Source organism: Eutrigla gurnardus, assembly GCF_963514095.1.
Source record: "Eutrigla gurnardus genome assembly, chromosome: 3".
Classification (NCBI taxonomy): Eukaryota; Metazoa; Chordata; class Actinopteri; order Perciformes; family Triglidae; genus Eutrigla; species Eutrigla gurnardus.
The window spans coordinates 22,885,508-23,015,103 of NC_139917.1; the positions used below are offsets into that span (position 1 = coordinate 22,885,508).

The following is a 129,596-nucleotide window of genomic DNA, read 5'->3' on the forward strand; positions in this document are numbered from 1 at the left end:
AAGACTGGAAAAGGTGAAATAGAAGGCACCATTCATGCTTTTATCAAATCGAGAAAGAAGTGAAAATATACACAGAAAACAAAACATACAGTAAACTATGATTTCTGCTGTACATCTATTCTGTTACTCCGCACTTAACAGAGGAAGGGAGGGAAGAGGGATGGAAGGTTTCGTCCATCGCAATTTCAGTCTAGCTGGCAGGGAAAAACCATGAAAAATAAACGTGGAATCAAAAGAGAAAACAACGAGCCGCCATCATGACCACCACTCTTCTATTGTCCAACTTTGATTCTTGTGTATCCTTTGTCCCGCCACTCATTAGGTGAAAGTCCAGGATTTGAGCTTTTTTTCATTTATAAATGAGGAAAAATATAATGTAGATTTGCTCATCATCTTGTCCATCCAGCAGTAATTGAAGCGTATTTTGGGTCAAAAGTGTGAAAAGTACATTGGTCACAGCAGACAGACTGTGAGCGAGGCCTGCCCCGGAAAGTCGTATCGCTTCGAGACAAAACAGGTCTCTCCAGCTGCGTTCCAAGCATGGATGTCAATGTAATACGACAAAAGTACCCATTAGTGCATATTGATGAGTGCATTATGCAATTTTGAAGCAGTGGTCTCTCAAAAAGGAAAAAGTAAAAGGCAAGCTTTTCCCCTGGAACTGCACAAATTTTGCATCTCACTCTTTTCCAACAGTAACGGGCAGAAAACTACCATATAAAATGTGCAATAGAGGGATTTCGTGAAGCAGCGCCCCAGTTAAGTCAAGGCATATAATCTCTTTTCCAAATGATGGGCTGTATTATCGTAGTTAAAAGTCTTATCAGTCCCTCTAATGTGGCAGATTACTCCTGGTTGGTTCGCCTTTTTCCCCACAAATTTACAAATTAAAGTTCGTGATTTCTCGAGATACCTGAAAAGGATGCTCAGCTCACAGCTAATAAGCGATTTTTTTTGTTTGCTTATTTAGTTGTCTATTTCACAAACAAAAGGTTGACAGGCTGTGTCACATTCCAAAGCAAAGAGGGAACAAAAAAAATTAAAAAAATTAAACAAAAACCAAAACAAATATATACGTTTATACATGAAGATTTCTTTTCGTTAACGAGAACGGTTGAAGATGAAGAACACTGTACTACTTCCACACTGCAGGTGGTGCTCTTCTCAGCGGCGCTGTGTTGTGAAGCGACCCTCTCCCTGGCCACCGGAGCCTCTTCCGGAGCCCATGCCAGGTTTGGGGGCCATGCCGCCTCGAGGTGGTGGTCCCCTCCCGTCACGTTCTCGCATCATTCCACTTCCCACGATGCCTCTCGAACCTCCTGGGCCCCGGTCGTTGCGCCTCATGTCCCGACGCTCTTCTCCTCCACCACGGGTCTCTCGTTCACGCACCGCCCTCGTCTTCTTCTCCTCTACATTCAGACGCACCTCGCCTCGGAACATAATGGGCTGCAGGAAGAAAAGCAAGGTCACTAAGACAGAAACGAGCACTGAATATTAACCCCGATCAATTTCACCACCCAGATCATTCAATGGTTTGCACACATAAACTGTCAATATGTCGCAGACTTGATGAAAGTACTGCTGTGTCACATTAGTAGGATCTGACAAGTTCTGTGTCCTTGCCAGTGAAATTATTAAAGCTACTATAGCCCTATTTGAAAAAACCAACAACCAGCTCATTCTCAGAGAATATTTGGTTATTCACATTAAACACCAATTTTTCCAGAGTTTAAAGGGCATTTAATGTAGATGTTGCTTATCTATACATTTCTTAGCTGTCTTTTGGGCTGGATTATTGTGTGTAGAAAGACACAGTCAGTCATATCAATGAGACCAGTGTTTTTCTTGAAATATTAAGAAAAAAAAACGGGCTCTACTTTTGCCACAGCACCAGTCATCAGTGAATGTACTTTCACTTAAAACATCAAAGCAGTATAAACCACTGTGTAGCGTCTGTGTTTGATGAGCCCTCAAACTTCACTTCTCAGTTCATATTTTATCTCGCCTGCTGCAACACAGTGATGCAGCTTCTTGTGTGTATGTTGTTTTTTTCTAACTAAAATGCTATAGTTGGTCTAGAAATAGCAATATATATCCTTTACTGACATGTTAACGTGAATATGTTTATCCCCACTGTGTCAAATTGTTGACTAGCAGTAGAAATGCGTCACCAAGCCACCACCAATGAAAGTGGGTAATGAAATTTCAATACATGCCCCTTCTACCTTGGCCCCCAGGATTTTTTGCACAGGTTCAGAATCGTCAAAGACCACGAATCCAAAGTTGGGCAGCTTCCCACCAACGCCCTTGGTGTTGATCCGCAGCTCCACAACGTTTCCATATGCTACAAAAAAAATAATAATGTAATTAAAGTCATATTTATTTTTAGTTTTGATTGATTTTTTACACATCGTGGAAAATGTATTGACAAAGTGTTTCTTTTTTCGTGGAAACATACTCATGAAGAACTCTTTGAGCTCGCTCTCGTCAATGTCATGTGGGAGGTTGCCAACAAAGAGTTGGTGACTGTCTGGGTACCGGACAATCCGCCTACTGTCCATATCACCAGATTCAACATCTCCACGGCCACCTGCAGGTCAGAGCAACAGACAGAAACCCACCCACATCAGATCAGTTCAAATGCACAATCTGTGCCAAAATCCAAGAAAGTAAAATCCCCACTATCAAGAAAGTGAAACCCATACCACATGCAAGACTACTATGACTAAATAATATATCAAAGAACAATCAATAATACAGGATTATACATGAATTTAAATGTGACTCAAAGGGTTATGTTTACCTTTGTTAACAAAACTCAAGTGTGGTTTCCCCGTTTGTGACTCCGAAGACGCAACACCATCTAATTGTGACAAAGACGTGGCCATGAGAATGAGCTAAAGAAGAAAGAAAGAAGTGATACACTCTTAATCTGGGGAACGAATGTTGGCATTACCAGGCCTGGGACCTCGTGGAGTAAAGGCTGGTCTGTCCCGTGTGCGCTGGTCTCTGTTCCGAAGAGGTGCTGTCTGTGTCTCCGTCTTGGCTTCAACTCTAGGCTATATGGAGGGGCCCACAAAAAAAAGACCAAATTCACTGTATATCCATTTCATTGATTTTACATAGTGTGACAGATTGCAGCAAAGTGACTGGAGACAATAGAGACTTAAGACTAAACTGTAGCCAGCTCAACTTCAATTGACAGTTATAACTGCTTTGGATAATTAAAAACAACTTGCTTTTGAGGAGCATTTTTGTCCCCCGTACTCGTTTTAGTGTGAAATCATACATTAGTATTGCATGATTGTAAAAACATTAAAAAGGTGCAATTTATGGTTTGATTAAATTCATTATCACTCTCCACCTCACTCCATATTTCACCTGTCTGCTAGAAGTCATGGAACAAATTAATAACAACAACAACAAATGCATTGGGTTGACCAACGTCGATAGGCTGTCGCAGTACACTACAGCCTGTGAATGACCATCCTCACCAATCTTGGGTTTAAACAGATGTTGAATGGGATTTTGCCCCAAGTCTGTCATCTTTTAAACAAGGTCTTATATTTCACTATAGAGGTAGGACAATATAGTATTGTAGTAAATTTGTCAACCATCAGAGATTTTATTATACCACTTATAGCAAGGCATCAATTGCTCCAATGTTGACTGTGGAAAAGTGCAAACCCAAATGATCCTAAACTCTGCACAATAGAAGACGTGCTTCACAAAAAGAACCAGCACTCAGTTCTGTTAAAAAGTGCTCCACGCACAAACTTCATCAACTGCTGCTGTTAACCTAATCTTCAAGGCAATGTAGGATTCACATTAACAGGTTTTGTATAGTGATCAATTTCTAACGTGCTGTGACAGTTCATTTTATTAGAAAAATTCTCAATAATGGGTTACCTGTGAGCTTGGAGCTTTAACAACATGTGGTGAGATTCCAGAGGAGGCGACTGTGCCACTAGGAGGCAGGTTTTTACTGGTCACTGAAGCCCACGAGAAAGTCTGTGAGGGATGCAGTAATGCATTGTTAACGGCAATAAACCAGTCACCTCACTATCACAAGAGTAGGTGCATCTCTGGGCATGTTACCGACATCATTGAAATGTCTGTTGGATTGAATATGTAGTGGACTGTGCATCACCAAATGACTTTGATCATTTATGTATTAAGATTCTGATGCATAATATATACATCAAATATTGAATAAAACTTAACAGCCATAACAAACATTTTATTAAGTTGTAGAGTCGTATTTTAAATATGTAATAAGGCTGGGCAGTATAGATGAAAAATGTTTGACAAATTTCTTCATTGTAGGCGATATTGCCAATTATTTTTTAAAACGTGCAATGTGTAAGATGTGACCAGAATTTCAGTTTAAAATCATTAAAAAAAACCCCCAACAATTTCAACAGAATATGGGTAAAACTGTACTTGTATTGGCCCTGAACCCTTTGGTAGAGGATATTCAGTTTGGCATGCATATTCTGTTTGTTGGGTGAGTGGAGCTCACTCTTGATGATTTGTGTCAAACTGTATGTTGACATTGTTTGGAACTGAATTTGGGTATATCTGTGATGCACTTCAAACATTTAATTTAAGACCGCATCGTTCTAATGTGTCAATTTGAGAAACAAAACAAAACAAAAAAAAGAATGGAAGGCAAGTGTTTCTCCTGTTCAGCAGCCTCCAACTGCAGATTTCGACCGTGCCAAATTAAAACATAATATAAGCGGTCCATAACCCAGGTCCATACCGAGCCGTGCATTTTGTGTACAACAGAATGTGAACAGGTTACAGTGTTTATGTTATGACTAAGACCTGTATTGTGTTCCTGATATCTACAGAAATTAGTTTGATAGTTTATCAGATTAAATTCATAGTGGCAGAAGCAAGAAAAGGAATCACAGCCTCTACTTGTCCTCCCTGCCGGTTGGAGACTACTTCGCCAGAAGGAGAGCTGGCGGCAGCTAGTGAGACGGACCCCAGATAGCTTAAATTCGGCCAGCGGTGAAAACCCCACCACTGGGGTTCTGATCCCAGCTGACTGCCCAGACTTCCCGCCAGATCAGCAAACTATTTGTTGCTGCTGTTATGCATGTTAGACACAACACTCCAACAGCCTGCTATGATTCCTGCCACTGGTGCTGCTGCTAGCTGATTTGGAGTTGCTGTAGCATACTAAAGATGAGGGAGAGTCATTTTCTTCAGTTTAGATACACAAAGATCCAGTGAATTCTGACCTATAGGAACCAATAGACTTACTTTGGGAGGCTCCTGGGTGTTTGGTGGGGACTCCACAGGGGCCGGTGATGCTGCCTTCTCCTCCATCTCTTCAATAACCTTTTCATCTACTTCAGGCTTTACCTCCTCTACTTTAGGCTCTGGTTCAGGTTCGGGCTCAGGCTCTTGAGCCGGCTCCTCCATGGGCTCCTCTACTCCATTACTACAAAGCACAAATCAGCATGCAGTGACTTCCACAGATAAACTAAGTTCAAAAAGGCAAAAATCATTTTTTAAAAAGGGAAATCCACCAATTTACATTATTGAGATATGATAAAATTTCAGCATACGTGACAGGGTGAGGCTCATAATATGTGGTGCTGTTAGGGCTTTCTTGAAGTGGCTCAGGGGATGGCTGCCTCTCCTCTGGCTCCTCTTCAACTTCCTCCTCTGATTCTAAGTGATAGAAAGAAAAACAATTTCGAAATTATTTGCATTTTCACCTCGACATTTAACCATGGCAACATGAAATTAACACTCAGACCTTGTTTTTTTTTTTTTTTTAGCATCTTACCTTCATCAAGCTCAGCTTCAGAGTCTCCAAAAACCTCATCCTCATAACGGAAGATGTCATTGTGGACGTAGAACTTGTTCGCCACCGAACCCTAAGGAAATTTGTCATGCAAACACAGTGTCCATTTTTAAATATCAAAAGCCTATGACATTAAATTGAAGGACCATACAATGTATTCTGGGCACAATCATTATTTAGTTCTTTTTTGTGAGAAAATTCATTAAAGCAACTGAAACTGCTCTCAGGTTACCAGCTCTGTTCAAAATGCGTCGCCATAAGTCTCAAGACATAATTTGTTACTGTTATTATCACTCAAATTTGATGTCTGTCAATAATAACGAAATGTAAAAGGGTTATTCACCTCTGGAGCAAGCACGAAAGTTTGCATAAACTTCCTCATGGGCTGACCATTGTTGGATAGTTCTCCGAGGACTTGCACGACCACTCCATCACTCAATGTGGCATGGGCATCCACATGTCTGATCTTTGTGTGGCACTCACTGAACTGCAGGGACATGACCTTCTTGTGGATTTCCTAATAGATGCAGAGACGGGTGGATAGCCAGAACAAAACAATGGTGAGAAAAGTAGAGATGAAATTTGTTAGTCGTCATCATCATCATCTTGTAATTAAAAAGATATTTCCATGCTATAAAATCTGACTTGTATTTATGTCAAAGATTTGTCAGTTAGCAATGATCTGAGGTCAGCCAGTGTGTTGTTTACTTTCACTTTTATATATACATATATACACATACATACATACCATCTAAACTTTAAAAATCGATCAGACTCAAGAGAAATATTTAATATAAAGTTGTTAAAAAAGGCAGAACATGTTATACTATTTGACATTCATGTCAGCATTGTTTAATCTGACATTTATCCATCATAAAATGCTGCGAAAAAATGTTATTTTTGCCCAGTTTAATTTCATTGAATGGAATGATGATAATCACTACAGTGAATAATCCTGCTACAACCTACTACACGGCATTTTTAATGTGAATCTTTTTAAGTACATACCGCTTGCCCGTATACCGCTTCTGCCAGCTTCCCACTTGGGTCAAGTCCTCCATGAACATAGGAAGAATTCCTCCCATAAAACCTAATGGCAAGAATATGACTGTTATACAGTATTACAAACACCTACAAATGTAGTGTATTTCATATTTTGATAATGACCTGTGCAGGAAATCAGGCGCCTTGTTTAAGAGTGTGTAATACTGCCTCACAAACTCCCGCCCTACAAGCAGGGGACTTGGCTTCTCCATCACCATTTCTTTGGTAAACAATATTAAGTGCTGAAAAAGAAGAAGAGCAAGGAATTAATTGTAATAACAGTCTATACATTTAAACACACAGTGGCAGATTATTAGGCACACTAAAAAACTAAACTAAACTAAAAAATGACTATAGTTGAAGCAATAACTTTCAAAACCTGTTAAAATATAAAAACTCAAATTTCAAGGTTCATAAAAAGGTTGGATCTGTTGCAGAGCTTTTGTATTAGACTGCATTAGTTTCAGCTATGCATGCGTAACTAATTGATAACCGAGTGTCGGTAATGACGTGGAAACGAAGCTTAGAGTCGGTTATACTGCTATATTTATTATTTGAGGTCACGTTTTAGAAAGCCCACATTAGTACTCATGGATGTTTGTTGTAACTCAACTCAAGTAAACAACTGGTGTGTTTAAGGAGCAAGTATAGGAGGTCAAAAGCATGAACGCCATGTCGTTTTGGTAGGTTTCACTTTTTGTCTCATTAGGCCCACGTTTTATCTGACCCACGTCAATTTTATAGCAGAAGCAAGACAGCTGACTGATTAGCTAGAGAGCTAACACACTAGCTAACACACAACTGCGCCATCACGTTCCTCCAATGAGACAAAGAGGGAAACCGGTTGTAGGTAAAAAGGGAAGAGATTGATGCTGGCGTTCAAGTTTGCCAGCGGCGAAAACTAACTTTACTACAATTAAATCTTACGTTTAGACAGCATACATCGCATAGATGTATTACATCCGTGCATCCCTTTGTAGATAGGTGGCCTCCGTATGATTGGGCCTTTCATGTCCATGCTAACAACATTTTGCCAATTCTCATATTTGTCGCATGTTCATTAGCCATATGACATGACAGATTAATAATTTCCATCGTATGCTCCTGGCCTAGAAATTATGTGCCCCTGCTGTCAGCTAGTCAACCCGAAGGTATATAGACTGCAAACTACCGGCCTCTTTGCTGTCATCTTAAACGGCTAACGCTAGCCGGGCAAACAGGAAAGCAACGCACAAGCTTGCGACATTGCTACTTGGCTAGCTAACATTAGCTTAAGCTAACTTGTGGCGTCGTCGTTTTTCTTTCAGCCGTTTTACAACGTACAGGAGAAACATATTTCAAGAAACACATTGCTATTGTCGGTAAACTGAGAAAATGGGCACCTGACAAAACGATATCTTGCTGTACTATCACACACACACACACACACAACTTCTACGCTAATTGCAAGCGGGGGAAACCATCAAGCAGACACAACGTTGAGCCCGGTGATAGCCATTGTAACACTAATAAAGTATGTCCGTTATGCCAGTGAGGTTCCGAAATTAACATCAACTACTAATTTATAATTAATTTTACCATAATCGATACAACCCGTGGGTAATATAAAGTTTACTCAAACTTTAAAATACATTACCCCAAACTTATAACGACTGTCAAACCATTATCAATGAAACAACTTGAGTGCTACGCTAGCTGAAAGAAAACAAAGGAAGGCAGATTTGACACATTTAATTGACACTCACTTTTTTTAACAAATAGAACAGCTAATGTGGGCTTTTGTGCAGTAGCGACCCACCTTACTTGCAACGTTAAATGACTATTGCCTGTCAAGCGAGTAGTCGTGGTTTTGACCAACGTTAGACAATGCAGCTAAGGTTTACAGTTAACGTTAGCTTGTCAGCCGTTAGCTTAGAGGATAGCTAGCTTACTTACCTTATGAAAGACCTATCTATGTAGACAGAATTATTTGTAATAAATATCCACGAGTAACCGGCTGTAAATTGTTTTGAAATATCCCAGGTGTAATTGTGATATTCCCCTCGCTTTACTAACTGGCATTAACAGTTTATGATCTCTGCTGTACCAGAGATTGAAGATTTAAAGTGATAGGTTCTATTTATTGTTTTACCCCTGCATTCTGGGGCAGGGAACCCCCATCACAAAGATTCAGCCAATCGACTGTTTACACTAGGCAACATAAATTATGACGCCAGACAAATAACCCCGCCTCCCAAACTTTCTACGAACGCTGTGCCCCAATTTGACTGTTGTAGTATTGAACACCATACTTCAGCTACAGCCATGGCATGTTTGTTGTTTCATCCATTTTATTCAGGACTTCAAGACCATTCTCAGGGTTTGTTAAAAAGAGCTTCTATAAAGACCTCTGACTTGTATATAAAAAAAAATACTTGATTTATAAAAGGTGAATTATATTTTAAATGAAGGGAGGCTTTCATTTCTGTACCCTTTCACTTTCAATTCATCTGCGTATTGTCCCAGTCATTTCTTGTATTTTAACTTGTCTTGTTGTGATGGATGAACTTTTTGATTATGACATGAAAAATGAACATCTCACAAAGTAACTCGCTAGTTTCCCCAGAGTGTTTATTTGTGGAGCTGCAATGGAAAGACAAAAATAACACAGTTTGTACTAAAGACACTGTAGAAGATACCCACATGATTTGATTAATCAGACAGACAACTGAAGACTTATATTGGTTTGAGATGAACTGCAGATTTTGTCCCCACCATTTACACTGAAAACACATTAGGGAGGGATATTGAAATAAGGAATTATCACAGCAAGCTAAACCTCTTCTGATGTCCATATATGCACAAATTGTGAACCTATCTTTTAATCTCTCTCTTGCCACTAGCATGGCTCAAGATTCAACACATGCTTTCTATGCCACCATCTAAAGTTTCATTTATGTTTTTATTATCGGTGTTTGTGTTTATTTCCCAATTATATATTTTCTTTTCAAAATCTTAAATGATGAGATTGTGAAGATAAATAACATGTAAGTAGGCCTATAATGCAAACTATGGGATAAGTTAGGCATATAGGGAAATTTAACTTTGCTTTATCATTCTGTCTCTCGAAACAAATCAATACAACCCATTTGGGCAGGAGCTGATTTCAAGTCTCAAAGTTGTATGAAATGATAATAAATAATTAACACTTGTCTTACAGATGGGATGAGCATCAGCCAAATGTAGAAATTCTAACCAAAAGTAATGTGAAACATCACTCACTCCCAAAGGTCAGTCACAGTGAGAGGTCAGCTATTGAGTAAAACCTGCTGTCCCATTGCGTTCTTCTACATCATTTTTTTGTGTCAAACAAGAACTATTGCAAATTCACATACATGCAATAATGCAATAATAATGCATAATGTTGTGTTGTTATGGTGGTGCTGGTGTGGGCTGGTGTGGGAAAAGTGTGGATATCGAGCGCCACCAAGTGGTCAAACGAGCTTTGTGTCTTATACTTTCTGTACTTCACTGCTCTGTTGAAAATGTGGGGAAACAATCCGATCTAATCAAATTAAATGTACCTCAGCAAGTAAAACGACTGTGCTTTCTGTGAAAGTAATGCTTGTATACATTATCTAATTTAAAAAAAAAACAATTTAGCAGTGACAAACGTTGTGATTGATGAAATTGAAAAACTAAACAATTGGTACACCAAGCGGCCCCAATGCAGTATTCTTTATCCTCAAAACAACTGTAACAACATTTAAATATGGCCTTCACTCAGTTTTTACAACAGAGTTTCAATGTAGAAAAACTACCTTTAACAGATCTAGGGGCATCAGCAGCATTTGATATGTGGGTCTGACGGTCCTCCCCTCGAAAATTTTGGAATTAAGATGCAATTTCCGACATTCTGGTGCATTCTAACATGTTTTTAGAAGATGTCTCTTCCGTATCTAATGTCTCTTATTCCTAGAAATGAAAATGAGAATTAAATAGGCCTATCATTGTTATACTGACATGTTTTATAATGCCTTTGCAGTAGTAGTTATACAACTGACTACAGAATCTAAACAAGCTTTTGCACAATGTATAACACATAGTGGCATACACTCATGATAGCCTAAATATTAATCTGAGAGTGCATTGTTAATTTACACAGGGCTTTTTTCAGCGAGTTAAATTATCCATGCCACCCATTTCTTTCTCAGCTCCACCACCTTTTTTTGTTTCAACATTTTTTCGTTTTCTCTGTGTAACTTCTGAGGGAAGTTAGCGACCCTGCCGAAGGTCAGGCTGAGCCAATCGGATTGAAATGGTAAATGGACCTGCATTTATAGCGCTTTTCTAGCTATCTAGCTACTCAAGGCACTTTATACTACATTCAGTCACTTTTACCCGTTCACACACACATTCATACACTGATCGCAGAGGAGCTGCCTGCACATCAGGATCTAACTCATTCAAACACATTCACACACTGATGGTGCAGCATCGGGGGCAATTTGGGGGTTCAGTATCTTGCCCAAGGACACTTCGGCATGCAGACTGGAGGAGACGGGATTCAAACTGCCAATCTTCTGATTGGAGGACGACTCGCTACCTCTGAGCCACAGCCGCCCCAAAAAGTAGCAGCAGTCCAAGTTTGGAGGGGAGGGATCGGATGCGTTAAATGGTGTTGTGGCTGAGGGCCGTACCGTCACCTGTTTTAATACATCCATCAATCATGATTGTCCATCCATCGTCTACCGCTTTTATTTATTTCTAACTCTAATTTTCACATTTTTGCCTATATATCTAGGGAACGGAGGCTTGTGAGTGGCGTCTGACCTAATTTAACCCTTCTGTATCTACGATTTACTGTTCTGGAGATACAGCAAAACTAAAAAAAAGGAATTAACCCTCAACCAACCCTAACTCCAACACCAACCCTTACCCTTACCCTAACCCCCTAACAGTAGAACCAGTTGTCATGGTGAGCGGGTTTCTGCTGGCAGTTTTAAACTCTGGTCTGAGGCCTGTAGAAGCAGCTGACACTGTGAGTGGGTGTCTAATGGGAGTTTTAAACACTGGTCCGAGGCCTGCAGAACCAGCTGGCACTGTGAGTGGGTATCTAATGGGAGTTTTAAACACTGGTCCGAGGCCTGTAGAAGCAGCTGGCACTGTGCGTGGGTGTCTAATGGGAGTTTTAAACACTGGTCTGAGGCCTGCAGAACCAGCTGGCACTCTGAGTGGGTGTTTGACGCTGGTCCGATGCCCATAGAACCAGCTGGCACTGTGCGTGGATATCTAATGGGAGTTTTAAACACTGGTCCGAGGCCTGTAGAAGCAGCTGGCACTGTGAGTAGATGTCTGCTTGCAGTTTTAAACACTGGTCCGAGGCCTGTAAAACTATCTGGCACAGTGAGTGGTTGTCTAATGGGAGTTTTAAACACTGGTCCAAGACCTAAACTTAACCCCCCAACCCTGTATAACCAACTGTCATTGTGAGTGGGTGTCTGCTGGGAGCTTTAAATGCTGGTCTGAGGCCTGCAGAACCAGCTGGCACTGTAAGTGGGTGTCTGCTGGCAGGTTTAAATGCTGGTGTGAGGCCTGTAGAACCAGGTGGCATGGTGAGTGGATGTCTGTTGGGAGTTTTAAACACTGGTCCAAGACCTAACCCTAACCCCCTAACCCTGTAGAACCAGCTGTCATGGTGAGCGGGTGTCTGTTGGCAGTTTTGAACGCTGGTCCGAGGCCTGTTGAACCCGCTGGCATGGTGAGTGGGTGTCTGCTGGGAGTCACTGGTCCAAGACCTAAACCTAACCCCCTTACCCTGTAGTACCAGCTGTCAGGGTGAGTGGGTGTCTGCTGGGAGTTATAAACACTGGTCCAAGACCTAAACCTAACCCCCTTACCCTGTAGTACCAGCTGTCAGGGTGAGTGGGTGTCTGCTGGGAGTTTTAAACACTGGTCCGAGGCCTAACCCTAACCCCCCAACCCTCTATAACCAACTTTCATGGTGAGCGGGGGTCTGCTGTGAGTTTTAAACGCTGGTCCGAGGCCTATAGAACCAGCTGGCAGGGTGAGTGGGTGTCTGCTGGGAGTTTTAAACACTGGTCCGAGGCCTAACCCTAACCCCCCAACCCTCTATAACCAACTTTCATGGTGAGCGGGGGTCTGCTGTGAGTTTTAAACGCTGGTCCGAGGCCTATAGAACCAGCTGGCATGGTGACTGGATGTCTACTGGGAGCTTTAAACACTGGTCTGAGGCCTGCAGAACCTGCTGGCACTGTAAGTGGGTGTCTGCTGGCAGGTTTAAATGCTGTTGTGAGGCCTGTAGAACCAGGTGGCATGGTTAGTGGATGTCTGCTGGGACTTTTAAACATTGGTCCAAGACCTAAACTTAACCCTAACCCCCTAACCCTGTAGAACCAGTTGTCATGGTCAGCGGGTGTCTGCTGGCATTTTAAACACTGGTCCAAGACCTAACCCTAACACCAACCCTAACCCTAACCCTCACCTAACCGTAATGCATATTTTCACCTTTTTGCTCATATCTCGGGAACGGAGGGAGGTACAGACTCGGGAGTGGGTGGATCAGCTCATGCAAACACAACTGCCTGAACTGAAGCAATACTCTGTCATCACAACACAGGTAATTCAGTCATACACATGGCAGGAAAATCAACCACAATTAATCACCTTGTATTTACCCACTGTATACAGCAACATAAACATTTTAGTACCAAACAGCCATAAACTTGAAGAGGACTTTTCAGAGTGCATCAACCTTAACAACATTTTCACAAATTTAGATTATTGAGATTCATCATCAAATAATGTTACACCTGCTGTGTTTCTTTTCAAGCATAATATGTATATTCATGTTCAATAATAAAATGAAACAAAATACAACTGTAGACAAAGAAAATTACAGTTAAATTACAGTTTCAGGGCTGTTCAGAGTTGCAGAAAGGAGCCTGAATTTGAATTAAAAAGTAGGGACAAATGGAATGCTTTAACCCTGATCATTTTAAACAACTTGAGATGGTGCCATCTTGATATCTCCTGGAAGCATGTTTCAGACACACGGTTTTGAAGAATAGGGCTATCTCACAGTGTTATTTATTCCTCTGTCAGCAAACAAGTCCCAGGACCTGAGAGGTGAAGTGGGCTCAGACCAGAAACCTGAAACAGTTGATGCTTTTATGACATTTCAAAATCGACCCTAGAATTAATGCTCCACTATCTTTGTCCCTGTAATAACTCTAGCAGCAACGCTGTGACAGAGCTACACTGTCTCCGGGCTATTTGGATGAGTCCTGGACATAAATACACAAGTCCAGTCCCTAGGCAGCCTCGTCTCAAGGCAGTTTGTGAAGTAGTCACAGAATTGAAATCTAGAGGTCCGTGCACATGGACACAAATCACTAGGTTTCACAAAATACAGACTATTTTGGTGTTGACCTAAAACATAATCATGACATCTGTAATACAGTAAACGCTATGGAGTAGATATCGTTTTCAGGAGATTCCACAGTAAAATGCCCTCTAGAGGCCAGCTCAACTTGCCACAAGGCATGATCCACATGAATAACGCTCTACAGTCTACTTTTATGACAGAGAAAACTATAAGATAATAAACATAAAAACAGTAAAACAAAAATATTTATTAGTTGGCATGCAGAAAACAACATTTATATATATAATGTATACATAACTAAAGTGACATATGGTAGGAAATATACCACATAAACTTAACTTGTGATTGTTTTTAAAAACTTAACATACATAATTCAAATTGTCTTACATCTATTAAACATATTGTGCATGTTTCAAGCTGTGCCTTCATGCTGGTCCGATTTTGGAATTCGGAGAAAATGTTCTAAATCTAATGCCTCATGATCGCCGCTAGAGGGTAGCAAATAGTGCAATAATGTGTCTTTATCAATGCGCCAGTCAAACATGATTGTCACTGCATGTGTCTCTCTCTTCTGAGCTGGAGAAGTGCACACATAATGTTAATATCTCTCTCTCACTTGGACTGGAAATCAAAACAAAGAGAGACATTTTTAGGTTTGACTGTGAGGCCCAATCAGCTGCTTGTAGCAGTTCATAAAAACTTAAAACAGCTGAAAAACAAAAATGTATATACACACTAACCAGCAGCACAACTATTTCACACATTTTTGTAATAACTGTGAAATTGTAGATATTATTATAGTATAGTATATTTATGACTGCATGTGCTATAGTGTCTTTTGTCATTTATGGTATTTTTTTAAATGTATGTTTATGTTCTTGACCGCAATACTTTGCTTTACTGTTTATTCTTTATAATTGTGCGCACTGAACACCAAGGCAAATTCCTTGTATGTGAAAATGTACTTGGCAATAAACCTTTCTGATTCTGATGTCATGCTGGTTAGTTTAAAGCAATGAAATATGATATATAATAGATACATGGTGTATAATATTTTCTATTGATTTGTATTACAGTAACTGCACTAGGACAATTTGATTATGTTATAGTGCTTTTACTGTAAGTGCTTGAGGAATATACTGAACACAGGTCTAATGCTTTTGAGATCTACTTTTACTTTGAATACAGTCTTCTTGCTGAAACATGAGACAACTTCTACATGTCGACTTTCATTTTCCAAACAGTACCAATTTTAACAGACACGGTGAAACAAAAGAAACAGAGAAAATATTTGTTTTACGTGATGTCTAATGCATGAATGTGATACATGCTGGCTTAACAGATTTAGAGGCATTAATAGAGTCACACCATCCTCTTTTGGTCTAAAACCTTTGATAATACATATTTTGAGAAAAAATGTACTGTGAGAAGTAAGAATATTGTTATGGACTTGTTACTTGTTCTGATTAAGCATCTTTTTAGTGGTACGACATACAGGACAGAGAACAGAAACGCTGGGCATCTGTTTTGCTTTTTGTGACCATTCCTTTTTGCATCTGAATTAAATTACAGTATTTGCCTGTGAAAGAACGGTTACAATGACTTTGTCCCATGACAAAGTCAAACAGCATGTAATGTTTCCATAACTTGTATTTTTTGTCATCTTCATGACACCTTTGTGGTGCTGAAAACACAATGGTATATTGTAGTCTGTGTGAAAAAGACACAGTGGTAAATCACACAAGACGTAGTGTATGTGCAGGAGTGTACATAATGGCCATCAAAAGACTGAAGGAAGTGTAACATGGTGATAATAAACCTCCTCTCTCCAATTCTTGTGAAATAATCCCTCCATTCAATCAGTACCAAGCAGCAGCCTCCTCCCGCCATCCCATGGAAGGAAAGGAGGACTAGTGCCAGTCTTGTACCTATAGTCCACAATCCCTCAATGGGTCATTGTGGTTGCTGCCATCCTTCCTCCCCGGCCAAACCCCGGCAGCCCTTTCAGGAGTGTCACATGGCACTCCCACTCTGTGCCCATCTCACAATGCAGCCCTGTCATTCCCACCTCATTGACATGCACTCATAGTGATGTGCACTGGGGAATGGTCGTGCTCCTCCACTACTTTCAAAGGAAATGAAGTGCCGGGCTGGGTGGCCAAAGTGTGGCTTCCTGGATGCGGTATTCATATTTCTGAGGAGGAAGTGCTGAAAAGTGCGTATGTTTTTGGGATTTCGCTTTTCCGTGAGAAAATGTCTGATTGATATTGTAAAAATATTGAACGCATATAGTCTTGCAGAGATACAGTGAGGATGTAAAAGACAAGTGAAACTGATCAGGAATGAAGCACAGAAATTCACCCCAAATATCACCATGTAAGTCAGTCTGATTGGCAGGCGACACAAATTCATGATTCCAATGAGATGTGTGAATACGATTTCAAAGCACAAATCTAAAACAACAAATCTGGTACTTTTCATATCTTATACCATGAAAAAGGGCAAAATGTTCTCAGGTGAAGTGATACACCTCAGACATTACAAACAATGACCTACGAAATACACCAGGAAAACTTTCTGAAAATGCAAGTGTTTTGTTGGAAATTAAGGCCCTATAATACAATACAAATATAACAAATGAAGGTAAACGTCCAACTCTCCTAATAATTTACATTTGCTCATATCTCCAGAAAGAATTTTCACATATGACAAGTTGCAAAGACAATCGATACAGCCTTTACTGTACAGTAAAAAAAGTCCTATAAATAGCCCTCTCATCCGAAAATATTTAATGAGGACATTTTTAGGTATTACAGCCATGCATGGCTGTTTTTCACAGCTTCTTCCACCCCTTACTGAAAAAGGCAAGAATCACAATCTCCGTCATCGTCATTGACAATAACCAACAGCCTACAGTTCACTACAGCAGGCAACATGAATAAACACGACTTGCTGCTGTTGCAACAACCATACCCTTAAAAACAAAGGCTCAATTTAGAACCTGTTGTGGCTCAAAAGAGCACATTTTAGTAGGTGTTATGTATGTTCAGTGTTCAAATATAATATCTATTAAAGATTATAGATTACATTAAGAAATAGCGTGAAGGAGTTTAAAGTTCCACCTCATCCAGCTACTAAATTAAAAAAAAGGCATTCAAATGAATGCATCAGTCTTAATGAACCAATTACAGAACAATATACCACTTTGAAAGGGACAACTCTGCATAAGAAGTACTTTTGTAGTAGTTTCGATACTGTAGTATTTCAAGTGCACAAGATTTACTTGCAATGGGGTATTTTTTTTTTACAAATACTTAAAAGTCAGAGAGTACTTCCACTATGACGTTAAAGCAAAATGCTAATTAGGCCATTGCCTTCAAAATAAAACAATGAACATACAGAAATTATAAAATGGCAAATAATTCTGTACCTAAACAGGTCCTGTACCTAAACTATGTGTTTTAGAACAATAGAACAATATACTGTACGTAAAGGCTATCATGCAAAGGGACCATGCAGATAGTTTTATCTCATTATATCTCAGCCTTAATACATGTTATTACTACCACACTATAAAAGTACAGTATTTTGATTTTCTACCTAATGATATTAATTTATTTAATCTGTTACTGTAAATTATATGCATCCTACTTTTATATTGTTATCTTTACACTTTTTTAATTTACTTTTTTATTGTTTTAATATGATATTGCCTGGTTGTTACTTTTATTTTGTCGTTATTGAGGTACTTTTAAATTGAATTGTGTCATAACTAATAAACAAGCAATGGTTCTAACTTGAACCATTATTTTTTAAGGAATCTCTTGCAATCAGCTACGTGACCATGTGCGGCAATTCCCCTCCCTCCCTCCCTTCTCCCAATGCTCTCATCACTCCCCTCGTACACGCTGTACTCAAAAACCTCCAGCGGCATTATTACCCGCGTCGGTCGCTGCATGCGGAGCTGACTGGGAGGAGGTGGGGTCTAGCTACTGGTGGTAGTGGGCTTAGCAAACGTTTACGTGCGAGCCGTGCAGATTGACAACGACATTTTTAGGGGGGAGGAGGAGAAATCATCACTACGAGAAAACCCCTCGCGGGATCCCTCCTGACCGTGCCAACGGCATATATTTATCCACCACCGTCATTATTTATCGTTGTTTTATTTTTTTTTTAATGTGCCGCTGCTTCCCATTCACACCCAGCGAGGTTCCCAGTTAACCACAGCCGCCACCGTCGTCTACATCTCAGGCTGTGTGATGAGGACGCCCCGTCGCCGGGATTCGGTTACGCTGAGATATTAACTCGGTTCTTCTCTTTCGGTTTTCTGTCAACTTGTGTCGCTTTTAACGGCTCATTGCACCCCGAGTGTGTGACGAAATACCCAGCAGAAGAACATAGCTACTACTGGGGCTGCGAGAACTGCTGGTGAGTGGATGGTCCCATTTCTTTCTTTTTTAACCCCTTATCGTTAGCTGCTAACGTTAACCGCTTGCTGCTAGCTAACGTGTGCAACTTGGCAACCGTTGATGCTGTCATATATCGTTAGGAGACCAGTCAAACGTGTGGTGTATTAACTAGTTTAGCCCGTGAGCCACTATATATAATATCATACATACTTTTCATGGGTGTGTGTTTAATTGTTTTAACACTATTTAACAATATTGTTTTCAGTTAATTTAGACCGTAATTCGCTTTGAGATACACAAGTAACGCGAAGGCTAAAACGTTAGCGGTCAACGCTGCTAGCTGGCGAGCCTACGCCCATCTGTCTCCTGTCCCGTAACGTTAATAAACAACACCAGCGATAATTGTTGCGGTAAATGAGGATAATGTCAGGTGGATATCACAGTAAATCTCTCATAGTCAACCCGGCTCAACCATGCCCTGTCACCGTGACTATCGCTCTTTAAAAAAAAATAAAATGTTGCTCAATTAAATCATGTCGGTGCTTTACAGTGACGTGCAATGATAGAGCAGCCGCCGGGGTTTAAACCCATTAAACACGGAACTCCGTGAAACCGCAGGAAACAGTGGGGCTTTCTGTGTTTCCGTCAACACTGACAGCATTGTGTAAGCAGCAACACGCGTGGGCTATAACCAGCTTCTCCTGGTATGTGGTATCGTGCACCTTTTGATTTATTTTTTTTTGTGGTAAAGAAAGAGAGATGTGGAGTCGAAAATGAGTGTTTATGGTCTCCAATCTGATAAGAATGCTGCATGAAATGCGAGCAGGGTTGTTTTTCATCTGAACTATGCAGACCCGATTCTGGCAGAAATCATGTTCATAGAGTTTGTACCTCTGCTTCTTGTGGAAGAAGCTGTCAAGTAACCAGAGACAATGATCGATGTCCTCAGTCATGTTAATGTCATCTGTTGATGATATGATAAATTGTCACACGCACTGTCATGGGTCTAAGGATTGAGGGGGTTGTACAGATTGGTTAACCCCCCTGAGGCTTATGTATGATTTATGATTTGGTTGAAAAGAGGAATGTTGACTGACTAGCTAGAGTCCTGCACTGGACTGAACACTGGTGCACTGACCTCAGAGAATGATACCATTGATGTGCCTGTACACATGACTGTACCTTATCTTCTCCACAATGGAGTAGGCATAGATGTATAGTCCAACTTTTAAGAAATCAAGCCCAACATCATTTTTTCCAAAATAGAATTACAATATAGAGACTACAGAAAGCTGTGGCTGGTTGCCATCCTTTAGATGCAACAGAGGCTTGATTTGAGACAGTATTGTTAGAGAACAGAGATGCTTGACAATGCTTTTGCAAATTGATTCAAATGAGTTATATAGAAAAAAAGAAATATCTCCATATATACACTGTTTGTTATTCACTTTAAACTGGGTTGCAAATGTTATAATGCTTTAAAAGCACTTTCATGCACAGTATAACGGCAGGAAACATGCAGAAAAGCAAAACGGAAAAGAAAAATGCAGAAAAATATGTCAAAGCGAAAGCAAAACTTCTTTTTTTTTTAACAGAAAAGGATCTGAGCACTGAAGATCATACTCCAGTGCTCGGGTCATATTTGGTTAGTTATTCTAAGTAGGTATATTTCACACATCATCATCTACAGCATTTATTACTTTGTGCTGCCACAGAAGATCTGTTTATTTGCCTCTAATTACATGGACAATCTATCTAGCAATATTAGGGAACCATTTAGCATCTGCTTAACAATAATGTTACTTCCCCAGAGGTTAAGCCTATAATAACATTTTCATTTTCCAGTGAGACAGTACAAGGCAAACTCAAAATGATGTAATTATTAAACAACCTCACCTAATAATGAATGAGTGGAGCCCATGCCTTCCTTATACTGAGTTTCTTTTCTCTACAAGGGTTCATGTAGGTGCAACTCTGTTCTTCTGTAACAGAAAGGTGCTGGTCTTCCTCTGACTTCACTGTTGTAATTGTTTGTTTTGGTATTTAGATAACGTTGTGGGTCTGAGGTCAGCTGTGGGTGTGTTGACACACAATATTATGAAATGTAAAAATATACTCCCATGATCAATGGGATTACTTGTACTTGGATGACTTTGATGATGAGCACTGAGTGAACACCCCAATACAAAGCTTGCTAGTCATTGGCAGTGTGTAGAATATAATTTCATTATGAGTTGATACAAGTAACCAGTTATGCAATTTTCCAGTTAAGAGGAAATGAGTGTGAGGGAACTTATATGAGACACTGGTGTGCCACACTGAGGGCAAAGGTTAAATAGTCAAATACCACATTACATAACAGATTTTAGTTAGACTGGTGTCCCCTTAAACATGTAGAGCCGTTCCAACACATTCAAAATACACATTGCTGCAGCATTTGAGACGTGTGTGTCATGAGTCCTCCTCCAGTCTCCTTGAGTCACAGCAGTGCTATAATGAATTTAATGAATGTGCATATAATTAAAGCTATGGTCTACATTCTGAAAATCAGTTGAGCGTCTGAGACAGTTATGAAAAAAGCAAAGATTTAGTCTTTGTTTTTGTTTCAGTCTGTTTTTTTATTTCCTTGAGGTTAGCAGTGTAAACCCCCAAGAATTCCTATGACTATATATTGGGTTCAGGTTGATTTCATGTTTCACCATGACTTACTCACCCTCACATGACCGAAGGTTTTATTTATAGTGCATGAGATGTGACCCTGCATGCTGTAAACCAATGCCCCTGTTTCTCATAAGTAGCTAGTTGTGAAAAGACATAGAATAGGCTTGTTACATTTATCTTGTTCAGTGCTACTCTCAAGAACTTTATTTTAAAATGAAATAGCTTGCCAGTCTTGATTTTAAAAGAGTGCCTGTGCACAGCACTGGTAACTAGACATCTATAGACATAAGTCAACAGTCCGCAAAAATCAGATGAGAATAGGGTAGAAAGTAAAACTTTGGCTGTCAAATGGTGACCGTTATTGAGGCGACATGGAGCACTGAAAGTATAATAACACTTTCCAGAAAACTGTGACACTGGATACTGGGAGACAAGAGTGCTAGTATGAGACAGCTGTGTGTGTCAGTTCCTCTTGTTTATGTCAGCTTGTGTTACAATCAGAGTCCACTGAAGAATGATGGGCTTGAAAGGGAGGGACGGAGGCCAAAAAGAGCAATAGATTTTGGTCCAGTTTTGATGATTTTAGTTCACACTTATGAGAAGATTAAGAGGTTTGTTTTGTAATTACCTTACATTCTCAGCTTGTTAACTTGTAAATATTTCTTAGTAATGGATTAACCCTTTCATGAAATGGACACAGACAGTCTTGAGTGTTAGTAGTAGGCTAACTATCAGTAGCTTAGCATAGAAGTTTGTATTAATCTACAATTTGGTGTTGCTTTATTTATAAAATGGGCCTTTAATTGGCCTTTAATGGGCCTTTTAACAATTAGTGACGTTGAGTTAGATTGAATGTTCAGAATGCCTTGCCAGTCAGTAAACATTTCCTAAATTGCCATCAGTAAACAAGGAGGAAGACACTGAGCATTTGTTGCGCTAGAAAATAAGCATTTAAATGAATGCATTTTGTGTAAACATCTTGTCGTGCCGTTGTATGCATGCCATGGTTAGATGCATGCTTGGGAATATATAGGTTTTCATGGTAGTGGTATTAGATTTAAATCCAGTAATTGGAATTTCACCAGCATCTGGCATTAGGTTGACCTTGTCAGCTCCACTCAAGTCCTGTGGCTCCCACATCTCCATAACTAGAGTTATAGTTACAGTGACCTACTTACTGGAGAACTTGGTCCAACTTTGGAAAAACAAGCTTTTTGTAATGCATATTTTAGGGTTCGAAGCAGAAACACTGTCGGCTACTTTTATAAGTAATGGGGTGCGTAATCATATCATCATCATCATCATCATCATCTTCATTCTCCTCAGGAAGTAACACTGTTGTACAGTTTTAACAGAGTATTTTAAAGCTCCCCCTCACCGACTGCTGTATCCGAGGCCTGCATTTTGTATGCTTAGTAACTGATCTGTTTTTCCTCCTCTCCGTCGGAAGGGGTGATTTAACCAGCCACTCTTACCATAAAACATTTCAACTAGGAGCAATTATGTTTTGATGGATGGTCAGGTATGTGAATGGACAGTGCCCCACAACCTCTCCCACTCAAATTGCTGAAAATTTGGTGTGCAATTTCAGTGTCCTCTAAATGTGGGTATTTCACTAACCACAGCCAGTACATTTTGAAGAGCCCTTTTGCCTCTGAGGCCCCAGTGTTTGTTGCTGCCCTTTGGCATATTAAGTTTCAGATGTGCAAATGTCATTGGCCGCTGTGGCTGCTAGTGGAAATTTCCATTTCTCAACCGTGAATGGGATGTTGTGGGCTGATCACCAAAAACTACTGAAAAGACCTGAGGTTTTGAGGTTGTGAATTTCATATTTGATAATATGATAAAACAAGGAAATAAGATACAGCACATTTTGGAAAGTACCAAGGGCAAGGGTAGATTTAATTGACCTGTTCGGGATAAGCATTTGGATGCATTTTTCTTGGAAAAAACCCAGTGGCACTATGACTCATCAGCTTCCTGAAACGTATTTTGTCACATGACAAATGTGAAATATCATGGTTCCAACAGTCATTATTTGACCATGTGATATGTCTGTTTACTAATGGTTCCTGAACCATTATTGATTATGAATACTACATAGAAGAGGGCTGAAGGTTGAAGGACTGGTGTGTTCATTATGTGTGATTAAGCTCCACAGTCATCGCATTGTGTGATGAGTTAGTTATGTAACGGATGAGCAAGGACAAAGGGAGGGTTCTTCTGTCAGATGCTCAAGAATGACATTGGGTTGTCTGAAAACAATTCTTTGTAAAAGTACCAATATGGGGTTTAAAGTGTCTTAAAAAATATCAGTTTCACAATTACGCAAACTATTCTGAACTACTCATCATCATTATATTGAATCATATTTTGATCCAAATATTTTGATATCACTCTTGGAAACTGGTTTCACATTTCAAACTGAACGGTGATGCAATATATTTGTTAAATTGTTTTAAGTAGGGATGCACCAATACCACTAATTTTCAGACCAAATACATACATTTCAATACTTGCAGGTAAAGAGTACCGATGTGAATACAAAGGCTCTGTTCTGTGCACATACTGCAGCTGGCATTAAATTATGGATTTAACAAGCTCTTTATTGTTGCAGTCGGACAGCTTATTAGGTTCAACTGATGAGCTGTAAAGTTACCTTGACTTAGTTATATCGGGTGCATCCCTCGTTTAAAGAAAGTCTATGTACGTTGTTGACTGGCATAGCTAAAAAGGTGACCCAAAATAAGTGATGACCCATTTACCTAGTGGAAGCTTAGTCATGGATCGTTCCCATTTTCCCTCTTTTCTTCTTTTTCTCCGTTTTCAAGTCACAAATGTTGAAAATATGGACGTTTAACAGGAAACGGTGCACAATGAATGTGAAGAGTCTTTTTCCCACTCATGCTCATATTCTATGAATATGATGTGCTGTGCATGGTGTTGTTGCTTGTTATGTAACAGGGTGAGGTCATGTGAGAATGTCTGAGCGAGAACGGCAGTTGGTGGCAGAAATGGTGGGATGAGGAGTACAGATGCACACAGGACGCTGTATGTTGCCAAGTCATCATATTTCATTCTGAAGGCTGTTTTGTCTCGTATATTATCCTGTATGTGAGATGTGTTCACGATAACATTGCATTTTTGACTGCTATACGTCTCTACTTCAGTGCTCTGTCAGTGCTGCCTCACTGTACATTCAAATAATCTGCACAGTTTTATACCCAGTCAAGCATGAAACTTTGGCTTTGGTCCTGAGTGGGCCCTTAAGTTTCAAAGAGGGAGAGGGGCAACAAGGTATTTTTAGTTCCACAGCAAGCTATTAAGTAACAGAGAGCAGTGCAATTTTCTGTTTGCATTTTTAAAAAACTCAACCCTAAGATTTGTTAAAATTCATGGAAAATACAGATCGGTGACAAATCCAACCCAATATTAATTTTCTCAGTAAGAGAAGAGCTCCATTGGTGCCTTGGAATAGACTACAAATCTATGTACCACCACCTTCGGTTTCCCACCAGGTTAACACTGTTGCTATTGTTTGCTCTGTAAGCAGCATTCACTGCTAGCCGCCGGCTCAGCCATTGCCATATTGAGAACAGTGTGGAGGGAAATCCCTCACATAGATATGCTATGAGTTCGGAATACAGCACTTTTAAATTGTGTACTCAATTGTGTCTATAATGATTTGGTATTTAGTATATGGTATATTCACAGCAGTTACTATTAAGAATAATGAGTTTTGCTGAATATCTGGCTGCATTCAAACTTTTCATTGTTCAATTTTGCAGTAGTAGTTTAACGTGTTTGCTGATTTTAATTGTAATCAATGATGTGTTCAATGATGTGATACCCCAAAAGTGGTTTTGTGGGTTGTTTACTCAAAAGGGTTTGTATTTCTCAACCGCTTAATCCATTAAAGATCTTCTAGGTAAGTGAATCTTGACACCGTATGTTGCATATAGTGATGGGGACAGCCTAAGAGCTGACGACTTACTTAAAGGACATTCAGTTTCACCTGCATTTAATGCTGCCCACATGTCTCTGCTATAACTGTCCTTGGAACTTTAAAGGTTGATTTAGTAAGGGATAATGCCCGACGAGGTGTCAATGTCATGTTAATGGAAGCAGTTCATTAGTTTTCTTTAACTCTCTAAGAACTATGCAGATTGAAGTGTTGTTTTTCGAAATATTTTGACTGAACAACAACCTGTAAAACTTTGTTGATCATCAGGAACTATATTCTATATGCGATTTATTGAAGTTAAATCATCAGTAAATAATCTGCAGATAAGAAAAAGCATGAATCACAAGTGCACGGCATGACACAATACTGACGTTGTCTTGTTGTCTGAAACCAGACTAGCCTTGTATAGCTTTAGAAATGGAAATGTTTTCATGAAAAGTGAATGTTAGTATCTGTTTGCACACTTTTGTAGCAAGAAGTAGACGTGGCTTTAGTAGATTACAAACTATGGCTGGTGTTACAGAAAAGGAGATGACTCCTGAGGCTCCGTTCACATTCCCTGATGTTGTCTGTACTATTAACAATGTCCTGCACCATTGGAAACATGTAGGATAAATTCAATGCAGCTTGGTGCTGAGCCACAGCTCTGCTAACAAAAAAGTGATAAAATTACCCACATCTCAATGTAAACCTGCTTTTATACCGAGGAACTAGAAGTTGCTAACCTCTGTGGCTACAGGAGCTGAAGATGAAAGGTAAAATTACCATGGTGGCAAAAATGTTTAAAAGTAGTAGAGGTAGTTTTAATTTTGTTTGGACTTAAATCCACATGTGTGCAAAACTGTTCTATGCTCAACTATAATTATTCAAAATCATGGAAATGACGAATTATTTCCAGCTGCTCATTAGAGGGCTCTGTTCTTACTTAATTATCTACTATTTGGGTTGGTTTGTTGGTGTTTTGCCCTCAAATTTCTCCAGATGTGATTGCGTGTGGAAAGCATTTGGCTCCACAGAATGTTTATGTGATCAGATAAGCAGTAGGTTATTGTGGCTTTAGAGGAAGAGAGAGAGAGGCTCGAGAGGCTCGAGTTTGGCATGAAGCCTACCATGAACGGGGCAAAGAAGGGCTATGATTCAAGTCAACAGGAGGCAACCCACCAACAAGGCTCTCAAGGACAAGTTATTATTATTAAGTGTTACAAATCTGTGTTACAAATCTATAGAGACTTTTGGCTCTTCAGCATGAAGGCACCACTTGGGTATGTCTGCTATATGTGTGTGAGTCTACAAGAAAATAAAAAGATATGATGTCGCTGTAAGTTGTCTTGCAAGTTCGACATCAGTCTTTTTTTTTCCTTTTTTTTAAACTAGCCAGATATAAACTAAATTTGGTAAGGCTAACATGTAGTAAAACAAGTTGTTTTCCTTGGGTCTGTCTCCAGAGGTGCTTGTTAGTGTTAAAGGATCATGTAGCCCTGCCGCATATTTGTATGTTCAGATAAGCAAGGGGAGATTGTCTGAGCTTTGTTTGGAGGGACAGACTGAGAAGCAGGGCTTGCATTTGGTATTGAGCCTTGAATTGGACCAATAAGGACTATCAACATAGCGTCATTGTACAATTTATCTACAGCTTATTTAATTAACAGATAGATACTTGGGCGTCACAGTCAATGGCTAAAAGTGCTGTTTGATTTGTTTAAAATTATATGGACCACGCCTAGAATGTCAGTGCCACTGTTTAGACAACCATTTCAGTGGTTGCTTACGTTCTGTACAGCGAGAGTGTATAATCTGTGTAAAAGTAAAATAAAAAAGTTAGCCTGGTTGGTTGGTAATGATAGGGTGATATCTAAACATATGTTTGAAATAGTTTCAAATGATAAATTTGGTTTCACCTTGTTCTTAGATGTCATCTTACCAAGTCCTTGTGAAAGCCAGATGGAGGTCAGCCTATCTTGACCGTCAAAGGACGTCGTCTGTGCCTTTTTATAGGGGAGACATAGCTCTGTGCCGATCCTGACAATCCTGAAAATACTGTATTATATAGAGTATTGCTATATAGAGGCTTTCTGATGGTAATGCTGAGAGAGTGTTCTCCATACTGAGACACCATAGTTATATAATAGAGAGTGAGTGTGTGATACATGTGGTGTAGTCATAAGCAGGAGAGGATTGGCCTCAGCAAACCTGCAAAACTTTCCACTGTCCAGAAGAGTGAAGAGCAACGACGCTCTTGGTGTTTGGTGAAGGGGAGGGGCACAAGACAGGGTTCCCAAAGGAGTCAAAGTTATTCCTGTCTTCTCCCCCTCCTCCTCACCTTCTCTCTGGGTAGGCGTAGACACGTCTGGTCATGTTTCTTTGGTATATTGAGTAAGAGCACTTGACCAATAGATCCTTGCTAGTGTGCCTTGTCTTTTATGAATCAAAAGGGACTTTGTAGTTATACTCATACAATGTTAATCAAATAAATGTAGTTCTTTTTATAAACATTGCTTTTTTCTTTTGCATGTTAAAAGGCAGTGTGAGTGGTATGCCCGTTTATATTTTAAAACAGTGCAATATAATTAATAAATCAAAGAGATCTGTAGAATAGTGTGGGGACAAAGCTGAGCTGTCTGTGTACCAATAATTTAATGTATCCTACGTAACAATCAGTCTTCTGGCTTGCCTTTTATTACTTATTGCACCATAGCCCTGCTATTGGCTTTCAACATATATTTTGAGGTTTTGGCATTTGGCCAATTTAAGCAAACCTTAGAGCAGGAGAGTCCTAAATCAACTAGTCATTGGTTCATTAGATAGGGGAGGGGACGATAGAGGGATCATGAAGAGCTTATTTATCCATAACCTACTGTGCCTTTTCTGTGTGTTTCTGGCAACCAAAACACTCTTTTACTTGTTCTGAACCAGTTGAATTGGAACGGATGTACCAGCTGCTATGGCAGGAGGGAATCCCTTCAAATGTATGTATAGGCTAAGTGAGTATAATCAGGGTTGTATGGCATCTTTAGCTTAAGGGTATCTTCTTGCCTCACATCTGATTATGTGTTCAGATCGAGATAATTTATCTTTATTAATTTATATCTTTTAGTTAAAAGAAATCTGCATATTAGGGGGCACACATGATCTGGAGTGGACTGACTTTGAATGGTGTCATTCTTCCTCAAATACCACTCTGGGCAAATGCCTAATTACAATTAATATTTTTTAGTCTTTGGTACAAAATAATTTGAAAAAGAAATGTCATTTAGTAGTGTAATATGTCAACCCAAATCAGAAATAAGCAAACTGCGTTTTTTGGAAAAATTCAAGTCTTTGTCTTCATCCTCAGCCTCTTATGAAGCTTACTTACGCATTTACAGTAAAACTAAACCGAAATCAAACCAAAACCTCAAATATGATCCTGAAAATAAAACGTAGATAGAAGTAAATTACCCTAATTTCCAGTTTTCCTTGTGTCAATATTGGCCCAAGTTTTTCCCTGCTCATTCTCTGAGTGTTTTGAAGGGTGTGGAAATACTTACTGTTTGCCATTTGTGTCTCTCCATCCAGGATATCCATGAGCTCCGATTTCCCGCACTACAGTTTCAGGATGCCAAATATAGGGTTCCAGAATCTTCCCCTTAATATCTACATTGTGGTATTTGGGACAGCCATCTTTGTCTTCATCCTCAGCCTCCTCTTCTGCTGCTACTTAATTAGGTAAGATCCATGCACGCATTTTGCTTTGCTAAGAGCTTTTTTTTATTGTCTTTGATGTTGCTTAGCTCAGTCATACAAGGGTCTCTTGGCTGGGCCCCATTGATTATTTTCTTGGTGCAGCTAATTTATCTGGGGTAAGTGTAACACAAGTTGTCTGATTAACCTTGTAGACTACATTATCCTGCTCGTACGTTGCCATTTTCCAAAAGGTCACGATGGAAAACACATTTTAGCATTTCCAGGTTCTCATTTTCAAACCAGTGAACCTGAGAAACTAAAAAGTCTATATACACTATATTGCCAAAAGTATTCGCTCACCTGCCTTGACGCGCATATGAACTACTAGTCTACCCTTTGCAGCTATAACAGCTTCAACTCTTCTGGGAAGGCTTTCCACCAGGTTTTTGGAGTGTTTATGGGAATTGTTGACCATTCTTCCAGAAGCGTATTTGTGAGGTCACACACTGATCTTGTATGGATGGGAAGTCTTGAATCTAATTAATCCCAAATGCGTTCTATCGAGTTGACGTCAGGATGTGCAGGCCAGTCAAGTTCATCCACACCAAACTCTCTCATTCATGTCTTTATGGACCTTGCTTTGTGCACTGGTGCACAGTCATGTTGGAACAGGAAGGGGCCATCCCCAAACTCTTCCCACAAAGTTGGGAGCATGGAATTGTCCAACATCTCTTGGTATGCTGAAGCATTCAGAGTTCCTTTCACTGGAACTAAGGGGCAAAGCCCAGCTCCTGAAAAACAACCCCACACCATAATCCCCCTCCACCAAACTTTACACGTGGCACAATGCAGTCAGACAAGTACCGTTCTCCTGGCAACCGCCAAACCCAGACTCGTCCATCAGATTGCCAGATGGAGAAGCGTGATTCGTCAATCCAGAGAACGCGTCTCCACTGCTCTAGAGTTTAGTGGCGGCGTGCTTTACACCATTGCATCCAACGCTTTGCATTGCACTTGCTTATGTATGGCTTGATTGGATGCAGCTGCTTGGCCATGGAAACCCATTCCATGAAGCTCTCTACGCCCTGTTCTTGAGCTAATCTGAAGGCCACATGAAGTTTGGAGGTCTGTAGCGATTGACTCTGCAGAAAGTTGGCAACCTCTGCACACTGTGCCTCAGCATCCGCTGACCCCGCTCCGTCATTTTACGTAGCCTACCACTTCTTGGCTAAGTTGCTGTTGTTTCCAATCGATTCCACTTTGTTATAATCCCACTGACAGTTGACTGGAATATTTAGGAGCGAGGGAATTTCACGACTGGACTTGTTGCACAGATGGCATCCTATCACAGGACCATGCTGGATTTCACTGAGCTCCTGAGAGCGACCCATTCTGCATGCCTAGGTGCTTGCTTTATACACCTGTGACCATGGAAGTGATTGTAACAACTGATTTCAATTATTTGGATGGGTGAGTGAATACTTTCGGCAGTATAGTGTGTGTGTGTGTGTGTGTGTGTGTGTGTGTGTATATATGTATATATATATATATATATATATACTACATATACTACATATACTACTTTACTGTGACTGTGGAAATATCTATGCATTAACAGGATACATTGATGGTACTGATGTTTCTTTGTGTAATGGCTTAATACCTTTTTTATGATTTTATATCTAATAAAATCATGTTCATGAAATCTATGCAAAACAGTTCAATGAAATATCTTATAATCATGTCAATCTATCCAACAAACAGTATGGCACTTGTTGCTATGACCTTCAGTTCTGATTAAATGAATCAGAACCCCCCCTCCTCCTTTCTAGGAATGTGTTTTTGTATTTGTCTTGCAAATATTTATGTCACAAAAGGGCAAAATGTTTCAACAGCACAGTTTGGAGAGGGTATCTATGATGTTGATGAGACAGTTGGTGACTTGCTAATCTTAATTGATACGGAAATGGTAATATTATGATCATGGTACTTGGCGTCAAAGAAACTAGTTCTAACCCTTTTTTTTTACAAAGAGCCACTTAACCTCCTTAATGTCCTCACCATATTCATATGTTAATTAAATTAACATTTGGCTATTCATATAAGCATTTGGATTTTTATATCTCCTGTTTGTAACCATTACCATTCATCTTGTTAAAGCTCCCTTTTTAAGCATTTAGTCTGTAATCCAGTAATTATTCCCCCTATGGAAAAGGGAATTTTGTTTACTCGTCATTCCGTCATGCCCCTCTTTTTAATACCACTGGTCTAATCAAATTGTCCTGGCTGCTGTTGCTGCAGGGTTTTTCCCCTGCCAGCAACAGAGTGAACAGAAATAATGTCTAGCATTTTTACCTAAGACAGTGAGAAGCAGCAGTTCCCAACAAAATTCACCCCTCGCCACCCTGCCATATCCTATCTTGCAGGGCAAATGGTAAGTAGGTTACCTACTACTGTGTTAATACGATTCCACATTTAACTGTGAAGAGACACTTCATCACTTTGATGCAGTACCATGACATAACGCTGAAAGTCGAGATTGCCAAGTTGAGTCACTACAAGTAAAAGAGCGATTTAGCTCTATAAAAGGCGTCTAAAGATGCAGTCTCCCAAAGGACTTGCTCAAATTATATGCACCATGATGAATGTACAAGTCTTATTTTGGCTACATTTAAACAAATTCCTTTTACAAATGTTCTTACACCTCAGAGGACACCATAGGGGGTCGTGGTCGTTGATGGGATCGCGGACTTAGCGTTAGAGTTGACATGTGACAGGCCATCATTCAAACAAAGACAAACACTTGCACATAGTTTGACACAAGGCAGTCTCTCACAGAAACACTCAACCACCTCTAACAGTGAGTCTTCAATCGACACACACATGTCAAATATGCACTGCTGTATACATTACAAGCATTGACAAGTATTTCTTGAGCTTGGTGTGTTGCTGAATATAAGAGGCAGGAGGCCTTGAATGCTGAATTCAGGTGCATAACCTCAATGTTATGAATTGGCAATGCAAATAAACGTAGATTCTTGTAACACTAAGTTAGTAACATTTATTTAGTACTTGTGAATGTTCAGTGAAGGGACATACCCCAAGGTAGACCAAACCGGACATTATTCACTTGAATGATGGCTGTCACACGTATTTTACATTTTTAACTTGCCCACTGACTACAGGCATGCCCATTTTGACATTGCACTTAAGGGTCATTGAACAACCCCTATCAGTCACCCACAACCCCCTCACCCATGACCGGTTGTCCTCTACCCTTGGGAGTCTCTGCACCTTTTCCTGCTGACGTCTTTGAAAATGTCAGTTTCTCTCCTAGACTGTGCTGCTTGTTTTACAGATCCCTCTCACTCTGCTGCGAGAGGTTAAGGTTACTTGTAATGGAGGTAAATCCTACAAACCTATGAATTTCTTCTATCTCTTGTTTTCATTCTTTTTCCCCCTACATATTTTATTCTCATTCTCTGTACCTAGATTAACTTCTTATCCAGTGCTCTTTCTGTTCTTTCTTTGTTTGAGTTGTTTTGTTGAACAATGTTTACTTAGAGTTTGCTAGCTTGCTCTTGCTTCGTTAGCAACAGTTTGATATAATCCACAAACTTTGACTGTATGCAGGATTTTTGTCCTGCCAGCAACTGCAGGTGCTCTCCTTTTAACTTGGAGTTTTGCAAGAATGCCTCAACAACCTGCAGCAATGCTTTTAATGAATGTCTGATCCAATGTATTTTGATACGCTGAGTTACTATTTTACCTAATGTCCGGTGTTTGTTTTGAAAAAGAAGGCCTCTTTTAAGAATGATGGCTGCTAATATGTAACTTGGTCTACTATTGTATTACGAAGTAAAACAAATATTTAACAGAGTTCAAGAAGGTGATATTTTATTTTCCGGTTTGCCCTCCTCTCTGTAATTGTTTAAAGTAGTTAATTAATCTAGTTATTGACATAAACCTGAGGCAGAATCATCTCCTCTTTAACGCTCATGCAGGATATGCAAAATCCAAACATTTTTATCTCAATATAAAAAGTTTGCTCTGAAAAACTGCCTATGTTTGGTTGTCACTTTTATCATTGAACCGGTATGTATGCCAAGAATATAATTATTCTCTATTTTGAGAATTAATTTTCATGTCAATTTGGTACCAGGATGATACACTAGAATAGACTGGTGTCAGAAGGCAAGTATTTATAATGAAAATCCATCTATGTTTGTAGTTTTTCTCTTTTTTTCAGGGTGTATTCTACTTTGTCCCTATTTGACATAGTTAGTTGAAGGTCGCTTACTAATCAAAAAGATGTTTTGTCTTTGCGTCTCCCCAGGTTACGGCACCAGGCGCACAAAGAGCTATATGCATACAAACAAGTAAGCACTCCAGTGACACACACACACACACACACACGCAAAGCAAAAACTCCCAAACATGTCAAAGTTAAACACATGAACACACACTGGCATAATACTGTGGTGACCATTAACTAATGTATCTCCTTACTACCAGCAAGCTAAAAACATGTGGGTTATGTAAGACTACCAAGCTCATATAGTACACACACACCCACACAAACCCTCACACCCATTAGTGAACATACATTAACTGTAATACAGCAAATATTTTTTTTGTATTTCCAGACTAACTGTTTTCTATTACCATATTACAGTGTTACTTTCAACCAGTGACTAATCTTTCCTCATCTCTTATTATGCCTCTTAGGTCATTCAGAAGGAAAAAGTCAAAGAGCTAAATTTGCATGAGGTAAGCACTCATCTTTACACTTTAAATGACCACTTTAACAACTTTGACTATCTAGTGTATGGAAAGTGTATCTATCTCAATTGTCAATGCTTCTTAATAATTGTAACAGTGAGTAAAAACAAAAAGTTGCGCTGTTTGCGCTGCTGAACTAGTTAAACATCCTGGATATATCTTTCAAACGCACATTGTAGACCCTTCTGTCTGCTTCTCTCTGAAATCACTTCTTTTTTTTTTTTTAAAGTTGATCATGTTTATTCAATTAGTGCAGTTAGTGACCATGTGGCTCCATGGTAGCTCTGGCAGCTTGATGGAGTAGCAGTTGTGGGCTAGTACAAACTCCTGTTATGTAACATGCATCAGAAGCAGACATATGCCATGTCCGAACATATCAGGACATGCAGTAAAGTATGGGCTGTCTGTACTCCTGATGTTGTTGTTTTTTTAAGAGCTTTTTGGGTTTTGTTTAGTTTGGCAGCAGTGATGACATACACATTGTTAGTTATTTAACATTCAGTGCATCTGTTTTGAAACTTCATGTGTCAAATAGCATGTTCTCCCTATCGTTATTACCTAATGCTGTATTTTTACTCAGCTTGGTTGGAAAATAAGTAATGTGAGTCAGTGAGTAAAGCAGCATCATTGGCTTTGCAGCCAGGAACACTATCGCTTTATCACCATAGTGCAAATGAACATCTTAACAATAGCATCTCCGCGTTTGCTTTGACACTTGGCTAAACGCAGTTTCTTGTCATCACTGTAGGAATTTCCCACTGTTCCGTCAGGCCTCAGGCTTGTATTGTTTATGTTGTTGGAAACTGAAAAAAACATTAGAAGGTGTCATGTGAGTGAAGACTTTGACAGAATAACCAAGCTGTATTTATGTAAGGACAATAACACACACACACACACACACACTAGCCTGGGTGGATGACCTAGTTTTAAGGACTCCCACGCCAAAGGATCACCCCGGAGACACGATTATAGACTGAGTTGCATGGATTCAACTTCAGCATTTTGGTGGAATATCTAGGAAAGGAGTGGGAATATCGGATGAATTTACTAGTCAAGTCATACTCAGGTTTGTTTGATGTGTAACCTGATCAGTTATCCTTTTTTCAGTATGACATTGACCCATTTAACTGTCCTATATGTCGTGTAATGCAATAGAATATAATACCCTGTAAACAGGGCTGGATGACATGTCCATGACGATATAGCATGTTTTCTGGTTGTTGAACAATGAAATATTCTATATTCACTCGTAAAAGTTACATGTGAAATGATTGATTAGAAAAAAAAATGGCGGTTAAAAAAAGGTAGGCTCACATCTACATGTATTGTTCACTATATTGTAACTTATTTCTGCTCAACATTTGTTAAGTAATCCATTTGTATCAAATGTTTTTATGAAGTCAAGTCCATGATCCGGTAATGTTTTTCCAAAAAAGTCCATGTGTTTGGCATGGAATTTGTTACCAGAGATTACAGGATTTGGTCAGTTAATGGGGAGACAGAGATTCTATCAAAAGTTGGTGAAGGTTGCCAGAGCTCCACTGTGCGTGTGACACCACAGACAAGGCACTGAAAGGAACAAAAACATTGATCTATTCACACAAAAAAGAGAGCAAAGCAGACATCTTAACGGAATTGTTCGGTGTCCTAAAAATCATCAAGAGAGAAAGCTAAGAGCCCCCATGCTGTTCTTTTCATCCCTCCTTATCCATCAACCCCCATAATGTAGAGCTGAGAAAAGAGAATCTGTGTGACTAAAGGAGTAATAGTTTCAGGGTTAGACAGCCCCAGAAACAGTGTGCCAACTTGAAGCCCTCTTTTATGGGAATGTTACCCACTGGTTCAATGAAATTTAGTGATGGGAATTCAGTGGGGACTTTTGCAGATTTTCAACCATTTTCTCACAATTTGAAATTTCCATTTCCCCATGCATTGTGTCATTGCAGCTTGGTCTGGAGAGGTGGTGTCAACCACTTCCTACCTGTGTTATATGCAGTGTTGTCGGTTGCTTCTTTTCACCTGCCAACAATGAGTTTCATTGGGAGGTTGGATATATGCCAGCCCTGACCTATGAGTCAGTAGCACTGGATTGCGTATAAATTGACAAAGCGAAAAGCGAAAATGCCAAAACGAAAAGCTCTGACAGGGAGAACCTCTTGATCCTTTGCAATGTCTCCTTTGAGACTGTTCAGGTGGTTCTGCCTTCCGATTGGGATGCCTCCTGAACGTCTAGTATACATATTGGGATCCTCCAGGAGGACCTGGAAGTGGTGGATGGCGAGAACCTCCACTTAGCCTGCTGTCACTGTAATGTGGACCTAAAACATGTGATGGATGGAGTCAATGTAGCTAATATTTTTTTAATCATACTGTTTGACGTGGGTCCAGTTTTATGGCTCTGGCTATCTTTCAAATCGTTCAGTCCTTCTATGTCTTGTACCCTGGAAAGATTGCTACTAAAGGAAGCCTGCTCTAACCACTAACCGAGCCATTCCCCAGTGTGAGTTAAGTCAGACTTATATAACGGAACACAGTTGGTCAGTTACTGTTCTCTCTTCCCCCCCCCCCCCCCCCCCCCCAGATGTTGGCAGCAGTTGTCTTTTTTTCCATGAGTGTTTGATCTTGGTTGTTTGAATAGTTTGTTTCCAGTCCATCAATGCAAAATTCAGAGTAAGACTGAAAGAACGAAGCACCAGCGAACAACCAACGATTTCAAAGTTGTTGATTTGCCCTCCTCCCTGAAAATATCTCTTAACTTCCCCTCTGCCTTTCAGATTTGTGCAGTGTGCTTGGAGGAGTTCAAACAGAAAGACGAGCTTGGGATTTGTCCATGCAAACATGCCTTTCATAGGAAGTAAGTATGAGCGTTAGGTGGACATACGTGGACTCACACACACACACACACACACACACACACAAAAGCGATTTTCAGAGACTTGAGTGAAGTTATTTTAATTTTGGTGTAGAAGTTAATAATTAGATATTTGTGTACATAAAACTAAGCCAAGTGTGGAACTACACAGGAAATGATTGCTTGTTTGAGTGAACTTCATCCCACACACCTCGACTACCCCCACCCCGTGCCCTGACCATTTCATCAGAGTTGTTTATATCAGCACGACACCGCCCCTGGCCTAGTTTTTCCACACAGTTGCTGCACGAGGGTCACCACCACATTGAATCCACTGTATAAACACTCAGTTGAGTGTGTGGGCAAGTGAAGCCATGCTGTTTCATAGAGAAAACACATTCCAAGCAGACCATAAACAAAAACATTAAGTGGTAAAAAAGCATGCTATCTTGTCGTTATTTAATCTTCCCAAGTAGAAAATCCCCACATTGGTGGAGCTTGAATCAAACAATGTTTTGTAAATTGACGGCTTGTTTCAGGTCCACATTTAAGGTACTCCTAGATCAACTGTTAGGTGCAACTGTAATATGGAGTAACAGACTGGGCAGTTTAATAAAACTGTACAGCTGCTCTCCTGCTGTGGTGCTGAGACCGACAGTCTCAGCACCACAGCAGGAGAGCAGAAGAGTCTCCAAAATAACGATTGTTGACGCATTAATTGGAGGCTAAAACAGCGACTTTGATGTCAAGCTAACCTAAGTTTTAATTTTCTGCACGCCTCAACTTATCTCTGCCTTTTTGCATTAACCATACGCTCACTGCCATTGCTTTCTCCCAGGTGTCTCATTAAGTGGTTGGAGGTGAGGAAAGTGTGCCCGCTGTGCAACATGCCTGTGTTGCAGCTCGCCCAGCAGGCCAGTGGCACGGAACCACCTATGCCAATACAGCAGCCTCTACCCGGCATCGAGAACCTGGTGTAGCAGACCTGAACCCTCTTTTGTAGTAGACTTCAGACACGCATCCCGTCACTCAGACTCTCACCCGTACAGGTACACTTTCGGTATGAGTGTGTGGGCAGGTTGGAGAAACTGGAATTCATGCAGAAATACTCACAAAAACCGTGACTCTTCCGCCATGCATTGTTACACAAATGGATTTCGTGATATCAGCTCTGACTGATCATCAACTTCTTCATGTTTTTTTTTTTACTGGACAATGAAGGAGAGTTGATTCTGGAGAAGTTTCCTTCATGGCCAAGAGTGGTCGATAACTTTTTCTCAACCAAAGCACTTTTCTTGGGACACCAGCTCAAGACCAGGAGGGGGGAAAAAACACAAAAGCCAAGAAATACAATACACTAACTTTTTTTTTTAACGAGCACTTTACAAGAAGGCAAACCTTAATTGTGTGATCCTAGTAGCAAGGTTGTGTTTTATATTTTACCATTAACTATTATATCTATGTACAGTACAAAGCCACATAGGTTTTCATTTTTATTTAGTAAATTAGTAATTAGTCAATTTTGATTTGTAAAAATATATATATATTTCAAAGGGACAACAAAAAAACCTATGTCAGAAGATTGAATGTCGGGACATTTGGACAATGCTTTTAGTTATAATTTAACACACACAGGTAAGATATTAAGCTCAAAGCAACCTTGAGACTTTGTCTGACTAAATGTGAAAGGATGGAATGTGTTGAAACTCGCACTAAGCCTAGAGAATTCATCGATCCTCATCGATGGCCTCTTTGTCATTCATTACAATGTGACTGTTGTTATTATCCGTTTTAATCTATTATTCTGTCAATAGAGGAAGGTGATACAGTGAACAAATGATATCTTCATCAGAGGAATATACAAAGTAGCATCCACCACAGACCACTGCTGGCTATATGCCGTCGCCCCAGGTATTACCCAATAAACCAATTCAGGACCTCTCCAACAGGAAATCACTGCTTCAACTGCTGTGATGACCTAAACCAGTATTAGTGTGTTGAAACCTGGTGCTTTGTCGACTAAACTGATTGACAGAACAAACACCAGTAATGAGGCAATATTGAACAAAGATGTAACATGTTCCAGTTTTATTTCTGATCTGCTGCTCCTGCATCATTTTATTTGATCGAAGCTGGTCTGTGTGAATGTTAATGGCTCTCATCAGATTAATGCTGGGTCACTTCATTTCACAAAACAACAATGTCAAGCAGTCATGTTGATTTATCTTCAACAGCATCACATATCCGGCTAGAGAACGATCGATCCTTGACAGGATTAAGCTCGCTTTTGCATTCTTTGCTCTGACATCAAATGTGCTGCATACACAGTTGCAGTTATTTTTGCTTTCCCAGTAGAGTATTTGTATTTATTTTTTTAATTTTTTGTATTTATTATAATTTCTTGGTACAGCTGCATCGAATGGATGAGTTAGTGGATTGACACCTGCATCAGAATTACTGCCCTCAGCAGATCATCAGCATATATTTTGGTGAAGATACACAGTACTCTGTAAAACATGCACACAGGGGAGAAGGGGGAGGGGGGCAGAGAGTCAGTGGTCAGCAGGTTGTAATGAAGCAGCATTTTCATTCATGCACACTCGCATACATAAAGGGTAGTCCTGCCTTTTAGCTGCAGTATTCTGGTGCTTTCGCCTCTCTCCCTCTTTCTGTATAGTACAGGATGCTTTTTGTTTTGTGCCACACATACAGTAACTCTTAAGCCCTGCCAGCTTTTGTGGTTATGTTTTTTTGTCCTCACCCCTTGTTGGCTGCATGTGGCCAATGAGTTGTGTGTCAATGTGCTGATCTAAAAAGGGTGGCTAAATAAAAGCTGTGCGTCAGAGCGATGGACCTAAGATAAGTTGGAGGTTGTCAATCATAAATTCAATGACAATCATAAATTCACATTACAGACACAATCCAGTAGTCCCGCTATAAAAAATAAAACTACCACAATGAAATACAGAGTACAAGATTTAGATATGTCCTGGAGCTATAAAAACGGTTGTTACATGTTAAATCTTTACAAACATTACTATAAAGGATTATAGTTTCAATTCTATAAACGCCAAAATCACAATTTCCATCTAACGCAACTATCTATCCTTAAATACCAAGCACTGTCTCACACACAGTTGCACAGGCTCCCAACACATGGACGCTTTTGAAAGTGAGTGACAATGCTCTTCACCGTCTATGGCAGGGAAGCATCATTGCTCTGAACTCTGTGGTTTGAATGTTTCATCTCTGCTAAATGTCTGCCCACACTCCACAGTGGTGACCTTTGTGACTGGGTCATAGCATGCAGCAAGGGGAAAATGTCAACTGTTAGATGAGAGCAAAGGCAAGATACATCTATCCTGTATGTAGCGTATTAGTCTGTTGTCCCATGAGATCCAATCCTGGGACATTAGTATCAGTATTAACATTTTAAAGCAACTCAAACGTAAAGAGAGACATTGTCCACGGTAGCCTCATTTGAACAAAAACGGACACAATTACAATGTGGTCATTGGCAATATCAAACCTAGTTTATCAATAATTAACATTATGATCAGAAAATATTTTTTATTGCCTGTTATTGAAGAGGTAGTGGCTTAATGTTGAAGAAAATAATCGACATGAGCTTCAGGGGTGGGTGTACCGCATTTTGTACCTTTTGCTTCCTAGTATTTCGGCAACTCTTTGATTAAACTTGTATGTCAATGCAAATTTGACAGTATGCGACCCGATGTTTCCTTTCCATAACATTATCCCCCAAATGTATCTGTACAAAGTATATATTAGTGAGTATTTCGGGCCGCTGTTCCTGAAAGACAATATATTTTGTATCTCAGTGCTGATAACACAAGTCTTAAAGCTCTGTGCCAGCTGACAGGCACCTAAATGTAAGGTCTCGGAATGTAAGGTTCATGGGAGAAAGACAAGAATAGGAGGAGATTTAATGTGAAAGCATGCTATTTTGCATCACGTTGCCACTGATATCACCATTGTTAAATGTCTGTAGAACATAGTATCAGTAGTAGTGTATTTATACATAAGGTGCACTAAAATGCTCCTTCATATAAACTAAATGGCAGCTGAATACTTCCTGCCATTGCCATCTTAATGTCGTGTTTGATCGTAAACACGTTTAGCCTTTCCGCCAAAACTTCCCCCTTTCATGCGTGTGTGCCGTCCTAATCCCACTACAAACGAAGTGCCAAACCAATATGAACCGTTGTTAATCAAAGTCCTTGCCAATCACAAAGAATGTTTGGATTTTAAAAGGGAAAGGGAAACTGAGCTGGCCGTGAATATAGTAAGAAATGGCCTCCTGCCACTGAAATCACCATTGACGTCAGTGCTACTTGTGAGTTACCGCTATTATAAATAGACAACACACAATCAGATGAAATGCCCCAGTCGGGGACACCGCCTCACATAAAACAAATGTACTGATGCTTCGAGTAGAATGTGTCTGAACGATGGCATCAGAACGCCATTTATGTGAATGTCCCTTCAGGGCATGATGTTTGATGCCAGACAGTGTACTTGAAGAATATGACAAAACTCATTTTATAGATTATATTTCCGTGGTTGGTTTCAGCGACCAGACCATTTAGGATTTTTAATCTCTATCACTGCCTCCCTGAAGTGAACTTTCCTCTTGGTTTTATAGTGTGTTATTTATTCCTCTGAAGCTCTTTTAGTGCTCTTCCAATTCACAAATACCCCCTGCCCCCATTCTCCAAACAAACCCTCCCTACCTTTACCAGTCTAATAAAGCACCCCTTACTCTGCTCTCACACACCCCTTTTTTTTTTGTTAACACTGATTATGTTTGTGGACTCTCACGGACATTGTTTGTAAAACTAAGAATTCTGCAGCAGAATATTTTTGGAGACAATTGCTGTACAGTATTTGTAAGCTCTATTTTTGTATATTGCTATTTTGGAGAAAATAATATGCTTTTTTCTCTCGGTTTTTGCTAATTTCCTGTTTATTCATTTTATGAAAATGTTGCATGTGACTGACTTGAACTGTAAATAAAAAAAATCCAAGTTTTGGACAGAGTTGAGTGTTTTCTTGAATACAGTCAAAATGTCTTGCATGAAAAATAGTTTGTCATACAAGTTACACAACTAATTTGTTGTACACATTTATTTATGGACTGATCCCACGTGTTCAGACGTTTCACTAATATCTTTGACTTTATTTTAAACTTGGAAGTGTTCAAGTTGACCAGAGACATCATTAATTAAAAGAGTAATACCACCTCCTTGTGGTGAAACTGAATTAGTCCGAGTTATCTACATAAATGGTCTACAAGATGACCATATTCACAATTTATATTAACATTAAACATTACGGTTTCACTAGCATGGAAAAATAGATTATATCATGTTCTATAAAGTCGAGGCAGTCGTTCAAAAGGACCAAAAAGACACCATTGAAACAACAGCGACATCTAGTGGCTCGTGCATTCTTTACAGTCGGGTCGGAGATTCTGGTGTGTTATGCTAGCAGCGGCTAATGTAGCCTCGAGCTGCTAGCATCGAGCAGAGATGAGGAGCAGCCAACAGACGTCTGGTGAGCTCGCTTCTTTCAAACTACACACTGCCAGTTTTTTTAAGCTTGTAGTCTACGAACTAAATGAATGGATTACAGAAACAAACAAAAGATAAACATAGGCTAGGTGACCTTTGTGACCTTTGCAGGTAGTTTGACACCCTGATTCCTGTGACCTCAGTGACCCCAAGATCTAACATGTCAGTTTTATTATATTCCTGCTATGTTACACTTATTTTTGCATTCACTGTAAATGTAGCGCCTTATGCTCATATCCTGAGGTGTGTTTCACTACTACACCACCTAATTGTCTTTTAGGTACACGTGATTAGTTATTAGTTCATTTATGTTTGGGATCAAAGTTGGTGGTCTGGCTGTATGCAAGGTGACATGCAAGTAGTATCTGCAATAGAGATTAGGGTCGTAAAGCAGGTCACATGCGATGAATTTGCCTTTAGGGCTTTTTCCCGGAAATCTTTGGTTTAGGAAAAAGATCATGGGTTGGGTTAAAGTCTTTTTCAGGGCCAAATTAGTTAAAGCAGGTCTTGTTAAATAATCTTTTGGCCCTGAAACTATCCATCCCATAATTCACCACCTAGTTGTTATGTGCTTATTCCCAAATAAACATGTTAAATTGAAATACCACAAACTAATTGACATGCAGCAATCATGAGGCTGTGTAGTATTCCAATACAGGAGTACTGATGGGTTTCTGGCCCAGAATATAAATTAGCTATAATTAAGGGGCCCACAGCAGGTTTTTGAGGGTTTTTAATTGATCATGTTAGCCAGGATCCTGTCCATCATTAGGCCTGCTCACTTCCCCTTCCGTACTTCATTTGTAAAGTAGACAATGTGCATCTGTTTTGTGTGTGTTTGAGGAAAGCATATTTTCATCCTTTGCATTCTTTTAATGTGGGCGAGGCCTGTTTTTTTTAAACAGTATTACTTTGGCAAATAGTCTCAGTATCAACAAGTCATAGTGATGAATTGTGACACACCCAGGGTACATTTAAGAGCATTACTCAGAAGCTGTTCTCACCGTCTCATTATCAAAACAGACTTTAGAGGGAAATGTAATGTGGAAAATTAGATTTTTTAAAAATGATTGAACAAGGAGGAAATAACGTTATGCAGCTTTTATGTATACAGATAAATATACAAAACAGGATGGGTTGTATATTTGTTTCAAGAGTCAGTATTCATTTGGTAGATTATTTAATGTATATAGATTAGAATTATAAATGTTCATTTTCTACAGGAGATAAAGGAAACAATTCAAAAGTTTACCCAAATATCCCCACGAAATATTGAAAACACTGGTACAAGTTTAGCTTGGTTACAATTCATGAAAAATGTCATTTTATCAAAGGAAAAAAGTGCATTTTAACACACCGGATCATCTAGATTTTCTAAACCTATCAACACGAGTGCTTCATAACATGATTATATACAATATATAAATTTCATACCATGTTTTTTGTGTGGGTAACAATAACTGTATTCTGTAAACACAGATAAAGGAAACACAACCAAGTTACATTGTGAGGAGGAACCTGTAGAGAACATAGCTGACATGACACAAGACGAGACTGCTCATGTACGTGATCCCAGCATGTGCAGCAGTAGCAGCGTTAGTGGGAGTGGTGTTTGTTGAGTTTGTCGTTGTGGCACCTGCGGTCGTGGCACCTGCGGTCGTGGCACCTGCGGTCGTAACACCTGCGGTCGTGGCACCTGCGGTCGTGACTGCAGCAGTCGTGGCACCTGCGGTCGTAACACCTGCGGTCGTGGCACCTGCGGTCGTGACTGCAGCAGTCGTGGCACCTGCGGTAGTGGCACCTGCGGTCGTAACACCTGCAGTCGTGGCACCTGCGGTCGTGGCTGCAGCGGTCGTGGCTGCAGCAGTCGTGGCACCTGCGGTCGTAACACCTGCGGTCGTAACACCTGCGGTCGTGGCACCTGCGGTCGTGGCTGCAGCAGTCGTGGCACCTGCGGTCGTGGCACCTGCGGTCGTAACACCTGCGGTCGTGGCACCTGCGGTCGTAACACCTGCGGTCGTGGCACCTGCAGTCGTAACACCTGCGGTCGTGGCACCTGCGGTCGTGGCTGCAGCAGTCCTGGCACCGCCGATCTTGGCACCGGCGGTCGTGGCTGCAGCAGTCGTGGCTGCAGCGGTACTAACCACTGCTGTCGTAGGTGCTGCAGTCTGAGCATTTGTTGATGCTATTAATCAAGAAATAAATCATAAATATAAAACCGGGTCACTTTTCCAAAAATGGCAATACACTGTAACAAGAAAAGCAAGTTTTTCTCACCAAAGAGCAGGAGTTGTATCAGAATCGGCAGAAGCATTTTAAATCTCTGTTGCAGCTAAAAGAAAAAAATGTAAACTGTTTTTTTATTTTATGTGATAAACTCTTGAGTTGTTTGAGATGAACTAAGTCAAACAAACAAACCATAAAAATACTGAAATGCATTAAAATCCATCAGAAAAAGATTATACTTACAAAACTTTAAATCTGTTCTTGCTGATGGCACTGCCTTGAGTTCTGATGTTGAATGCGGTTTCCTGTCGTCTCGCTCTTTAATCAGTTCACCCTCAGTTGAGCACCTTTAACCCAACCTCTGGGATTGTCACTGCCTATATATGGTGAATGGCTGACGTGAAAAATGATGGGAAAGACACCAGGCTTTACTGTGTTTGAAGGGTGATCATTCATTTCTTCACCGGTCACCTATATAACAAGTTGCTTTGTATATCTGTGTATTTGAAGGATGTCAGATTGTTCGGCTGCAACTGAAAGGATTGACAAAGCAAACAGGTCGGTGAAGAACCTCCCCTATGTGGCACAAAGACAGTAGTATGTACTTTAATAACTTATGTCATTTAATGTCATTGGAATGAGAAGAACGGTGATGGAAAAACAGGGTCTTGCTACACAACCCGCTCTCCATATTTGCTCTGCTATTTTTAGTGAACATGTTGACTGAAACCGGTGCCTTGTCATGCAGTCATGTACGTAGATGCTGCATTATAAAGTTATGCGTCACAATCTGTACCAGCGTGTTGTCAGCTTCATCAACAGCTCCTGTGTTTCTATACATTCATGTCCTTGTGACATTCTCAGTCATACCGTATGTTTATACACGACTTTGATAGAAGAACCTCAAATCTAAATGACCAATAACCACTCTTGGAATGTCAATACAATAATTAATCAGCATTTTTATTATTTATTATTAATTTTCATTCCATTTTATAATTCTATAATTATAATAAACTCAGAGGGAAATATTGTACGTTTACAGTTGTACAGCTTAAGTTACTAGTTATTTTACAAATTAAGATATTTGCTCACAAAATGTGAGGTTTTTGTAAAATAAGATGTTTTGTTATAAAATAAACTACCCAACACACCATTGTATGGCTCTAGCTTCACAATTGTTTTCCTGTTAATGATTTAATTTTATATTTAATCATTTTAAAGTCTGGAATATTAATTGGATAAAACACACTTTGGGGCATTTGTTTTAATGCTTCGAGCATATATTTCCTGATTATACAACATTTACATTCTGGACTTTTAGGTATAATGGAGCAATTTCAGTGTGGTGTTGCTACTTTTACTTAAATAAGTTATCTGAATGCCACTGCCAATAACAATCCTCTAATGTGGTGGTTCAGTTTGCGTTTAACTGTGAAATGTACTACACAACTGATCAGAAGTCACATGATACTCCCTATAACCGTTGCCATTGAAGAACAGTAACTAATACCAGCTTCAAGAAGTAATAAACATAAATAAACACACTAAATAGAAAAAAGTTGACTTTAGTAGATATTCTGGGTACTGTATTTCACGATGTAGCTCAGCAGATGTACTTTTCCAGTAATAACCAGTAAATAATAGCCAGTTTGCCCAACATATAAATAATATTGACCCATATTCCTGGACCATTTATCCCCTTGGCGTTAAGTATCCTTATAGTATGGCTTTGAATATTGAATATAATCCAAAAAAATATTATTACACTTAATTAATGATTTCCATTATGTATATTTTGTGGCTTAAAACTAAGAAATGAGGCGACATTGAAGAAGACAGAAGACGTAGGTTGTCACTCGAAAGAAGTTGTTTTACTTGTTACATTCCTTGACATGTATTATGTGTATTTAAATGACAATACACAGAACACCTCAATTTAATGGAAAAGGTACAATTTTTCAATTTAATACAAATTCTGTAAGTTAAACAGTTAGATGTCCCGTTTACAGGCTCTTAAAAGGATTTAACAAAGCAATGGGCAGATCATTTATAGAATACTTGTAATGCAAAAAAGACACCATAGTTGAATCTTAACTGTTCATTGACTGTTCATCACTTTGGTGCCAATCTGACCAGCAGCTATCTTACCTATTGGGCAGCATTTATTTTTGGCATTTCTAATTCCCACCCAAACATGTGTGTTGTTTCACAGACATACAAATATAAGATGTGTGGGCAAAGCACAGATCAGATGCAATTTTTATTATCTGGCAGTCTTTAGGTCAGATCTTGGACAACCTTCTTACTTTGTTTCTCTTTTTTTGCTTTTACAATCTGCTTCTGTGATTTCTGCAGCAGAGCCAGGGTGTCTCTCTTCTCAATTCTCCTCAGTTGTTTCTTCTTCATCCTCTTGATCTTTGTCGTGTTCCTGATCTGTGATACAAAAGAGATGGGAGAATATAAAACAAAAGGTCAGCTCTGCAGTAGAAAGACTGTGTGTGCTATGTTGCTAATTAATAACTGCCTTTTCACTTGATCACCTGTTTGTATTGCACTTATCAAATTCTGAAGTAGTTTAGAACTTTCCCATAACTTTAATGTGACCCAAATGTGTTAGAGGTTACATTGTTTGGCTTTTTTTTTTCTACAGCAAACAAACAATTTCATTGTTCGGGGAACACGTTACTTTACTGTGCCTATGATAATATTTTTTTACTTTACACTTCCTTTTTCACTTTCGACATAAAAGTTATCAAGCATCTTTCTGTGGCCACAATCACATATGTTAAAGCAAGGCTTTTATTTTGAAAGGCAGTGAAGCACATAGCTCAATAAATTAATAAGGTACTGGCTTTAAATTGTTGAATGATTATTATTATTACTTACATATGAGCATACGCTGAACTTTTGTCTTAAAAATTCTAAATTAAATGTATAATGATGTAAAACATTCTGGCAGCAGTAGCAACACTGTCTGTTCGGACACTACTAGCACGAGAGATATGTGGCCATGGTGTTGGTGTCATATATTGGGCGAACAGTTGACATACCACTTGCACGATCTCTGATTTGCGTTCGTTCTCTGCGCGACGTTTCAAGTTGTCTTCTCTCCTTTTCCTCTTTTCCTATAAACCCAGGAAATATAGAACAAATGAAAAAGGTCCAAATACTTTAACATCACAAGGTTCAAATCATCACACAGTTTAAGCTTACCTCTTTCTGTCTGACTTTCTCCGCGTTAAGTTGCGCAGTATATTGTTTCACCAGATCCTTCTCCCGCTTGGCCTCCATCTTCTTGTCCCATGAAGAACACAACGGTTTGTCTCTGACCAGTGCAGAGAACCTAAAAAAATAAATAAAGCATTATAGCACATAGCAGGTTTATAAATAATACAAGATGCATTGTTATCAGTGTGTCTTATGCTTAAAGTACCCCATGTAGAGTAGTGATATACCAATCCAAATGTGTCAGTCCCAATACTGAGAAAAAAAAATCAGGCTATACCGTCATTTGTAAAATTAAGGTTCATGCCCATGTTGTCATTTCCAAAATCAGATTACTGCCTGAAGCTGAGAAGGATTAATGTGATATGCAGTATTTATAGAGGCGTGTGGATGAGTAAAGGTAGGCACACAATAATATAAAGTTCCACCACTACAAGTGTCAAAATGTGTTAAAGCGTTGAAAGTACGTTTTTTTGTTGTTGCAGAATTACCCCTGTCAGTGTATGTTGTTACACTGTTGTACTGTGTGTGTGTGTGTGTGTGTGTGTGTGTGTGACATCCTTGCCACAGTAATAACAACAACGTTGTCCTCACCTCTGCTTGTTCCGGTTCTTCCAAACTCTCCCGGATTTCGGTTTTCCCAGCGGAATGACCGGAGTTTGTTTTTCACTTGAACCCAAACGAGGCTTCTTCTTCGGGGCTGTCTCGGAGCTCGTGGGTGCAGTCTCCGCTGGTGCGGGTGCGGACAGGTGACCGTCTCCGCTGCCGTTCAGGTCGGCTCTGTCTGTATCTGCGGCGGCCTCCGCGTGAGGCTCCGCCGGCTCTGGCACGGTATCGTTAACCGGCATCGGTTCGACAGACATAACGATCTTCTCCTCGGTCACACTCTCGAGTTTCTGCGCTTGCGCCTCCGTGTTTTTCTTTTCCACCGCCGGCAGCTCCTGGAGAACGGACCTCCTGGTCCTTCGACTGGGGGTCCTCACCGGTGCTTCCGAGTCGAGAAGTGCGGCAGGAGTGCGCACTTTGCGGCCACTGCGGGTCCGTCTGGTCTCCGGCGGTGCATCCTGGACCTCCTTCTCCTCGAGTCCCGCTTCAGAGTTGGTATTTTCTTCTGACATCGCTGTCTGCGCCTTCGACATGTTTCTATTTAAAGTTGACTTCACCACATTGCTCTGAGCAACTTCTGCACCCACGTGTGATCACCGTCAGCGCCGTGTACTTGTTTTACTTCCGCTTCTGAGGCGGATAGTAAACAACGTGGCAAGCACGTTATCGCCACCTACTGGTCTGGGGTGTGAACTGCACGAACTTCCTTCTCTAAAAGCCACAAATAAAAAGCGCGACACTGCCTCCTACTGATTGAAGCGCGTTACTACACCCCAACGATACAGTGTCACATGATTTTCACTTCCGCAACTCATGGTGCCACAATCATTCAAATATCACTGTTCAAGGAAGTAAGGACCATAGCTGACTGTGTTCAAGTCGATAGTACCGCATGAAAAGCTGTATTAATTGAATGTTATACTTAAACCGGACAGCACGTCTCGTTGAGGACTCATCATGTTTCTGCTCACATTTGGAAGCATGTTGCTGCTGCTGTTTGGACATTCAGTAAGTAGCTACCGCTGAGTTTTAAAGGGTTTCCATCCTCTGTTTTCAGCATTAAAGGAGCAATGCATGCAGCCTCATTCCAGTCAAATTAAAAACTGGATGATTATTTACCATTTTATAAAAGCCCTGACACCAAAATTCAAAACAAATGATAGGAAGTGAACTGATTGACATTTCGTTTTCAATACTTTTTGATAGTTTTCAGTCAAACTCATATACTGTATGTGTGCATACCTGTAATACAAGTGGTCTAATACACCTTCCACATGAATTTTTTTTATTAAAACGTGTGAGTTGATATGTACAGTATCGAAGCATTATTCACAGCCGAGGTTAGCACTCTGAATGACACATCTCTAAAGTCAGCTGAGATGTCAGCCCTGCACCATAAAAACATGAAACTTTAACCGCAAGGAACACTATATAAGCCGACTCATGATGATGAGTTAACGATGTTATGATGTTTTGACCTGCAGCTCGGGGCACCTCGTTCATTCGGCGTGAATTACCAGAATGACTGCTTCCAGAAAGATGGGCAAGAGTTTCGCTACATATCAGGAAGCATCCATTACAACCGCATCCCCAGAGTCTACTGGAAGGATCGACTGCTCAAGATGTACATAGCAGGACTGAATGCCATCCAGACGTACGTCTACTCCATGCCTCCTCTCGCTGTCCCAATGCTTTACTTTTATTAATGTGAAATTAATTAGTTTTTTGGACTCCTAGTCGGACAAAGAAAGACATTTAAAGAAGTTGTGATGGAAAATACTGGACTGATTGACCGATAATGAAAATATTGTTTATTGCAGTTATAATCAAACAAAACCATAAAGCTCTTGTGTGTGTTTGAATAACACTGACCCGTTTTTTTTTATTTTGAAGGTACATTCCTTGGAACTACCACGAGGAGTTTCCAGGCCTGTACAATTTTACTGGAGACAGGGATGTGGGATATTTCCTACGTCTGGCCCAAGACATTGGCTTTGTGGTCATCCTTCGACCTGGACCCTACATCTGTGGAGAATGGGACATGGTGAGTGTGGACTGTCAGTAAATGTACACCATTTGAGGTTTTTGATGGTATTCAGAGACAATTTAAAAAGAAAGACACATGGAAAATATGAAACTCTTGTGTACTTTTTGAGTATTATTCCATCTTGCGCTACTGTAAACTTCTACTTATTTTAGGCGGAAATATTGTACTTTTTACACCACTACATTTATGCGACCGCTATAGTTACTAATTAAGTGTCTTTAAGTTTGAAAAGTGCTATAAAATAACATTTATTATTATATTATTATTATTATTATTATTATTATTATTATTATTATTATTATTATTATTAATAATAATAATCATTTTTCAGATCAAGAAAAGTATGCACACAAAACTTCTGATCAACTTTTAAGATATGATTCATTCACAGACTGAGCTACCCAACAGTATATAAACGACGAAATATATATCATTATCTCCACCTCAACCAGCTAAAGCATTAAAATGCTGCTTACACAGTAATGCATGAGTAATAATAACCTAATTATATATTAACATTAATGCACATAATAACACATTCAGCTGCCTAATTGAATACTTTTACTTATGATCCTATTTAGATGCATTAAATACAATTGTTTTACTGATATTATTATAAGTAAATCCCCAATTATATTTCTACTTCTATATTTTTTTAATTATGAATGCATGTGGTTGATACTCAAAAACGTAGATTTGAGGTGCAGCGTCACATTCAATTCAATTGCACTTAAACTTCATGCGGTTATTTATTTTCGCCTGCTTCTCTGCGTTGCTCTATCAACCAGGGTGGGCTGCCTGCCTGGCTTCTCAACAAGAAAGACATTGTGTTGCGGTCTTCAGATCCAGGTGAGAATTAAAGAGAAAACACGATGTATGGTGACGTATAGTCACGGTTGCAACGCTGATAATGTATGTATTTCAGATTACATCGCAGCAGTAGATAAGTGGATGGGGAAGCTACTACCGATGATAAAGCCGTTTCTCTACCAGAACGGCGGTCCTATCATCACAGTACAAGTGAGTCCTGGAGATCTGTATGTCGTTGTTGCTGTTATGTATCTTTACAGTACTGGATTGAATAAGGAATATATAACATCTCCCTCCTGTCTGTGTTCGGTAGGTGGAGAATGAATATGGCAGTTATTTCGCCTGTGACTACAACTACATGCGCCACCTGACTAAGCTGTTCCGGTCTCACCTGGGCGAGGAGGTGGTGCTCTTCACCACAGACGGAGCTGGACTCGGCTTCCTCAAGTGTGGCTCAATACAAGGTCTCTACGCCACTGTTGACTTTGGGCCAGGTGGGTGCTTGCTGTCTTTTCAATGCAATGCAATTTACAGCAAGTTGATATCAGACACGAGGACTTGCAGTTAAATCTTTTTCTTAGGTGGACAGCTTCTCCTATTTCATATCCACATAATGTCATGTGGTAGATTAGTCAGAAGTCACTAAGGAAGTTTCAGAAATAACTACTATACACATTGTCTTTGTGTTTGGATCCTGTCAGGTTCAAATGTAACCGCTGCCTTTGATGCGCAGAGACACGCTGAACCTCGTGGACCGTTGGCAAGTACTTCCCTCGATGCCGTTTGCCACGCTGCGTTTCCTCTTAGACGCTCATTGGGTTTCCCCCCTGTATTAACAGGTGAACTCTGAGTTTTACACTGGCTGGCTGGACCACTGGGGGTCAGGCCACTCCGTCGTCTCGTCTGCCGCCGTGGCCAAGTCCCTCAACGAGATGCTGTCCATGAGAGCAAACGTCAACCTGTGAGTCTACAGATGCCAGGATGGGTTTAGACACATGAAAGGCTTATTAAGTAGCACTCAATGTGTTATGATGGTGACTCTCCAGCCAACAATTTATTAGGTCACTAGTTAAAAGAAAAGAGAGAATGTCTAAGCGGCAAGAAGTTCATATTTTTACTTTGTAGTTTAAATTTATTCAAAGCTATTCTCTCTCCTCACAGGTACATGTTCATAGGAGGAACAAACTTCGGATACTGGAATGGTGAGTTCCCTTCTACAGACTAGTCTGATGAGATGACATAATCATTTTTAGTACTCGCAGCAAAGCCACTGAGGACTTTCATGTTGCCAAAACGATTATCTTACGGAGAAACTCACCACATTGATTACCTCTTGATATCTCAGGTGCCAACGAACCTTACGGCTCGCAGCCCACGAGCTACGACTACGACGCCCCGCTCACGGAAGCAGGAGACCTCACAGAGAAGTACTTTGCAATTCGAGAGGTGATCAAAATGGTAAGAACCATAGTGTAGGCCTCTGATTTTGCTCTATTAACGTATGTACAGTAGTGAACATGTGTATCTTTTTAAAACAGTACCATAAGATACCAGAGGGACCAATACCGCCCACAACTCCAAAGTATGCATACGGGCCTGTTGGGATGAAGAAGGTTGGAAGTTTGTCTGTATTTTTATGAACTCCCCGTTGAAAGACTTTTAGTCACATGATTTAAAAGGTGCTAAAGAGCAACCCTGTGCCTCCACAGCTCCAGACGATATCAGATGCCTTAGAAACGCTGTCGTTCTCCGGCCCCGTCAGAAGCCTGTATCCTCTGACTTTCATTGAACTGAACCAGGTGTCCTTTTAATGGTTTTTCTCTTTTATGTGTTGAAAGACACATTGATGCATTTTCTGTCATATGATTTTAACTTTTTTTAGTCGTTGACTTGTTTAAAATGTACCTATTTGTCCTGTAGGCCTTTGGTTATGTGCTCTACAGGACCACTCTGCCTGTTAACTGCAGCAAACCAACGCCACTGTCATCGCCCCTGAACGGCGTCCACGACAGAGCGTACGTGTCAGTGGATGGGGTGAGTCTGGAATTAATTGTCAGATCTACTCGTACTCTATAGGGACAGTGATAAATCTGCTTATTTACGCATTCACACAGTCTGGGATACGTTTTGCCAGCTGCTCTTGTTGCATTTGGCAGCTGTGTAGATTTTATCCTGGATTATGTGTTTAACTTTGTATTTGTCTAATATTATAGTTTGCTCTTCCTTTTAAGAAAATATGCTGCAAACACCCTCCCTTTTTATGTGAACGCCCTCATAACCAGTTATAAAAAGCCTGGGTTGACATAGGAAGTTGATAAGACCGCTGAGAGGATCTTTGGGTTAGTTAAACCAGATAAGAAAAAGATACCCATCAAACCATAAGGCTTTCATTTTAGATCAGCACCAGTTCTTGTACTTTCACATTTATAGTATATTTTTAGTGTCTGTATTGGAGCATTGTATTTAAACTAGTATAGAACAATGTAAATATGATACCTAAAATGTAGTAAACTCTGATTATAGCCATGCTGATTTTTTTCTTAAGGTGGCTGTTGGGATTCTTGAAAGGAACAAAGCCATAACTGTCAACGTGACTGGGAAAGCTGGCAGTCAGGTGGACATACTGGTGGAGAATATGGGCCGAATCAACTACGGAAGACAAATTAACGACTTTAAGGTGGATTTCCAGTTACATTTTAAAGTTACTATGTAGGCCTTGACATTGAGGCGTCACAGGGCTTTACTGTATTTCAGATTGCAGGTTGTAGAAACCTTAAAAAATTTCCAACGAACTGCCATGTCGGTGCCAATTCTTGGCTCTTTCTTACTGGTTTCACTACTGCACAGGGCCTGGTGTCCAACCTGACTCTGGGGCAAGATACGCTCACCGGCTGGACCATGTACAGCCTCAGCATCGATGAAGTTGTCAGACAGGGTCTTCTCGGTGAAACCAAACCAACGGACCCACCTCATCCAGCTGCCCTCTCGCCGCCAGCCTTCTATGAGGGAAGCTTCATCATTCCTGACGGCATCCCAGACCTCCCCCAGGACACCTACATCCAGCTGCCCAAATGGAGGAAGGCATGTCACCCACAAGCTTTTTGATTTAATTAGAATTGAAGGGATTTTGCCCTTTAAAAAAAGTCAAGCAGAAATGAACCTGATTTTCCCATTGACCACTGAAAGAAAATAAGAAAATTAATTAATACCAATCCAGCTGAAAAAACAAAACAAAGCAATTTGCATCCTGGAGACAGAAAACTTAGCATTTTTCACTAATTCACTCATTTTAAAAACTAAATTATTAAACAGCTATTTAAAGAAAACTTTCTTATTTACCCCAAAATTGAAATAATAACAAATAAATAAATAAAAATAATCTTTAGGGCGCAACCAAATGACCTCTGAAGGTTTTTTTTTTATAATTTTATGAAAAGGCGTATTCCTGAAATGCAATGTTGATACAGTCGACTAATTACTCAGTCCTTGTCGTTTTTCATTTCAGGGGCAAGTTTGGATTAATGGGTTCAACTTGGGACGTTACTGGCCAAGCCGAGGCCCTCAGGTGACGCTTTTCGTCCCTGCCAACATCCTCAGCACAGCTGCACCCAACAATGTGACTGTCCTGGAGCTGGAAGAGGCTCCCTGCAGCTCAGGGCCATGTAGTGTGGAGTTTACTGACACCCCCATCTTGAATGCTACAGTCCACTCCAACTACAAGCAGCAAAGGAGGCTCTTCGCTAAAGATGACTTGTTATGATAATAAAAAGGGAACCCCCTGCTGCACAATAGGAATCAATTTGCACTACTCTCTTTGTGATGTACAAACGTAAATCAGCACAGCTGGATGTATGTCTGATTTGAGAAAGCTGTAATATGTGACAGAACTGATTTGTGACGCAACAGAAGTGATTGAATGTGTCTTTATGGAAAGTGAAGAAATGTGTTTTTATCCAAATAATGTATTTAACCATCACATCAATGGTGGGTGTCTCTACCTCACTGATTCTGCATAACTGCAGCCTGTATTTTAGAGAATGCCTTATTTTTATGTGAACAACAAATCAGGATACAGATAGATTAACTTTGAGATAATTTTGCGTATACCCTTAACCTGTCTGATTGAATGGTTGTAAATGATTTGACTTTTAAAGCAAAAAAAACTGTGAGGCACGTTGGAATAAAATGAATTAAAGATTTTTTTTTTAATTGTCCACATCATTGTGTTTTAGGCGGTTTAATTGACAGTTGATGTAAATTCAGGATTAGTGGGTGGGGTTAGTACCACCTTCTGAACACAAGGTGGCGGTAACGTTCTTGTGCTTGATGCGCTGTTTGGCAAACGCCACTTAAAGTCTCAAAGAAGAAGAAGAAAACTTGAAAGTAGGAAGTAGGGGGCCTGCTACAAAGCTTAGCCGTTTCTCAACCTGCGTTCTTGTCTGTATTTGCGTTCTGGTGGACTTGTGAAACGTGAAAAATTGACGACCGGAACAAAGAACGCTAACATTTGGGAAAATGTGTCCAGTAATGAGGTAAGAAATAAGACAATCTTAAAGAAATGTTAACTTTAACGCCAGTTGTTAGTTAAATGCCTCGATACGTATATGGATCCAGCTGTGGCTAACTATAATTAGCGTCACCCAGCTGGTAAGATGCTAACTTACCGGTAAAGCTGCCTTTGTTATTATTATTAGCTATATGAACAGTTAGCTGTAATGTTCGTAACAAGCTAGCAAGACCTTAGTTGTGTCACTTGTAGCTGTTCGTATGTAAGCGGGATGTAATGTAGCATTTAACCCGTGTGTATCTGTGCTTCTTCGGCAGGTTGTGATCACCTCTGTTTGGGACATTGCTCAAAATGCAGCACGGTAGCAACATAGTTAAATAAAGTATAACATGTTGAGATATACCCTGACACTGTCATACTACCTTTCAATAGTCAACAGACATGCCGTGGTGCCTTAACACCAAGCGGAAATAAACGTTTTAACGATCACACAGTGAACGCGAAAGTGTATTAGCATTTAAAAAACGAATCAGAGTAGATTCTCCTTGCAGACACGAGCTATCTTTGTCTAGACCATGGTAGACAATCGCTATGCCACAGCTCTGGTCATCGGCTCGGTGCTGAGCCTGCTGGCGACGGTGTACCTCTCCGTGGCTGTGGGAACCCAGCACTGGTACCAGTACAGCTGCCCGCCAGCCAAACGTGAGGGGAGCAACGCCTCCAAGCTCAGAGAGGAGTTCATCAATGGAGAGTTCGATGAGAAGGCTTACAGAGACATCATGTTCCGCCTGAATGGCACCCTGGGACTGTGGTGGAGGTGCATATTGGTGCCAGTATTGGTGCCCAGCCAGTCACATTGGTTCGAAGATCCAGGTATGACCCGTTCATATTTGTACATCTCCACTGTTTACAGCTACAACTTCAATTCTGCACAATCCTGCATGTTTTGGCTGATGACCGCAGTGGTTTATTTAAAATTGTAGTTAAGATCTCTGAACTAAATATATCTGTCTGCATTTCAGCTACATTTGATTTTTAAGATGAGTAAGAAACCCACGTGCGAGTCAAATATAGTTATAAATCACTCCAACCTGTTACCTGCAATTGCAACCACTGACAACAATATATAAAAAACAAAAAGTATATCCTCATGCTGCCCAACTCTACATCACACCCTGTATGTTGTTGAATGATGACGGCTCAGTTGAATTTTCACTCTCTGATTCTGACTTTAGATCCAAAGATGGAGACGCAGTGTGTGAGCTTCACTCTTCCACAGCAGTTTTATACTAAGTACAAATACCCTGGAAGCCAGGAAGAAGATCTGCTGAGAACATGTGAGTCTACCCCCCTGTCTGTAGATTACAGGTTAAGGTTTACCCTGCTTCCATTTCAGGCTAATGGTCATATATTAAATTTACATTTTTCTTCAATTTATCGAATGCCTCTTCACCTCCAAATTGTTGTTCAAATTGTGACCATGACATTTGAACATTATATATATTTTTAGTTGATGTTTAATGTCTTTTTTCAGACTTGTGGAGGTGCCAGTTTCTCCTGCCCTTGGTGTCTCTGGCTTTAGTGTTCCTTGGCGGCCTTGTTGGGGTCTGTGCCTGCCTGTGTCGCAGTTTCACCCCCACCTTCGGTGTGGGAGTGCTCCATCTCCTTGCAGGTGAGAGAAATGCATGTACATTCCCCAATTCCTGCCACGGCCCACAGAAAAAATAAGGCATCTGTCATGTTCTAAAGGGAAATTTGGATTTAAATTTGATACTCACCACCATCTTGGCACTTATGTAAATAAGAAAACCCAAAACAGTCACGCAAGCACCTTTCGAAATGTAAAATATTCCTTTTACATGGTGAATTTCACACAGTGTGTTTTGGAGGAGCAGACAAAAAAGATTTACAATGGAGTATCCAGATGACTACAATGAGCTGACATAGGAAATGACTGTCAATATAGTTATCAGATGATAGTTTTAAATAGTTGCCTCACTGATTACATACCCCTGAAGATTAATCTTCGTAGTAATACATTCAAGTTTCATCATTTCTTTTGACGTTAGAAGGGGGAGGTCTTTATTCATAACTGCAATAATGTGTTGTATGAATAGTAAATACTAAATCAATCTGTATTACCAGTGAAGACAATGTAGTATTTTCAGCAAGTTGAATACGAGGGGAGTTTTTTTGGAGCTAACTCTCAAATGCTGCTGCAGATAGGATTTTATTGGCTTCACCATGAATCTGTGGTTCTTCTGTGGTTCCAGCGGACACAACTTATAAATTCATCCTGTCGTCTTCACACAAACACAATGCATTGCTTCAAATTTGCTGTGTTCGTCAGAAGTGTGTCTTTCCTCTACTCGTCAGGTCTGTGCACGCTGGGCACTGTCTGCTGTTTCCTGGCTGGGGTGAGTTTGCTCCGGCAATACTCCCCACTGCCTGAGGGCGTGGAGGGCACGTTGGGCTGGTCCCTCTACCTCGCCCTCATCTCCTTCCCTCTGCAAATGATGGCAGCTGCTTTGTTCCTTTGGGCGGCCAGGAGTCACCGCAAAAACTACACCCGCATGACGGCTTACAGGGTAGCCTAAAAGAGAGACTCCTTCAACAACGTACCTTGAAACAGCCTACTGGTCTCAGGACTTTCTAAAAAAAAAAAAAATGGTTTCAGGTGAGAAAGGACTGTACTGTGGTTATAACATTTCAGTTCCTTTTTTTAAGGAAAAAAAAACGATTACATGCTATCCAAATCTAGGCAGCAATACATGAACAGGTTTGCAGCTAATCATCATAAGTGCTCATAATTAGGGGTTTAATACATTTTGTTTTCTAGCATTTCTATACTGTATCTCGCCCAGAGCATGTTCTTAGTGTATTTTGACACCCAGATATTGTGGTTAATTTGTTATTTCTGGTGTTACCTGTGTCGGTGTGTTGTACTTAAATGCCTTTTTCAGTTGCCATTGCTTCTATAGCTGCTCACCACATTGCCCTTAAATAAGTTATAGATCATAAACCTTCCCACAGATTTCAGACATGCAGTTGTCAGGGTAGCTTTCTCTGCTAGTGCATGCAAAATATTACACAAGTCTATCTTTTTAAAATGTTTTTGTTTTATTTTGCATAATCTTAAATATAAAGCCTTTCTTGTGCATGCCTTTTAAGTTGACATTTCTGTCATCTGTGGTAATTGTTCATTTCCGTCTGTGGTGTGTGTTGACTAAATGTCACACACTAAAAATGTAACCACTCATCTCCCATTGTCACACGTGTTTATAGATTTAATATTTATTAAAACACTTAATTTGTTTTAAAAACGGAATCAATAGGATGCCACTCGAACAAACCTGTGACCTCTTTGTAACATTTGAATTCTAATGTTTCAACCCCAGATTATCCTACTGCCACTTTACATTTATTAAGCTACCGGTATTTAAAGTGTTTTTCTATCCGAGTCACTTAACTGGCTGGTTTGACAGCCAAATATCAGTTTTGCATTAATTAAAGCCTTCTAAATGTTTGTTGGTGATACTCCAGAGTCAAAGAGACGGGTATCTTGATAACAATTGAATTTAAAATATCTGCATTTGCAAGTGAAAAATTCTCACATATCTACATCTTTACACTTAACATTTGGGTGGAATGTAAATTAATTTGTTACTTTTTGGTGTGTCCAAAATAACTAATTTCTTAGTACCAGTATGGAAATTGTGATGTTTTTGTGTATACACTTATGTGTATACGACATGGCTTTTGTACATGTTTTTAATGTATTCTGTATGTATTTTATGTACCGGTTTCTGTATTCATAAATTTGACATTTGCTGACTTCTGACCTTTTTGTGTGATCTGATGTAATAGAATTAGTAAATCGAAGTTACAAATATCGTTTGCTATTGCTATTTTTCTAGCCATTTTAGTGACATGGATCTTGCGATGGCGATCTAATTTCCTTTTTATGGTCAAATACCTGCAACCTATTGACATTCTCATGGACCTCAGCATGCTGTGTTAAGTGTAAATAAGCACATTTCAACATGCTAAATTTAAGTTTAAAGCTGGATTGGTAATTTTTTAAAGCTGCTAAACAATGATGTGTTGTCAGCCGAAAATCAAGGTCAAAGCACAAAGTGATACATGGATCGAATAGAAGTGACCTGAAAGTAAAGTCGCAGCCATGATAATTCTCTAAATGCAAAGGAAAGGAGCTCCAATGCTTCCTTTCAGATCTTCAGTATAGGATACAACGGATCTTGAAAAAAGTGAAGTTTCCCCGTCTTTAATATACTGGGGGTTGTATAGCTGCAGGGCGTCTGTATTGGACAGCCATACAGAATGAAGAGATCATCACATTATTGTGTCCAGCACTTGTATCGTTTATTCATCATTGCATACATTTGCACATTTGAGATTAAGACACGAATTACCACCGTCATAATCAATTAATCAATCTTTGAGTCAAGGAGGTGGACGTTTCTACGTCTAAAGTTGAGGGAAGTATCTCCAAGCATTCGCGTACCTATGTAACAGTACTGCTGTAACACCGATGTCCCGACTCACTTGTTGCTTTGAAGGGTGTGTTGCTAATGGCTAACGGCTATTGGCTAACGGAACGAACGGTACAAACGCCGTTGGACCAACACTTCTTGCTGCTAATGGCTAGCGGAACTACCAGTACACTCACACACAGCTGCTTTTTTATGGCGCATTGCTGTCACACTAAAAAAATAAATAATAATAAGGCTCAGTATCAAGTAATTACGTGAAAGTTTCTTGTTATAACTATCTTTTTCACGTTTGAACAAGATAAGTATCACGTTATTACATGAAATTATCACGTTATTTCATGATAATGATATTTTCACGTTAAAACATGAAAATATGTTATTTCAAGATATATTTTCACGTTTTTACAAGATATTTATCATGTTATTACATGAAATTATGACGTTATTTCATGATAAATGGAATGGAAAACTCAGAGCATCCCTTTTCTCAGGGTTAACAAACTCAGAGCTTTCTAGTCTGTTGTGTGATTATAATTTAAAGTACCAAATTAAACTTATTATTAATTAATCTCACATTCTGTGTATGAACTCTCAGTCCTTCTTCACACTTATGGACGGCAAGGTCACGGTGATCTTTTTGGCTAAATGGAAAGCAATCTTCTTCTCGTAGTAGGCACATTCATTTATAAAGAAAGGATAGACGCCCTCTCCCTCGTGCTTCACCGTCTCCCCAGAAAAAGACAGGAACATGGGGTCACCTGCTTGGAGAAGCTTGAAGTCATTATCCTGGAGAAAGACAGAAAACACTCAAGTCATTATGTATCAGGTCAGCTTTTGAATGCAAATCGTTACTCTTATTGTCATAGTTTCCCATATCGGGGTCGATTTAACTACTTTATGTAGCATTGTTTTAATGGAATAGTTTGAAATGTCAAAGCTATGGGAGCAAGGAGTTAACTACAACAATAAAGTTAGGGGTCAGACATCCAAACAATGAGCTGAAACTCTCTATAAAGCTTTGTAATACGCAGTTGTTACAAACATTGCTTTAAGTGAAGGCTTGTGTCTTTCCTCTACCTGTAGCTGTGGGTGAATCACCGCAGTAATCTCACTGGTTGTAGGATCCCTGGGGTAGTCTACACTCTTGGAAAAAGTGTATACTTCCACTTCACCTCCTTCAAAAGTAGTTCCTGTTGAAGGACAGTGATGCGTAGTTATGCTGGTGTGGTAAAGGATGCCCACATTTACACAGGCAGGCACTGAGGTCATGTAAAAGCTTCAGTCAAATCATAAAAACATTTTATTACTGTGTATTTTGCTGAACATATAGCTGTGTTTTGGTTGGTTTGAGATATCTTTGAGACACACATTTCAGAGGCAGAAACCTGGGCAAAATTAAACCAAAATGATCTACATGGTACCACTTTGGGATAAATAAGTGTTTATGCATGTATTGAACATTTTTCAAAGTGCAAAAAATAAATAAATAAAAATAATTAAATCAAAGACAATTAAAAGCAAATGCTAAAGTATAAGAACAAATTGTGGATCAATAAAATGCCTTTGAGAATAAAAAGCTCTAAAACACTTAGCTGTTTCCTGATCTGACTTAAAGAGGTAGTTTGACAACCTAAAATCAGTCACCATTCATCTTGAACGTTGGACTTTCCTCTTTTCTGTTTTTTTACCCCAGTGAGCTGATGCTTAGAAGAACATATTAAATTGTTTCTTACCAGAATTAAATTTCTGAAGCCATTCTATTGAGAGATCCACTCCCTCTTTGACAATGTTGAAGATATCGGCTCTGACGACGCCGTGGGGTTGAGGACCGACTTCTAACGCTGCAGAGAATAAGACAAGCCATTTCAGCATTTTACACTTTAATCGGTTCAGTTATTCAGATGCAGTTAGACGGATGCTTACACTCTTACCGAAGCCATGTTTGCCCACCGAGTCAAGAGAATAAGCCTCAGAAATGGGTCCTTCCAGCATCATTGCTCTCACAGGCGCAGATTTCGTCTTGCTCTGAAACCAGACAACTATTTACTGCACTGCATGCTTCAATTCAACCCTTTAAGATTTAACATACAACACTGGAACTTGACCATAGCTATAGATGGTGCGTATATGTTACACCTGCTTAACATCAGCATAGGAGCATGCTGGCTCAAAGCACTATGTCCTGCTAAGAACATAAATTGGTCACAATTCTTAAAAGAAAAGCTTAAGGGATCCTTTTCAAACATGTTTGTTCATTTTGTGAGCTGGAGAGTTTTTGAAATATAATTATTATTCTTGCATTCTTTATTTAACAAACTATAATGCTGGTTTAGCAGGAACTTGTCACTAGAATAGTTGGAAACATACTTATTGTCGTTACCATTCATGTTTATTGACTTGAACATGATGATACCTGCCGTTTCAGTCATTTATACTCTACATTTCTTGTGTTATATCTTTGAAATTGTTACAGTTAAAGTCAGAAAGCTGCAAAGTCAGATTTTGTCCCTTAAAATATTTGTTTGGATGATCCCATGAAGCTCTTACCTGTATGTATTTGTAAATGTGCAGGGCGATCCGGTCTTGGGAGGAAAAGAGGAGGCACATGCCCATGTTGGCAGTGGTGTTGTGGATGTCGCAGAGCAGGTCCACAGCCTCTTTGCTTCCTTTGGGCCCAAGCTGAGCGTTCAGCTCTTGGGCTCGTCTCAACTCATAGGGCGTAGAGTCTGTTGTGGGGGCACTGGAAGCCAGAAGGTGTAATGAGTTTTCTCTTGCATGCATACTCTTTTCTAGCGGTTTTCAGTTTAATTTTGCTATTACAAGGCAGTTTTCAAATACAGATTTTTCTTTGATACTTTCTTTGTTAAAGTTTTCGTACAACTTTTCTTTTTCAACTTACCTCAGCAAAGCGTCTGTGAAACAGCGATTGAGATCTGTGTCCACGTATCTTCTGCAAGCATCCACAGCCCGTGGATTTGATAGGACGGTTTTTATAGAAACAGATCCAGGCTGATCTGTGTTCTGTTTCTGCATTTCTCTCACCATGTACACCCCTGACATCTCATTGCCATGGGTGCCACCGCAAATGGCAACGCGGGACAGTGGCGAGAAAGAGACATGCTCCATCTGTTGGCAGGAGAAGAAGAGGATTCTAGATAAGTGTTGTTCTGTCTTACTTTTATTCTACCTCTGGCTGGCCTCAAGGTAAGCCCACAGGTTTTGAATGTCAAGGCACACATTGATGGTGTCGTGTTATACATTAACCAGTTAGACAAGAGTAAGCAGATGACTGGATGATGAAATCAACCAGACAAGACTAAGTGTAGGCAGTGATGTGTTAATATGTGACTAAACCTTTTATGGGCATTTTGATGGAGATGACAGTGGATCTGTTAACCTAGATAAACATTGTATGCATTAATACAACATTGGAATTGAGGCTCAATGTTTCAGTCTGTGGTTTGACGACTTCTAAACACAACTGTGGACGTCTGTTTACTGAACTGTGCTTCCTATTGTTGATTGGAAAGGCGGTTAAGCCAATGAGGTTCAGGCTGTTGGCTTTGTAAATTTGTTTTAGGTTTAAAACAAATTTGGTGCAACTCAAGGACAGACTTGAGGGGAGTTTCACCACCTAAACCTAAAACTTAGATTGAGATGGTGCATCTCAAAGGACAGACAGATAACGATCTTGTCTTTTGCTGTTTGTTTGCCTAAATAAAACCCTTAAATGTCTCTTATTGTGGTTTGATTACCCAAGATAGGTAGTCAAGAATGAAGGTCTTGCATTTGTTGTTCTTCAACCACTACAGCCTAATTTGTTAGTGAGAAGCATGACTGAGAAGGAAATAAACCCCCAAACAATCCTTTAAAAGTTGCTGCATAATGAAAAACTTAGACTATAATACATCGTCTGCCTTTAACTGTGTTGTGGTGTGGTGAAGTCATGCTACTGTGGGGTAGTGTCTTTGTTTTTGACCTAATATTAGCTTTTTACATCTGGCAATGCTTAGAAAAACAAAACAATCTTAAAAGCAGTGTTAATTTGAGAAGATTATTTAGCTAAAAGTATCGCTATTGCTGCCAACGTGTTTGCAACAGAGCACTTTCAGCGATTATCCAGTATAAAATAAATCATCTCATTTGCTTTTTTGTCAAGGGAACCAGTGCGATGCTAACTTCTGGGGTTGTGCTACAAAAATACATCCACCCAGTTGCATTCTAGAGGACTCCAGTCAAACACCACAGGGCTCACACATCTGCTGTCTGAAGCCCCAAGGACCTTTGCCACATGTTTAAGTATCGTCAAAAACTCCCTTTATTAGACTTCAGTTAGCCTAAATTATTTTAAACATTTCAACATATTTATTACTATCATAAATGATGAACATGATTATCATTCAGTACATACATTGTTACTCCAACAATCATTTTGTAATAATATAAACCATTAGGAGAAGTCATAATTGTTAACTACTGTAAATGAATAAACACTCAATCGGTAATATAAACCATTTACACCAACACAATTTGCATGAAAGACACAATGTTCAGGCTTGCGCGTCTTACCTTCCTTTCAACACTCAGCCCTGCCCGACACTCTGCTTGAAACTTTGAACTTAGAGGGAAGTTATATCAGGACGCTAATGCAGTATTTCATAACCTGCCAGCAAAGTATTGCAAGCAATCTGCAAGCTACTTTCCAGCCAGAGCCTTTAACTGTTCACATACAGGACCGAATGCAAAGTCCATGCAAAAACTCATACTTATAAACACGTATGTTTCTGAGCCGGCCCTCCTTCTTCCTTGTGTTCCCTCCTTCCTAGAACCCTCCTCTTTATGTGGTCTTCAGCTCAAATTTCAAGCCGCTAGACATTTTGCTCTCTGTTATTCTCTTGTACACCAGCCAGAGCCACTCTGACTGCTCTGTCTGTACAGTGACAGTAAAGTTGAATCTATTCTGATCTAATTTCCTGCGAAAAAGCCAGTCTGGTTTATTTCATGACTTTGAAACTCTGATCACTGATCACTTCACAGTGGAGATAACATGCATGTTTGTGAGACAAAACCACAATGTTCCACAAAGCAGCACACACACACACACACACACACACACACACACACACACACACACACACACACACACACACACACACACACACACACACACACACACACACACACACACACACACGCTGTACCTACTGCATTCATAATGTAATGATGTTTCTAAAATAAATAAGTTAACAATAACATTTTGCTATGGTGCTATTCATTTTTGAGGTCTCCCTGTAGTCCTTGTAAGTTAAATATGTTGATTGGATATTCATACTAGATTAAAAAGTGTTTTATGTGTTTTTATTGTACCAGGTAAATCTGGGAACTTCTTTAAGGGGGACAAAATAATTTGTTATATTGTACTGTAGTTCCCTAGTGTTGTGCTATATGAACAACATTGTTTACAGACATCAACATGCCTCATTATAAACTGGTCTAGTATTGTGGTTCACAATTCTGTGTGTAAGGTGTCCTTTGCTGTGATATGACACTATATTACAACAACGGTTATCTCAGGACACACACGTGTCATAGAATTGTGAGCCCTGAGATAACCTTTGTTGTGATACAACACTATAAATAAAGTTGAATTGAACCATTTGTTTTGCTTTATTACCCTTTACAATGAAGCAGTCTGTCTCCATGTGGTCACAGGCATCACGAGTTACAACATTTCAGATTGTCTTCAAGGCTTTCAGAGGAAATCTATCCAGTATTTCACAAAAAAAAAAAAAAAACATGTTTTCAATCATCTATTGATCCCTCGGATTACTTGTGGCGGGGTGCTGAACCCGAGGTTGGGAATCACTAAGCAAGTAAATATTAAAATATTGATTACCTCACATCTTTCATATATTTCCCCTCCATATAACCCTTCCGGTCTCTTCCATTTCTCTCACTCTCTCCAAAGGGAAGTCCTAAGCTCCATTTAGACATGTAATCCTGTCGGATCAGTCACTTGATCATAAGCTGCTTCCTCCAACTCGTTCACAAACTCTCTCTCTCTCTGTCTCTCTCTCTCTCTCTCTCTCTCTCTCTCTCTCTCTCTCTCTCTCTCTCTCTCTCTCTCTCTCTGCCAGTTCAGTTCAATCCAGTGCATTTCATTTCTAAAATGCATTTCAGTTAAACCCAATGACTTCATATCATGTCCTGCTGTCATATTTGACAAATGAATGTTGACCATGTTAATTTGTTTACAATTGCTTTATTGTTATCATTTGTAACAATAAATAATTTGTTATTAGCATTCTTTTGGTAATTGAGTAGTGAAGTATACATTCAATTCTGTTAAAATATTTAGCAAAAGTAGCAATTTTCTTTTGTTCAATAATCATCTTTATATCTAGGATTCAGCATTTCTTTCAGTGGCTTAAGGTCACTATTGTACTGACCTTGGATTTTAATTATATTTACTCCCTTTTTATGTCATGGTACTAAATGTCGTTACCGTTACCGTTTCCTTCAACTTACATTTAACTCTATTTATAAAGTATATTTTTTAAGATCTCACAGCTTTAAAATGTACTCAATATTTTTAAGTGTAAAATGTGTCACTAAAAAGTTTGAGTAGCTCATAGTTTAAGTTTTTAGAGTTCATTGGTTTAAAATAATCAAACTGGTGATTCCCACATTTATTTAGGTGGGGATCCCTCACAAAAATAGCAGTGTGCAGTTGAGACACCTTGTCATGTTTGAGATATCTTTAAATCGTAAGCAGCTCAGAGTTTTTTCTTTCTTTCTTGGTACTGTTGAGTATCTGAGTACTTCTTCCACCACTGCTGCCAGCTGTCTGAGTTGGACAGACAGCTGGCAGCCATTAACATAGCTGACCATAAGTGGTTGCATGCCTGTTTGTGTGGCACTTAAGGACTGTGAAATGTGAAACAGGAGTCTTTTCCGTCACACCTACATTTACCCTGAACAAATGCATGCAGATATAATATCTGACATTGTCTATGGTGGATCTGCATGTGTTGCTGTAGAAGCATCAGGACAGTTCGATCAGCCATCCACGTTTATAAACAGCTTATGATGTTATTGAGATACATGGGGAAAATGCAAAACATCTGTAGAAGTTTACTTTTCTCCACGGGATTGTATTGATTGTATCAAACAATTATCAGTCAATTGCACTGTTATGAACTTTACACAGATTAAGCCTGTTACACACAGATCAGAAACCAGACAGAGTAACACTCTCAGCCTCCCTTGAGATTAAATGATACCTCTATTATTCACATGAAAAGGAGTTTTTTTTAAATTTTTATTGTGATGTAGCTAATGATATTGTCAGCTGTTACCTAATAGCGTGCAACCTTTTTATTATGAGGGAACAGGGTGTGTTTGGCAAAGGTTTGAAGACTGACATTTGAGACAGGGAGGGGCCCAAAAGCGTTGGCCTCTGGGTAATGAGGCCCTGCTGAGAGGAAACAGATTTTTTGACCTTCTTGTGCTCTTCTCTCAGCAAGGCTTGTCTGTGTGCTCTAGAGAACTTGACCCATGAACTCAGAATATATGTATATATATATATATATATACACAGTATATATATATGGAGACTAAAACGTGATTATATATCAGGAGGGAGCTGAGACAGTCAGAAGGAGAGATGAACGCATGTTTCTCTGTTAGCTCGTTTGTTTGGCTGTGTGCTAATTGTTAATATTTATGGTGTTAATATTGACATGTCTTTAACCAAATTCATAAAAATCTGCATTTCATGGCTCAACACGCCATCTTCTGTTTTAAATCATCCCTGAATCTATACACACACACACACACACACACACACACACACACACAAGCTGCTGCAACAGAATGAATGAATCCGTGTAAGTGTGGCTGCATCATCAGGACCACTCTGTCCATCTCGTCTCTCGGGTCACATGTTAACAGTCTCGCGCGTATGTCGCGCATCACGGTTGCCAAAGTGATTTTTATGTCGCCCGCCCGCAGCCCACCGAAGCAGAAGCGACAGAGGAGCCTTGAGGAATGGCTTCTGAACGAGATGAATCCAACACGACCAGGAATCTGACCAACCAGTTCGTGCAGCCGGCGTGGCGCGTCGCGCTCTGGTCGCTCGCCTACAGCACGGTGCTGGCCGTGGCGGTGGTCGGGAACCTCATAGTCATTTGGATTATTCTGGCGCACAAGCGAATGAGAACCGTCACCAACTACTTTCTGCTCAACTTGGCTTTCTCCGACGTGTCGATGGCCGCGTTCAACACGCTCGTCAACTTCATCTACGCGGCGCACGGAGAGTGGTACTTCGGAGAGGTGTACTGCAGGTTTCACAACTTCTTCCCCGTCACCGCTGTGTTCGCCAGCATCTACTCCATGACCGCCATAGCCATCGACAGGTACCCTTGCATGGAAGCGTTATTAATGATATTTATGTCACATTGACAGTGTAACATATTCATAAAACCATTTATTTATAAGTGTCTGTATGCCTGAGGGTTATTTTGCAACTTTTCCCTGTAATTTGATTGATGAAAGTAGAAATCTGGATTTACTTCATTAAGAAGAGCCTACATTCAATTTAAGCTGTCTTTCAGTTGCAGTGCTCTGAATTAAAATAGGGGTCGTGACCTCTGTGTGTATTTAGAGGCTCAATTGCAGATATACAGTACATGTGATGACACTGATTGATTATTCCAAATATCAAAAAAGTATCTCTTGTTTTCTGTGTTTACATTCAGAGCCCACTCAAGGACTGGAACACAGATATACATGAATACTTTTAGAATGCTGGTAATCACTGATTTTACTTTCCAGAACGTTAATGAAGAGTGATATCTTCAGAGCATAAGTTGCCTGCACACGTTTTACAAAAAAATAAATACATGTGTGGGAAATCAGTGATGACCAATGTCTTTATTGTTGTTCCATTACACTCAAATGTTCTATTTTTATAGTCTGTTTGGGATTCAAGCATGTTTGTAATCAGACATATACCTAAGGTTGTGCCTCAAATGTAAAAGTTTTCATGAAAGGACACAGGATGGTGTATAACTGGTAGATATATACATTCTGCTGAGACCATTCTTACTTGTCTTAGGAGAGCCTTTGCTGATATCCTGCTGTGCCTGAGCAGTAGGCGATATAACATGTAGGGAGATGCGGCAAGGAAAAGTAAGCAAAACTGTAAGAGCAATGACGTTTGAAGTTTTAATGCGGGTTCCCTTTCTCCAGAACATAGACAAGAAAACAAACACACAGCGATGACCAATAGAAGCATCGTCACTAATGCCTTAATTGATGACATTTTCTCAAGTCATTGACCCATTTAACAACTTTGAACTTGTCTTCAGACAGATAATCATCTGTGCAATATCATCAGTAAGCCTTCAAATAGCAGCTGCGACCACATCTGCATTAAGTGCAACATGCTGAACCTCTGACCTGCAGGTACATGGCCATCATCCATCCCCTGAAGCCTCGTTTGTCGGCGAAGGCCACCACAGGAGTCATCGTCTGTATCTGGAGTCTGGCCGTGGTTCTGGCCTTCCCTCTCTGCTACTTCTCCACCACCCGAACTCTGCCCCGCAGGACCCTCTGCTACGTGGCCTGGCCCCGCATGGCCGACGACCCCTTCATGTGAGAACACCGACGACCCCTTTTGTCTATCATTAACTCCAGATATGTCACTTATTCCCTTCATCCTTCTTGTCACTCTCACACAAATTCAAATATATACTGCTGATGTGTTTCTCCACCTTTGCAGGTATCATATCATAGTGACAGTTCTGGTCTATGTGCTGCCCTTGTTGGTGATGGGCGTCACGTACACCATCGTGGGGGTGACTCTGTGGGGAGGGAAGATCCCCGGAGACTCATCTGATAACTATCATGGACAGCTCAGAGCCAAACGAAAGGTAAACACCACATTTATTTAATGCATTTCCAATTGCAGAAGAAATCGCAGAAGAGAAATGTCCAGAGGCACTTGTTCCACTAGACATCATCAACCAGACTGTGCTCTGCAGCCGTTACTGTGGGTTGGGTTCAACGGGGATTAAGGTCATCGCAGCTGTCATGACCAGCATCTATCAAGACAGCCTCCGGATTAACACTAAAGAGAACAACAATTTATTGATTAATGTCACAAATACTGCAAGTCAACATGCCGGATTATTCAAAGAGACAGTGTAAGGGCTGGGCTTCACAATTATTTAGTGATAAATGATGGAAATATTTGGCCAAATTGCACTTTGCAAATTGTCCTTAATTAAACTCAACATTTATTCTATAAAATGGCAAAGAAAAAAAGAACAACTAACAGAACCTTTATACTAACATGGGTAATATTGTTTGGTACCACACACACACACACACATTCAGAGAAATAGAGACAGTGACAGGTGCAGGTTTGCCATTAACAATCTTTTCAAGGGCTTTATAGAAAATAAAATCATCAGAGGCTCAGATTGCTGGCAAAACTGAGCCGAGAGAGATAAAAGAGATTTAAACATGTCAGGAAACAAAGGTACAAGACAATGTCGGGCTTGATTCAAAGGTCAATGCTGTGCCCATTTGGGCGGGGTACAAGAGGAAGTCGCCCTCATCTCGTTCCAGCAGATGCGCCTCTGCCAAAAGTATAATAGGCTCCTGCTCCTGTTAACCCCCCACAGCTCTGTGGGGCTGCAACACTGATGAGTTATTTGCTGCTCTTTCATCTGTCCTACCTGGAATCTGCCGGGTCTGATGCGTCATCGCTGACCTTTCTCTCTCTGGACTCGTTGAAAGGAAGCCTCATTGTGATCAGATGGAAGGGAAATACTTGAGAGACAATGTGCAGATGAACAGCTGCTACAGTGAAATGACATTTAGAGAGTTTTGCTTCCTTATTGTGATAATTCTCTCGTTGAAGGGCATGGCACAGAGCGCAGGGATGCATTTTTTAAAGGTTTTCAGTGAGAACAAAAACTGAATTACTTAAAGCTGCACTGATCAAAATGTTCATATTAACAATGTATAGAATTAGTATTGTGAATCCCTTGTATTATCATTGTTTTTGTTTCACATCCCTTGAATTTTATTCGTTTCGATTACGTCAACACCAAACCAGGTTCGGTTGTTAACACAATACAACAAAAAAAGAAATCTTATATACATTGAAAACGCTTGGTGTTTCATCATACACAGGGTCAACAGGATGATTTGTTACTCTGCTCCTGTTGCACTTCCTTATCTTCAAAAGCGAGTCTGCTGTAGGCGTAGCCTCTGTGATTGTAGCGGGTGTAGTTTGCGTGCGGAGGATAGCTGAAACGCTGTCCTGTTGAGAATGTCAGTATTTCTCTCCTTCCTCTTGCAGGTGGTGAAGATGATGATCATCGTAGTGGTGACCTTTGCCCTCTGCTGGCTGCCCTATCACGTCTACTTCATTGTGACGGGTCTCAACAAGCATCTGAACAAGTGGAAGTACATCCAGCAGGTTTACCTGTCGGTGCTGTGGCTGGCGATGAGCTCCACCATGTACAACCCCATCATCTACTGCTGCCTCAACAGCCGGTGAGTACAAATACGTCCCTCCCACAACCCCAACATGTAGATATTGTGTTTTGTGCACAGCAGCATGATTACATGTCAGGGGTTCATTTGGGTGCAGTTTCCGGGCCGGCTTCAAACGGGTTTTCCGCTGGTGCCCCTTTGTCCGGGTCTCGAGCTACGACGAGCTGGAACTCCAGAACACGAGACTTCGACCGGGCCGCCAGAGCAGCATGTGCACCCTCTCTCGAGTCGGCACCAGCATCATCAGCAAAGACAAGAGCACTTGTTCCCATGGGCTCAGGCCAAGACTCAGCTCTGAGCCCAATAATAAAGACAGTTAACTGTTTCTGCTAGATTTTTATCTAAACTTAAAGTCCCAGTTGGCAAGTCCGGTGGATCGAGGGCACTCAGATTTTGAATGTGTACAACTCTCACGCTCCTCCCCCACGACCACCGAACTCCTTCCCCTCAACTTCGTGCTCTTTGAAATACCTTAGATCACGCCACCTTTGAAACGCGGGTCCGATGTTGACTCTGGTTTTATCACGGTCACAGTCACAATCTTTCTTTTTTTCCTTATTTTCCACCGGTGTTTTCTTTTCCTTGGTTGTTTTGGACCTCCTCGTTTCGGTTTTTAACCGAGGAATTGGAAGCTTGTTGCTACTTCCCTCCTTCTCCCCCCTGTGATAGTGGTACGACCCGAGGGAAGAGGGGCTCTGTGTGCACGAACACAGCCCTGCGTGCTGATTGGACAGGATGATCCGGGCTTTGTTCATATTTTGCAAAACAAACAACATGCTCTATGCAGGCTCTACGTGCACGTAGAGGCACGTAGACGCACGTAGAGGCGCGCTTTTTTTTCTAAAACCGGATGGTTTATGTTGTTCTATCGGAGCATAGTGTCGGCTTCGGTGAATATGATCAAAAAAATGTTGCCAACTGGGACTTTTATTTCCTCTGATGGGTGTGGTGAAGGTCTACAATTCTACACTACACCAGAGGGTTTCAAAGGGAAACGTGCCTCCCCAAAGAATTGGCCCGTTTATCAACAGCTGCAGCCGCGGCTATGACTCACAGCTTATGGAGTTTATGGGGGCAATTAAGGTCATTTAACCCAATCCAACACACATATTTTGAGATTGCGTGTGTCAAACACCTTCCGAGGATATTATTATTTCAGATTGATTGCTTAGGAATCATAGAAATAAGACACTACCTATCACTGCAGAGCCTGCCTGAGAATCATCATGTTTTTTTTCAGTTTTATTCAGTATCAAAGTACTCTAGTGATAGGTGACTGTACGTTAGGTTACATTGGAAATAAGGAGCTGCTAAAAGCTAATTCAGCACAATTTTCATGGGGCCTCTTCTGCTGGTAAAAGCTGTTAAAAACTCAGCTGAGCTAAAATGTATTCAATTGTTCTACATCTTTTTATTCTAATTCTTTATAGATTTTGCCAAATACCAAATGCTTGTAATACAAACTCATGAGCTTTATGCTTCTAGTTGCTTTTGACATTTTACTATCACATATGTTTATTGTTGCACTTAGTTGCACATGATTGTTGCACTTAGCATGCTATGATATAAAATTATTTGAGTTGATGCGGTACTCACGGTTGACATACATATTTAATGCCATAAGACCGTATCAGTATTAATGCTGCACTTCCAGCATTAATGCCCTTAAATCTAATACAGTGAGTGATATGATGTGATGCTGGTTCTGCTTGTTGCTGCAATGTTTGTTAGTTGGAGAAAACGTGCCATTTTGAAATGATCTTGTTAAGGACTGTTCTTAGAGTTTCTGTTAACTGTATATTTATTTTTCGTATAATTAATGTATGTATATGTTATAATATGATGTTTTGGTGTAGACTCAAACAAATATAGACACGTATTATATATATAGCCATTAAGGTGTACATTTATGTTTAATTGATGTATTATAATGTTGATTACCTGTGAGATTTGTAAAACCAGTTATGTTAAATAAATGTATTTAACTTGAGAAAACACGTTTAATAAACTCATGCACACCATTTACAGATTAAAGAATCCATTCTTCAGTATCTGAGTTACGTAGCTATGCTAATATTGAAGCCACTTTGCATCACAGTATGTACAATCATAACACTTGCTACCACTCTCAGGCATGTTGTTCTAATATTGGTACACTAGGGTAAGGACTGAATTTAAAACCAATATTTATTTGACCCACTTATATATTAAATACATTTCCCATCATTTCAGTTTTCTTCAAACTTCAAAAAAAGAGATCCCTCCCTAGAGTTTTCAGTCTGTTAAACCTGTTAATGATAAAACATGAGTTCATTCCACTGAATTTTTTATGATGCTTTACAGTGTTATTGGTTGTATTGGCAACTCCAGTAAGGTGACATTAACTTCATGCAGCTTAACTCAGCAACTCAACCGAATTGCATAAAGAGTTCCAGTGTCGGTCTAAAGATGTAATGAAAAGTATTGTAGAATGATGATGATGGAATCCAGCCTGTATCTGATGACTTGCTGTTTGCAAACTTCTCTTCTTGTAGTTGTCACATGAAAAGATGCTCTTCCAGGTCGACCCTGGAATGTACGGGTGTAAACTGATAGGGCGAGACAAGAGCAGTTCAATCTGTTTATTAAAAACTCCAAAAGTTGACTGAAATGCTGAAGCCACCATGGTGGCTGTTGTTTAAGGTGCTGACAAATAACTATAATGTATTTGGTTTGCAACTGGGGAGGTTTGATACACTCCATCCCCGCCTCCCTGCCAAATATATATATAGAAGAAAGAAATAGCATCTCAGAAATATTGTATATACAATATATATTTGCTGATATGCATAAAGAAAAGGTCCTTGGATTATTAAAAAAAACAGTGTTATGATGTATGTTGATGTATTTTTTGCAGCTGAATATAAAAGCTGGCCACATCTTAATTGGCAGCAGCACAGCAAACCAGATGTTTTTTTCATTTGTTCTCAATAGTTAAAGAAAAAAAGAGGTAAAGCCAGTAGCATCAACACGAGCCACTGGGTGGAGACATCAGCTGGGGACCTACATAGATGGAAACACAGAGAGAGAGAGAGAGAGAGAGAGAGAGAGAGAGAGAGAGAGAGAGAGGAATAGATTAGGTAATATCAAAAAAATATTTAAAAAAAACAGATGACTGTGCGGAAGCCTTCACTTACCACGGCTAAAAAAAGAAAGAAAATCCCACAACTCCTCTGCATTTTGAGATAATAAATATTTAGCTTTTTTTATTTACAGATAATTATCCTGAAACACCCCAGAAATGATTAACAATATGAAGTTAATGTGGTTATAGGACTTTAAACATGATTAAGTTTAAAGGTTCGTTGTTGTGGACATGGGAAACCACAACGTGACCCCTCGCTCATATAGCCTGTACGAAGCTGATTATCTTGATTATTCAGTGGGGAACTCTTTTTTTCAAACACTAAGATGATTGTTGCTTGTTAAGTCATTAATATTTAAGGTTTTAGATAAATATTAAAGATCTGAGACCATTTTTTCAGTGGCTTTAAAATATATTATTATTCATTTTGTGGGCTTGTTAGTAGAGGACTATTTGGATTCAGTTTACATGAAGTCAGGTTAAAATATATGTGATCTTTAAAATGTTCAAATATTTGATGCCAAACAATTCTTCATAAATTATTATTATTAACAATTCAGTAAAATTCAAGGATCACACACACAGTTTTGATGAACAAATCACATATTACCTCAAAATTCAAATCAAGATCATTGTTAACAATAAGGTGATTGAGTAAAATGTCTTACCGTGAGAAAATGTAACAGTCGTGCGAGCTCATCAGCTTTGAGTGGTTCAAAACAATCTCCGTGTATTCAGAATCGCCGTCACTTATAGGATTCACTTTCTCCACCGTGAACACTTCAGCTGGAGATAAGAGGACCACGCCGTCTTCAGTGCAACCGTTGTCAACTCCCAGGTTGACAAAGAAGCAAGAAGTGATATTGAAGATGACTCGCCCATCGAATTCTTCCATTTTCCGTAGCACACTATAGCTTGACAGAGCTTTGGTGAAACTTCCAAACCTCACCTCTGAGCCCTTCTGTGCTGTGCATTCTTCTTTAAGAACATACAGAGTCTTGCACTCACTTGGAGGCTGCAGTGTCATTGAATCCATGAGCAGGAAGTGAAGACTTTTGAAATGGAAGTGATCCTCATAGGTGCTAACATTTCCTCCCATTGTCTCTACTTCATGGTCAAAAACCTTTTTAAAAGCTGCATCTCCTTCAGCAGCATATGCATACAGTGCGGTAGTATGTTCATTTGCCTTTTCGGGGCTCTTTGGACAATTGATACTTGCGTTCCATGCATTCTGGAATCCCACACTGTTGTGTAGCTCTTGTTGTAAGAGGCCGTGGATGAACTTCTTCATGGCCTTTTCACGACAGCCAACGTACCTGTCATTTACAGCGTCTGGGGCCATATCCAGCATGTTTGTGCTCCCTGCAATCACCTGTAATTGAGTATGGAATTTAAAATAGAGATTCAAGAGAAGAGATTTTTTTTTTTTTACTCACAACATCACGTTTTGAATGGCTATTTAAGAGAAACAACACCTACTTTGTAGAAGAAAACAATGGCAGCAAGAAGCAGTTTTCTTCTGTCGCACATTTTGAGGGGCTCTTGTTGTCTTCGATCAGCGCAGACTGATGAAACATAAAATACGAGTAAAACATTGCAGGATAAAACTTGTACAAAAAGTTGTACACAGTCCAGAACTGGGATGATCTGGCTTAGTTAAATACTCTGTTCAGACAAGTCCTCAATCTACTGGTATGAGCTTTCCTCCTTTGGAAAATATGGACCCACTTTAAACATGAATCATTAAATGAAAAGCAAATATTGAAATGCACATACCTTTACCTTAAGGAGAAGTATTTTCTTGGAGGAAAAATCAAGTCTGCGTAGCTCTGCAGGGGAGTGATAATCCTCAGCAGAACATTGTCTGTGGTCAAGAAGGAAAAAAAACATCACACCAAACAACGCCTTTTCCTGTCCTGTGGAGGGAAGTAACATTCCAAATGGGAGGCTTGATGTCGATTTGTTTAGTTTGAGCTACTGAGTTACTGAAGGCTCTTGCTGATTTGTGGTTGATAAAGGGGAAAAAACCTTAATGCTCCCGTAAACAAAATAAATCAGTCACATCAAATTGAGCATACACTTTTTAGAGACACATTGATTTATAACTGTATTTCCTCAGATTGTGAGAAATCAGTATCAAACTTTTAATTTTTCTTTGCCCAGCTAAATATCTAGGCAGTTACTTTGATTGTTAATAATACTTTATACAGCAGTAGAAAACAAGAAAGAAAGAAAGAAAAAGCAGTACAGATTCCTTCAATAAAATATTTAAAATGCAAAACAAGTACAAAAGATCCCCTGATGTCCCTAACATATTCTTTTGTTGCTTAAATAATATAACACCTCATACTGCACAAATACTCAACTAAAATGGGGCTTGTGGATCGGTACTTCGTCTACTACAATGTTTTTCCATCTCCTGACCTCCTCACTTCCTTCCTTCCTGACTGGTACAGTAGCCTGCTGAAGCTCAAATATGCAGGATACCTATCTACTCGACCATAACGGCACTTTTTAAAAATTCACCAGCGTTTAGTTTGAGTTTGAGGAATAGAACGAGGAGTGGTCACAACATTCCATCCTCTCTAGTTCCAAGCAGTGCCAGGCTGTAGTACCTGGAGGGTTGGTGTATGGTCAGAAATAATAATACACTTTGTTAGTGGGTTTTGTAATCAAGTATGGGTTAGTTTGTATCAAGTGACAGTATTCTCACTCATCAGAGGTGCTAGAAGGGATGTGAGGCCCTGTGTAAACTTGAATGAAGCCCTTTTAACACTGGCATAAACCAAAACACATTGTCATTCTAGTTCAAGTTAAATTGTGATATGTAATTTTTTAGAAATGCATTTCATTTGTGTTTCCTATAAATGCATCAGGTCTATTGAAAGAAAAAAACCCTTGTAAAAATAAGGAAGCAGAGTGAAAGTGTGTGTGTGTGCTTTCATTATTTCAGCCTACTTGTTAACAAGATGCTCACTGCACAGCACCACAACATTACACATCTAATGCACATCTTAAACTGCATTAAACACAAAACTATTTTGTTTTTTTCCTCTCTATGATATGATATTGAAACGTTTAAAACACTGAGAAATATATGTTTAGCCTATATTTACACACAATTAATTTTCTTGTGTTTGAGGCTTTTATTTTTGAAAAACGTAGCCGGAAGTCGTATGGTTGATACTGACCATAGACACAGAACGCTCACGATGCATGCTTCCTCATCATAAGTCTACACATCCAATAAACAGTTTATAATAATTGACAGTAAAAACTAATAAATTATTGTTGTCTGGTGGGACTCGGTTTTTATTACCGGAAACAGCACTATTTCCGGTTCAGGACGCGCCAAAAAAGAAAACGACGCCGGGGCTGAAACTTGTGTTTATGTTTTTCCACCACGACCAGTTTTACCGAGTGATAAAGTGACGTCACTGAGTGCCTGGGCCGTTGACACAAACACGGTAACGTAACCTACTGGGTCGTTGGATCCTAACATCTGCTCAATTACAGCCAATTCACTCCCAAAGACACGACGATGTCAACGTTAAACGTAACGCTTATTACGTCGACTTAAGCTAGCAGCTAGCTTACATTGCAACGCTCACTGTTTGAAGTACGTTTGAATGAGCTCTCTGGCTCGTTAACGTTGTTCGTTAAAGTAGTTGCACTTTAGCCAAAAGTTCCATGTTATTCGTCTACTACCTCTACTTCCCTGTATTCGTTAATATTTACTTCCTGCTTTGAATTTTTTTTGAAAACGTAATGGAAATATTACTGCAGCACTTTCTAATGTCTGCTTTTAGTTTTGTGAGTGCTCTGCTCATACTTATGTCATTTTTCTTGCAGGATTTTGCATTTATTACATTGGTATTTGATCCCTTCAGTTGAGGATCTGAATGTTTTTTTGTAGCAGTGAGTTAAACTTTGTTAGATGATATATTGTAGGAGAAATAGTTGCGACAAACGGTATTATTATTATTTTATAACCATTTTATGCCACTGATGTAATGACAACGTAACGGCATAATAATACATGTACACTCCTTTCAAATATCATTGGACTTTTAATTCTAAAGAATATTCAGACATTGAGATTGGAATGTGAACAAAATATTAATAAAAATAATATTAAAAATAAAAAAACACGATAAACAATGACAATCCTGCTGTTACACATGATAAGTCAATAGCGTATTGTGACAGACCTATACCTAGCAGTACTGTAATGCAAATAACTGCAGGTTAAAATCCAGCATTAAAACTTGTACCTAGTATCAGCAGCCAAGTATCAAAAGTACTCATTATTTAGTTTTGCTCCTTTCAAAATCATTTATTTATTATTGTATGATTACTACTGATCTAAAAACCATTTTAATCTCAATTTAAACCAGTGTATTTTGTATACTGTCAGGATGTTTGAGAATATGTCTGTATAAACATATTCTATTTACTGGACTGAGCTAAAACTAGTGCAGTCTATTACAATAGTTCTGGTATCAAGTTAATTTGTTGTTTTATAGAAGTGTTTATTCAAACTGTATGGATATTTTGGAGGATATATTTTGTGGTGGTGTTGATTTGTAGTAATTGTAGTATCTTACACTGACAGGTATTCCTGATCCACCTTTATCTATATTAAAAAAACACCTCAGTATAATGCTAATGCTTTTCCTCCCCCAGGTTGAAGGATGATAGGCGAGGTTCCAGCATTCCCTCTGCTGTAGTTTCCTTGTGCAAGTCACTGAATTTCTACCAGCTCAGGGAAGCGCTGCACTGTAGCTGACCTTTGACCTCGCTTTGGAGGTGGACTTTTGAACAAGTTGCCCTGTGTAAAGCGTTACACACAAGTGGTTGAAAAGCGCTTAAAGATGAGGAAGTGGGAAGACCGACTTAAAAAGGTTGAGCAGCTTGCTCATTCATTCCAGCAGAATCCTCTGACTGCACACTACAAACCTCGACTGTGGCCGTGCCAGCCTTCCTCCATCTGGAAGCTCTTTCCTCGTCAGTGTTTGGCCATCAGCTTCGCTCAGAGCTGCAAAGAGGTATTAACACAAGACTTTTGCTGGCTCTCATCTCTCTGCACCTTAGATGTTAAAGGGGGGAAAAAGCTGACATTTGTGCCTTGCCTTCCCTAGGCTGTACATGTTTTTGCACTTGAAAAAGAAAAGACATCATTGGGTCAAAGGATCTTCCTGGTGACCAGTTACAGTGAGCTGTGGCATTACTACAGGTAAATAGACATTTGCAAAATGAGGCACATCTTATTTTGTGTATTTGAAAAAGACAAAAAAAAAGTGATTCTCTTGATTGTTTTCAGGACATACACACAGTCCTTGATGCACTGTTACGAGGTGATACCAGAGGGCGCTGTTTGTAAGCTTTACTTTGACTTGGAGTTCCATAAGCCCTCAAACAAAGGAGCTAATGGTAAAACTATGGTGTCTTCACTTATCCAGGTAGGACACTTTCAGCATCTTCATCAACGATCGGTCTTGCTATAGTCTACTCAAACGTATTATTTAGCTTTCTTCACATACAGATAATAAGGATTCATATGTTGTTCACTTTAATAATTATAAAGCCAAATAATGTCTTATTAAAAGATCAGGGATAACAAAAAAAAAAAAATTATTTCAACCATTTCCCTTTTATCTCCTGCTCATATTCTTGTTATTTCAAGCTGCAATATCATGCAATTAGGTATTGTGTAGTAGTTGACCCTTATTGCTTTCTTACCTTATGTTAACGGTATTGTTCAGGGGGCCACATTTTCAGAAAGCTAATGGACTGGAGGCCTTACATTTTCCCTCACCCACTCAACCCCTTTCTTATCCCATGAATTAACACCTTTTTGTATTTTTGCAAATTTGTGTTCATTGACCAAACTTGATTGACGGGCTGTAGTTGGCCTGCCAACCTATTCACCAGATGATTAGCTCTGATGATCTGATGATGTGTTTTGTGTTTTGACAGTATGTTTGTGACAAGCTAATGGAAGTGTATGGGATTGAATGCGCCGCAAAAAATGTCCTGAATCTTGACTCCAGCACAGAAGAGAAGTTCAGTCGACATCTCATCTTCAATCTCAAAAATGCAGCTTTTAAAGACAACACACACATGGGTATGTTCAGTGTTTTGTGGAGGGCAGCAGAAACATTTCTTTCAGATGTTACTTCATCTCATATAGTCTATGTTTGTATGTATATACTCTGTCTTTTCAGGCAAGTTTATCCATGCAATTCTCCAACCAGTCCTGATCACACCCAAAACATGCCTCAATGACGGGATGAATTTAGTGGCAGAAAACGATGAAGCACGGTTTGTTTTTCAGACTAGTAGAAATAAATATATACATGTCTTTGTTGCCATTACTTTGTATGATTTGTCTCAACGCTGTCCTGACTGTAGAACACACACTGTTTCTGAGGAGGCACCAGCAAAGGCAGATGAGGAGACTGAGAGTCCAAAGGCCAAGAGGCACAAGCAGGAGGAGAAAGACCTCGGGTTTCTCAGGGTGAAGAACAAGGATGGCCAAGACTGTCTCTTTGTTGATCTGGGTAAGAGCAACCACAAGCTTTTATTTTCCTTTTTTACCCTTATGTCAGTCACTTACCCATGTAAAGTCATTCTTTTGATCATTTAGCACCTCTTTTCCACAAATATACAGCAATTCTGGTTATCGTTTGCAAAAAAAAAACAGGTGTTTACACCAAGAACAGAAATTTCCGCCTTTACAAGTCATCAAAAGTGGGAAAGAACGCTGCATTCGTGGTGGCAGACGACAACAAGTTTACTGACGGAGCTGAGAAGGGAATTTCTGAGGAGCAAAGTGTGTTCTTGGCTTCCTTAGTCTGTAACTTGAGGTACAACACCTTTTAATTTAGTAAATTGTGTGCTGAAAATTACTACCTTCATCAAGCCACAACGTTAGAGCTTATTTCTGTGTTTCATTAGTTTCACAGGACAAAGAATTCTTACGTCAGATGTCCCAGAAACAAAGGAATCCAACACTTTGAGGCCTCATTGCCAGCAGGGATCAGCCACATATCCAGGTAACACTGAAGTCACCGGAGGTTTCTCTCAATATTGTGCATTCACAAAGTGTATTATATAATCTGTTTTTCAATATGACTAGTTTTAGTTAATGTAACTTTTCTCCATCCATCCCTGGCAGGCTCACTTTCTGGCTGCCTATCGTCGCCTCATCAGGAAGTGGACGACTTTGTGTTAACTGTGGTTAAAAAGGATGGGATACATGGAAGTAAGTGTTTGGGCCGATGAAAGATATGCTGCTGAAAAATATGTTTAACTTTCAGAACATTTGCATGTCTTGTTTGATATTTTCCATATTTGATAATGCCGCGGATAATTGTCTTGATTCATCGATGAATCGTTTGGTCTCACAATTTCCTAGAATCCAAGTTTACTACTTCAGACGTCTTGTTGTGGTTAGTGGGTTACTCCCTTGTAATGTTGCTCTAATTAAACTACGATTGTGAATTTAATGTTGATCGGTTAGGTGAGCATTTATAGCAACAATTTAGATGTGAACATAAAGGCCTCACGAGTCTGGAAATGTTTGATTGAGGTACCTTGAAAGGGCTTGAAAAGTTTGCCTCTCCTTGTAACGTAATTCAGCTCAACCGCACAAACTGCAGCATCCAAAATGACTATACAGTTAAAAATAACAAATATGTCAAAATATTGTGGTATTTGATTGTTTTTGGTCGATATCATGCCAGTGAGCTGCAAAGTGTTTGTGTTATAACCATCCATTGTCCGAGCGCACTGTGCAAAGACTGCCAACGGTTTATATCAGGACTGTCCGTTATGTTTACTTCAACAGGCATCAGACGATGGAACTACTTTGCAGCCGAACAACTGCTTGTCTACGACATCGCAGCGTACCGCTGGTGTGAAAATGTGGAAAGGTTTCATAAAAGCAACAACATAATGTACGTATGTTTCATGTCTGTTGACGGTCTTCACGTTTGGTCCACTTCCCTTCTGATTTGGTTTGATCCTCCTCTGCAGGATTATTGTGGACCTCAAAGAGGAGGTGTGGTACCAGAAGTGTCACGATCCTGATTGCAGGAACTTCAGGTCCTCAAGTGAGTTTTAAAACAACTTGAGGGCACATGATCTGTCTGTGGGGTATTAGAGTGTAACCTGTCTGAGATACACATTTCTAATGTTACAGATTATCCACTACCAAAGGAGATCTGCGTCAGCTACATCATGGCAGTGGTTAGTTGGCTTTACTTTAACCAGCATCTTGACTGACAAAGCTGAAATCTAATCTTGTCCTCTTTTATAGCTCTAAGACATTGTGTATGTATGATTATGTCTTTTTTGTTTCACTTACAGGATGAGGAAGACCAGGCTTACTTAATGGACGATGCTGGGAATATTGAACCCAGCCAGGCACCAAACCAGGTCCCAGTGTGTCCAGAGGAGGAGTCGGCTGACGTGTGGGGAGAAGGACAGGATGACCAGGACTATTTAGAGAGCCTGGATGACTTTGAACAAAAACACGGGGATATCTCTGATCAGCTTCTGCTCAAATGTATGGCAGATTTTGACTCCCCGTAGAGGGCGAGAGACACATTTTACAACAATATCGAAGAAGAGCTCCGACAAGATTTTGAAATTGATGATTTTCTATGACTATAATTCTTAGAAATCTTAGAGAAATAACTGAGACTGGATTTAAATACTGTTAATACCTCTGACTACTCTCCTAGAATAAAGACATTGAACAAATCCCAGCCCTAACATGTCATCAAAGGAATGTATAGAAATGGAAAAAAGTCATACTATAGTATAGTAAGTCAGAAAAATGTCTGATGTGATCTTTTTAAGATGTCATTAAAATTAAATGGATGACAACAGTAAAATACAGTTAAATGTTCTCAGATGAGAAGTCAATTGTTGTACATTTATAAAGATTTAACTGTCCTTACATCTGCTTCAAAACCCTTTATTAAATGATTAAATTGATGATAATTGGTGGACTTACAGTGTTGCCAAGATGCATTCATTAAAACAAATTATTGACTATTCCAACAAAACAAAAATACATTTAAAAAAAGACAAAAATAAACCACAGTTTTGGAATAAAGTATTTATTTGGTACAGCTGAGAAATAAATATGCTGTACCTGTAACTTCAGCACAAAACTGCACCTTTGCCCTTTTCAACATGTCATTAAAAAAAAACAAAAAGTACAATATGGCCTGAAATGTCAAGGAGGCGTCAACGTGATTCGATGCGTGTAACGATCATAATTCAGTGAAAATATCTGAATTTGCAGGACAATCTGAGAACAAACCACTGAGATGCTGCTACGTTCACACAAGAAAACCGGACGTGTATGAAAGTTAACGTGAAACTTTGACAAGGACTTGGAATACATTTTTAAAAATGTGCTTCTTTGAATTAAGGGTTAAAATATTTACCCTTAAGTGCATTTTAGAAATGACGGTGTGCGAATGTTATGCATACAACCCGTGGAACTGAAATTTAAAATCTAAAAAGGAAATGCACGTGCTTTACAGTAACATTCAATATCTCATGCAGTGTTAAAGAAAATGAAAAAAAAAAGGCACAAACATTATTTCAAGCAACATGTGTCCCAAAAGGCCGAAAACTAAATTGTGCACTAAAACAGGTTTTTATCAATTCTTCAGCATTAACAAACGTGGGAATGGAGGGAATTACAGAGTATCAGGCACAACACTCTGCATACAAATAGACTTTTCAGCAGATACACTATTTACAGGCTTAATGAATACATTAAATACCAACTTAAATAGAAAGACCAAAACATTCAATAGTCCCAGATATAAATAGTCAATATTAGACACCGTTGTAAAAGCACGCTTGTAGGATTTTTCTTCTGGGCTCCCAAGAATAAAAAAAAACTGACAGAAATGTTTTCACCTTTCTGAACACAAAGCAGACGGACTTAATGGCAGTTTAAGGCATGGGCAAGTCAGATTTCCCCTTTGTGTGTGTTTTGAATCGTATTCTAATACCAGGTGAGATATTCTGAAACAATGTGCCAGTCTTAGCAGCGAGAATTTCGTGGTGCAATTATTGGATGGGGGACAATATATACTTCACTGACAGGAAAATCCCCATCAATTAATAACAGTATAGAGTTCTGGCTGCTTGAAAAGGTTGTAACCTTCCGTGCACAACACGTCGATCCCAATTTACATCTTAATTTTGGCGTAAAGTTCATCGATCTGCTCCCTGAAGCGGCTCCGAAGCTCGGCCCTCTTGGCCTTCAGGGTGGGCGTCAGCAGGCCGTTCTGGACGGAAAACAGCTCAGGATGCAATGCAATATCTCGCACCTGCAGAGGAGGAGAAGCGTGAATAACATTCAGGGGAAATGAATATTTAAAGAAGTGCTGCATCTGAGGATTATTCCTGAACCAAATCATTTGGTTCATGAGGCGTCCAAAAGTGGTTGTGTGTTTTTCTAAAGAACAAGGTGATACATTCAAATGCTCGTTTCTCCAACCAACAGTTCAAAAAAGTTCAGTTTACCACCAACTTTAATAACGTGTGTAACTATTTGCTTCACAAATAATCAGAAAATCCTTCCAGCTTTGATTGGAAGATGAGAAATAAAGTATAATTATTGAATCAAAAGTGTTGTCGCATCAAATGCAGTAGAATGGAGAATTCAGAACTCGAAGGGTTTTTTATTTTAATAAAGTGAAACATGACGACCATCACCTGCTCAAAAGACTTGAGTCCGGCATCTTTTCCCAACCTCAGAATGTCCTCCAGAATGGCTTTCTTCACATCCTGAAAACAGAACAATGTGAGCGTGTTTAGTGCATGTGGCTGCGTGCATTTGTGCTGCTGATGGTAACGACTCCCACCTTGTTGCTGCACAGTTCAGAGTAGGAGCCTTCGATCCCTTTGTTCTTGATCCAGATAGGTAAGAAGTCTGGATCGGGTACCACTATGGCAACCAGACATGCCTGAAAAATACACGACGGATAACAGGAAGATCAGTGCATCAAACTGTACTGTGCATTACAATAACAATATCTGATATTTAACACCAGTTTCACAATAATAAACCTACCTGTAAGCTTTCGCCGTGAACAAATATCTGGGCCACCGGGTCGCTGAGATTATATACGGTTTCTATTTTCTCGGGGGCGATGTATTCTCCTTGTGCCAGCTTGAAAATGTGCTTCTTTCTATCAGTGATCTTCAGCGTGCCATTCTGCAACAAACCAGGGGAGAAACCAAACTTGAAATCAATCTACCCACAACAATAATCAGAGATCTCCAGCGTCCTTCAGCCTGTTCTACTTACAGGAAGCCACTTCCCGACGTCTCCTGTGTGCAGCCATCCATCCTTGTCTATCGCCTCTGCTGTTTTCTCAGGATCTTTCAGGTATCCCTGGAATACGTTTGGTCCTTTGACACACACCTAAAGGTGGCAACAACATTGATAAGTCAGTTTTTGAGGATTTTTAAATTGACACACTTGCAAACGTATCAAATGTGTATACATGCTATATTGTTACTTTTTAACAACATACTATAAAATACAACTAGTATTATAACATAATACAATATTACTTTTTATTACTTTTGAAAGACATACTACAATATTACTTTTTATTACTTTTGAAAGGATTACTACAATATTACTTTTTTGATAAGATTTTTACGACATACTATAATTGATAATCTCTATCATTTTTAGGAAATACTTTGATGACATGACATTTATAGAAAATATATTTTCATTGTACATTAGCAGGCCAATTTTAGCATTTAGGCTTTTAACTTTAACTTTTAACTAGCTTTTAAAATTGTGTTTATCATGATTTAATTTCGTCTTCCGAGTTTTCCTCTGTGATCAAGTGCGTTTTCTATCCCTCATTACACTATAATAAAATATTCATCATACAGTTTATGCATTTCTTTTGGTTCTTTGCATTAATTCTGCCTGACTTGCAACTAATTCAGAGACAGAAAATGTACACATGGATTTGTTTTAGAATAAGTTTACTGACCACATTTATTGATTTATACGAGAGAAAATACTGTATGATGCAAATGCAACCATGTGGCTCCTCTTATGCACTTATAGTTATTGGTATGATGCATGTGTTCTACACAGTAATGGCTAGAAGCAGAATTTCACTGTTGGTTTTGCCTTTAAGTAAGTGTTGAAAACAAAGCAAGTAAAAACATTTCCTCAGCAACTGTATGTATTTGATTGTTACTGAAAAAAAGCCCTCCTCACCTCTCCCTCTCCATTGGCCGCCAGGTAGTTCATTTCTGTCACATCCACCAGTTTAACAGCGTTGCAGGGGAGCGGAGGCCCGACGTGACCTGCAGACACAAAATACTCACAGTTCACTTTCACTTCTAAGAGAAAAAGAAATGTGTAAATTTCACTTCATACATGAAAATGGACGATAGTTTTTACCTGCTGTCCAGTCGCCCGGCATTGACATGGAGCACCCTGCTGTACATTCAGTCTGGCCGTAGCCCTCATAAAACTGTGGAGTGCAGAGCACGTTACTTTTTTTATGACATTAACAATAACAAAACAACCGCAGTTACGGACAAAGAAATGCCAAGCGAGCGATGAGATGGGATGGACACGTGGCTCACCTGACAGCCGAGTGCAGCTCGTAGGAACGTCAGGATGGTTGGAGACACCGGCGCTGCCCCTGTGATGATGAGTCGGACACGGCCGCCCAGGCTCGCCTGCCCAGCGTGAGACAGACGGGAAGAACGTTTTACATCATAAATCTAACAACAAATCTGATGCTTCTATCAATATCAAAGAATATCAAATAACTACGACACCCAAGTCAGGCTTTAAAGCGAATGGAAGAAGTACGCTCAAGTTGATCAAGATGTCATGTTTACCTGCACTTTTTTGAAGATGAGTTTGTCCCACATGCTGTCCTTTCTGACCACGCCACTTTTAAGCTCCGCCTCCTTCCTACTGAAAGCAAAGTCCAGCAGCCATCTCTTCAGCGGTGTGTTGGCTTGACTAAATACCTGTGAGGGAATTCAGATGAGTTTGAGTTTAAATCACCACTTTTGATATAAAAAAGGCAGCAGAATTAAGACTTAAATTAAACTAGTAAGTAAATTAACAAAAAAACACATAATAGTCACAGAAGAAAGTTCCTGCTAAAAAGAAGGAACATAGTGAACCTCTTGTCTAAACAGTGACTTTTATACTTTATCATGAATAACAGGAGATAAACTTTGACCTTATCAAACATGCGGTTCAGAAGACGTGGCACCACGGGGAACACTGTCGGCTGCAGCGTTTTCAAATCATCCATCAAAAGTCGAATGTCCCCTTGGAAATAGCCGATTCGAGCCCCATGGATGAGGATGACGCCCTGATGAAAAGAGAGCGGCTTATTCCTACTTGTTGCAAGTATAATCAGTGTGACAATTTAGCCACAAGGGGGCAGTGTTGTTACACATCCAGAGTTAAACCCACTGCAGTATTTCCCAGAAGTTGTCACTGAAAATCAAGGATTCTTGGACATTTATGGATCACAAGTTCATCAAAACAACTGAACACACATTTACGCCTTACTTCTGATTTAATCATGCAACATATATGAAGGTAATCAACGCCAACACATACCTGCACAACCCTCTCAAACATGTGAGCTAGGGGGAGATAGGACACGTGAATGTCATGGAGGTTCAGCATGCAGTGTACCTGCGGAGGACACACAACAAAACACATGCATGTATGCAGGTCAAGCATGGCGTACTGTACCTCCACCACCCTCTCAAACATGTGGGCCAAAGGGAGGAAGGAGATGTGCACATCTTTATCGTTGGGCTTCAGTACGCCCTGGATGACAATGTACATGGAGGGGAGGAAGAGGAGGAGGAGGACAGAGGAACAGAGGCAAAGACAGACAGGAAATAATAAAAAGGGGTCAAAGAGGGTGAATCTGAGACAGACGGGGATCTCAGATTCTAGGAAAGGTTTACCAAACAGCTCAATGTTTACAATCTATGTGATCCGTATCTCATTAGTACCAGGATGTAGGTTTGGTGTCAGAAGTAGGGGCGGCGCAATGCTGTCGAAAGTGTAAAAGAAGATTTTTTTTGCTCTAAAAATTAATCATTTGTGATGACATTACTTCCTGCGCTTTCAAAAATGTCAGTAAAACAAAATGATAATATATGCTGTGCACAATTCTTGCTCAAAATCACATTCACTTTCATTGATGGAGAATATAGTATTTGCTTCTTTACCAGAAAAGCTACCGCCCTTTACGGATTTGTCTTCAATATGAGTTCTAGTGTCTTTTTAGGGGAATATTAAGGGTGAGCAGAAACATTGATTGCATGACTTGCATGCAGAGGAATTGGAGGTAGTTTGTCTGCAGCCTTACGCTCAGGCTGTGACTGAAACAACAATGATTTTAATAAAGTGAGAGGAACACCAGTGGAAGTTACGCCTTGCATACATAAAAGGAGAAAAAACATGAAAGATGAAGAGCAAAAGCATCCACCTTAAAAACAAAAAGGGCTAAAATCAAACACATTATTAGACAATGACATTTCATTTTTAAGGTTCAATCGGCCAAGTCTAGCTGGTGTGTTTTTTTACCTCTGTCATTTTAATGAAAGCTGCAGTGTTGGAGATTACATTTCCATGAGTAATCATCCCACCTTTAGGGTTTCCTGAAAGGAAAACAATGATTACGATTAAACGTTAGGGGGAAAATAATATTTTCATAATAACATCATAATAACATTCAAATTAACATTCCCAAAAGGTTTTCCTTTGTGAACAAGTTGTGTAAATACCTGTGGTTCCGGATGTAAAGCAGATAAGTGCGAGGTCCTCCGGTTTAGGGGGCTGTAATCAGATCACAGATCTACACTAATGCGTACAAAGCTTGAATCGCATTCGAAATGTGCAAGACGTTATATTTTAGCTCAAACCTAATCCTCTTGCTCATCAGAATGAATTAATTATCTAATTTGAAAACGTGACTCTGATTGTAGTGATTTAGTGTGACTTAAGAGTTTTTATTTAACAGGTCACTCACCACTGGTTTCCGGAGGTTGGCTTTACCCAAGGCCTGGAACACATTGAAAAGTTCATAGAGTGAGACACAGCGTCTCTGCCGGAACCGCAGATAACAATCAGGCTGTAAACACGCAGCGCCGCAGGGCCTAATTTCTATTAAGTCCTAACCAGAACATGACAGCAACAGCAGGCCGCGGAGATGATGGCGTCTGCTTGATGCTTAGTCAAACAGACGCTTGTTATAACGCACGCAAATTAGATCAGGTCGTTCTCACCTCAAACTCCCCGAGACTCAGAATATCGACTCCGCACTCTCGTCCGCGCGTCGCCAGCTCACTGTCAAACGGCTCCATGAGCACGATGGTCTTCACCGTGCGCCCTTTCCCGCCGGCGCAATTCAGAAGCATCTGAGCCTTTTCGGGTACGTCGCAGATCACCGTTGCGATAGTGGCTGAAAAACAAACAAGACGGCACCAAATTAAATGGTTTGTGACGGTATCGGTGGCCTTGGCCTTCGAGAGTGACGCCACAGCGCTGCAGGTGGTGTATGGTTGGTGTTTTGAAGGCGTGTACCTTTGTCGATAATGTAGCCGATGGCCTCGGTGCCGAGCGTGTCGTACAAGGGAACGGCCACCATGGAGTATGTGTAACAGGCCAGCTCTGAAATGGTCCACTGAGAGACAAGGACACGCAGAAAAGAGATCAACTAATGGAAAAAAAAAACTGGTTTAATAACAACAACCAACATCCAAAGTATCCGTGAGCTCAGATTATTCATAAATTAATCAGTGCTTTGAAGATTGCATAGCTTTTTTATTATTTTATTAATTTTTGGAAGATGCTTCCATGAATGTTTGACCAAACAAGATTTCCATCTTTTCCTTGAGAATTAAACCACATCTTATGGCCATTTTTAGCAGATAACGTTTGCTCAATTTTTATAAAACTCTGCAAAAAATTCTAGGAAAAAGCTAGTTAGTTATGATTTTTCTTTTTGGACAAGCAAATCGTATCGTGAAACTAAGCATTCGTGTAAAGTTAACTTTTGACAACTACAGGCTGGTCCACACAGTTAACAATGAATTTGCTTTGCTTAAAAAACATTACAGCAGCAGCAGAAAAGAAGAAGCCATGTGTCGTACCTCCGGCCTGTTCTGTGAAAAGATGCCGATGAACTTGTCTCCTGTAGGAGAGTGTCCTCTGTGAAGGAGAGCAGAGCCGACGTGCTCCGCTCTGTCTGCCACCTGTGCAAAACAAAAGTCTATTTTTTTTTTAAACGTATCGAGACTAGACGTGAATTGTGGACGAGTCGGATGTGAGATTTCCACGCGTGCGGTCCACGTCTCACCTCCTTATAAGACTGCCACTCGTACGGCTTGTTTGGTTTCCTCGATCCGAGACAAGGTCCATCATCTGCAGAAGAAAATACTCAATTTGCCCCACCTTCACTGGAAGAATCGTAATGTACATGTGTCACACAAGGGGTGCACTCACTTGATACTCGGAGCCCTCGGAGGAACACCTCGTACATTGTGCGTGCGTCGTCGTAGTAGTGGGACATGTGCTCGTCGCTGTCGTTCAGCACCGACCTCCTTGCACGCTCTCCACCCTACGGAAAAAAAAAACAAAAACACACAAAGTTCAACCTCAGGACATTTTTCTGGTAAGTAGGAAGAAGAAGAGCACAGATTTATTTTGTTGGAAACCTTCTCTGGGATGGAAAACGTGGGACAAAGGAAGCAACAGCTGGTGCAAGCTGTGTTTACTTTCGTCAGCAGAGAGACTCGAGATCCCAGTGAAGGTTGAAATGTTACAGCAGATAACTGAAAACAAGGGCATTTATTTTCTCCTTCCTCTGGTGCAAACTTAAATATGTATTTATTCTGTATTTTTTTTAAATACTGTTCCAATTTCAATTTCACACTACATTTTATTTATGTGTCCATACTTAGTCGTGACATACGCAAACATTTAACCCTGAATCTCCTGAAATATTTCCAATTTTCTAATAAGGCACCCTGTGTGAGACATTTTAAGTGGCAACTAATGGCTTTATTAAGTGTAATACATTTAACAAATGCATTATAGATTAATTATCAGTCATTCATACTGAAACAATGTTAGCATTAGGGTTAGAAAAATCCACTTTTAAATGCATAAATGTTCATAAACCATTTAGAAACACTCTACTTTCATATACGCCGTTAACTGCAGTCAAAGTTAACAACTTATTCATAAACCGTTTTAAATCGATCAGGTCTGCAAATGAGACGATCAGTGGTCATTGGCCCCGTGAACTGAATGAAAGAAAATACATTTGCTGCTGGAGTAGGAAGAACACCAACTAAAAGGGATTTCTCCCAACCTGGCAACCCAGAAGTTATTCTTATCAATGACATACATTAAGGTATGATAAATAATGCATGAACAATACATTACATATTTAGTTACAGCTAATAAACCTGTTAAAGGGTGTCTTATTAGAAAGGGGTCATGGTGAAGATGAAGCTCGTCATTTAAAGAACTTTGGATTAACATTCCTGAATGAAATCTGCTGAATAGTTTCCTCCAGAAGTTGAATCACGCTTCAGTTATTCTTCCGTCACACCGGATGAGAAAACAGCAGCTGGACAGATCCATTGCTTTCTGTGTCGTAGGATCCACGATGCGTGAATTCATTTGGGGCGTTTGACCAGAAGAAAAAGAGAAGAGAACACCTACTGGCATTTCCACTGACTGCAGTCCGAGGTCACAGGGTGCTTTGAGGGCTTTCGGCCGGGTGGCGAACCAGTACGTGGTGATGGCGGCGAAGGCGCCCATGCCCATGAGTGCGTTGGTGGGCAAGCCGCGCATGTACTGCCGAACATCCTCCAGCTCGGGGATCCGCAGCTGTCTCAGGACTTCCTGAGCCTGCATGACTGTTTCGCTCTGACCCTTCAGGGAAAACAGACAGGAACATTATTACATCTTCTGCTTGTGAAAACGATCCGTCTCATTTTACCATAAAATAACACGGACCATCTATTCCGAGTGCAATCACAGACTTCTTTATGTTACTGTGAGCTTCTGGAGAACCGTTGTCGTTTCTTATTTCAAAAGGAAATTGTCTTCAGAGCAGTTCCTTCAGGATGTGGTGATACAGCAGAAGAGAGCATTTAATCTTTTTATCAATGGGTCTCTTGTTTTACACCATTACACAGCAACACGAGAGCCCGCTCAAACTGAAGGAGTGTTACAGGAATTTTCTACCATATTGATCACAAATATTTTGTATGTGTATGTGATATTTTCCTCTCTCTTTTTTTTTTAGATGTCTTACTTTTAAAGATGATTTTGTCTTGAATGGATATTTTAAAAACAAAAAGGTAGAGGAAACTGCTATATTAATGCTCAAAAATTAAGAAATAGTAAATAACCTTTTTCTTTGAGCCGTCTTTTATTAAAATCCATAAAACTAAACTCCAACTTAACTCAAAGTCAAACCTCTAGCAGACTCATGCAGCTGAAAGTACTTATATGTCTGCCTTTTTTCTTTTTCTGTACTTCCACAAACCATGCAAACATAAGGAAGATGTTCCGTCCAATTCAAACTTTTTGGAAACAAAGACACAGGATGGAAATATTACACAGAAATCATTTTCATAGCACAAGCACTTCATTTAAAAGTCCTGAATATATGGCTCTGTTCCAATCATGTAAATGTGTTAAACCATATATTAATAAAAACATTTTAATTCAAGTCAAATGACTTCGAGTTATAACCACCAGGCATTTTGGATTTTTTACATCTGAATATGGAAATACATTAATAAAGCTTTTGACATTTAATTTGATTTATTATCAGACTGGGTCTCTTTGTGTGCATAGTGCTCAACTCGCTTGACTTCTAGATTAGATGGTCACAACCCCGTAGGTAAAGGAACAACTGCCACATACAGTAGGTAACTGACTTCTCACCTACTTCTATTATTACCACACAGCCCATGACAACTGGGACCAGTGCCAACTGGAACAAAGTATTACAGACAAGCTACTTTACTTTAATTGAGTTTTCATGACAATTTAAGAGCAATAAACTGTTGAATGTGCAGAAAGATCAGAAAGAGATTAATGATAATCTCCTTAATGTATATATTCAAATATTGTAAAAAAAACAAAACATAAATTAAAGCTGCTCAGTCCTCATATAAAAAACCTTCACTTTAAACCTCATATATGTTCCACAAGTCTTACAGGTGTTCCTTTTAGCCGCTATGAAGACGATTACACCTTTTCTATATCAGCTACTTAAAATGCAGCTAAATGGACTTTCCAAAACGTAAGCATTCATTATTGACATGTATATGAAAATATAATAAATGTCTACTCACAGTCCCACTGAGTGTATGTGGAATAAAAAAGGAAAAGGAAAAAGGTTCAGACAGTGTCCAAAGGCGAAGAGGTACGGCTATCTGGCTATCCTTTGCTGCAGCAGTTGCTATTAGAAGGACTCACACTGACCTCTAATAGACCTCTGAGGTTCTCACAACTATGAATAGCAGAAACACGCCCCCTTCAAACAGAAACACAGACGCGTGAGGCGAAGCCATCCCCTCACTGAAGCCATGTTCCAGCAGCAGGTTGGTTTAAAACCACACAAGTTTGATCCTTCTGTCCTTGTGAAAACACACATATTCCACTGGATTACAAGCGGTTATCAGGTGTGCACGTACCCGTGTGTAAAAGTGGTTTTATAAAAAGGGTAACAAATTCAATCAGAATTCAGAATAAACTCAACGCAGATCTGAGCGATTAAAGCATTTTCCAACAATATTTATTCGCGACAATCTTATCAGACTTTATCCGGACACGTTGTGTACAATTCTTGTGCTGCCGAGCGACCAGACTGGTGAAACTAGTCGGACAAAAGGATAATACAGCAATTACAAGAAGGTCTTTGTATTCGACATGATAGATATGTTGACAGATTCCCTTTATACTGAAATCCCAGAGTATGTGAGCACTAAACTACATACACACACACACCTGGGCATATGTGCAGATTCCTTGGAGCCTAAGATGAACAGATAAATGACAGTAGCTACAATGTAAAGAGTATTTTCTTACATTTTCAACTGTGGATTTAAAGTTGTCTGCGGCAACAACGTCAGTAAAAAGAAGCAAAGTCAAGCGTTACAAGCAAAATACACATGGATGGACTGGATTTTAAAGATACAGCAAACAGAATGGCAGTTTTAGGTTAATTCATTATACTGACCACAACCAACAGACAAAGATCATTAATTGAAAATGATAATTATAACGGATTTTCAAATTACAAATGTGTTGATTGCAGCTTTGGAACTTTTGGAGCGTTTCTCCATTTGACATGATAACATTTGAAAGCTTCAACTAATGAGTATCTCCATTATCGATTAATATACAGATATTATTTTGTGTAATTTCATTTTGGCTGGAATAAAATAAAGCTTAAAAAAACAACATAAATCAATCACATCTTTGCAGAGGCCACGGTGGTGTCCTCAGATGTCTTATGTCTGAACAGAAGTCCAAATCACAAAAGGTGTTTATTGTTATGAGAAGCAGTAAATCCTGCCCTTTGAGAAGCTTTGGGAATGTGAGGTATTTTTTATTTTACTTATTTATTTATTTTGCTCAAACAAGACTTGGTCTCCGCTCTCCCTCCATTTATTTGCCTGAATCATGAGTAATAAACATATAAAGCCATGATTAAAACAGGGTTTTCTGTCAGAGGCCCAACAGTAACATGTGCCACTGACGGCTGGTTGACAGAGAGTTGTTGAGGGCAAAGGGTAACGCAACAAAAACCCCCATCACCACCACCACTTTCCACCACCACCTCTGCTCTCCATACTTGGACTGGGAAGATGACGAGCCAATGGCAGAGCCAGCTCGCCGGTCACCCCACACTCCAGCACACACACACAAGACATTGGAAAGAGAGAGGGAGAGGGCAGCTGGTTCATTTGACACATAACGCAACATCGAGCTTGAGAGCAGACTACAGCTGTAATTTTGAAACCGCAGCCAGGAAGTTACACAGAGAGAACACATGGTTGTTGAGTCACATGATTTCCCAAAAAACATCCAAGTTCCTCTTTGTGGGACAGGCCGAGGCGTTATAGGCTAAATGATTTAGGCTTGTTATTACACGAGGATTAACACATGCAGCCTTTGAGCAAACTTTGCTTTATCGCATTTATTGCATTGCATATTTCTCTCAGCTGTCCTGCACAGCTGGAATAATAAGTGGATTAGTCGACAGGGCCAAAAACCACACAAGATGCACAAATATAAGGAACATATTATGTTAGGCTTACTAGCGTACAACCTCCATTATTAACTACTTCCGAGGCTAAAGAGCTCATCAGAGCATTAATGTCACTGTTAGCTTCAGTCAAATTCTTTCAGCACAGCGTCATAAAAGTAGCTGCCGTAGGGTTGGGCCCATTTCCAGATTCACCGGTTCGATGTTCAGGGCTGAACCAGGTTTGCTTCATGCAAACCGGTTGCAACGTTCTGGAAAATTAAAAACATCAGCGACCTAAGCCGACGGCGTCACGCCACTGAATCCAACCGGTCTTTCATTAGTAATAAGCAGCAGGTTGAAAATGTTTAAACCGGCCCAAGCCTACCGCCAAGTGCATGTATCCGAGATAGAAACGAGACACTGCTTTTTGCTTGAAAACAAGGACCTATTGTGTAGAAAATTACTAAAAAATGTAAAGTGGTCAAGCTTGTAGACTGCTAAGTGTGTGTGCAGGAGGAACGCTCGACAGGCGTAGCAACGGTAACTAAGTAGGAGGGGGTTCATTGTGAGGAATCACCCGCTTTCCTTTCCTGTTACGTGGATGTAAACACAGTACGTTTGTGTTCTGGACTACAACCTGCAGGATCAGCAGGTATAAATAATGGATGGATGACACTCTGCCCGTGTCTCAGCCCGAGCATGAAATAAATCTTAAACCCAATTAATCAGTAAATGTCCGTTTTCCTAGCAGATGCGGGCTAAATGGAAAACAAGAATAATCGTTAGTTGTTAGTTGCAGCCCTGACGTCACGGACAGATGTAAAACAATGGCTCCTTTATATCCTTGCTACTACATGTCAATGATTGTCCGTTACAGATGTAAAGGAAGACCATTTTTAAACCTGAAACCAACTGTGTTCAGGCAACGGCCACATACAGTGTTCCACTATTGATTCTGTTCTAAAAATGAAATGTTATTGATTTATCGGATCTGCTTCAGTCCGGCTGCCGATACCTCATTGGTAATTCAACAGTTTTACAAATAGTACAGCACGTACAAAAGCCCTGCATGGTGAAATAATGCAGGACCTTAAGCACGTCCTGAGGGAAGTCATCTGAATAGTAGACTGAGTGAGAACATTCCTGTGATTAGTATCGTGGATGAGCAACCCTACAAATGAAAGCTGTTAAAGTGTGAACAGGAAAAGACGACCTACAGCCTGTCAGTGCATATCTCTGTCACTTCATGGTAAATCGATGGTTGCCAAAGCTCATCTGACTTCAGTGTGACATCCGTCATCTGCTTTCGCCGCTCTGCCTGACTCATGTCCAACCGCCTCCAGTCACACTTGACCCTGGGGTTGGGACTCAAAAAGGTTGACCTTGCAACAAGGCGACCGCACTCAAGACTGCAGGTCGAGGTCTCCCCGGTGAAATCGCACACTCCCGGTCACATGGTCTCCCAGTGGAGACATGCAGGCGAGAGGGAGGGCGGAGGATGGGATTTGTGAAGTGGAACAAAGGTCACACACACACGCGCGTTGACGGCTCCCCAACACAGCATCAGGACACATGACCTCTACACCGAAGGTCAAAGAAAACGTGCCGTCGGTTTGAAATTGCCGTGCTCGAGTCTCAGTAATCTGGGAAGCAAAACAAACTTAGGAGGTCGGATTTCATTGTTTAAGAAACAAAAGTTATGCTAAGGTTAAATGTTATAATCCAATATTGTGTGTTTCATTAAGGTCTTACTAATGTGTCCGATGCATTTGCTTCCTGATTAAACATTTGAGAAGGTGATTTTTAAAAACATTTTTAAAAAGTGCACCATTTACGTCCATGTTTATGAGCGGGCGGTCTTCCTTTGTGTGTGGCATCGCTTCGTTATGATAAAAACACGGCTCCACAGAGCTGCTAGTGGTCAAAAACAGGGTACCTTTAAGCCACTTACACTCAATTTCAGTGATTTGGAATAAAATGAATAAAACTCCAGCAGACAGCATTGGTTACTGCTATTTTTCTGCTGCAGTAAATCTAAGCTGCAAGAATCATTTTCACCATAGATAAATCTGATTGCTTTCTGGTTGCTTTCTTAATTAAAAAATACCAACCGTCCAAAATTCTGCTTAGCATTTGCACATTACAAAGTAATTAAGCAAATGCTCCCCACTGAGAGAATGTCAGGCATTCCTGCTTTAAAAATAGTCAATTATCCAAACAGTTGGCGGTTGTTATTCTGTTGATCAGGGGATGAAATGACATACTTGAACATGACATTACGTTCAATTAAAAGTAGCATGAAGTAGGACACTTTGGACTGGAGGAGGTCATACACACAAAATGGTCCGAGATAAAGAGCCAGCTCTCCATCGGCGTCATCATACTCGGGCGTGCATTTTTTTCCCCCCACAATGGGATGATTTCATTTAACTGGCTGATCATTTCCAAGAAGTTCCAGTTGGAAAAATCCAGAGAAATAAACTGAACAGTAATTCATTCTTCTCTTAACACTCCGTGCAAAAAGCTTAATTTGAGGTTGGTTCATGAATCCTAACCTTGCTGGTCTTGCATGATTCCTTTAGATTCACTTAAGTCGCTTAGTTACGTCTGTTGGGATGATAGAGTATAAAAATATGTAGCCTCTGTGACGTCACCCTTTCTGGAGAGTCACTGACAGATCACCTGTCACTGAAAGGCCACACCCTCAAGCATGCACAACTTTAAGCCTGACTATAATTTAAACGTGTGAGTTAAATAAACATTCAGTTGCCATAAACAGGGATAAAGACCCAAAACCAGTACCAGGTTGTGAATGTGTTTCATTCGGCTGTAAAAACCGGCGCTTTAACAAAAGGTCTCGCATCGGAGCCGCTATTGATTGTTGTGTCAACATCAATCAGCTCAGCCGTGCTACAACCTGTCAGCCCCAAAACAGCAGACAGACCCTGGTATTCTCACCGCACCCAAACAGAGTGAATCACTAGTGTGCCTGTCTGTGTGCTGTAATGAAAGCTCCTCCTGCACTCAAGGGCGCCACGATTAAGTCGCTCTACAATCATCCCATGCGTGTAGCGTAACTTGCTCATGTGATTGCAAAGAAGGGAATCACCTAGCATTAAAGCAAAAAAGAAACAGCCATTTAAAAAAAAAAGGGAGTAAAGAAAGAAAAAACACCCAGTCAGGCTACATTCCACAGATTCCTGTTGGAGGAAGTTGGCCTCTTTCAAGTGTTCGGTTATGATCTGCTTCAACATCCCGTACAAACAGGAGACATGTCGGAGAATTCCTGTTGTCCCACTTTACTGAGAGAGCAAATAACAGAAGACAGACCTCTGCCTCTCTAATGTCTGCAGTGAGGTTTAAAAGAAAGGTGCCACACAGATGCGTTTGCAAGTTAAATACACTACACAGCAAATTCTCCGAAAAGCAAAGACTACCTTGGCCTCCTCAGGTCACATTCTTGTAGGTGAATTTGTTTTCTTGTCCTCAGGATGCAAATATATCTTACATGCCTGGAAGACAAACTGCTTCTCTAAAAATCATCACACAAACGCTTAAATGTAAATTTTCTATAGGTTCTTATATGATGATTTTTTTTCTCATTAAATCCTCTTAATGCTCCTCGGTGTATCCATCTCTTTGATGTATGTATGAGACAACCTGCAGCGGATCTCCTGAGATGAATAAAGTTGTGTATACATTGCTTATACTTAACATTTATGCTGATGAAATGCAAATACATTGGTTAATTATTGTACTTTTTTTCCCTACAGTTCAGAAAGCCATTTGAATTCCATAATTCTTTGTAATGTAGTCCTTACTATCTCAGGTTACACATCCACGTCCTGCATCAACTGGTAATAGATGTTTTTCCACTGAATGTGTGCCATCAAGTCTTGCCCTCAGGAAAGTGTGCCAATGAGGAGCGGTTTGAGGTTACCGGGTCAGACATATGGCGGGGGGGTTTGTCAACAACATCCGCTTTACAATGGGGACATTGTTCCTCCTTTACCCCTCGTTGCACGCTTATTTCTTATTATACAACAATTGCATCACAACTATTACACGAGCGACACGCAATACGGATATTAAACAACTACTGAAGTTTTCAAAGTAGGATCACACACACACACACACACACACACACAGTGTGATCACAAACTACGTATCTCTATCAGATTTTTCTGCGTAGCGACAGATAATGAGATGAGCCACCGATTGTTTTCAATCGTTAATAAATAAATGAAGAATGAAGATGTTTATGATGACGTGGTGAGGAAAAGGGGGAAATGCAGATGCGAGCTGGAGATCCTTACAGATCCATAACGTGGCTCGACTTGGCAACAATAAGCGAAGAGCGTTTGGTTTTCCCGAGGGCTCCTAAAAGCACCACCTTATTATCTAACGTCATAAATAACACGCAGCTCCGCTGGCGGACGTGAAACGCGCGGCTGGAGATGTGAGACAGAAGGTGTAAAAGGTTTCTACTGACCTGTGAGCAGCAACAGATCCGCGCTACTGGATCTCTAGTGTCGAGGAAGCAACAGAAGCGATGTAGATTTTCTACTCAGCTGGTGCGGCTCTCAGCCAATCAGAAGCGGCCAACACGTGTTGCTTTGCCTCAAGCTTGAGAGGCGTGATGTCATAACACGTCGTGACAATAAGGTATTACAAAAACTTCCTCACTCAGAAGTATAAAATTCGAGACGTACATTTACTCCAAGTGCTGCACTGAAGTACACTTTTGAGGGAGCCTACTAGTACTTTCTTCAGTATTTCAATGTAATGCAACTTTATATTTCTAACTCTTCTCCAAAACATTCAAGGGGAAAATAATATATGCTACCATTTCAAATATACAAAAAAGTTTTATCAAATGAAAGTTTAATTTTTCATAATTCTAGTTATTTACTTTACATCAGTATACATACATAATACATCTGATCAATATTTGTATACAAAGTTTGTATTATGACTATGAATCTGCAAAGTAACACTCAAGTTATCAAATAAATGTTGTGGAATATAATACCAGAAAAGGGAATTACTCAAGTAATGTACAAGTACTGCAAAATTGTACTTAAGGAGCCTACAGTACATAGGTAAAGGTACTTTCCATCACTGCTGCCTAACTTCGTATAAAGTGAAACTGGCTAAATCTCAACCAGTTACAACAGCAGAAATGTTATTAACATGCTGATGCATCAATAATAATAATAGTAATAATATCATGCATAAAAATACATCCGTCACATGGGGGCTCTTTTTCTGCATAATGAGTACTTGTACGTTTCATGGGCTACTTCTTGAGACTATCTCTACATGTTTACTTCTACTTTGTTTATCTTAAGAAGGCCTGAAACGTCATCCAATCCTTGGGTGTGTTACTTTTAGAGTATTTCAAAAGGTCACATGCAACCTCATCCTGCAATGTTGGCACTGGTTTTCATCTACTCTACTTACAATAATAGACTACAGTCAATGAGTTGTGATATAGAAAATGTAATTGACCTACTATGCAATAAGCAAAAGACAAACAACAAATCAACAACAACAGAAAATAAGAGCACAGACTCTTGAAAGAGCACAATTCCATCCAAACCTAAACATGAAGTAATGGGAAACTCAAAGATGTGCCCTATTTCCTGGACTAAAGCCTCCGATTAAAGCATTACAGCTCCGGGATAAACAGGAACACATTATATAAGCAGGTCAATGTCACAAGACAATGACAAAAAAAGAAAGCAGATATTATTTGGGTTATGTTGGATTGGATTTGATGAGTCCAAAGATGAGTACAGACCACAGAAATGCTTGTACTTTATTTTATGCTCTTTATATCACATGTCAGATGGAAATATTAACTCAGAGATATAGCAACTTTTTTATGTTCAAATATGGGGAAGTTATATTCAGTTACCTGCACATTAATATTAACTTAATAGTTTAGGCCTACAAAATAAATAAAGGATTCAGTGTTTTCCATCAGTTGTATTTATTTTTTGCTTTGATAGTGATGTCATAAGCTGCTGATTTTCAAAGGAAGAACAGCACTTGTAAAAAACAAAAAACAAATACAACTTGTATAAAATATAACTGAAACATAAATAAAATAGGCTAGTAACTATTTTACAGCAACTACTATAGACTACAAACCAAAAATGATATTTAATAAAAACATCCCAACATGTGTGTCACGACCAGAATTATTTTAGCTATTTCATATTTCATAAGCAGAATATTAGTGACACTCCTGATTCTCAGTTGTGAGTTCTATGATTTATTTATACTGAATGAATTTCCTTGAGAAGATTGCTTGTGTGTAGCGCCCTCTTCAGGCCACTGGCGTTTCCGAGACGTACCACCAGAGGGAGCAGTTTCCCCACTTCAAAACGAGAGGATAATAGATCTTTTATTTATAAAATGAAAAGTCTATTCAGACACGTTGCTAATTACCACGATAAACACGAGATATCACGAGTCAGTGATGACATTTTGACTTTAAATAGTATTTTCATACTGTGAACTATCATTTTAATATCTGAGTGGAAAAAAGTGAGATTATGCTGTTCCTCTTTTCATCTCCCAAGATGCAAAAATCACTGTAACTGTATACTTTATGGCGTTTATAGTGCTTTATAATAGTTTTACCATCACTGTGTCACTGCGATACTGTAATATCACCATAAAGAGGAGACTGATGCAATATAGGTTTGCTCCCAAGCTTTTATGAGTAAACCTCCAGCTTCTGTTGTTGTATTGGTTTTTCAAAGGGGCCTGTAGCTGCTGAACTCAGAGGGCATAATGGGGACCGTGTGAACTGCTGCGTTCAGGCGGAGGGTGGCGCGCCAAGCTAAAGGATTGTGTCCGGGACCCTCAGAGGTCACCACGGGTCAGAGCGCAGCGCCTGACAACACACACACACACACACACGCACGCACACACACACACACACACACACACACGCACACACACACACACACACACACACACACACACACACACACACACGCACACACACACACACACACACACACACACACACACACACACACACACACACAGAGAGAGAGAGAGAGAGCTGCTGTCACAAATTAGGCTTGGCCGGAGGCTTGTTTATATTTTCCTGTAACGCGCTGGTGTGTATTGAGGATAATAGGCATGCACATGTGTGTGTGTGTGTGTGTGTGTGTGTGTGTGTGTGTGTGTGTGTGTGTGTGTGTGTGTGTGTGTTTTCATTCAACACCCTAAACTGAATGATTTGGCTACAACAGTAAACTACAATAAAATACAAACATGTACAATGTCAACAGTAGAGTATATGATACTTGCACTGCAAATATTTGAAAAACATCACGTGACTAATGACAACAGTGGTTTGCTGTGTGAAACACTTGTCGTTTCATGTTTACATAGATTTGCATACAAGATATTTTCCATACAACTAAAGACCTACAGTAAGTGACTCAGGACCAGTCTTCCTGAATTTGCAGCAACGTGTGACAGAGAGACGACGGTGCGTCAAATATGCTGGAATTGATAGTAAAAGAGATTCATATGCCGGTTTAATGGACTGGGGAGCTGCAGACAGTGCTTCTAAGGTCTCATATCAGTGAAGAACACTCCTTAAAGCTCCTGTATTGCATCACACTGGTATTACAATTATATTTAAATATAGTTATGATGAGATTTCTTTGCCCCATTTAATGACTATACATACTTGTAGTTCTTCCATTGATACGCATGAATAGGTTGAGTATGTATAGTGACATATTATGCTTTTACATATTCCACCGTACTATATTGCACATTAGTGCCGATAAGGCTTAATCAGATCAATACATTCAAAATCGATAAAGAATGGAAACTCCAATTTGTGCCACACTTGCGCAAAGAAAGCAATAATTCAAATTCGAGCAGCACTGTAATTTGTTTAATTTTTATACATATATTAGGTGTAATATCGCACATAAAACAACTACCATCAACCATCAAGCCGTTTTAAATCACATAGAAATAATGGCATCATTTGGTTGCCAATAGATAAAGAAAGTTATATAGAAAGTAAAATTAGTGGATTTATAAATAGCCTATAAATATATAAAACATTTATTCATAAAATGTGATTATCGTCGGAGCATTTAACAAAATATTTGAACATCACAGCTGTACAATAAACCCTGACGCATAGTCTGGCCTCGTCCTGACGCAACACTTGGTTTTAAAGAGTCGGCGAGGAAAAACTTCAGTACTTAATTCACTTTAAAAAAAAAAGCACACAAGTTCCTCCATATTCCAAAGGAAAACACATAAAAAGTGTTAAAACTGCACAGTGAAGTAATTGGATTTTATGCCCCCGTCCCGCTCGCTCGCGCTTTTCTCTCCATGGTGCTCTGATAACTCTCCAAACACTTCAGATGTCTTGTGAGCCTTTTCTTTCTCAACCTCCGCTGCTTTATATTCTTCGACGTCGCTCACAGGATCAAATATATCCAAGCACGGCGAAACTTGCGAGATTAAAACGTTCTCAGTGACAAAAAGAAGAAGAAAGAAGAAAAGAATCGGAGCAATGTTTTGGCGCATGAGAGCAGTTTGAATCCGTGAGGGACGCACACAATAAACCTGTTGTTAACCTTGCTGTGAAAATATGTTTGAAGAAAACAGCCAATTGTTGTATGAAATGTATTCAAGTATAAAATAATGCCCTTTGTTTGGGGGGAAAAACTTGAGCAATGTGAGGGTACAAAAGTCCCCTGTGGCATTTACTAGCACCCTTTGTGCAGTTTGCGCTTTGGCGTCTCCACTTGGCGCATTACCCAGGCCCCTTTAAACGCGATTGTTTCTTTCTTTCTAATGACATTTACCGGATCAAAACATGCTGTTAATTCGATCAGAAAGCTTCACCCTTCATAACAATGGCAGTATAATTTCTCCCAAAGTTTGTTAAGTTGACCGAAATTAGGCAAATGAATAGGGGTCTCCAGGCTACCCATCTTGCAGGTGACGGGGAATAATGCGCGTTCACACCAGCTGCATTCTTCTTTATTTCTCCCCTTCTTTCACAGCATTATTAAAATTTAGGCCAATGAAACTATTCATTCGACTGAATAGACATTTTCTTATAGGATAATAGGATACAAATTGAGCCTCTCCAAAGAGTCTCCAGTGGTGGGTAACCCTCGTGTGCCAGAGGCTGCTGGAGACGCTGGCCCTGACGCAGACGACGCTCGTGTGCCAGGGCTAATCACACACCTGCCGAGGAGTCCAACAAAATAAAGAATGTAAACAAAAAGCTTGCCATCTCTCATAAAAGATGGACGTGTCACCAAGTCGTGTGAGAAACGCCGAGAACAAACGGGGGGACTCTGTCTCCAAAAGATCTCCCCTGAACTTGGCGGAACAGCCTATTAAAGGCTTACTTAATTACTCTAATGACACTGGACAGGCCTTAAAACTCGGACCGGGGCTTGGATGAGAGTTAAGATCGCTTGCTGGGATTTGTAAACAGGCGATCGTGTGAGAAACGCGAGTTGGAAGAAAGAGGGTTTCTTTTTTCGCAGGCTTTGTTTTCAGTGCGCGCAGCGCGCCCCGCCGGATCAGGCGATCCCAACGCTCACTTCTTATTTCCCGCCTGGGTTGTTACTATGCAAATAATATTCCGAAAGTAATCACGTGTCTTTTGAACAGCCACGTGGATTAACAAAGCAGGTTTGCCCCCCTGCTAGCCCATGGCTTTAGATTTTTACTATTTCTTTAACTGATCTTAAATGCACACATTTACCCAATGCATGGCTCTAATCCCGTGGAATAATTTACACCATGAATGCCAGAGTCCCTCGGATGATCCCTTTATAAGGACCAGCTTTCCCCTCGAACCTTAGTCTGCCTCATCTCCTGCCAGAGCCACACATATCTCCAACTTCCATCTGAACTGATTTTTTTTTTTAACGTTTATCAGGACATTCGTCGATGGCATCTAAAATGAAAGACAGAAAGGTACGCGCTCCCCGTGCGCCCTGCATTACGAGGACTCGACTATTTTGACAACGCGGCACTTTTAAACACTTTTGAGTCACTTCGTGGAATTTTGTATTTCAGTATTTTCACATCGAATAGTGTTCCGTCTAAAATGTGGAGTATTTTTCATGCTCAGAGAGGGGGAATCTATTGTCCATCCACTCCGAGGCACGCGTTAGAGGAGGACTAGGGCGCGCTACTGGTGTAAAACAGCCTATCTGGACAGTGACGGAATAGTTTGCAATTATAACGGAATACATTTGGTTACAAACACGTATAGTTTGCTACTGAAAGAGATTTCAACTATTTCCAATAAGGCGTCAAACTTGTAGAAACCGCTCGGACCGCAGATGTTCGCCGCGCGCTCTGGAGCAGCAAAGCGCGCGGCGCGCAAAACCCTCCAGTAGTTATAGATCTCAGCACCAAGTCTCCACACATATTTCTCCGGCGCATTTCTGTTTATTCCTTCCTTCCTTGCTGTTAAGTGTTAGTATTTATGTTCATTAACAGTACATGAGATATATTGTAGTGCTTCTGTGCTCACGTTGTCTCTTTTTTTCACAGAGAACTCCGATCTCTCACAAAGTCATCGAGAAACGACGACGGGACCGCATCAACCGCTGCCTGAACGAGTTAGGAAAAACTGTACCGATGGCGCTGGCAAAACAGGTATTTAACATTTTCTAATGTTTATTTTCTGTTAGACATCTTATATATTCTTCAAATATTGCTGCGCCAATGTTGGTCGAACAGCTGGTCATGTAAACATGTGCTAATGTTGGACTTTTTTATTTGATACTTTGGCAGAATTCCGGAAAGCTAGAGAAAGCTGAAATCTTGGAAATGACAGTCCAGTACCTGCGAGCGCTCCACTCAGCGGAATTCCCCCGGGGGAGAGAAAAGGGTGAGTCGAGCCTCCACAGAGCTCCGAGACCGCGTCTCCAACCCCGCGTTCCCGTTCATAGACTTGTGTGAAGACGTTTACAGTGTTATTTGTGTAGCCTATGTGTGTATGTTGTTGTTTAGCCGAGCGTATATGGATGCATTTAGTTTGCGAGTCCATCTTTACGCACAACAACTACGTGGCGTCAGATTCGGAATCGCTGCTAACTTCTGCTTCATTCCAGGTGAACTGCTGGCCGAGTTCGCGAACTACTTCCACTACGGATACCACGAGTGCATGAAGAACCTGGTGCACTACCTGACCACGGAGGACAGGGCGGAAACCAAAGACATCAAGTACGCGCGGATCCTCGCCTTCTTGCAGTCTAAATCTCGTGTGGTCACCGAGCCCTTGTTCGGTTCAGTCGCGTCGATGCCGGAGCCATCGGACTACCTCAGCCAGCTGCACTCCTCCCCGGAGCACCAAAGCCACAGTCCGTCGGACTCCGTGTACCAGCAGAGTCCACCGGGACACTTCTCCTGGCACAGCTCGAGCCGCGCCCCGGGCATCGCGTACCCGACGGTGCCGCTGTCCGCGCACACGCAGCAGCACCACGGCGGATACTTGTCGCCTGTGCAGGGACTCGACCACCACTATTTCAACTTCATCGGTCACACGCACGCAAACACGTTTAGTTTGCACAGTGCGCAGCACGCCATGTGAATAGCTTCGCGTATGTTTTCATATTGTTTTTATTTATATATGTGTGAATGATGGAAATAGATCTTGTACATGCTGTGAATAAATATTTCTGACTAAAAAATTCAACTTGCTTTGTGATCTTTTAGCCTGTTTTAGGTGCGGAGTCCAAAAATCTCCAAAATAAGAAGAAAATATGATCTTCATAAAGTGCAGATTAAAGAGAGAGAGAGAGAGAGAGAGAGAGAGAGAGAGAGAGAGAGAGAGAGAGAGAGAGAGCCTCTGTGTGAAAACATTTCTCATCTTTTCTGTTAATTATTAGTGATTTTACCCAACACATTATTGATTTAATATAAATTAAATTAACTAACATAAGCAATATTTTACATATCTCACACGTACATTATAACATTCTGTTTTTCATCATACAATTTTAGGACAAGGCAGCCTGGACTCAAACTTGACCAAAGGTTCACTATTTTTGGCATAGTACTACTTCAGTCTTTAGTCTTGTCCACATACTTGTTTGTGGGCTCATCTCTGGGTTTAATGGGTGTCACGGCATGCAGTTTCCAGGGGGCAGACATGAGTCTGACTCCCACTGAGGAACCCGCTCAACTTAAACAAACCTGCAGTTAACAAAACCATCCACTCACCCAATGCTCCCCCTTCCTAAACATTCAAATCTGTGATTCAATTAAAAAACACGTTTGAGCCAAATAAGGGGAAAATAAGCAGATTTCCATCCAAGGCACATGGTAATAAGGAAGGAAACAAATAATTGTGGTGCGTTTTGTATGGAAAGTTGCATTCCTAGGATCTCGAAGAGTGTCAAAACAAGATAAAAGTTTTCTTCCTTCTGAGCTTCAGCCAAGTTTGACTATTTCCATCTGTTTAGGGAAATGAGGTTGACTATTCATCAGGAGTAAAGAGGGATGTTATGCAGGGAAGACAGAGCCACCCGGGCTACAAATGTGGCACTTGTTTATATGTAAAATGTGTTGTTTCTTCATTCAAACATCAAATCAAGCATTACAATAAATCTGCGAAGCCTTTGAAACATTTGTCTCACTCTCTGAGGGAAAACCATATTGGTAAGGTTACTGAGAAAGGGCTCTTTGCACCAACAAAAAAGGAATTACTCTGATCAAAAGAGAATTGTTTTTGCCAGGCTTGTGTCTGCTATATGTGACCACAGTCTCAATAAATGCATTAAACTGCTTCCAGGCTCCTTCGCTCTTTCTTTAAGTAAGTTGTATAGAGTTGAATTGTAAAAAGGGGAAGTAAAAAAAAAAAAAAGGAGACATAGAGAAAACTCCTTGTTGTGCTTTTTCTTTAAACCAAGAAGGCCCATTGTGGTGCATCTTAAAGGGGGGACAATCTCTGCGTCTCTTGTGCTTTATCCTTGAGTGATTGCGAAGAAAAATAATCAACACCATGAAATCAAAGTTTCTCTCTGAGGGGAGTTCAAGAAAACACTTTGTCCTCCACTCTTTGCTTCAGAAGGAATGATTACATACACCTCTCCCGTGTCAGCGTAGGTGGAAACGCCTTACCTTCAGGCAACGACCGAGGTGAGCTGTAGGTGTCCTTGTGTGTACGTTGACATGTAGGGACAGATATGATGGACGGAGGAATCGTTTCTGGGTGGATGGACGCAGAAGCGTGGATTAGCCCACATTAATCGCCTGGATGGTTGGATAAACTCACATTAACCAGCCCCTGACCAAAAAGACAAGCAACAAGGGAGCAAATGAAAGACAAGTGAGCAAGCAGATGGAAAAGTGGCAATACAATAAAAGAGAAAAGGCTTTGAAGGAATACTTGGACCCCTACAGCTCCAATATTGGTTTAAATCCTGACTCTAAACGTATGAAAAAACATACTCCTGTTCAGCCAGATGAGAAAGATTTAACTGCAGCACATCACATGAATAATAATAAAACGAGCACGGGGAATAAAAGGACTCCAAACCATTTATTGTCATGTAAACTGAGCCGCAGTGCTAAAGCTTCGCTTTGAGAATGTTTATCTTTCGCATTAACTTCACATGCTGAACATTAACAATCCACTCTTTAGAAAAAATATTCATCACTGGATTATATATTATATATATATATACTGACTAGTTACTCTGCATATTAAGACAAACAAAACAGTTTATAAAATATGATGCATATTTAAAGATTGACCCACCAGTATTGCATATAAGCGTTTACATCAATCGTTTATAACACTGATAGAGATGCATTTTGCATTTTACTTTTGATACTTTAAGTATATTTTGCTGTTCACTCATCAGTGCTTTTATTTAGGTCAAATTTTGAATGGAGAACTTTGCTTTACATTGTGATGTTTCTACTTAGGTGGTACAAGATTGAAATACTTTAAAAGTTTAAAATGTTCATTTTGTACATTTTCCCACATTATTATGAATACATATTTCCCTCGATGTTGTGGTGCAGTTTTTCTCTCACATATTATCCCTAAAGAGGTTACTGGAAAAAAAATCTTCTTCTTACGAAGTGAATTTTAGTTTTAGCAACTGACATTTGCAAGTGCAGTGAGACATTATTCAGTGTCCTTCATTCATTGTTCTGCCTCTGTCTTCTTTCAAGACACTCACTCTGGAAAAAGTTGAACTGATATTCAACTGAAAAACAGATTGAGTTTTTCTCACTGTACCTGGAGATATTGTTTCCGTGTTATGAAACAGGTTTTTTATAACAGAAATGACTTGACTTGTCAAAGATGTCCGTCCATTAAATATGAAGCTACAGCCAGCTAATGAACTATGCACCACGAGGGAAACAGCTAGCCTGGTTCTGTCCAAAAGGAACAAGATCTGCCTGCCAGCCACCTCTAAAGCTTCCAAATGAATTCATTATATTTTGACGGTTCACGTACGTACAAAGACCAGAGAATAAAAGCAACAATTTTCCGGGTGTCTGACAGAAACCCCCCCTCATAAACAGTTAAGTATCATGTTATTTCTGCTCTTGTTCAGAGAAAACAGGAAGTAAGAAGAAGACCTAATGAGCGTTAAAGGTGTTGGTAGGAACTTGTTTGGAAAGTGCAAGGCTAGCTGTTTCCCCCTGTTCCCAGTCTTTGTGCTAAGCTAAGCTAACCACATATACGGGCTGTAGCTTTAACGGCCAGACCCTCCTTCTATCTCTTGTGAATTAAGAGCACTCCCCAAAATGTTGAACTATTACCTTGAAGGGGTCACAAGTGCAAACTGCCTGCTGTCACCATTAGAGGGACCCCTCCATAAACGCCCTTTTAAGTGTCTGAGAACTTCTGTTTGGATCTTAGTACCGCATAAGCACTGAAGTCAGGCTTAGAGCTAAGCTTCCGAGGGTGCAACAGCAAATCTCCTTTCCTTTACCACTCTGTAGTGTGTTTGTGTCACCAGTGTGTGCGTGTGTGTGTGTGTGTGTGTGTGTAGGAGGCGTACAGTGGAGTTTTGGGAGCGAAGCCAAGTAAAGAAACTACACAAGCTGTGAGAAATCCAACAGTCTGTGCTGGTTGGTAATCAAAGTCCTCGAGTGGCATCAGCTCTCTGCCGGCTCACCTCAGGATGGTCGTCTGATCTCCGGCATGAAAAGACAGAGACAGAGAGCGGGTGGAGGTGGGGGTGGAGGTGGGGGTGGAGGTGGGGGTGGAGGGGGGTCGGGGAGACAGTGGAAGAGAGTGAGAGAAACAGAAACAGTGAGAGATAGAAAGAGTGCGAAGAAAAGGGGGGGCGGGGGGGGGGGGGGGGGGGGGGGGGTAAAGGGATGAAGATCATTCCCACAACAGATACCACTATCTCACAGGGTTTAAAGGGCCCCCTTTCTGTACACCTCCCCCCTTCCCTCCTCCTCCTCCTCCTCCTCCTCATCCCCCTCCCCCCCTTCTCTTACCAATAATGCCAAAACTTGGCAGCCAACCCAGAGCACATGAGCAACAGTTTCCCATCAGAGCGAGGCAGCCATCCTACTGCCTTGGCACTAGCGATGTCTGAAGAATGACGGCCACTGTAAGGAGAGAGCAGACATGAATGGAGTCTGCTGGGAGAAAAGAAAACAGCACATATCAATGGCTTTTGATTGTCTGGGAGTGATTCTGGTGAGAGCACATCACTTAGCTGAAGCTGAAAAAAGTGACAATATCTGATGTGACGATGAACGTTTTTTCATAGAGACATTTACACTGAAGAATCATCATTTTCAAGACAATTTTCTGAGATTTTTGCTCACAAAAACCCCAGCCCGAAAAACTACATGAAACCAAAAATATCAGATATGAAATCTAACTGAGTTGCTTTTTTTTTCTTCTCCAGTCTTCTCTGCCCCCTGCCAAGTGATGAGGGCTTCACCTTTTTGCACTTGGCACAACTCCCTATGTGCTCACCAGCGATGCCATCAGATTATGCAAATCCACGGCGATGTTCCATTCAACACTACCTCCATTTAGAACGGAGATATCTGAGCCATAAGTGAATGGTGATAAAAGGAGCAGTGTTTTAAGGGAGCGACAGCAGGAGAAGGGGTCAAAGACATCTCCGATAGAAATGAAAACATCATGAATACTGTACAGAACATCCCACTGTGCGCTGTCATTACGGTCGCCCTCTTGCTTTCCTGGCTTTGTCTTCTTCGGTTGTTTTGCTGAGTTTATCTTGTGTAGAGCACTAAGACAATCTGAGAAATATGGAGGCAGAGAGAGAGACAGAGAGACAGAGAGACAGAGAGAGAGAGAGCAGCATGGGAACAGTCCAACAAGCGTGCAATAACACACTATAGAGAAGAGAGAGAGAGAGAAAAACAACAAACAAAAAGAAACAAACTGGGACCAAACTCTTTGTTATTCATGGGAAAAAAAGAGCAAGCTTGTTAACTTACACAATTAAGGCATCATTTGCCAAAAGAAAGTGCAGTGCTTTGTTTTTGGGGGGACAAAAGGTTGAGAGAGCGTGTTTCAGATGTGGTGCATGAGGGTGGGTTTGGTTATCGGGTGTGCCACAACAAGGGACACTTTTGTCACGAGCACAGACAGTGTGACATCGGAAAGTGCTCAAGATAAATCAGGTAATTTTGCATGGTAGTTAGACAAAGAGCGCCATACATTCCAGTTCCTGTGTGCATTTATGAAAGGAGTATGTGTAAAGAGGAGGCGAGTAAAACAATAACACCGTGTGAGTCGTTTCACAAGACGCCTCCAATGGTGGGCATTATTTATGATTTAAGGCCTTTTTTGTTAAAAACTAATGGCATTAAGTTGGACAACATCAATAAATTATTCATATTTCGATGAACGTGATAAAGAACTCTTAATAGAGATATTTACCTAATTTTTACATTTATGGAATCAAATGCAGAAATGCAGTTTCTTTTGGTGATAATTATGGTAATGCAGTTCTTAAACATTAAAATCATCTTTTTCAGTACGTGTGTAAAAGGGATTTTGTTTTTAGTGCAGGTGTAAGAACAGCAACATTTTAAAAAGACAACAATAAAATATAAGATAGAATATAAGATTAGATAGCTAAAGAAAAAAGCGATAATGCAACATTTACAGGGGACAAATATATATATATATATATATATATATATATATATATATATATATATATGTGTGTGTTTGTGTGTTTTGAAAAGTACAGAATTTGGATTTTTAAATATATATATATATATATATATATATATATATATATATATATATATATCAAAATATATAAAATATATATAAATCCAAAGTTTATCCACAGTTTATTACAGTATTTTCCATTTATCTAATGCTGATGGATAATCATTATTAAAGCCAATCAGCAGTTGATTGCCTAAAAAAATCTGCTGTTTGAGAACTGGAATTAGCGACACCAGATAAAAACAACAAACATTTTGTCATACAATTAACCCTCTCTGGCTTAATCCCAAATACAAACCCAGAATGTCTCCGTCTTAAATTCAACATTATCAATGGAACTAATCTCTACCAAACAAATAAAGTAAACATCTGTGAATACAGAACACAGAAGAGACGTTTGCCCTGGAAAGAGTTTTTTGCTCTTTTGAAACCCACAAACAAAACTTTGTTCACGTCCTTTAGGATTTGGGACAGAAAGCAGAAAGTAACCACATACATTGCTCTGTTGAATAAGTACCTCGTTTAAGATTTGCTAACCATATCTATGTACAGGTATTTTACTTATAGCAGAGTATTGTTACTGCTACATTTACTTTAGTTAAGTAAGAAAGATACATCAGAGAGCAGATAAAACCAAAATAACCACCTGAGTTAGTTGAACAAATAGGCTTGTTTCTAATTTGGGTGCATAGAAACCATCTCTGCATCCGTTGAGCATAATTTGAGTGAAATCCAGTCGGACTTTATTAGAAGCAGGGCTTTTATATTTGCTCCACAATGGAAATAATTCAATTACCCTGTTGAGTTGTAAAGTGCTCTTGTGCTCGTTGTCACTTCACTTTTTTATTTCCCTGCATCACACACTTAACTCGCCTCCTTCTCCTCTATCCCGCGAGCGGAGCTCAAGATCTCCAGCGGCACTGGAATTCCCATCTTGGGATTCAATGAGGAGAGCCGTCCTTTCAGCTTCAATCACTCTCGTGCTTGTGGGGCTGCATTCACGTGTGAAGGTTTCTTTTGAGAAAGCCTTTAGGTTGTACCGAGGCTGGTTTGTTCCTGTCGGGAATCTTTCCTCGAAACATAACGCTTCAGTGGCAAGCAGAGAATATGAAAACCGACAACGTGAATCAAGAGAATGCAACGCGAAGCTCTTTTGGGAATGTGAAAGGCCGTGTGTGTGTGATGCGGTCAGACCGTTTGCGGCTGAGGCACCTGACAAACTTGACGCCCCAGTCGACTCTTTGCGGGGCCAAAAAGAAAGGGTAAATAAATCCCAGAGGTCCTAATGTGCTCCCCGTGCGCTTGGCTGGACTCATGAGGGGCGAGCGTGGTATGCTTGCCCTTTTGTCCAGCGAGATGACGGACGCTCCTCTGTATTTAACTGTGTCCGGGGGCCACCGTAGGGCCAACGAGGGGGGGACCCCCGGGCGCCACAGGTCACCCTCTGAGGTCACGATCTGAGTAACCAATCCAGAGAAAGAAATAAAGCCAGTGAGAGTCGAAGACTTCATCTCAAGTGACGGCATGTTGGTCAAACTGAATGAGGTCCGGCAAATACATTTTCTCGTGTGAATGTCCATAGTGTGACTGAATGCTTTTAATTAAGCTGAAAGAGCTTCTCTCTTCTTTTTTTTTAGGATAAATGAGAATAAAGCAGAACCAAAAAGAGAGCAGAAACACTGAGAGACAATGGTTGCGATCTCCAAAGTAAGAAGTAGTGTTTCCTTCTAGTTTTACAGTGTTTGAACCAGTCTGAATGGTGGAACGTCAGTGGTCATCGTGGTGGTGGGGAAAGCGGTCATACCCTCGGTGACCTCACTGCGACCTTCACAGCAGGGCACCCATGTCCGACACCAAGAACACGACGCGCCACGACACAGACTATGGAACCACAACCACATAAGGCAGTAAATCAGTCTGGAATAATAATAAATGTCAGTCATCAAATGAGAAAGAAGGAGCTGTCAGAAAAAAAAGTTATTTTAATGATTTTTTTTAACTATTCTTACTACTCTTTCACTGAAGCAGTTCAGTTCAGTGAACTCAGACTTAGTCTGTAAGTATTTTAAAATGTAGTTTTTTACTGTTTATTATATATTTACTGTTAGTTATTATACATGTTCCCTCTTGCAAAATCCCCTTTGCTGCTGTAATCCTGTACATTTCCCTGCAGTGGTAAAGGAATAATAAAGGAATATCTTATCTTGTTGAGTTGAGTCAACATTATTTAGATAATAGTGCGATATGACGGGGACAGAAAAGACTGGGGTCATTGTGATGGCCTGTATATTTTGTATCTGTTTGGGTTTTGCTGTTTGTCTACATTTCAGGAGTTTTATTTTCATTGTCCACAGGAATCCAACATTTGTCTATCGACTCAAACAATGTCTTTTTAATTATGTTTCTTTACAAACCAATTTGATAAAAGTCTTAATGCAAGGTCTGCTTAATAGCTTTTAACCTGAATCTCTTGCTTTATCACCAAAATGATTATTTATTTACATTTAGTAAATATTATTTATATTGTTTTACGTTTTTATGACTTTGCTGCAGAATATCAGTCCCGCTGGCTCCTCCGAAAACTCTCAGCACAGAGCCAACATACACACAAAGGAGTGTTTTTTAAAAAAAACAACAACTTTAATACCCATTAGGAAAACAAACAAGGGCTTGAGAGTGCATTATTCAGCGGTATCTGCTGCACTCAGAGTTGGCAGCTCTGCCCTGCCGACATGCCAACACCGAGGGTGACTCTCAGGCTTCTCCAGGCGGCTCTGGGATCCATTAAAACAAACATCAAACAAAGTGCCTCCGGGAGTCTCCCAACACACAGATTCAGTTTTACGTTGTTTGGTATCACATGTTCATTTAGAAAACGTTTTCAAACATTTGCCGGGTAAAGAAAATATAACAAAGTATTGAATAATAACAACTATGGGGTAAAATACTGTTGAAAGAGGCTCATTTCATTATCAGTATCACCGAGAAAACGGCAAACGCTTCTTTCCACAAACATATTAATGCAGCTAAGTGATGCTGCAGCTGCATTTACCAGTGGACAAAACCCATTCATGAAGTGAACCTTTTTTTCCAAAAAATCTGTATCATAATGAGGGGCCAACTGAGAGAATTTATAACAAATTCGTATTATTTTTTTAATTCAACTTAAATTTTTTTTTTTTTAAACTCTTCAAATCATCATCAGAACAATAATGAAAGAGTTCTCTTTTCATTCCAAAACGATGTTGGCATGAAAATGCATAAAGATACACCCACTTCAAACTTTATATCTACTGAACGCTGAGCTGAAATGCCTATGGAAACCCCGCTCTATAGGGTTTTGGTTGCGTATTCTCTGCTAAAAGACTGAGAAATAGAAGGATTAAAAACATCCACAGAACAAGCCAGCATTTGTGAGAGGAAGACACCCACAGATAACTTTCTGAATGGCCGCTTACGCTTCTCCCTTTCTCTCCCCATCATAAGATAGGAGAGGAGAGCAAAAAGGACTAACAAGATGCACATTTTACATTGAAAACTGTTATTGTTCCCCTCCTAATCTGGCCCACCATCTGAGAGGAGGGCTGCGCTAAAAAGCAGGGGGCTTTAATGGGAGGACGAGAGCCAACTCAGGCACAGGGGAGGAGACGGGGAGAGAAAGGGGGGAGGCAGTGGGTTGGTCTTTGGCTTTAAGGAGCGGATCAGTTGGGAAGTGTAGAATGGATGTTTCTTTTTCTCTATGGGGGGAACTTTGTATTTGACTGTTGTTTGTATCTGTCTTTCAGGGGCCTGATCCCCGTGGGCCTGGGCAGAGAGATGCCTCTATATGTGGTAGCATGTGTGGAGTCGCGAGTGTGTCTATATCTGTGTGTGTGTGTGTGTGTGCGAGGCAGAGAGAGACTGATGGTGGGATCTACCCCTCTTCTTTCCTACAGCTGCAGCTCAGCGGATTAGCCGTCATCCACAAGGCAACATTACACAAGTAGCCTTTGAACAAAAGTCATGGATACTATTAATGATATGGTAATCCGTAATGGAGCTACCTCCCAGTAGTGATTATACTGACATGGGAAGAATGTCCAAGAGTCCTGGACGCAACTACCCAAACAACACTGTGGCTATTGTTGGCAGGCCTGGTCTGAGGCCTGCACCTACATCCACTGGCATCAGCCGACCAACAATCCCTTCCTCCTCCTCCTCCTCTTACACATGCACACAAACACACACACACACACACACACGCACGCACACACACTGCCCCCTGCTTTCTTGACACCCTTCCCTCCACTCCCGATCACCCTATGAATAAAAATGAAAACCCAAAAATGGATGGAGAGAAAGAGAGGGAGGGAAGGGGTGGGAGCGGAGGGGAGGAAAAACAAAGTGTCTTGGCCAGGATCAGCCAGGGATTTCTCCCTATGTGGTTCCCACACACTGACTCGGGCAGGATCCCTCCTCTCCCTCTCTATACCCGGTCCATCCTTTCTCCTCACAGCCAGGGAGGACCACACAAACACTAAATGATTTCATGATTTAATCTCGGACAGTGGTGGAGAGGATGGGAGTTGAGTCAGTGGCTAGAAGCCACCATGGTGGTGATGTGTTGGGGTGGAGGTGGAGGTGGAGGTGGGGGTTTTGGGGGAGAGGCCACTGTTTGCCTGGGTAAATGTTCTCCATTGGACAGACTGGGTGACAGCAGGGGTGTTTAACTCAAAACTTGTCTCCTTTAAATACAATTACCATTCCTCCACAGCCCCTAATCCACTCTGATGTTAGCCCAGTCACTGAGGTGAACACACTTAAGAGAGTAACAATTGGGCATAATGGCGTAACTGTGTATGAAATGTTAACATTGTCTATAGAAATTATTTGCATCAGTTGGATAATTTAACCAATAACATGTATTTATTGTGCAAAACCAGCATTAATTGTTTCTCATACAATATTTTCTCCCTTTCACAGCTCAAAAGAAACTACATGATATTGTTTTATCGGCACAATAATTCATTCATTCTCATTTTATTACATCTGCTTATTTGAAGTGATGACATGTTTCAGAAGTCTGCAACAGAATGATGTGTTGCTTCTGTTCGGATCCCCGGATGTAAAGTGTGGAACAATAGATGCTCTATATCTGTGTGATTGGTATTAACAGTGCTTTTCAAGCAGCACCAACATCTCCCAAATCTGAAATGTAAACTTTCTCTAGATATTGAATTTTGAATCGGATCGGAATAAGAAATACATATTTCAAGTTGAAGAAACTGAAACTGTGGGACCTCAAACAAGAAGGGGATCAAGCCAAAGTCAACAAAACACAAAAGGTAAAAGAAAAATGTAATAATTATGTATTGAGTAATTATGCATTAGTTCATCGTACTGTGCCTGGTGTGTATAGGCCTACAGATACATATTTTAGTTTTACATTTTCTTTATGTTTAATAATCCGTCCATTTATTATTTATTCAGTGTCTAATTGTTCCTATAAACAATGAAAGAGGCTCAGAAAGAAGATGAATGCAGCCGTGGTTTCTCGTAGTTCATAAAAGTCTTCAATCTATTTTAAATACTCATCTGCGTTGATAATCTATGTCGACCATTTAAGGAAGTTACTACCAGCAACCACAGACACATCCAGCTGAAAGCCCGTTAACACGGCAACTTGATAAACTGAAACACCGGTTGCTCTGAAACGGTTGGGATCCTGTCGGGATCCTGTCGGGATTCTGTAGAACTTGAATCAGCTGTTGAAATATAATCATTCTGACAACCAAGCTAAACTCTTGGCTTCAGTTGTCAGTTGTCCACAAACAGTGGTTACCGTGGTTACATCTAATCGATGGTTTAAAGTGACAGCTAAAGAGTAAAAACGTAGTTCAAGTCTCAGTTGACGTGTAATGCTGAAAGCAATTCAAATTCTAGTTGAAGCATCACTTGTTGTGTGAACAGTGGCAGCCGCTGAGATTCAACATTATATAATGAGTGTAAGTTGTGTTTATTAAGCAGTTCATAATAGAATATTAGTTTTTTTGCATTCATTAAGTGTTGTTACACACCCTCATCCACACACTGTACTAAATCAATGCTGTTTGAGAGACAACACACACACGCAACTATACCGAGGGTCAAAAACTTTGGGAAACGTTCTGCTGACGAAGAAATTTGAAGCGGTTCGTTTCCAGAGGGCCCGTTAATTTATGCAAATTTACAAACAACATTTAAAATGCCACTTCTTAACCATTAGGCTGCCTCTGGATCAGTACTCTTTGTAACAGCTCTGTCCTTGCTTGACTGATATGTCAAAGTTGAGGACGCGGAGGAAAGAAGAGAATGAAAATACCACACAGGCACTGACACAGGGATCAATCCGATTGGAATGATTTAGCATTTCTAGGTTTTGAATAAAAATGAGTGCGCTAGACGGTGGAGCAGTTTGATTAGTGGGATCCCTAAGTCCCCCGAAGCCTTCACGGCCCATTCTCTCTTCCGTCACTGCAAGAAGAAAAGTCCTCTTTCTCTCTTTTCAGAAGTCCCTTGGTACCCTGGCTTTTTCCTCACTGTTGGTATTACAAAATCCCCATTCAAAACAACCCTTGTCACCTGTCAACTAAGCCAGGCTGGTTTGCTAGGTCTTTATCCTCAGCACATACACTCACACGTACACAGAGGCTGACTCCCTGCCCCCCACCCCCGTTTATGCACATATCCCCTACATTCATAGAAAATACATAGACACAGACACAACCGCAAATCCCAACGGCACACACACACACGCCCACCCACTCACCCATGCTCACACACTAAAACCACATGTCTGAGAGCTGTTACTATAGCAGTTTAAAATTCATTACCCTGTTCAGTCTAACAAACGTCCATACTGGGATGGGCTGCTTTCAGCTGCACTCCCCGAGACTTCACGTGCTCCGAGAAAACGAGCCTGTTGCATCGCGGTCCAGATCTGCTGACAGGGGACGACTAATCCATACGATCGGGGAAAGGTTTTGACAAATATGTCGATTCAAATGAAAAGACAAAAGCAAAGTTTTGACTTGGATTACAGTAGGAGCAGAGCATTTTGCAAATGACAACCTGCAAAGTCTTTGTAAACAACCCAATGGCTGAACTGCCCCAACACTTAAAAATAGAACAATACAAAATGATTTTGAAATTACTTGAAATATAATACTGGAGGTGTACATAATAGTTTAATAGTTTTTACTGCTATCTCATCAATCATGCGTTATCCTTTTGATATTATGTGATCCCTGATTATTCTCTTCATATTTCAATATGCCCTAATAAAGTTATACTGTATATCTTGTCTTATTTACACATGGAAACTGATTAATTTACATTGAATAAAATACAGGATATGTCGAACAATTAAAACATTGCAAAATATGGTGGCAACTTCATAAGAAATACTAATAATTGACAGTTAATTAATCACATATAAATGTTTACAGATCAGCAATCAGTCATTTGTGACAACTTATTAACATTTGGTAGAACTAATGGCTTATTATGAACCATTATGAGGCTCTTTAGTAATGATTAATTAACTATTATAAACATTAATAATTTAATTTAATTAAGGATCATGGACTTTAAAAAGACAAAGTCATTAGACTTGAAGGAGGATATGCACCAGATAAATGGATCGCTCACAACCTGGGAACCCAAAAGTTAAATAAAAAAAAACTGTTCTTAACAATCTATAAAGCATTAATGAAGGATTTAAGTAACCATTAATATTTACATATGTTACAACTTGTAAACACTTTATAGAATAAGCCTTATTGGAAAGTGATTACCAAAAGTGACAGCATTTTATTTGAACCAACCACCTATTTAGTATTTGTAACGTATGAAGAATTACGTGGCTCTTCAGCTGCTATTATGTAGTTTTTAGCAGAATTATGGGACATTTTAAAGTACTTTAAGTGCAAAGGAATCATACGTAACTGGTGTTTAGACGGATAAGGAATGCCTGATAACATAGTTGTTATAAAAAAAATCAACAGTTTTAAACCCACCTGTGAAAGATTTGTGTAAAAAGTTAGTAAATGTCAAGCACAACAAAAGATTTGTTCATGTGCAAATTAATGTCATATATTATTGCAGTATGTTGTATCTGTAAGTCCTCACTTACTGTTTGTACAGTAACTGAATTCTTCATATCATGAGACAAAACTTTAATAAAAACTTTCTTATATTACAGCTACATTATGGACTGCTATTAACCATACATTGGCCGTTTATTTACTGCTTTTAAATGTGTATAATGGGGTTAAAATGTAGTAAATCTAGTAATACAAAACGCAGATAATCATAATGACAATGATTGTGATTTTGCACGAAAGTACAGAGATTGTACTGATTGATCAATATTTGCATTTTTACTCAAATAAGATAATGAGGCATTTGTGTTGGGAGCTTTGTGCTTTGCTGCATCCAAAACATGAGATGATGCGGGGGGTAGTGGTGGTGAACGTTTCCGTTGTCGACCAGTGAAAGCTTGTGCGGCAGCTGTACAAACCTGAGCTTAAGTCCTGAGTTGCAGCTTCACTCTGGGAGGGGGAGGAGGGAGGAAACACACGGTTGCTGGGTGGTGGTGGTGGAGGAGGAGGATGAGGAGGTGTTCAGCTGATGGCCGTCGAGAGGTGTAAGGGTCACAGCAGAGGGTGGTCATCCGGCCCGGTCACTTAACCAAGGCCCAGCGTGCCCCGAGCAGCCGCCGCTCATTAACCCGCTGACAGGAGCTCCGGACATCGAGCAGCTTCGCCCCACACAGAAAGGTCACGGGGTCAATCAGCCCTCTCTCCGGCCATCAAATCAAGATGGACGCACAAGCAGCGACTTATCCCCCCAATCAAAGGGTCAGTGACGCATTGTCGGGCACACTAACACACACCCACACACACAGAAACACACATCAAAACAAATTGATTTATCAAAGGTGTTAAGGCTTTTTTTTAGACTAATCTACTTTTCAGATAATCTGATGTTTCAAGAGAAACACGAGGAGTATAAAGATAAGAAATGATTCATTATCAGAGGGTGTAAATGTGAAGGGTAGAATTGAATAGAAATGTAAAGCTAAAATTTCCACCTCACCTTTGGTGAAGTTAACATATCTGAAAAAAGTATTTTATCAGTGATGATTAAATTATACAAACTTTAAAAAGTAAGTTTCTTGAATTTAATTTGGGAAACAATAATCTGGGGCTCCAACTAAGTATTATTTTCATTAGCCATTGGTTGTTGTAGGTCCTCAAATGACTTAAAAGATAAAAAATAAAAAATATTGTCAATTAATTCCTGACTGTTGTATTTTATAGAGGCACCTCACCTGAAGCACCTCAACAACAACAAAAAAACTATACTTAAAACTATACTTCAGGATAAAAAGCAACATATATTTAATGAGAGCAGCTATTCTTTAAGACGTCATTCACTAAACTGAACGAGGTGTGTCAAGATCTGGGGTTTACTTCCTTGGCTGAATTATTTCCAGGGGAATTTCAAATTTTCTGATGATCAACTCAAAGTACCGTTTCACCTTAATTCAGAGGTCTTCAACGTTCTTCAGACCAAGGACCCCCATTGGCTGATGACACTGGAGGGACCCCCTATTACATATTGTATAAAATTGTGTTGTTTATTTACTTGGGTCCATAATAATGTGTACTGCCGTTTATAAAAGTACTTTATAATGATGTATTTATACGATGCTAAGCCATTAAAATAATAATTGTGGACAGATTAATCTATTATAGTACATATTTTAATTATTAATTGGCATTTCTACATCACAATTTCACCTCCTTACAAATGGGAAGATATATATTTGCTTCTAATAGATTGTATTCATGTGAATGTGTATTTTTTTTTACATATTTATATTTGGGAAGATAGAAAGTCACTTCGGAGACCCCCTGCAGTAAATCTGCGGACCCCCTAAGGGTCCCGGACCCCCTGTTGAAGATCTCTGCCTGATTTATTACATACATAATATAAACTGCAACACAGAATGTACAATTATTATGATAATAATCTGGAGCCTTCCTGTGTATCATTATGTGAAGTCATGTTTTTTTCTTCTCGTTTGAAAGTTTTTCGCACTGAATACAAAATGAACATGAAAGGAAGAACAAGCCCTAATAATGTACATGATGAAAAACCAATACATTTACACACCAGCACTATTCAGCACAAATACAATAGAGACACTATGAGTTAAAGCCTCGACAAGCCGTGTGACAAAAGCCTCCCTCATTATGCACTCTAACTCCAGATGAGATTATTTCACAGTTAAAATGACCCCACTAATTTGGGAGTAACGGCTGTGAAGAGGGTTCTAAATCCGTTTTAAATGGACTTGAGGTTTGAAGTGCGCACACTTAGCTGAGAGGGACCATCATCTCGGGGCGCTGCAAATCTAAAACTCCTCTGAATTGATTAGCTTGTCTTGAGCGACCGCCGGCCTAAGTGGAATTCTTTCACTGCGAGTGAGAGATGAGTGCTTCTATTTAAGATTTTCCACACTTTTGTGTAAAGAAAGGTGGAGGGAGGTAAAAGGGGACTCAAATGTTACAAAGAAATGAGGGTTTTTCTTTGGGCTTCACTTTTGTCTTGTTGGGGTTGTGACGAAATCCCCGCATTTAAATACGAGATGCGTTATTATGGGACAATGATATTCACCTCCTTTTGGCTCAAGGCTTCGTAAAGCACCGTCATATCCAGAACAGAGAGGATTCAAGCAGAGAGAATGTTCCCTCACCTCAACAGGGGGATTTGAACCGAGAGAAGGCCATATATAATATATATATATATATATATATATACTGACAAGAAAAACTGAAATAAATAGTAAACCGAAGTTTGTGATTGTGAAATACCACAATACATAAATAATTAAAAGCGATAACATGTCTGCATTTATCTTATCACACACACACACACACACACACACACACACACACACACACACACACACACACACACACATGCACACACACACACACACACTTCTCTATTTGGACTAATCCCATTTAGACATACAGCCTTCCTAAACCCTGAAAATGGACTTTGAGCAAAGTTTACTTTGTCTAATGTATCCAATTTAGGGCAGATAATCTGTTGGGGGTCTGTCTTCACGGCCGCTTCTCTTTTCCAACATCACAGCTGAAGAATAAACAGTGTAACACCTCTAATCCAACAAAAGCAACAGCAACACTTAAAGCCTGTGCTATTGTATGTAATAGTGCATGATGCATATAGTGCATTATTTTCATACACATATCTAAAGTTTCCTCAGGGGATGATCAGTACAGAAATGGAATTGCACCAAAGGTATTGTAAATATGAATTAGTACCGTAACAAAGAAACCTCATATTATATCAGTCTAAAAGAGTAAAATACATCAAAGTTAGACCAACAGCAAATTACACTAACTTGTGATTGTTTTATTAGCAACACATTAGCCTCAGACTGCCAGTATAATAGTAACTAAGTTAAAAGTAAACAGGGTTAGCAGCTACTTACTGTATTTTTACCGTCCAACATTATTTAAGTTCTCACATTGCATTGTGGGATTGTTAGCATAAAATAGTGTACATTGAACTTTTGTGGTCACGACAAGGAGAATAAATCTCACACTCATAGTAAATACATAAATATAATACAAACTACTCAGGATGTGAGTAGTTTACACACACTACAACTAAGATGTCTAGCAGATAGTCAATGCAATTTATTAGTTCTTTGTTGCTAACATTTACATTTGGAAACATTTGTAAAATCTGGGCAATAAACTGAAGTTTTTGCTTGGTCTGCTGAATCAATGGTACCACTGTGATCATTTTTGTAATTTTGTTGTTGAGAAATATGGAATAAAACCACTGGACTACCTTAGAGATATGTTGCTCATACTGGGGACTTATGGTGTGTTTGGACCAGCATACTGTACTGTGTCATACTCTAAAAAACAGTTGTGTCTCTCAGTCGTGATCACAGTCGACTCCTCACGTCCATCTTGCTCTCGCCATCTTGCCACCTCTCTTCCTGCTCTTAATATTTTCCCAGTCTCCGTCTTCACCACACCCCTCTTTCTCATGAACCTCGCTCCCTCAGCCTGTCTGTGTCTCTCACCCTCCACCCCCACTCCCGCCATGTCCATCCCTTCGTCCCCCACTGACTGCGTGTCTCCAGGTCTTCCTGATTGGTCATGGGGATTTCTCCTCGTTCTCCACAGCAGTATATTTATGTGTGTGTGTGTGTGTGTGTGTGTGTGTGTGTGTGTCCACCTTGTTCAACCATGGGCAGTGCCCTGATTGCGGATGAGAAATATCAGTTGCATGACGCTATCTCTCTCACTCTCTCTCTGGCTTTCCACACAGACTCACATGTGCTTTTCACTCATACTGTCAGCCTATTTAATGTGAATGAAAACAGACAACAGCAGCCAATAATGGCACCAAAGAGAAGAAGGGAAACACTTAAGTAATCTCCTCCTGAGCCCCGGAGAGCTCCGTCTCTAAGTCTGCTCAGGGATACTCAGTGTGCATCCCAGCCTGTTGGATTTGAGGGAATCGTATTAACATTTTCACTTTAAACAGGAGACTCATGGGATCGAGCATTGTGAGGGAATAAACAGCCAACATGATCTTCTTTCAGGAGGGAACTGAGCTTTTGTTGACACATAGACCTGTTGCCTGGCGCCGGATAATGCTTCTTGTATTTTTTTTGGTATATATTTCAGAAATACACAATGTAAATGTAGTTTACATGTATCGAAACATCCTTGGAATTACATAACTGCCGTAGCGAAAATTATTTAGGGCTATATACATTGAAAAGAATGAGTAATGAACTGATCCTAAGTGTTGTTTGTGTTGTCTTCGTGGCACAGGACTCCATTGTTGACTTAATATTAATAAAAACACACACAAATTGGCCGTGTGTAACATTGGGTGACATGTTCCTGCAATATAGGGGCTGCAGATGAATTAGCAGTGAGGCTAACTCTGGTACAATGCATCATATGGTAACATTTAATTTTAATATTGTACATGGTCCCTTCCAAATAAAGTAAATATATGACATTCACCATGCTACTCACTAGAGCACCATGTATATTAATCTGCAGCATAAAATAGTCCCCACATTTACCCGTTTGAATATTATACTTACTATATTTGTGAGCCATATTTAAACATTTATGTATTTAGTAGAAACAAACCGGCTTGATTAGACACAATAACACATTGTTCATTTGTGTTTGGTCTTTATGTGGGATTTGTTGACAATAAGAAAACATAGAACAAGATTCCTTTGTGAGCAGCTAACAGCTATCAAAATAAATAAACTAGAAACAAAACAATAATATTTTGAATATAGATCATACATTTTTTATATACATTATAGTTTGCACTGTTCTCAGTATTCAGAGAAAAAAAAAAAATCTTAAAAATAGAAAACCTTTATTGTAAGCCTTTATACAAACCTGTGCTGCATCAATGCAAACCTAATAAAGTGAACTATCTCTGTGTTTACACTATTATCTTTTTGAGCAAATCTTATTTTTTATCATCATAAGAAAATGGTTTTCACATTTTTCATTTGAATAGAATGAGATCTTAACCAGAGATTCGCTGCAGTCAGATGCAACCAGTGGTCCTGTGCTGGTGAGGTTTGACCCTAATGTCTGTGGTTTTAACCCTATCTGATACGCCATTATCTTTGAATCTCGTCTGGTCTAAGGTCTAAGGTCTAAGACGGTGGGGGACCAGGGAATACAGATCCCCGTCACAGTTACTTCTTAACAGATAAAATCAGCGACTGTATTGGTGTTGGAGCTGGGCTTTGCATATGCATGTATGCATGTTCATGTGTGTGGTGGGGGGGGGGTGGGGTCTAACTGTCTGACACCTGCAGCTCTTCATACTCAAAATGCAAATCCAAGCCCACACCCCCGCCATGACCCCTCCTTCAATCTCTAAAATCCATCCAAGGGTTCTGAGTAACGACTTTCGCAAATCTAGATCAGATTTAAATAAAATGACAAAGAGTTTCAACAGCAGGTTTTTTTTACTGTAAAATGTAGAAGGAATAACAAATGATTTGAACACTGCCGATTCTCCTCCAACCATGCAAATGGTGACTAGATATTTTTAGATGATAACATGAGCTGTCAGTGAGTTTTAGAAAAGTAATCCTTTTTTTTGGAAATAATAGGAGACAAATTTGCTGATAGAAAACTTTCCCTGTCGATGATCACATGAACTGTGATGACAATCCAGAGGATTTGGTTGATAGTGGTATAAATAACAACTGTGAACTTAACCAACAGCGTAAAACCAGGCAGCTCAGATTAAAAATGCTTTCGAGTAGAGAGCTGTGAACAGGTTTAAGTCTGTGTGCCGTGAAACTGCAGAAACGATGACTTTTGTTTGCCAAAAAGCAGGTGCAAGCCCTTACGTCAGCAAGCATCTGCCTTACTGAAGTGTTGAAGTGAACAAGATGCTGAATCCCTAACCAGCTCTAAGGATGCAGCTGAGCCTGACCTTTGACCTGGCTGGCGGGGGCTACTTAGGAATATGTCCCTGTGGGGAACGAGCAACGTGGTGCATTATTTGTATTGTTGTGACTGGAGTGTGGAGTAAATGAGGAAAAGCACCTGTTTCTCTGGGTACCACATTTGCACTCCGGGGATGTTAGTGATGCCCTTCATTGTAAACCAGCTCTCTACTGCCCCCCACTGACTAGACAGCGCATTACAGCAGGAAAGCTTCAGGTAAGTTACCTCAGTTTATTCTGACGGTTTCCATCAGTGCACAGCAACACGAGATCAAACTTGTATGTTAACCACAGGTCTATCCCAGCCCACTTACATTTCCCTCACTTGGAAATAATATCTATAAAAAACAAACTAGAAATATTTCATAAGAATAAGTGAGGTGATATCAGAATCTGATATCAGAGCAACTCCAGGAGTGAACAATCTTAACGTATTAGTATTTATTATAATTACACTATTATCATTATCATTAATATTGTTAAGGTTTTGTTACTTATTGATATTATCCTGTTAGAAATCGACTTTCTAAATGCGTCTATGAATCAACAGTCAAGCAGCGCCGCTTAGTGGTCAGGAGGTGGCAGTTACAGTCCTGAAGAGAGAACTCCGAGAGGGTGACGTCTCAAAAACCTCATTCTTTTCATGTATTAGCATTGTTCAGTTTAATCGAGCTTTGAGATAAATTGTCAACTTTCATGTTTTTCCAAAAATCTACATTCGACGCAGCTTTGACGATCCTGAGACGTATTTAGTTCATTTGTTATTGCAATATTGCACGCAGGCCTATTTTATAGTCGCACATTTGTAATGATATGAATGGAGCAGTCTTGGACGACACTGCTGGACAGGAAGCTGTAGTAGCGACGTCGTGTCCAAAGTATCTTCAGCCAGCTCGGCTTCGTTATGGATCATATTTCTTGATCGTGTCAGATCTGCGTGCGCGTGCACAGGCGATGTCCCACTTCGTCAAGTCAGCCAGAGTTACACTTCCGGTAGGACATTTCACAACAAAATTGACTCCAACCGTGTTTCTGCTTTTCCGGGTACCGATGGCAACTTATTTTGAAAGAAGATTCGTCTTTTCCGTTTTTATCCTCCGTTCTTTCAGACGAGTTTTCAACAGGTGCCAAAAATGAATGTGCAGCAAAACTGTCAGTGACCTGAGAGGATACTTCTAAATATTATAACATAAAAATAAATAAAATAAGAGCAATTTGATGGTGGTGATTAAATGAATGCCCTCTTCCTTATTGTCCTTTTAGCTCCTCATCTAACTGACCCCTGACCCAGAATCAACAGGCTATATTTCCACATGAAGTGATATCCCATTGATCTAATGAAAACATGCTTTAACTTGTCTATCAAAGCCTTTAAGGTATGTTTATGTGTGAAAATAATGAAATAAAGGGAAATCACTGGACCCGAGTCTTTGTATTCAAACCGCACATATGCTGTGAAATGTTAACATGGGCAATACTCTGTAGGACTGTCCAAATTAAACACAGTTGAACACATTTAACATAATATTACATAAAACTGCTTTCTTTGTTTTAAGAATTCAGGAAAGTCAATTGGTCCACATGTGTACATTTGGATTATGAATAAAAAGGCTGGGGCCAAACAGGAAT

General features: G+C 40.0%; 11 protein-coding genes across 15 annotated transcripts in view; 6 read left to right on the forward strand and 5 right to left on the reverse strand.

Annotated features, from left to right (window-relative positions):
* Positions 1-9,018, reverse strand: part of g3bp2a (G3BP stress granule assembly factor 2a) — a 10,873-nt gene extending 1,855 nt beyond the window's left edge. The window contains exons 1-13 of the mRNA XM_084006194.1: positions 8,804-9,018; positions 6,992-7,110; positions 6,833-6,914; positions 6,168-6,341; positions 5,807-5,897; positions 5,583-5,688; positions 5,275-5,455; positions 3,910-4,011; positions 2,957-3,059; positions 2,804-2,863; positions 2,459-2,590; positions 2,226-2,344; positions 1-1,446 (exon numbers count right to left, since the gene is read on the reverse strand). The exon at positions 1-1,446 is cut by the window's left edge and continues 1,855 nt beyond it. Coding sequence (XP_083862320.1) covers positions 1,165-1,446; positions 2,226-2,344; positions 2,459-2,590; positions 2,804-2,863; positions 2,957-3,059; positions 3,910-4,011; positions 5,275-5,455; positions 5,583-5,688; positions 5,807-5,897; positions 6,168-6,341; positions 6,833-6,914; positions 6,992-7,086 — 1,527 coding nt within the window. The 5' untranslated portion in view covers positions 7,087-7,110; positions 8,804-9,018 and the 3' untranslated portion in view covers positions 1-1,164. The remainder of the gene's footprint in view (positions 1,447-2,225; positions 2,345-2,458; positions 2,591-2,803; positions 2,864-2,956; positions 3,060-3,909; positions 4,012-5,274; positions 5,456-5,582; positions 5,689-5,806; positions 5,898-6,167; positions 6,342-6,832; positions 6,915-6,991; positions 7,111-8,803) is intronic.
* A 9,195-nt stretch (positions 9,019-18,213) lies between these two features.
* On the forward strand, positions 18,214-41,298 carry rnf24 (ring finger protein 24). Its single transcript, XM_084006238.1, has 6 exons — positions 18,214-18,683; positions 28,845-28,994; positions 33,289-33,331; positions 33,681-33,722; positions 36,509-36,588; positions 37,424-41,298. Exons 2-6 carry the CDS (start codon positions 28,852-28,854, stop codon positions 37,563-37,565), a joined length of 450 nt encoding a protein of 149 aa, XP_083862364.1. The 5' UTR covers positions 18,214-18,683; positions 28,845-28,851; the 3' UTR covers positions 37,566-41,298.
* Positions 41,299-46,250: 4,952 nt separating this feature from the next.
* On the reverse strand, positions 46,251-48,860 carry ccdc86 (coiled-coil domain containing 86). The gene is made up of 4 exons (XM_084006224.1): positions 48,225-48,860; positions 47,619-47,748; positions 47,456-47,530; positions 46,251-46,838 (listed from the first exon to the last, which is right to left on the reverse strand). The coding sequence occupies exons 1-4, from the start codon at positions 48,767-48,769 to the stop codon at positions 46,683-46,685; spliced, it is 906 nt and encodes a 301-aa protein (XP_083862350.1). The 5' UTR covers positions 48,770-48,860; the 3' UTR covers positions 46,251-46,682.
* A 204-nt stretch (positions 48,861-49,064) lies between these two features.
* glb1 (galactosidase, beta 1) lies at positions 49,065-55,271 on the forward strand. The gene is made up of 16 exons (XM_084006187.1): positions 49,065-49,244; positions 49,721-49,890; positions 50,130-50,280; positions 51,072-51,132; positions 51,209-51,303; positions 51,407-51,587; positions 51,795-51,853; positions 51,933-52,054; positions 52,255-52,295; positions 52,439-52,551; positions 52,632-52,706; positions 52,803-52,892; positions 53,014-53,127; positions 53,639-53,770; positions 53,941-54,174; positions 54,599-55,271. Exons 1-16 carry the CDS (start codon positions 49,194-49,196, stop codon positions 54,851-54,853), a joined length of 1,944 nt encoding a protein of 647 aa, XP_083862313.1. The 5' UTR covers positions 49,065-49,193; the 3' UTR covers positions 54,854-55,271.
* Positions 55,272-55,480: 209 nt separating this feature from the next.
* cldnd1b (claudin domain containing 1b) lies at positions 55,481-59,434 on the forward strand. Its single transcript, XM_084006233.1, has 5 exons — positions 55,481-55,625; positions 55,918-56,473; positions 56,836-56,937; positions 57,135-57,272; positions 57,977-59,434. Exons 2-5 carry the CDS (start codon positions 56,176-56,178, stop codon positions 58,195-58,197), a joined length of 759 nt encoding a protein of 252 aa, XP_083862359.1. The 5' UTR covers positions 55,481-55,625; positions 55,918-56,175; the 3' UTR covers positions 58,198-59,434.
* On the reverse strand, positions 58,713-66,120 carry LOC311011327 (N-acyl-aromatic-L-amino acid amidohydrolase (carboxylate-forming) B-like). Of its 2 annotated transcripts, none has more exons than XM_084006222.1 (7): positions 66,011-66,120; positions 63,014-63,240; positions 62,662-62,854; positions 62,046-62,139; positions 61,848-61,955; positions 61,192-61,304; positions 58,713-60,900 (listed from the first exon to the last, which is right to left on the reverse strand). In XM_084006222.1, the coding sequence occupies exons 2-7, from the start codon at positions 63,238-63,240 to the stop codon at positions 60,706-60,708; spliced, it is 930 nt and encodes a 309-aa protein (XP_083862348.1). In that variant the 5' UTR covers positions 66,011-66,120; the 3' UTR covers positions 58,713-60,705. The 2 variants fall into 2 exon arrangements, with proteins under 2 accessions (XP_083862348.1, XP_083862347.1); XM_084006221.1 differs by lacking the exon at positions 66,011-66,120 and adding an exon at positions 64,684-65,029.
* Positions 66,121-68,143: 2,023 nt separating this feature from the next.
* tacr3l (tachykinin receptor 3-like) lies at positions 68,144-72,086 on the forward strand. Its single transcript, XM_084006205.1, has 5 exons — positions 68,144-68,531; positions 69,583-69,771; positions 69,899-70,049; positions 71,489-71,685; positions 71,783-72,086. The coding sequence occupies exons 1-5, from the start codon at positions 68,164-68,166 to the stop codon at positions 72,003-72,005; spliced, it is 1,128 nt and encodes a 375-aa protein (XP_083862331.1). The 5' UTR covers positions 68,144-68,163; the 3' UTR covers positions 72,006-72,086.
* A 1,585-nt stretch (positions 72,087-73,671) lies between these two features.
* LOC311011332 (ecto-ADP-ribosyltransferase 3) lies at positions 73,672-77,555 on the reverse strand. 2 transcript variants are annotated; one of them, XM_084006228.1, is made up of 4 exons: positions 76,592-77,555; positions 76,289-76,374; positions 75,478-76,181; positions 73,672-74,727 (listed from the first exon to the last, which is right to left on the reverse strand). In XM_084006228.1, the coding sequence occupies exons 2-4, from the start codon at positions 76,337-76,339 to the stop codon at positions 74,652-74,654; spliced, it is 831 nt and encodes a 276-aa protein (XP_083862354.1). In that variant the 5' UTR covers positions 76,340-76,374; positions 76,592-77,555; the 3' UTR covers positions 73,672-74,651. The 2 variants fall into 2 exon arrangements, with proteins under 2 accessions (XP_083862354.1, XP_083862353.1); XM_084006227.1 differs by having other exon boundaries at positions 76,586-77,555.
* A 569-nt stretch (positions 77,556-78,124) lies between these two features.
* primpol (primase and polymerase (DNA-directed)) lies at positions 78,125-83,529 on the forward strand. The gene is made up of 14 exons (XM_084006189.1): positions 78,125-78,276; positions 79,496-79,857; positions 79,951-80,045; positions 80,133-80,271; positions 80,789-80,936; positions 81,037-81,133; positions 81,224-81,372; positions 81,516-81,678; positions 81,770-81,867; positions 81,990-82,076; positions 82,662-82,770; positions 82,850-82,926; positions 83,016-83,062; positions 83,183-83,529. The coding sequence occupies exons 2-14, from the start codon at positions 79,684-79,686 to the stop codon at positions 83,405-83,407; spliced, it is 1,608 nt and encodes a 535-aa protein (XP_083862315.1). The 5' UTR covers positions 78,125-78,276; positions 79,496-79,683; the 3' UTR covers positions 83,408-83,529.
* A 714-nt stretch (positions 83,530-84,243) lies between these two features.
* On the reverse strand, positions 84,244-100,743 carry acsl1a (acyl-CoA synthetase long chain family member 1a). Of its 3 annotated transcripts, none has more exons than XM_084006174.1 (21): positions 100,649-100,743; positions 92,607-92,819; positions 91,380-91,494; positions 91,234-91,298; positions 91,028-91,129; positions 90,459-90,558; positions 90,161-90,336; positions 89,905-89,937; positions 89,660-89,711; positions 89,460-89,533; positions 88,476-88,553; positions 88,087-88,221; positions 87,734-87,868; positions 87,473-87,568; positions 87,285-87,357; positions 87,099-87,187; positions 86,157-86,273; positions 85,920-86,063; positions 85,711-85,812; positions 85,562-85,633; positions 84,244-85,173 (listed from the first exon to the last, which is right to left on the reverse strand). In XM_084006174.1, the coding sequence occupies exons 2-21, from the start codon at positions 92,799-92,801 to the stop codon at positions 85,033-85,035; spliced, it is 2,094 nt and encodes a 697-aa protein (XP_083862300.1). In that variant the 5' UTR covers positions 92,802-92,819; positions 100,649-100,743; the 3' UTR covers positions 84,244-85,032. The 3 variants fall into 3 exon arrangements, with proteins under 3 accessions (XP_083862300.1, XP_083862299.1, XP_083862301.1); XM_084006173.1 differs by lacking the exon at positions 100,649-100,743 and adding an exon at positions 94,256-94,392; XM_084006175.1 differs by lacking the exons at positions 88,476-88,553; positions 100,649-100,743 and adding exons at positions 88,614-88,691; positions 94,256-94,392.
* A 5,315-nt stretch (positions 100,744-106,058) lies between these two features.
* helt (helt bHLH transcription factor) lies at positions 106,059-107,836 on the forward strand. The gene is made up of 4 exons (XM_084005300.1): positions 106,059-106,152; positions 106,738-106,842; positions 106,981-107,077; positions 107,301-107,836. The coding sequence occupies exons 1-4, from the start codon at positions 106,126-106,128 to the stop codon at positions 107,777-107,779; spliced, it is 708 nt and encodes a 235-aa protein (XP_083861426.1). The 5' UTR covers positions 106,059-106,125; the 3' UTR covers positions 107,780-107,836.
* The last annotated feature ends 21,760 nt before the right edge of the window (positions 107,837-129,596 follow it).

Bases quoted from the DNA above. Each gene is read 5' to 3' on its own strand.
- ccdc86 (XM_084006224.1), bottom strand. From the start codon at position 48,769: ATGTCGAAGGCGCAGACAGCGATGTCAGAAGAAAATACCAACTCTGAA. The intron at 47,531-47,618 runs GTAAGCTTAAAC...CTGGGTTTATAG, and splicing joins AGAAAGTCAGACAGAAAGAG to GAAAAGAGGAAAAGGAGAGA. The intron at 46,839-47,455 runs GTATGTCAACTG...TTTGTATCACAG, and splicing joins AATCAGAGATCGTGCAAGTG to ATCAGGAACACGACAAAGAT.
- rnf24 (XM_084006238.1), top strand. From the start codon at position 28,852: ATGAGCTCCGATTTCCCGCACTACAGTTTCAGGATGCCAAATATAGGG. The intron at 33,723-36,508 runs GTAAGCACTCAT...TCTGCCTTTCAG, and splicing joins AAGAGCTAAATTTGCATGAG to ATTTGTGCAGTGTGCTTGGA. The intron at 36,589-37,423 runs GTAAGTATGAGC...GCTTTCTCCCAG, and splicing joins AAACATGCCTTTCATAGGAA to GTGTCTCATTAAGTGGTTGG.
- LOC311011327 (XM_084006222.1), bottom strand. From the start codon at position 63,240: ATGGAGCATGTCTCTTTCTCGCCACTGTCCCGCGTTGCCATTTGCGGT. The intron at 62,855-63,013 runs GTAAGTTGAAAA...TCTGGCTTCCAG, and splicing joins TTCACAGACGCTTTGCTGAG to TGCCCCCACAACAGACTCTA. The intron at 60,901-61,191 runs GTAGAGGAAAGA...GTCTTTCTCCAG, and splicing joins TGATTCACCCACAGCTACAG to GATAATGACTTCAAGCTTCT.
- tacr3l (XM_084006205.1), top strand. From the start codon at position 68,164: ATGGCTTCTGAACGAGATGAATCCAACACGACCAGGAATCTGACCAAC. The intron at 69,772-69,898 runs GTGAGAACACCG...CCACCTTTGCAG, and splicing joins ATGGCCGACGACCCCTTCAT to GTATCATATCATAGTGACAG. The intron at 71,686-71,782 runs GTGAGTACAAAT...ATTTGGGTGCAG, and splicing joins TACTGCTGCCTCAACAGCCG to TTTCCGGGCCGGCTTCAAAC.
- cldnd1b (XM_084006233.1), top strand. From the start codon at position 56,176: ATGGTAGACAATCGCTATGCCACAGCTCTGGTCATCGGCTCGGTGCTG. The intron at 56,938-57,134 runs GTGAGTCTACCC...GTCTTTTTTCAG, and splicing joins AGAAGATCTGCTGAGAACAT to ACTTGTGGAGGTGCCAGTTT. The intron at 57,273-57,976 runs GTGAGAGAAATG...TCTACTCGTCAG, and splicing joins AGTGCTCCATCTCCTTGCAG to GTCTGTGCACGCTGGGCACT.
- acsl1a (XM_084006174.1), bottom strand. From the start codon at position 92,801: ATGCAGGCTCAGGAAGTCCTGAGACAGCTGCGGATCCCCGAGCTGGAG. The intron at 86,064-86,156 runs GTAAGTAGAACA...GGTTTGTTGCAG, and splicing joins ACGTCGGGAAGTGGCTTCCT to AATGGCACGCTGAAGATCAC. The intron at 85,634-85,710 runs GTGGGAGTCGTT...TTCTGTTTTCAG, and splicing joins CTGAACTGTGCAGCAACAAG to GATGTGAAGAAAGCCATTCT.
- LOC311011332 (XM_084006228.1), bottom strand. From the start codon at position 76,339: ATGTGCGACAGAAGAAAACTGCTTCTTGCTGCCATTGTTTTCTTCTAC. The intron at 76,182-76,288 runs GTAGGTGTTGTT...ACTCAATTACAG, and splicing joins CCATTGTTTTCTTCTACAAA to GTGATTGCAGGGAGCACAAA. The intron at 74,728-75,477 runs GTAAGACATTTT...CCATCTATGTAG, and splicing joins GACTGTTACATTTTCTCACG to GTCCCCAGCTGATGTCTCCA.
- primpol (XM_084006189.1), top strand. From the start codon at position 79,684: ATGAGGAAGTGGGAAGACCGACTTAAAAAGGTTGAGCAGCTTGCTCAT. The intron at 80,046-80,132 runs GTAAATAGACAT...GATTGTTTTCAG, and splicing joins GAGCTGTGGCATTACTACAG to GACATACACACAGTCCTTGA. The intron at 82,077-82,661 runs GTAAGTGTTTGG...TTACTTCAACAG, and splicing joins AAAGGATGGGATACATGGAA to GCATCAGACGATGGAACTAC.
- glb1 (XM_084006187.1), top strand. From the start codon at position 49,194: ATGTTTCTGCTCACATTTGGAAGCATGTTGCTGCTGCTGTTTGGACAT. The intron at 52,055-52,254 runs GTGAGTCTACAG...CTCTCCTCACAG, and splicing joins ATGAGAGCAAACGTCAACCT to GTACATGTTCATAGGAGGAA. The intron at 53,128-53,638 runs GTGAGTCTGGAA...TTTTTTCTTAAG, and splicing joins CGTACGTGTCAGTGGATGGG to GTGGCTGTTGGGATTCTTGA.
- helt (XM_084005300.1), top strand. From the start codon at position 106,126: ATGGCATCTAAAATGAAAGACAGAAAG. The intron at 106,843-106,980 runs GTATTTAACATT...ATACTTTGGCAG, and splicing joins CGATGGCGCTGGCAAAACAG to AATTCCGGAAAGCTAGAGAA. The intron at 107,078-107,300 runs GTGAGTCGAGCC...GCTTCATTCCAG, and splicing joins CCCCCGGGGGAGAGAAAAGG to GTGAACTGCTGGCCGAGTTC.